Source organism: Oncorhynchus clarkii, chromosome 6, assembly GCF_045791955.1.
Source record: "Oncorhynchus clarkii lewisi isolate Uvic-CL-2024 chromosome 6, UVic_Ocla_1.0, whole genome shotgun sequence".
Classification (NCBI taxonomy): Eukaryota; Metazoa; Chordata; class Actinopteri; order Salmoniformes; family Salmonidae; genus Oncorhynchus; species Oncorhynchus clarkii.
The window spans coordinates 80,834,141-80,977,588 of record NC_092152.1 but is presented as its reverse complement, the minus strand read 5'-3'; the positions used below and the strand labels follow the sequence as shown (position 1 = coordinate 80,977,588).

The following is a 143,448-nucleotide window of genomic DNA, read 5'->3' as shown; positions in this document are numbered from 1 at the left end:
CGGTTATGTTGTTGTTCAGTTGATCAAGTTGGGTGTTCAAGCTGTACACTTGGTCTTGTGAATGTGCAAGTGCCTCTTCACTCCCTCTAAGCAATTTGGTGAGATTAGTACATTTATTTGTTTTGTCCAGCAAACTCTCTGAAACGGTCTGTTTGTTTTGCTCTAGGACATTGTTGAGTTCCTCTACTGCTACACTGAGCTCATTTTTGTCTTTCAGTAGCCCTTCAATCATTTTGCAGTTTTCTGAATGTTGCATTTCAAAATTGGAAAGTTTATCTTTCAGTAAGTTCTTCTCCTTGCTTAATTCAGAAATGGACTCCGACTGTAAAGCTAATTCCTGTTGCAGTATCTGCTTCTCCTCTGTCAGACTGTTCAGTTGTGAGCACAGGTTTGTGTTCTGCTCAAGAGTCACATTTACCCTTCTATCAAGCTCAGATGCAACGTGCATTTGCTGGGCAAGTTCCTGATCTCTGATCTCATAAGCAGCTCGGAGTTGTTGGTTTTGCTCACTCAGTGCCTGGATGTGACTGTGGAGGCCAACCACCTCAGCTTGCCTCTGTTCCATCTCATGCCTCAGCTTGTTGTTTTCTGCTCCGTGGTTCTCCAGAGTGGTTTTCAGCTCTGTATTTTCAGACTCCAACTTCACACTGCTCTCGTTCATGACACCAAGCTGACTGCTTAGTGACTTCAATGACTCATTCCTCTTGTTAAGCTCGGCTTTGTGGTTTTCACAGTCCTGTGTCATTTGTCTGAAGGTCTCTTCTTTTTCTTCCAGACACTGGGTCAGTTGTGAGCATTGTCCTTTAAGTGATTTAGTCTCACCCTGTAGCTTGGATAGAAGCTTTTTCTGCTGCCCAAGTTTATTCTGTAAAGAGCTACACTCATCTGATTTCTGCTGCAATACGGTGTCTTTCTCCGTGAGCCCAGTTTTCAGGGCAGTCTCCTGCTCCTGCAGTAAATACATTGTTTCCTGGAGTTGCGAAAGCTGGCTCTGCTGTGCCTCTACTTGTGAGTTTTGATCAGTGACAAACTTCTCTTTTTCAGCAATTTTGTGATGGAACTGCTCCACTTGAGTGTTCAAACTGTCAATTTGCACCTGTAAACGGGCAACTGTCTCCTCCCTTTCCCTGAGTGTTTTAGTTAGAAGAATACATTCATTTGTTTTCTCAAATAGACTCTCGGAAATGGACTGTTTATTTTGCTCCAGGACCCTGTTCAGCTCATTGGCTCTAACACTCAGCTCCTCCTTGTCTTTCAGAAGCCCTTCAATGACTTTTCTGTTTTCTGAATGCTGTGTTTCAAAGTCAGAGACTTTGTTTCTCAGAGAATCCCTTTCATCTGTCATCTCTGAAATGGATTTCTGCTTTCCAGCTACATCCTGTTGCAACCTCTGATTCTCCTCTCTGAGGCCATTTTTTTGAGAGTTCAAACTGCTGTTAAGTTCAAGAGCTGCCGTAGATGTTTTATTAAGCTCATCTACAAGCTGCTTTTGAGACTTAAGTTCATCTGCCTTCTCCTTCAGGTCAGCTTGCAGTTGTTGTTTTTCAGTCTTCATGTTTTTCAAGAGCTTCTTCATATTTGAGATATTTTCCAATTTAACCTGCAGGTCTTTCGCCAACTTCTTCTTTTCAGAATCTCTGACTTGCAGTTCTGTGTTAAATTTCTGTTGCTCTACTTCGGCCTCTTCCTGGATGGCCCTGAGTTTTTCCTCAAGAGAGGATATTGTCTCCAGTTTTTCTTGCATCTCTTTTTTCAACTGTACCTGACACTCTGTCTGCTTCTCTAGCTGGTTGGACAGGGTCTTAAGGCCATCATTGTGTTTGGACACCTCTGCGTTAAGCTTGTTCCGTTCCTCCTTGACCGATTTGAGTTCTTTCTCATACGTCTGCTCCTTGTCCTGGAGCTGGTCTTTCAGTGTCTTGCAGGATGTACTTGCTTCCCTCAACTGAGAGATGAGACCCTCGGACTCCTGTAGTTTCTGGGAAGCAACAGTCACATGCTCCTTCAGTGAAGAGATCTGAGTTTCGCACTCTAAGAGATGATTACGATGGCCCACGTTGTGCTGCTGGATCTCCCCTCGAAGTTCCAGGATGGTCCGCTTGTCCTCTTCCACTTGCTTCCTCAGCTCCTCCACCTCTACTGTCCTCGACTCCTTCTCCTCTTTGGCCTTGCTCAGCTCAGTCTCTGCATCCTTCAGCTGTTCCACCAGCTCTGCCGTCCTGGTGTACAGAGCCTGCTGGTCCGAGTTCTGAGAGTCTTTGATGATCTCTGCCTCCCGCTCCGATTTAGTGAGGGCGGTCTCGATGCGAACCAGGTCCTCCTCCTTGTGCTTAATCTCCTGCTTCAGCACCATGATCTGCTCTGCGTACTCCGCCATGTTGCCCGAGAGGGCTAAGATCTCCTTGTCCTTGTCTGAGAGGACATCTCTGAGGTTATCAATCTCCCGTTCACAGCTTTGAAGGTTGTGGATCAGCTGAGACCTTTCTTCCAGATGGGTGGTGTTCAACTTGTCCAGTTCATCGTTTGTCTGATCCAGGTCATTTTGAAGAGTGTTTATTGTGGCCTCTTGTTTCTGTGTCTATGGGTTTGGAAAAAATACAAATATGTTACTGGAGGAAGAAATCTCCTAAAGTACTGTCAATATCACTGCCATTTAATGAGTGTGAAGGTAATAGTTCGCCTAAACTATTAAATCTGAGATAAACATGTCTTCAGGTTTCTTATATGCAAAAACTCTAACCTGAATTCCAATTAATATTTATATTTCATCACATTAATTAAGCCATGGTAGTCATATCCCGAAAACCTTACCTTCTCTTTAAGCACACTCAGCTTATGTGTGAGATCTGCAACCAATGTCTTCAGTTCTGAACACTGTTTTTCAAAGGTACTGCATTTTGTGGAGACTTCAGTGAGCTGAAAGAAGAAAAGAAGGTGTCATGACTTACTATAAAACAGATTTGACTATTAATTGATCGCCAAAACAGGCTACTGTAGTTACATTGTTCTCAGATTGAAGCAGCTTGTCGGCGACCTCTTTGTGCTGCGCCTCCTTTTCCATTAAAGAATCTCGGAGGCTGTCGATGAGCTCCAGTTTCTCAGAGGTCTTGACTAATGTGTTCTCCTTCTCTATAAGAGAGGTTTCGAGACACTCTTGGGTGTCACTCAGTCTAAAAGGCATCAAAGAGAAAGGAGATGTTTTAAAGGTTACAAATGAGGACATGGTGATAATCTTACATTCTCCAATGCAAAATAGCACAAACACATGATCATCATCAGTGCACAACTTTACCCATACTTGATGGTATTTGTTTGTTAGTAACTTGCATATGACTGCAGTTAGATGCATGGAGCCAAACCTTTCAGTACAAAAACCTTACATTCCTTTTACCCTTAAATGAGTAACTGGCACTGGATACAAATTAGGGAAATGAACCGGTTTACCAGTTATGTGTGTGACCCGTGACCTTTTTTGAATTGTGTGGGGTTACCCTTTGAGCTGCTCGTTGAGGCTGGTGACCAGGAGATGGTGTTTCTCTGCATCCCTGCTCTGCTGGCTCCGAAGGCTGGCCAGCTGACCCTGTAGTCTCTCGGACTCGTTCTGTGGGGAGGAGAGGGAAGGTTTAACATGGTTTGGAGAAAAGCTCAGAGTAAAGCCGGTAGGAAGCTCACTCCATCTCACTGCACACATATTGACCCAAAATACTACTCTCTTTCTTCTATGTGCAGTGTTAGGGTTAGTCCAAACAACACAGCATAAAAGGAACATTTCAGCTTTCAGGACATTTTGGCTTAGCATCATTTCTATGATCTATTTGGCCTTTCTTAGGGTAAAAAAAAATGCTTTGAACTTGGCCTGATTAGAATTGTTATGTACTTTTGTATGCTCCTTGTATGATGGTTGAACAATTAACCAACCAAGTGAGTTTGTTCTCCACACCGAGTGAATTTGTGGCCAAAATATGCTCAACATAGCACTCGCTAATTAGAAGACTGCTCGCAAGCCGTGAACACAGAACAAACAAGCCAAAGGATTAGCCTTCACCGCCGGAGGTGCTCTCTCTAGCGCACACAAACACTAACACACCTGGGAAACCCAAAATGGACGCCTTTCTTCATCTACATCAAACGTCACCTGTGTTAGAGGGGTCTGTTACAAAATCCTAGTCCTCGGGAGGAAACATGCAATGAACTGAATAGTACAAATGAATTCAGTAAAAAGTCAATCCAAAAGCAAAACAAACTCCCAAACACAAAGGAGAACTTATAAGATGCAAAATGTTGATAATGGGAGCAGCTGACAAAGTTACAATATACTGGGTTAGATTTCCACTACCTCAGGAACTGGCACAGGTAAGTAAACCCCAGTTTACAGTTTACAGGTAAGTAAACCCCAGTCAGTTATGTGCTTCTTTTTATTAACAGACCAGGAGGTATAGGAGGGCATAAGAGGGTAATCTATGGTGAGTGGTATGGAAGTGTGAAAGGGGAGAAAGAAAGGTCCCTTAAGTCAGTGGTACCTAAAGTGTGGGGTTCCCCCCCCCCCAACATTTTTTTATATTATTTTTAGGGAACTCAACTCTTGAAAGTTGTAATTATAGAATGGACAAAAATGTATTTAGTCAGCCACGAATTGTGCAAGTTCTCCCACTTAAAAGGATGAGAGGCCTGTCATTTTTATCATAGGTACACTTCAACTATGACAGACAAAATTAGAAAAAAAATCCAGAAAATCACATTGTAGGATTTTTTATGAATTTATTTGCAAATTATGCTTTAAACCTGCAAAATGTATAAACAGTTTGTGTAATGAACAGTGCTTGTGCCAATAGAAACAGACATGGGATGTTCCCCCAACGCTGGAACGGGGGACTGAGTAAAAAAGTTTAGGAACCCCTGCTTTAAGTGTCTTTATGGAGGCTATCTTGGTACAGTGTGGCATTCTGCAAGGTGCATGTGGTTCTGATAGCTCTACAAGGCGTGAGATATCAGTGTCCAACCAGGTCTGTGAGACGTGAGAGTTTACCTGCAGGGACTCGATGCGAGCCTGCAGCTGCAGCCGGTCCTCAAGGTCCTGACAGCGGTCCTCCAGTCCTAGGATCTGTTCCTGCAGCTGGTTCCTCTCCAGCTCCAACTCCTCCACTACTGACCGCAGGCCACCTGCAATAGACAAGAGAAAAATCAACTCAGTGGTTGAGAAATCTGGTAGTTATCAATCATGATCAACAATAGTTAGCGAAAATGGATGCAAATTGTAATCATAGAAACAGCCCTTTATACAGTCACAACTGAAACATTTCCATGCAAACATATTGTTGTGATGGATTACAATGTTTATGATAGTTGGCCTGCTACTTGCCCCATGCAAGGTCACCGGTTTTTGGACATTTATTTCTATTTTTTGTCCCATTAAAAACCATGAACCTTTCAACACAGTGAATGTGTCAAACACAAGGGGAGATAATAGGAAAAAGAAGAACAGACAGGGCATGCCAAACACTCACCACGGACGGGGGGGAACTCTCCACCTAAATTCATATGAACTGACAAGAGTTCAATGCATTCCACATGGACCAACATCGTAGCCAAATACTAGCCAGTTCAACCAGCATGCACATGTTCAAATAATAACCACCTCAACTTGTGATGAGATAACACAAAAGCCCACAGATGAGTCAACCTTAGGGAATGTATCCACTCTGGGGTTGAATGTGTTAGACTGGAGGGAGAACAAACACCCACATGTAAAACCCCCAAAACGGCAGAGGAGTGTTAGGCCTACGTTGACAGAATGACAAAAAAACAACCCAAATGACTACAACATCTCAAGCTCCCAAAATGGTGGTGGCTGGATGACAAATGCACAAAAAGTGACAACGTGCATGCCAGCGTAGACTGACTAGTGGGTCTCACACCTGTGTTGGGGGAAGTGTACTCAGGCCACCAACCTCCCATGTTCTCCCCCTCCTCCATCGGGGTGGTGCTCTCAGATCCGCCACTGTGTGGGTCCTGGTGGAACGCCTGCTTGCCATCAAACTCAAAGTCCTCCTGCGTGGGGTTGAGGTGACAATACTCATTTTAGTCTAGTGACTGAAGTACATTTTGTCTGGGATGTTACAGAGGACAGCGTACAAATCTAACGTCAGACAGACCTACAGTAACATTTAATCTCCCTTGTTATACTGATCATCTACAGGTATCCTTGCTGGCCGTGACCATGTGACCACACTCTCCGAGGGTGTCTCAGGGAGAGTTGGGATATGCAAAAATTCCCACGTGTATTAATACACTTGTACTTGAAAGAGGACACATATTAGCACACACCAAGTTATTATTATTGCTGTCTTATTCCTTCCCAGCTCTGAACTCACCACACCCTCCTTCTGCCAAATCACTCACCCATCTTACCACCTCCCCTCCATCATTCATTCTCCCTCTCCCTTTTACTCCGTACCTGCAGGCTGTGTTGGTGGGCGGCGCCTCCCATTTTCTTGCCGCCCCTATGTAGCCCTGTGAGACCCCGGGCCTGCACCAGCTCCTCCTCCAACTCCTGCTGCCGGCTGGCCAGCACTGGATCGGAGCAGCCGGGAAAGAACCAGTCATCCTCAATCAGTTTTGTGCCACAGGGAAGGGGAGGGAGCGATGAGGGGGGTGTTTTTGGGTTACAGAGTTGAACCCCAGAGATGCATTACAGGAGGGGGGTAGAGAGATGGAGGTAGAGAGATGGAGGCAGAGACAGATGTAGAGACAGATGTAGAGACAGAGATGGAGAGAAAGATGGAGAGAGACAGATGGAGAGACAGATGGAGAGAGAGATGGAGAGACAGAGATGGAGAGACAGAGATGGAGAGACAGAGATGGAGAGACAGAGATGGAGAGACAGAGATGGAGAGACAGAGATGGAGAGACAGAGATGGAGAGACAGATGGAGAGACAGAGATGGAGAGACAGAGATGGAGAGACAGAGATGGAGAGATAGAGGATGGTTTAAGAAAGAGATGATACAGGGAAAGGAGGGAGTGAGACAGAGATAATGGATAAGGAGAGAAGAGTGACAGAGATAATGGATAGGGAGAGAAGAGTGACAGAGATGGAGAGACAGATGGAGAGACAGAGATAATGGATAAGGAGAGAAGAGTGACAGATATAATGGATAAGGAGAGAAGAGTGACAGAGGGTGAAAGACAAGAGGGAAAGACTGCAAAAAGGTACGCTCACCCAGTGGATGAACACACAACAGCAGCATTGCACACAAGGAAACGTGCAGACTCACTCCAGAGAGGAGAGAAAGAGAGCACTCCAGACTCCTATGAGTGTGTGTTCTTTACATACGTGTGTGTGTGTGTGTGTGTGTGTGTGTGTGTGTGTGTGTTGATTGCGTGGCTGTGTAGACTTTCCTAAAAGCAGAGTTTCTGGTCAAAGCCATGCACAACTAATAGGGAGGGAGACAGGCAGCAACCCAACACGAGGAGGATGGAAGGGGGGCGGGCTGGGGCAGTGGTTGCAATGTCTTTACGGCTCAAGGAGACTGTACTGCAACAACATTTTCAATGGTGATTTGGCATACTGGAAAGCAGGGAGGTCACAGCCATTCCGACTGAAAGCTGCCCACATTGTGATTGGACTGTGATCAGTGGTCACTACATTTTTAATTATCAGTGGTCACTAGTCAGTGATTGGACCATCGAGGGGAGGGGGTAGCAATCACATTTATGTCAAATTGATCAATCAGGGCCAACAATTTGCACAAAACTCATTCCCATCTGTTTTGTGATATCAGGTAGATGTGGGAGGGGTGGGGGAGGACTAGCTAAAAGCAAAGAGTGACAGAGAAAGGGGTTTCATTGGGTGACAGAGAGAAGGGTTTCATTGGGTGAGGATTGCAGATGTGGTAGTGCAAAGTGGTCAATGTAGCCAAGCGAATAAAAACAATTGTCATTTATTTTCAATGAGGACTCTTTAGATTCTTGAATTCCAAGGAATCTCCTTTAACAGAATGAACTTACGGAATTGACTCCATATAATTTATTAAGTGATGAGCAATCATTGAATGGACATGACAATATTTCATTGACAGCCAGTTGTTGTTTAGATGTTAAGATGAGCTCCAGAAACCAAGTTTGAGTAGGAATGCACCAATCAGATATTGCAACAGTTAGCTACTTCAGCAACTAAAAGCAGCAAGGGTGGCAGCGTTACACAGGCAAATGACAACAATGAGGTTAGCAAGCGTTAGTAAAGATGGATAGATGATTGGAGAGGACAAAAGTGTTGAAAAACAGCACCACTTGCAGTGTGCGCGTGTGTGTGTGTTAGAAGACACAAAACTCCCTCAAGCTATTATGTCAGTATATTATATAATTCCACATCATCTGTCAAGTAACTATGCTCACAATGACATCACAACTGTGGCCTAGAATTTTTACTTTAGTGTTATTAGTGGTTTAGATATAGCCTCATCTTTCTATGAATTAAACAATAAGGATATTTCACAATTCTATTAGAGGAGAGTCTTCTAGGGCTCTTTTGATTGGTTTATTAATTCTTTATAAACAAGATCATTGGTTTCTTTATTTTTTATAAAGAAGATCATTGGTTTATTTCTTTTTTCCATACAAGCTCCGCCCTCAGTTAGTCCTAATTCCAGTGTTAGCGTTAGCATTCCCACCACCATTGAAGCCTTGTCATTTTGTTGTGTTAATATGTTTTGCAGATCAGTTCAAGGACAGTGTCATTATGAAGTCAACGGAGTCCGAAAGTGGCAGGGAAAGTTGGGGGAGGGAGAGACTGAAGGAAGGAGAGGGAAGGAAGGAGAGAGGGAAGGAAGGAGAGAGGGAAGGAAGGAGAGAGGGAAGGAAGGAGAGACGGAAGGAAGGAGAGAGGGAAGGAAGGAGAGAGGGAGGGGAAAGTGGGAGGGAAGGAAACTTAAAAAGAGAGGAAGATACTGAAAGAAAGAAACACTACATGGAGGAAGAGGGACAAATAAAAAGCACAGGCCTCCACTGTACTGCCTCCAGTTTACCCCGGAGGAGGTGAAAAGGATCCTGGGAAACTGAGGACAGTACAGTGGGCACAGGCTTTTGCTGAGGGGGATGGGCCTGCATGCACAAAACTGATGGGAAACAGGTTCTTGTTGGCTGCCCCCATCCCAGGAGCAGGGAGCGGAGGAGGAGGGGGGGAGGACATGGGGTAGGGGTTGGGGGGGGCGCAGAGCCAGAACGAAAAGCTCGCCGGGGACGGATGGTTGGACGGATGGTTGGAGGGAAAAAAATGAAACAAAAAATAAACATGCTCAGTTGGACAGTGAGGGGCTCTCAAACAACAACAGAAGACATTGAACTTTAACAGATAACTTCTCTAGAATTCCCACCTTCCTTCCTCCCTGTTTCCTTGGGTAAAAGATGTATGCTGTTTGACAGTATATAACAAAAGGTTTGGACGGAGTGGTAGCTGTGTTCTGAGGGAGGCGGGTTAGCGGCTTCTGGGTGATACGACTGTTGCATTTCGGTCTGAGGTGAGGTTTAGTGTCTGTGGTGTGTGGTAGTGCCAGTGCGCCCTGTGTGTGTGTGGATCACCCACCAGCGGTGGCAGGGCCCTTACCCTCTCTCTCCTCCTCCATGTGGCTCATGCGCAGGGCCATGGTGGCCTTTTCCTCGCGGGCACGGTCCCTGGCCGTCACCGCCTCCGACACCATCTCCTGCCAGTCCAGCACCTGGCTCTGGGCGTCGTCGGCGCTACCTGACTCGCTGGCCTAGTGTGTGTAGGATCAGAAAGACATGAGAAGCAGGATATTGGTTTGGGGGTGGAGGAAGTATTGGGTCCAGAGATAAGGTATTTATTCTCATCCAGGGATTACTCAACATGGGAGAATGTGGTGTTTGATTTCATCTGAGAACAAGTGTCTTTCCATCAGAGAAGTGAAGTGGTCAATAGGATAGATGTGTCAGATGTGTTTGGTGTACGGTGCCAGCAGGGTTTCTGTGAGGAAAATGAGGCGCCAGACATTTACCCGATCATTTTGAAATGTACCGGACCCATATGTATTGGGTGCGTAACCTGATTACGTCCTCCACCCAAGGTGCTGAGAAATCCCATTTAGATTACGGTAATTCATCTGAACAGAACATACAACTGGAGGATACAACGCCATGAATCCTCCTTCTTACTGAATTCTGATGAGCACTTTGTAGATGTTAGAATAACTGTCCACATTTACTGTTCCTCAGTCAACAAGGAGAAACCAACAGCAACATCACTAGTCTATGACAATCTACTATCCCCCACAGTAGAAAAGTTAACCTGTTCTATTGTTCAGCTCATCTTTCTTTGTGAGAAAGAAATAGCCTTTTCCAAACAGACTCTGGGACAGTTGTGGGACGATAGATCCCAAAATCATACAAGGATACATCAAAAAAACTTTAAAAGCAATGAGGATGATGCAACAGATCAGAACATTTAGCTTGAAATGTTGATAAACTATTATTTCTTCACATTATAAGTGCAGCAATGCGCACAAGGCAGTAGGCTACACGCGAATGTTTGTTCCCTAATGCAATTAACAGACCGCACCAGACAGCAGGTTCATGAGACAGAGACAAACATTTAGCAGGGAGATCTAATGATGCAACAACTAGCACGGGCTGCTAATATGACGAGGGTTGAAGTTTGGCAACTGGTCAATGAAACAAAGTTGATTTGAAAACCAATAGAAGATGAGAGAAACAGGCTGCTGGTTTCAATGGCATAAGGAAGTCTTTATAAAATACTTTAGGCTACTATGATGCAAGGTAAGATATGCCTCACAATATGAAGTAAAACATTCAGGTTTTAAACAATGAAGTATACATCTGCAAAATGCATACTGCTTCCAGCTCATTGCAAAGTGGTGTGGGACATGCTGAAGCCTGCCTACCTATGCACTTGATTGGTGAATGTAAAACGCGCTTCAATTACCAGTTGGGGGGGGGGAAGCCGGCTATTACTGGTTAACGGAAACCTTGAGTGACAGTCAAGGTATGCATCCATAGATGAACCCATCTACCCCTCACTGGTTTCCCCAACATTGAGTATCAAGTATCATGACTCGACACCACTACTGCACTGCATGCCGGGATGTAGGTGGTACTTCCTCGTTGCAGTGCATGTTGGGGGTACTGTCTGGTGGGGTTTGAACTCTGACCTGAGAGGCGGCTCTCTTGGTGACCTGCTCCAGGTCGGAGGCCATCTTCCTCTGCTGCTCCTCGTACACCACCAGCTTGGCCTCCAGTACATCTACATGAGGACAGAGGACATGTTAACCACCTCCAGTACATCTACATGAGGACAGAGGACATGTTAACATCTACATGAGGACAAAGGACATGTTAACCTCCTCCAGTACATCTACATGAGGACAGAGGACATGTTAACCACCTCCAGTACATCTACATGAGGACAGAGGACATGTTAACATCTACATAAGGTCAGAGGACATGTTAACATCTACATGAGGACAAAGGACATGTTAACCACCTCCAGTACATCTACATGAGGACAGAGGACATGTTAACATCTACATGAGGACAGAGGACATGTTAACATCTACATGAGGACAAAGGACATGTTAACCACCTCCAGTACATCTACATGAGGACAGAGGACATGTTAACCACCTCCAGTACATCTACATAAGGTCAGAGGACATGTTAACCACCTCCAGTACATCTACACGAGGACAGAGGACATGTTAACATCTACATAAGGTCAGAGGACATGTTAACCACCTCCAGTACATCTACATAAGGTCAGAGGACATGTTAACCACCTCCAGTACATCTACATAAGGTCAGAGGACATGTTAACCACCTCCAGTACATCTACATAAGGTCAGAGGAAATGTTAACATCTACATGAGGACAGAGGACATGTTAACCTCCTCCAGTACATCTACATGAGGACAGAGGACATGTTAACCTCCTCCAGTACATCTACATGAGGACAAAGGACATGTTAACCACCTCCAGTACATCTACAGGAGGACAGAGGACATGTTAACATCTACATGAGGACAGAGGACATGTTAACCTCCTCCAGTACATCTACATGAGGACAGAGGACATGTTAACCTCCTCCAGTACATCTACAGGAGGACATGTTAGAGACAGAACACAATGTAAACAGATTCTGAATAACACGCTGAAGGTACATTGACAAAGATCAAACAGAACAAGCGACCAAAATAACATACAGATGTACAAGGCTGAAACAGATCACTTGTAAACATGGGGAGCCGTTGCTCATTTAGATGGTCTTCAAACCTCTTGTAAATCCTCACCAGACGAGACAGAGATTAGTTTCAGTACAGAGAACATCTAGAGAACATCTGCAGTAGAAAACCCTTTTGTTAAAGAGAAAATAAAACCCTTTTCACTTTGAATTTAAAGAAATGCTTTTTTTTCTAGCGTTGCTAAATTCTCCAAAACGCTAGACAAAAGAGGGGTGGGGTGTTTACTAAATACCCAATTAACACATCATTTTTTAAAGAGTTATAAATGATAACACCAAGGAGAAGTCCACAATAAGATAACGTGCTAGCTAGTTTTGTAAGTGTTAAGTTCATTACACCATGGTCCAGATAAGTGTAGTCAGGTGATAGATGAAGACTCTCCTCACCGTTCTTGGCCTTGATCTCGTCGTACTGCTCCAGCTTCCACAGCGTCTCCTCCCGCTCCTCCTCCAGATCCGTGACGCGGCTACGCAGGGACGTCACGTCAGGGCCCACTCTGCCAGACTAGGAGGAGGGTCAAAGTTCACAGGTCAAGGGAAGCTCAGCGCAACATGTCTGGTTCTTGAATGAGACTAAACGTGTACGACATACATTCAGGGCAACATTTTCCCTCTCCCAAAGACACGTGCCCTCTGAGCATACTAATCATAGAAGTCTAAATAGATGGGAGCTCGGAATTCAACTCTGCTAAAATAATTGCCCTCTTCTCACAGACCATTGTTACAGAAAAGTTACAACATTGATCATCACTCTGCTGATTATAAATGTACTCATCCCGCCTATTTAAAATGTTACAATTAGTTTGCTAGATAGAACTGGATCTCTTACCTGGCTTTTCCTCAGCTCGTCCTCCAGCTGTCGAATACGAGACTTTGACCAGGCTTTTATCTTCAGGAACTTGGCTTCCGATTTACTGGCCTCCTCAGATTTCAGCTTGGCTTGTGCTGCGAGAGACGAGAAAGAAGGGGGGGGGGGGGGGGGGGGGGGGGGGAAAGAAGGGGGGGAGACAGAGAGAGAAAGAAGGGGGGGAGAGAGAAAGAAGGGGGGGAGACAGAGAGAGAAAGAAGGGGGGAGACAGAGAGAGAAAGAAGGTGGGGAGACAGAGAGAGAAAGAAGGGGGGGAGACAGAGAGAGAAAGAAGGGGGGGAGACAGAGAGAGAAAGAAGGGGGGGAGACAGAGAGAGAAAGAAGGGGGGGAGACAGAGAGAGAAAGAAGGGGGGAGAAAGAGAGAGAAAGAAGGGGGGAGACAGAGAGAGAAAGAAGGGGGGAAGAAAGAGAGAGAAAGAAGGGGGGAGACAGAGAGAGAAAGAAGGGGGGAGACAGAGAGAGAAAGAAGGGGGGAGACAGAGAGAGAAAGAAGGTGGGGAGACAGAGAGAGAAAGAAGGTGGGGGAGACAGAGAGAGAAAGAGGGGGGGAGACAGAGAGAGAAAGAAGGGGGAGACAGAGAGAGAAAGAAGGTGGGGAGACAGAGAGAGAAAGAAGGGGGAAGACAGAGAGAGAAAGAAGGGGGAAGACAGAGAGAGAAAGAAGGGGGAGACAGAGAGAGAAAGAAGGGGGGGGAGAAAGAGAGAGAAAGGAGTGACAGGAGAAAAGCAGATCATGAGATCTTCACAAGACCTGAAGAAGAGCTTAACATCCCAGGAAGCCCATCAACATTATATAAGCATCCTATGGTCTGCAGAATGTGTGTATCTGTCAACACCTGTACCGACTACCTACCTTCCAGCTCGTTCATCCTCTGGGCCGTGGCTGGAGAATCCCCGCAGCTCCCTGCTTGCGTTTGGTTCTGAAGCTCTGCGACAGGGGTCCTTCCCAGCTCCTCCTGTAGCTGCCCGCGAAGTGCCTGCTCCCGCTCGGCCAGCTGGGCCTCGTGGCACTCAGCGGCACGGCGCAGCTCGCCCTGGTGCTTCTCCAAGAGGTCACGCAGCTGAGCCCGCATCACGTGCTTCTCAGCCTCCATCTTGGACCCGAGGCTCTCGCGCTCCACCTGCAGCCGTCGCGCCCGCTCCACAAGGTCCTGGGAGAGAAAAGGAGGGATGAGGGTAGAGCAGGAGGAGGGGATAGAGAGGGATGGATGAGGGAAGGAGGGACAATTGGTGATCACAGTTCTAAACTAGGGTTGTCGCGAGAGAGATTCCATCATAAGGGGATTGGTCTCCCTCATCTGAAGTTAATTACTCCAGGGTCACCGTTGATAGTGGCAGACCCTGGCCGTCACGCCACTCTCCGAGGGTGTCCGGAGAGATGGGATACGCAAAAAACACATTTAGAATTCACACAGGCGTATTAATACACACTTGTATGTGTATGAAATAGGACAAATATAAGCACCCACCAAATTATTATTCATTATAGTAGTAGCCATCACCAAGACTGTATCCTTGATTCTCCACCCTCTTCCTAGTAGTGTGCACTTGCACACTCCCTGTAAGGGATCTAATAGCATTGGATTGATGTAAGAGTAGTCTGGAGAGAGTTCTCGTCATTGTTAAATGTATGCAGGAAGGTTTGGAAGTGGACACACACTTTGGGAGAAAGGAAGAGAATTGGAACGTAGTCCATATTGTTGTGGCCCACCCTTCCAATGGGTATAGCTGTTAACACCCATGTGGTTCCTTATAATAGATCATAATATATGCCTTTTAGCAGAAGTTTTTATCCAAAGTGACAGTCATGTGTGCATACATTCTTCATATGGGTGGCCCCAGCGGGAAACAAACCCCCTGATCCAGGCGGTGCAAGCGCCATGCTCTACCTGAGACACAAAGAGGACCCCTTAAAGGGATAGTTCACCTTAAATAAAGTTTGACCTATTTAAATAACCCCTCACCTTGATCTGCTGGTCTCTGGAGTCCACCTCCCCCTGGAGGACATCAATCACCTGGTTTTTACCCTGCAGCACCTCCTCCTTCTCATGTAGTTTCTGTTTCAGAGCCTTCAGGAGCTGGGGAGGACAGACAGCCATGTCAGCAACTACACTACCCACGGTGCACAGCAGTGATACTGTATATCACAACTTGATCTTGTGGTCACACTAGGACATTGCATGTTGTAACTGGAAATGTTTAACTTTTGGTACAATTCGCTGGATGTATAACTGTTTTGAAACAGAATGTTCCTTCCAATGGCTTAAGATAGAATAATCTATAGTGTATCTACAGCTAGCATGCAGCCGGGTTACAGAGTTCAGAATGAATAGAGTAACTTCACGGAATAAGGACAATTTAAAGTGGGTTCATAGTAGATTTTACTGGTCATTTTAATGGTAAAACAAAAGTAACAGTGGTAAATCCTCTAGTCTAGTTTACCTGTTCCAGATCAGCGCTGGCGTCAGACTTGGCGGCCAACTTGAAGAGCTCCTGCTCATGCATCTGGTTGACCTCCATTAGCTTGTTGTCTTTCTGCAGAATGATGTCTTTAAACGTCTGGATCTGAAACGATAGTTCATTCAGAAGACATTTGTGAAGCTTGAATACATGGCTGGTCACAGCTGGTCTGACGGAAGCTTGAATACACGGCTGGTCCCGGCTGGTCTGACAGGGAAGCTTGAATACACGGCTGGTCACGGCTGGTCTGACAGGGAAGCTTGAATACACAGCTGGTCACGGCTGGTCTGACAGGGAAGCTTGAATACACAGCTGGTCACGGCTGGTCTGACAGGGAAGCTTGAATACATGGCTGGTCACAGCTGGTCTGACGGAAGCTTGAATACACGGCTGGTCCCGGCTGGTCTGACAGGGAAGCTTGAATACACGGCTGGTCACGGCTGGTCTGACAGGGAAGCTTGAATACACAGCTGGTCAAGGCTGGTCTGACAGGGAAGCTTGAATACACAGCTGGTCACGGCTGGTCTGACAGGGAAGCTTGAATACACGGCTGGTCACGGCTGGTCTGACAGGGAAGCTTGAATACACGGCTGGTCTGACAGGGAAGCTTGAATACACGGCTGGTCACGGCTGGTCTGACAGGGAAATAGAGCGTTTGCGATTTCTTCAGCTGATGAGGTGAACAGTGATGTGATTGGCCAAGACACAGAAAATATGAAAAAGCTGATTTTACAGGGACGGGGGAGGAGTTGAGTTGTAACTGGATGTTTTGTTTTTGTTTTAATGTTTATCTGTCATTAATAAATGTGACGATAAATGTGATGATTAAAAAAATAGTACATCTCTTGTAATCTAAAGTCAAACAGATTTGCTGATAAATCACGTTAAAAAAATCACATCTGCGAAATCTGTGATTTTTCAACATAACCTACGTTTTGCTTGTACATGTTCTCCTTGTCCTCGAAGGCGGCCTTTTCTGTGACTAGGAGCTCCTTGAGGCTCTCAGTCTGCTCCTGCAGCAGGCTGTAACGTTCATCACCCTCGCCCACCTTCCTGGTCAGACTTAAGACCAGCAGCTGCAGCTCCGCCAGGGAGCCCGCTCCGCTCTCCTCCGACAACGCCTGGAAAACCACCCAAAAACATTGTATTAAGATTGTGTGGTGGGAAACCTCGTATTAGATTGTGTGGTGTGTGGTGGGATACCTCGTATTAGATTGTGTGGTGATATACCTCGTATTAGATTGTGTGGTGAGATACCTCGTGTTAGATTGTGTGGTGAGATACCTCGTATTAGATTGTGTGGTGGGAAACATCGTATTAGATTGTGTGGTGGGAAACATCGTATTAGATTGTGTGGTGAGATACCTCGTATTAGATTGTGTGGTGAGATACCTCATATTAGATTGTGTGGTGAGATACCTCGTGTTAGATTGTGTGGTGAGATACCTCGTGTTAGATTGTGTGGTGAGATACCTCGTATTAGATTGTGTGGTGGGATACCTCGTATTAGATTGTGTGGTGAGATACCTCGTATTAGATTGTGTGGTGGGATACCTCGTGTTAGATTGTGTGGTGAGATACCTCGTATTAGATTGTGTGGTGAGATACCTCGTGTTAGATTGTGTGGTGAGATACCTCGTATTAGATTGTGTGGTGTGTGGTGGGATACCTCGTATTAGATTGTGTGGTGAGATACCTCGTATTAGATTGTGTGGTGGGATACCTCGTATTAGATTGTGTGGTGGGATACCTCGTATTAGATTGTGTGGTGAGATACCTCGTATTAGATTGTGTGGTGAGATACCTCGTATTAGATTGTGTGGTGAGATACCTCGTATTAGATTGTGTGGTGAGATACCTCGTATTAGATTGTGTGGTGGGATACCTCGTATTAGATTGTGTGGTGAGATACCTCGTATTAGATTGTGTGGTGAGATACCTCGTATTAGATTGTGTGGTGAGATACCTCGTATTAGATTGTGTGGTGAGATACCTCGTATTAGAATGTGTGGTGGGATACCTCGTATTAGATTGTGTGGTGGGAAACCTCGTATTAGATTGTGTGCATGAGGTCAAGAATAATATGACTGTGCTGGTCACACCCCATGTCTCTCCAGGACCAGGGCTGGTGACTACTGTTACTGGTACCCCTAACATCTCTCTGAAATCCGTAGTGTCCCAATAGCAGAAGCATCATTGTTGGGTCGTGCCAATTTGTCCATCTGATGTATATTTCAAGGACAATAAAGCTTCTGGAATTTGTATTTACCATGTGCTCCGTGTCGGGTTGGGCTGGAGGCGTGGCCGTCTGCTCTCCGGTGGCCATGCCAGTCTGCAGGTGGACAGTGTAGGCCTCCTTCTCTGACAGCTTCCTGTTTCGCTCCACCAGCATGGCGTCCATGTCCGCACCACGCTGCCTCTGGGCCTCCAGCTCTCGTGACTGGTAGAGGGAAAGACGTGGGCACGGGTCAGATGCACATCGGTGCACACACACACACACATAGTAGACACAACAACACTCAAACACTAAAAATATACTCACTCACACAACAACACTCAAACACAAAAAAGATATACTCATTCACACACAATTTTGAGAATTTTCCACCAAACACCTTGAAGATACTGGATCAGGTACAACTAAGTGTGAAAAGACAGACACACTATACATACACACTTGATGGACAAAGCAACCTGAACCACAAACATAACTAAACACCTATTCTCTATGTAACAGTGTAGGCCTTGGTTACAAGACCTGGGATGGCTCGACCTGGGATGGATTGACCTGGGATGGATTGACCTAAAAATGGATTGACCTGGGATGGATTGACCTAAGATGGATCGACCTGGGATGGATTGACCTAAAAATGGATTGACCTGGGATGGATTGACCTGGGATGGATTGACCTAAAATGGATTGACCTAAAAATGGATTGACCTGGGATGGATTGACCTAAAAATGGATTGACCTGGGATGGATTGACCTAAAAATGGATTGACCTGGGATGGATTGACCTAAAAATGGATTGACCTGGGATGGCTTGACCTAAAAATGGATTGACCTGGGATGGCTTGACCTAAAAATGGATTGACCTGGGATGGATTGACCTAAAAATGGATTGACCTAAAATGGATTGACCTAAAAATGGATTGACCTGGGATGGATTGACCTAAAAATGGATTGACCTGGGATGGCTTGACCTAAAAATGGATTGACCTGGGATGGATTGACCTAAAAATGGATTGACCTAAAATGGATTGACCTAAAAATGGATTGACCTGGGATGGATTGACCTAAAAATGGATTGACCTGGGATGGCTTGACCTAAAAATGGATTGACCTGGGATGGCTTGACCTAAAAATGGATTGACCTAAAAATGGATTGACCTAAAAATGGATTGACCTGGGATGGATTGACCTAAAAATGGATTGACCTGGGATGGCTTGACCTAAAAATGGATTGACCTGGGATGGCTTGACCTAAAAATGGATTGACCTGGGATGGATTGACCTAAAAATGGATTGACCTAAAATGGATTGACCTAAAAATGGATTGACCTGGGATGGATTGACCTAAAAATGGATTGACCTGGGATGGCTTGACCTAAAAATGGATTGACCTGGGATGGATTGACCTAAAAATGGATTGACCTAAAATGGATTGACCTAAAAATGGATTGACCTGGGATGGATTGACCTAAAAATGGATTGACCTGGGATGGCTTGACCTAAAAATGGATTGACCTGGGATGGCTTGACCTAAAAATGGATTGACCTAAAAATGGATTGACCTAAAAATGGATTGACCTGGGTCTAGATGAAAATGATAAATTGTATTACATGTTATCAGGTAATAATATGAATAAAGCATGCCACCTTATCCTCCGAAGGAGACATGTCTTTATAAGGGCCCAACTGTCCTTATGTCTACTGTACATCGTTTCCTGTTTATGCATACATGTGTATAGATGATGTAATGCATTATAGATGATGCCTCTACCATGTTTGACGAGGATTGTTTTTAGTGTCTCAAAACTGAGTGGTCCACATTGTGGTTTGAAAAATCTGTATTTTGTATCATTGTGGAGTGACACTAAAATACATTTTTCTAAACTCTAGGACACAACCCCTCATATCTCACTGACAAGGCCACACTGTTTTAAAACATAGCCATGGGATATGAACATTCCCAGAGTTAAGGAAACGAGAGCTGAGCACTGTGAGACATTCTGAATAGGCCTAATATGAGAAATGACTTTGTAGAGAAGAGGATGGAGGGAAACACCTCAGTCACATTCATTAGGGCATGACGTAACAAAACAAGTCCAGGCAGTACTTCTCTGTTCCAGTCCGTTTTCTTGCACTTGGTGCCTAATGAACAGGACCCATGTTAGCTGTGGCCTGAGGGCACCTTGCAGGAGATAATAACACTACGCCAACTCATTCCTCACATCCTTGCAGGAGGATACTGGCTTCCCTTATCTGTCCGCTGGCTAAGGAAACATGGACCTGGGCTTTCTGCTCAGGAACAAGGTGATGTTTCTATTTGGAGTGGTGACATTCTCTTGTTACTACAGTTATGTAGGCAAAAAAATAAAGGGTTGTTTTAAAAAAGTTAGTTCACAATCACACTGGATTGACGAAAGCCATGTTCTATACAACTCATACACAGAGTATTAAAGCATTTTTACGTGGAATGTTTTAGTTGTGACACACTAAAGTCCACTGGAACACTAACAGCATTGTCATGGCCTTAGCTTAGTAACACAGTATTTATGTATTTGTGTACTGTTTGTGTATGTACACTGCATTGGGAATGTATTCAGGCCCCTTCCCCTTTTCAACATTTTGTTACGTTACAGCCTTATTCTAAAAAACTGAAATACCTTATTTATATAAGTATTCAGACCCTTTGCTATGAGACTCAAAATTAAAATGTTGAATCAAGATTTCCATTGTTCATCCTTGAGATGTTTCTACAACTTGAATGGAGTTGATTGATTGATTGAGCATGATTGAGCATGATTGAGCATGATTTGAAAAGGCAGACACCTGTCTATATAAGGTCCCACAGTTGACAGTGCATGTCAAAGCAAGAACCAAACCATGAGGTCAAACATTTCTGCAACATTGAATGTCCCCAAGAACACAGTGGCCTCCATCATTCTTTAAAATGGAAGAAGTTTGGAACCACCAAGACTCTTTCTAGAGTTGGCCGCCCGGCCAAACTGAGCAATCGGGGAGACGGGCCTTGGTCAGGGAGGTGACCAAGAACCCGATGGTCACGCTGACAGTGCACCAGAGTTCCTCTGTGGAGATGGGAGAACCTTCCAGAAGGACAACCATCTCTGCAGCACTCCACCAATCAGGCCTTTATGGTTGTGTGGTCAGACGGAAGCCACTTTAGTAAAAGGCACATGAGAGCCTGCTAGGAGTTTGCCAAAAGGCATCTAAAGGACTCTGACCATGAGAAAAAAGATTCTCTGGTCTGATGAAACCTAGATTGAACTATTTGGCCTGAATGCCAAGCGTCACGTTTGGAACAAACAAGGCACCATCCCTACGGTGAAGCATGGTGGTGACAGCATCATGCTGTGGGGATGTTTTTCAGTGGCAGGGACTGGGAGACTAGTCAGGATCGAGGGAAAGATGAACGGAGAAAAGTACTGAGAGATCCTTGATGAAAACCTGCTCCAAAGCGCTCAGGACCTCAGACTGGGGCGAAGGTTCACCTCCAGCATGTGAATGACCCTAAGCACACAGGCAACGCAGGAGTGGCTTCAGGACAAGTCTTTCAATGACCTTGAGTGGGCCAGCCAAAGCCCGGACTTGAACCCAATCGAACATCTTTGGAGAGACCTGGAAATAGCTGTGCAGTGACGCTTCCGACCTAACTTGACAGAGCTTGAGAGGATCTGCAGAGAAGAATGGGAGAAACTCCCCAAATACAAGTGTGCCAAGCTTGTAGCATCATACCCAAGAAGACTCAAGGCTTTAATCGCTGCCAAAGGTGCTTCAACAAAGTACTGAGTAAAGAGTCTGTGATATTTTAGTTTTTATGTTGTATAAATGTGCAGAAATGTCTAAAAACCTGTTTTTGCTTTGTCATTATGGGGTATTGTGTGTAGATTGATGAGCAAAAAAATATTTTTTATCAATTTTAGAATAAGGCTGTAACGTAAGAAATTGTGGAAAAAGTCTAGGGGTCTGGATACTTTCCAAATGCACCGTATATAGCAACTAAGCTTTAAACTGCAAATGTATACATTCCCTAAACCAAACCACGTTTCATAAGGCATTATAAAGCTAGTATGAATGCTCATAGGAATGCATGTACAGTGCCTATAGAAAGTTTAAACCCCTTTGAACTTCCTTCACATTTTTCTGCCTCAAAATGCATTCTAAAAGGGAATAGATTAGATTTTGGTGAGGGTGTAGGTAGTACCTTGACTTCCAGTTCCTCATCTCTCTGTGACAGCTGATGCTCCAGCTCCTCCACCTTCTTCCTAAGGAGGAGGATCTTCCCGCGGCTGGCCTGCTCGCTTCCCTCTGCACCTCCCTACAGGGGTCACGTTCAGGGAAAAACAGGGTCAAAGGTCAGAAGGGTTACTGTGGTTTCCTGTTGCTATTGCTCACTGAACTTGGATGGGTGGATGGATGTGCCTGTCTGTCCGTCTGTCTGCGTGTGTACGTGAAAACATATGTCCATGCGTGTGTGTGAGCGTGTTACCTTCTTACTGTGGGTGGGAGTCCCCTGGCCCCCAGCTCCACCCCCGGCAGCACCTCCTTTCTTCAGCTCCTCCAGCTGGGCGCTGAGGGAGGTGACCTTGGCTTTGTTCTGGAGACGCATCTTGGACAGCTTGGCCTCGCACGCCTCCTTCTCTGCCTGTGTAGAAAATTAGGAGATGGAGGGGTAGACATGGTACCTTTAGTTAAAGCTAGGGGTGTCACACATTCAATGTATGTCTTGCTCCGATATGGAGGGGTAGCCTACTCTTTGGAGTTATTGTGTCTTTAGCATCGTCTTAATAAGCATAACTGTAAAAGCTCATTTGGGCTAACTGTGCCTTTAAAAGGCCATATGGACACTGAGTTTGTGAGCTGTTTTTTTTATGTGATGCACTGTGCTGTGATCTCAGACTGCCTGAACACCTCTCACATATTAGCCAGTCTGTTTCTTTATTCATGCACCTTGGTTGGACTGTGAGTTAGCGATAGTAGCCTATACTATTCCCTGTGGACTCCAATCCTGTTTTACTATATAGTCTATCTATGGAGCCTCTCAGGTAGACTAAGCTATGGCTGTAGTATCAGCAGAGACCACAATGTTTCTATTGGACAAAATAAATTGGTTGTAAATTCCTCAGCAGCCCTCTTGTAGACATGGGGTGCATCCCAAATTGCACTCTATTCCCTATGTAGTGCAATACTTTTGACCAGGGCCCATCTATTCCCTATATAGTGCACTACTTTTGACCAGGGCCCATCTAATCCCTATATAGTGCACTACTTTTGACCAGGGCCCATCTAATCCCTATATAGTGCACTACTTTTAACCAGGGCCCATCAAATCCCTATATATTGCACATCTTTTGACCAGGGCCCAGTAGTGAACTATACAGGGAATAGGGTGACATTTGGGATGCAGAAATGGTGTCAGCACTCTGTGCAGCACAAGTGGACTTTGACTTGTAAATGAATAGACAAAAGTAACTAAACCACTCCCTGCCATTGAAACAGGATGAGTGATTCTATTGTCTTGAATTAAAAACAAACTGACAGCATATGGGCCTCACTCTGCCGTGGCCGTGTTTGCATTGCGCTTTCTGATAAATGCCTCTACTTTGTCCGTCACCAATCCCGGTGGCTTTAGGAGGGCCTTGAACTGCCACAATGTTGCAGTTGGTAAGAACTGATCTACGGTCAGTTTAAAAATGTTTACCTCTTAATGGTTAGGGTTAGGCCTTCGGGAGAGTGTCTAGGAGCATCATCAAACTGGAGCACCCAGGACGTACCTTGAGCTGCTCGTCCTTGGTGCGCAGCGAGCCATCCTTCTCACGAATCAGCTCCTTCAGCTGGGCCACCAGCTGCTCTGTCTGGGCCAGCCGCTCCGCCACCTCCACCAGGGCTGCCTGGCCTCCTTCTCCTCCTCCAGCACCACCACCACCCTGGGGGGAGCCGAGCGCCTGGAGAGAGACCGGGGACCGAGGGTAGGATGGGGGAGAGGGAGATATGGTAGAGAGCCAGGAGGGGGAGACAGACAGACAACAAGAGAGACGAGGAGAGAGAGACAGAGAGAGAGAGACAAGAGAAAGACACAGAGAGCGAGACAAGGTGAGAGAGAGGCGAGGAGAGAGAGCGAGAGAGACGAGAAGAGAGAGAGAGACGAGGAGAGAGAGAGCAAAGAAGAGAGACAAGGAGAGCGAGACGAGGAGAGCGAGACGAGGAGAGCGAGACGAGGAGAGCGAGACGAGGAGAGCGAGACGAGGAGAGCGAGACGAGGAGAGCGAGACGGGGAGAGCGAGACGAGGAGAGCGAGACGCGGAGAGCGAGATGGGGAGAGCGAGACGAGGAGAGCGAGACGAGGAGAGCGTGACGAGGAGAGCGAGACGGGGAGAGCGTGACGAGGAGAGCGTGACGAGGAGAGCGTGACGAGGAGAGCGAGACGAGGAGAACGAGACACAGAGCGAGACATGGCAAGAGAAGCGAGGAGAGAGAGACGAGGAAAGAGAGAGCGACGAGGAGAGACAAGAGAGACGAGGAGAGCGACGAGGAGAGAGAGACGAGGAGAGCGACGAGGAGAGAGAGAGACGAGGAGAGAAAGCAACGAGGATAGAGACACGAGAGACAGACAAGGAGAGAGAGACAATCTGTTAGTGAAAACAGAAAGCTAGCCTTCGCTGGAACAGAGGAGGGCATGGTATGGATGAGAAAGAGATGGGGTATACACAGGGGGACAGCTCCATGTTTTCACTATGGTAATGTATGGAGGGATTCTAGATGTGTGAGGACGGGATAGGTTTCAGCTAATAACATAGCCTCAATCCAATAAACGTATTATACAAACAGCTAAGGGATAAGAACAAGGAGAATGGGCTAGGCTTGGGACTGAAAGGAAAAGTCTATGGGGTTGTTGTTAGGGGTCGATTGTCGTGAATTGGGGCGGATGTGTGTGTGTGTGTGGGGGTGGGGGGGGTGGGGGGTAGCTGTGGCTTCACTACAGGAAGTACGATTTCTGATCCTCACACAGTAAAAAGCTGTGTGCTCAGCACTCTCCCTAATCCCCCCCCCCTCCCCCTCCCCCCCATCTATGGGGTTATGGGCTGATGGCTTTGGAAGAACACACACAACATTGCACACACGTGTATACACACACACACAGATGGGCATACTACATGTACATAGCACAGGTGCATTCCTTCACAAACAGACATGTTGGTTTGATACTTACTCCCTGGCCAGGAGCGCCATCTTCATTGGAAAACCACTTCAGCATGGTTTAGAGTGCTACTTCCTGGGGTCAAATAAACAACAGGGACATTTAGTCCACAACCAAAGCATTTAAACAAATAGGCTACCCTACACATAACCATGACAACTAACACAGGACATTCAATGGAATTCGGGATAACGATGACTAAAATTCATCTTAGCTGGAAGCACTACTGCGGCTAGGCTAAAACTTAAGTGGCCTATCAAATTCAAGCTTCAGTGAAACTCTGAAGGTCTTGCATCAGAAGTTGCGTCACTGAGCTATCTTGAGGGCTGTTTTCAACAACAACAAAAACATAGCAATGTCAGTTTCAGATCCTGGGGCTTTTTGAAGGCCTGTGCCACATAATTAATTTGTGAACACCAAACATATCCCAGAAATGTTGGAATGTCCCCCAAGAGGTTCCTCAGGCTCTAGGACCCAATACTAGCCTAGGTATTGTGAGTAGTGTGGAATGTATGAGTGAAAACAAGCATGCAAGCTTACATATAGTAGATTTTTTTTACATGTTTTAAAGCAAACTCTAAAAAAAATGTTTTTATTCGTTTTCTTCTTGTGACAGCAAATCCGTTTGCTTTTAAATTTTCACAACTACACTAGGGTGTCAAATAGCCCGTTTGTGAAAGGATGTCGATCCATAGCCTAACTGACATAACGCAAGACTAAGATAAGACATAGGCCTACGGTATTCACCCCCTGTTGCGAGACGCCGACTAATGAATACACCCATGTGTTAGGCTTCTGCACCTTCGAGTGCAACACAGTGAGGCTACATTGGTTCCCACTCACAGACTAGCCTATTCCATGAACAGCTTGTTTCATGCCAGGGATAAAGCGTTTCAGAGTAGGAGTGCTGATCAAGGACCCCCCCCTAAAACTGATCCAAGATCAGCACTCTGAGACTCGTTGTCAATACAGGCCCAGGTCTGTAACTGGTGCCCCCGCACATTGACTCTGTACCGGTACCCCCCTGTATATAGTCTGGCTATTGTTATTTTATTGCTGCTCTTGAATTACTTGTTACTTTTATTTCTTATTATTATTCATATTTTTTTAAACTGCATTGTTGGTTGGGAGCTCATAAGTAAACATTTCACTGTAAGGTCTACAGACCTGTTGTATTCAGCACATGTGACTAATACAATTTGATTTGAGATCATGTTAGTGGAGAGGAGTTGGGAATCACTCAATTCTGGCTGCTACTAATGACAACGAGCAGTGGGTTGTTAATGATTCTGCAATCTAGACAGGTAAGGCGAGTTGTTATATTGCACAACAAGGGCTGGAAGCCAGTCATTTAACTGAGTGCCCTGAGATGCTGGCAGCCAAAAGCACTTAGCTGTTTGACGCACATGTCACATGACATACAGCCAGGAGAAAATCAGGCCAAACCAGTTCACTCATGCATACAGCAAGTCCTGCCACTCCCTCTGTGCCCAGCTGCCCAAACCTCCCTGTCTCATCCCTCGGTTCCACTGGCCCGTAACAGAACAACGTTAATAATCTCAAGCAGAAAAATGCAGGGTTGGCCCTACGAGGTTTATTACATTATCAGCCGCAGGCACCGCTGGATAGCAACGACATTATTAGTAACGTCGGTGCTGACTGCGCCATTGTAACGTTATATACAGTCATCTTTTGGCTGCTGGTTTGGAAATCCTTAATAGCATGGTAGTTAGTAATGGCTTTGAAAGATAGCCGGTTGACTGTTCACGTGTTTGTACATGTCCGCAAACCATTGTAAACTAGCTGAAATGGAGGTACTTGTTCTGTTCATTTGGCTTACACTTGCTAACTACATTTACATTTGTCATTTAGCAGACCCTCATATCCAGCGCGACTCAGCCTGTGACACAGGAGCTAACGTTGATGTAACATGACCATTTACATTTTAGCTAGCTACGTTAGCCAGCTCGACTTGGCATGCCAAATGCATCAGCATGCAAAACATGTTCTATAACGTTGCCTCCACTATGTAACTAAAGGCTACTTAATGAGTAGTATAATATAATTAATGTCAGCTATGAACCTTATCTAAGCCAGTCGGCAGCTGACAATTTTGCTAACGTTAGCTAGCATTAGCAGCTGCTTGCACTTGTCAGACAGCAAAACCCAAACGCTTACCCAATTTATCGCTTCATAAAGATGTTCATTCACATATTATACAATGAAATCGTCAAATGGCGCATGTTTATTGCTCAAGTTAAGAAATCACAAGAGATCCGAGGTATCCTTCAATCATCAGCGGCCATGTTCGTCAGGTGAATAAAAACAGCGAAGGGACGCAACGACGCTCCTACTGCGATGCTGCGTGCGCGTGCCCAAGGTCCGCGTGCCCACGAATAAGGTACGTATCAGGGAGGACGAGGTATATCATCTTTATAAGTACAGTATGTGTAGCCCTTCATATATACAGTGAGTCATTGGTGTAGTCCAGGGATGGGCAACTTTGATGATGGGGGGGCACAAAGAAATCTGAGCTCATCATGCAACAATTGGCTGTTGAGACTGTTCTGTTATCTGTTTTATTTTATTAATTGTAATTCACTACAAAGCTGTATTCTGTTTTGGGGGGGGAATTGATCTAAGGGCCTTCAAAAGGGGGTCAGTTGCCCATCCCCGGTGTTAATTTTTTTTATTTAACCTTTATTTTTAAAAAATTAACACCGGGGATGGGCAACTGTCGACTAGGCCTTTTGAAGGCCCTTGGATCAATTCCCCCTCAAAAACAAGTCAGTTAAGAACAAATTCTAATTTACCATGACGGCCTACACCGGCCAAACACGGACGACGTTGAGCCAATTGTGCACCGCTCTTTTGGATCCCAATCACGGCCGGTTGTGATACAGCCTGGATTCGAACCAGTGAAATGCAGTTCCTTAGATCGCTGCGCCACTTGGGAGCTTATCTAGGTTTCTAGGGTCCAACTTTGAAGGTTTATTTTTGTTTTATTTTTGAATTTTTACCCTCTTTTCTCCCCAATTTCGTGGTATCCAATTGTTAGTAGTTACTATCTTGTCTCATCGCTACAACTCCCATAAGGGCTCAGGAGAGACGATATGGCACCATGTGTTTTGTTAATAGCTCTGTCCTTTGTCCATATCAATATATTGTCTATATATCTTACAAATATCATTGTAGGAATCCAATCCCTTGAAGGTCACTTGTTGTTCTTCCTCTGCAGTTCTTCCTCCACATTATTCCTCTGCTATTCTAGGAACCACCCACAGGGCCTTATGTCCAGCTGAAGCTGGTCCAGCACCCACTGGTCCTTCTGAGCCCCATCCAGGAACTCCTCCAGGGAAATCTGGCCTGAAAACGGGAGAGATAGAGAATGAAAGGAATACCTGTATATATGTGTGTATAGATATATAGTGTACATATATACCGTATACACAATCAGTTTATCAGTACCAGTTTATTAGGTACACCACCCAGGTCACAAAAATGGTACGCTCCTACAGACTTTGAGTCACGTGGTCATGGCTTGCTATATAAAGCAGGCAGACAGGCATCAGGTTATTGTTTGATTGAACATTAGAATGGGCAAAACAAGTGACCTAAGCGACTTTGAGCGTGGTATGATCGTCGGCGCCAGGCACGCCGGTTCCAGTATCTCAGAAACGGACAGCCTCCTGGGCTTTTCACGCACAACAGTGTCTAAGGTTTACCAAGAATTGTGCGAAAAACAACCAGTTAGTGGCAATCATGTGGGCGAAAACAGCTTGTTGATGAGAAGTCGAAGGAGAATGGCATGAATCGTGCAAGCTAAAAGGCAGGCCACAAACAGGCAAATAACGGCACAGTACAACAGTGGTGTGCAGAACGGTCCTTGTCACGGATGGGCTACTGCAGCAGATGACCACACCGGGTTCTACTGCTATCAGCTAATAACAAGAAGAAGCTCCAGTGGACACGCCATCACTGGACAATTGAGGAGTGGAAAAACTTTGCCTAGTCCGATGAATCCATCATGCTGATGCTACAGGAACAGGGATCAGGATTTGGCGTAAGGATTTGGCGTAAGCAGCATGAGTCCATGGCCCCATCCTGCGCTGGTGTCAATGGTACAGGCTGGTGGCAGTGGTGTAATGGTGTGGGGAATGTTTTCCTGGCACATGTTAGGTCCCTTAGTACCGATTGAGCAATGTTTCCATGCCCTGAAGAATTCAGGCTGTTCTGGAGGCAAAGGGGGATCCGACCCAGTACTAGATGGGTGTACCTAATACTCCAATGCTTCCCACAGTTGTGTCAAGTTGGCTGGATGTCCTTTGGGTGGTGGACCATTCTTCATACACGGGAAACCGCTGAGCTTGAAAAACCCAGCAGGGTTGCAGATTTTGACACAATCCATATCTCAATTATCTCAAGGCTTAACCATCTTTCTTTAACCAGTCTCCTTCCCTTCATCTACATTGATTGAAGTTGATTTAACAAGTGACATCCAAAAGGAATCATAGACTGACCAGGTGAAAGCTATGTTATGAAAAGAGCAAGTGTTCTTAATGTTTTGTACACTCAGTTTATATATACAGTCGGTACCTTAATGATTGACACCCTCGATAAAAGTGAGCAAAAATTACTGTATAAAATAAATATTTCAAATACTGAGCTAGATTGTATGCTAGAGAACATTTTGTAAATTGTATTATTTTAATACAATTGCTCAGAGAAAGCAATTTTGTTTAACAAGCAATATTCTTTTCTCAACAAGGTAGGGGTCTTACTTATTCACACCCCTGTTTTCAAAACCTTTCAATACCTCATCTTTGAGAGGATAACGCTATTGTCTTTTTCAATAACAAAAACTATGAGTTGGAGAACATATTGGGAAGGATCTTAGACCATTCCTCCATACAGAATCCTTTCAGATCCTTGACATCCTTCTGTCTGTGCTTATGGACTGCCCTCTTCAATTCAAACCACAGGATGTCAATGGGGTTCAAGTCCGGAGACCTTAACGTTCCCCAGGACCAGTAGGGATGAGGTATTTTCTGCAGATGCATTGTACTTTCGAAGGCAAAACCCTCCGCTGGTGAGCGAGGTCAAATACCTCTATTTTCGTGTCATATGACTATTAGCACCGGTTCCGATCCAAGCACCAATGCCGTTCAGCAAACTTCTGGTGGTGCTATGGTCAGATGCCATGAAAATAGAGCTCTTAGACCACGCACACCAATGGTGGGCACAAATGTTTGCGCTCTCGTCATCTCAACATTGCTGGCTCTGCGCATATACCATCATTTGCAGAGCTGAAATGTTTTAGTATTTCCTTACTACACCCACAATGTAATGAGTGGATTGCACAAATACAGGCCTACCCAGATACTACATTTCTATTGATAGACAGACACCTCCCACCTTACCATCTTTATTCTTATCCACTAGGTCAAAGATCCGGTCAGTGATTTGATCAGGGATCAGGTTCTCCGTTTCAGATGGGTTCCCAGGCCTCTTGATATTGTAGATGATCTGCAGAGAGAGGAAGACATGATAACATGTATTTACTATGGTGAGTGGAAGCAGGGTACATACACACATTTTGTCTAGATTGAAGCAGATGATGGTACACTACACACAAAGGTGTTTTTAATGGCTCAATATGCTGCATGTCATATCATATCAAATGTATAGTGTCATATCCCTACATATAATTTGGCTTGCTGGTTATATGGTTTTGGTATGCACAGTTCATTAAAAAGGAGTACAATTAGCATGGGAAAATGTTGAGGCATCTCAATTTGATGAGAGGATCATACACAGTATATTGTTTACATACATCACGTTCAGAAAGGATCTCTGGCAGCATACACCGCTGTTTAGCTTCAGGGTACTTCAAAATAATAAGAAAGAAACCACATCTAAACATGAAACCCCTATTCACTTACTTTGACAACTTGTTTTAGCTCCTTTTTGTCAAGGTGTCCGTTTCCATCTCTGTCATAAAATTTGAAAGAAGACCTCAGTCGGTCCTCGAGCTTTCCTCTAAGAACGAGGTGCACTGCTGCCACATACCCCATAAAGTCTAGTGTGTTGTCCTATGGACAAAATAAATAAATCATTTTAGAGGGAAAAACAAGGAATTAAATAAACTAAACACCAATGAATGTGATGTAGGTGAGGATCTCTGTGTGACGTTGTTACACAGTTGAGCGTTTCAGCACCAAGGACAGCGCGCGGGGATATCCAAAACAGAATCTGCGTAGAAGCCAGGGCAGACGTTTACATTTTAGTCATTTATATTTGAGCCACTTATCCAGAGCAACTTGCAGTTGCAATAAGGGTTAAGTGCCTTGCTCAAGGGCACATAAACATATATATCACCGGCTCAGGGATTGAACCAGGCTAGCGACCTTTCGGTTACTGGTCCAAAGCTCTTAACAGCTAGGCTACCTGCTTACCTTTAATTCATATCTTTAATGTTGTGTTTCTCTAGGCTATATAACCAAGATATTATCACAATTAATGACTCGTTTTATAATATACAACTGTCTCAGCTTCTGACAAAGTCTACTAGCCTACTGATGTCCATGATCCCTTCCTCTGAAAATACTTAGCTTAATAAATCAGTACAAAGGTACCTAAAAACGTACATGGTTTGCATCAAACGATCGAAACACATTGTCCATGTATGCGGAATCCTCTATCAAATCGCTGTTAATTCCAGATTTTCTTGAATTTGTGTAAATGCAGGTTGCCACTGGGACACTCGCTGGCGAACTTTCGGTAGAGTTCCTGGATATGTGAGGGCCACCTCGTCGTCTAGCTCACTGTGCGACTGACCCATGGTTGAGCAGATCCAAGTCCTTTAAAGATTAGTCTATGAAGTTTCAATTAATAACTTGAATTGATTTCAATCGATGGTAAAGTCATCTACCACAGCCATTAATTCAACACGCTCAGAGACCACACACCAGGTTTGCGCTATTTTAGATCCGTTATAAAGCAATCCAATCAAGACAGGTGGGAACAAATCAAGATGCATCAAGCGTCAAAACCCGTGTTTATTTATCCGTTATTTTACCAGGTAAGTTGACTGAGAACACGTTCTCATTTGCAGCAATGACCTGGGGAATAGTTACAGGGGATTAATGAGCCAATTGTAAACTGGGGATTATTAGGTGACCGTGATGGTTGGAGGGCCAGATTGGGAATTTAGTCAGGACTCCGGGGTTAACACCCCTACTCTTACGATAAGTGCCATGGGATCTTTAATGACCTCAGAACACCCGTTTAACGTCCCATCCAAAAGACAGCACCTTACAGTGGCCCCATTCACTGCCCTGGGGGATTGGGATTTTTTTTTAGACCAGAGGAAAGAGTGCCTCCTACTGGCCCTCCAACACCACTTCCAGCAGCATCTGGTCTCCCATCCAGGAACTGACCAGGACCAACACTGCTTAGCTTCAGAAGCAAGCCATCAGTGGTATGCAGGGTGGTATGCTGCTGGCAAGATAAGGTACTATTCCATTCTTTGGATATTTGAGGGGATTATTTAACAATTCACCAATATTAATGACTGGTGAAGTCAACCGATGACCCTCCACACTGAAAAGGGTTATACCTAGAACCAAAAGGGTTATACCTAGAACCAAAAGGGTTATACCTAGAACCAAAATGATTCTATCTGGAACCAAAAAGGGTTCTTCAAAGGGTTGTCTTATCGGGACAGCTGAATAACCCTTTTCTAAGAGGGTATAGCTACTCAGACCACAAAGTCTAAGTCATTTAATTAGCCTCATGTTGCCCACTCCACATTTGCCTCTGCTCTTTATCAGACAAGTCACCAAAGCTAACATGAAGTTTCATTTGCTTGGTATTTATTCAACCTTAGTTTAAATCCAGGACAGTCTCATTGGAATACATATATTTTGCAAGAGCGACCTGAGTAGATTCATGTTTAAGCATATGGATATATTCCTTAAACACTGAATACCACATGCCAATGACCTGGTATGTGGGTAAATAGCTAGGATTAATTGAGTGTATTCATTCATTAAACAATTTGAGATGACTGAATAGCCTAAACAAGCACTTTGTATATGTGTTTCAGAGCGTTTGCCTGTAGTTAATATATTAATTGACTTAGTGGATTGAATTAACTTCAGGTGTGTGTCCCAGGTCACGGTGTAACTCATACCTGTGCTCACTGATACATGAACAAGGCAAAGCCTGCAACTTTACATTCCAGAAAAACAAATGTGAAGTAGTCATTAGATCCCACATTCGCATTTAGCAGCGACACTGAACAAAAATTGTGTGTGTGTGTGTGTGTGTGTGTGTGTGTGTGTGTGTGTTGTGTAATAATTAGCCTTAGCTGTGAAATCCAGTTAAAGTATTAACTGAACACTCACCTTTCACCGTCTTATCAACCTACTGTAGTCTGACCCCAAGAGGACAGTTAACCTCAGGGGAATCAATCACCTAAAAAAACAGACTGGGGGTGAACGGACGGACGGATGGAAAAGGCATACAGAGGTGTCTCACAACACATGTTGCATAAGGAAGTGTGTGTGCATGCGTGTCTGTGTGTGTGTGTTAGGAGGATACATCCCTTCATTAATTGCACAGGGGATGAATTATATGAATAAAATGGAATGTGGTCATCAAAAACCTACAGGTGACCTAAATCCACTTTATACATACAGCCCTAAACATATGGAGAAAGAGACATACAGCAGAGAATCCGTATAACACATGGATAAAGAGACATACGACAGAGAATCCGTATAACATATGGATAAAGAGACATACGACAGAGAATCCGTATAACATATGGATAAAGAGACATACGACAGAGAATCCGTATAACATATGGATAAAAAGACATACAGCAGAGAATCCGTATAACACATGGATAAAGAGACATACGACAGAGAATCCGTATAACATATGGATAAAGAGACATACGACAGAGAATCCGTATAACATATGGAGAAAGAGACATACAGCAGAGAATCCGTATAACACATGGATAAAGAGACATACGACAGAGAATCCGTATAACATATGGATAAAGAGACATACGACAGAGAATCCGTATAACATATGGATAAAGAGACATACGACAGAGAATCCGTATAACATATGGATAGAGAGACATACAGCAGAGAATCCGTATAACATATGGATAAAGAGACATACAGCAGAGAATCCGTATAACATATGGATAAAGAGACATACAGCAGAGAATCCGTATAACATATGGATAGAGAGATACTGCAGAGAATCCGTATAACATATGGATAGAGAGACATACGACAGAGAATCCGTATAACATATGGATAAAGAGACATACAGCAGAGAATCCGTATAACATATGGATAGAGAGACATACGACAGAGAATCCGTATAACATATGGATAAAGAGAGACATACTGGAGAGAATCCGTATAACATATGGATAAAGAGACATACGACAGAGAATCCGTATAAAACTACATTGTAATACAGTAAGTCATCACAGGTCCACAATACAGTGCATCTGGAGCGTCTAAAAGGTTCACAGTGAATGTACTGTACACACATTGGAGAGCATAGAGAAGACCGCTCATGAACCCTGGACACTCTCTCACTTCCCCTCTTTCTCACTCTTCCATCCTCACAGTGAATATACTGTACACACATTGGAGAGCATAGAGAAGACCGCTCATGAACCCTGGACACTCTCTCACTTCCCCTCTTTCTCACTCTTCCATCCTCACAGAGAATCAGACAGCTGGGTGTGATTTCTTGTTATAAAACAGGTAGTTTGGATCCTGGATGCTGATTGGATCCTGGATGCTGATTGCTCGGTATTTGTATGCATGTTGTGACCCTTTTTTTAAAAGCAGTAAGGCACGTGACACTACACTATCATGAATATAGTCCCAGGTAAATGGGTTGAAAGGCCTTCTACTAGCACTATCATGACACAAGGCAAGAACCAGATGCAGACACAGGAGGAAGATGGTTGGCGTTTAAGATGTTTAATAATCCAAAAGGAGTAGGCAAGAGAATGGTCGTGGACAGGCAAAAGATCAAAACCAGTTCAGAGTCCAGGAGGTACAGAGTGGCAGACAGGCTCGAGGTCAAGGGAGGTAGAATAGTCATGCAGGTCGGTACAGAGTCGAGAAACAGCCAAGGGACAAAACCAGGAGGACTAGAAATAGCAAATAGCAAAGGCAGGAGAACAGGAAAAACAGCTGGTTGACTTGGAAACATACAAGACGAACTGGCCCAGAGAGACAGGAATCACAGGGATAAATACACTGGCCCAGAGAGACAGGAAACACAGGGATAAATACACTGGCCCAGAGAGACAAGAAACACAGGGATAAATACACTGGCCCAGAGAAACAGGAAACACAGGGATAAATACACTGGCCCAGAGAGACAAGAAACACAGGGATAAATACACTCGCACAGAGAGACAGGAAACACAGGGATAAATACACTGGCCCAGAGAGACAGGAAACACAGGGATAAATACACTGGGGAAAACAAGTGACACCTGGAGGGGTTGGAGACAATAACAAGGACAGGTGAAACAGATCAGGGTGTGACAAGTACATCAAGATGAACAACGGCATTTACCTGTGACTATATTCATGATATAGCATGGACTCTTGTGCCTTACTGTTTGAACAAACCTCTGTTCTGAGACAACGATGCCTTGTGCATAGAAATGTTGTGTATCACAGTATCATGTAACAGAGTGGAGCAAGAGTTCAAAACAATGGTCCTCTTGAATGTGTGTTTTCAGCTGAGCCAATCTTCTAGCTGCACTCTGACTATTGATTTGGACATATAACCTGCATAATACCCTAGGGTGGTAGGTTACATGAAGACCAATGCTGGGAACCGTTGTCATGGATGCAAGGAGGTTTTTCCATTGGGACACCCCACCCAAGAAAATACTAGTGGAAAGCTTCTTTCTCCCTGAGGTATGCCTACATGGCTGGGTGGCTTTGCAAATCAAATCCAGTTTATTTGTCGTGTGCACAGGATACACTTGGTGTACATACACAGTACAAATAAATGCTTACTTACAGGTACACCTCTCAGCTATGCGACAACAATAAGCCTGTGGTTTATCGTGATGGGTGCATCGATTGTCAAATAAATGAACAAAGAATGGTTGCTATGGTGAGACCACTTAATGGGACATGCTTGCAGTAGATTAAACAAAATGGAAATATAGATATTTGGTGTAAATGTGTTGAATGCACATCATTCTATACAAAATTCTACATTTTTTGTATGAGGATTGTTCTATCTAGAATGATCTGTTGTGTTATCTTTTAGTCATTACTTGGATCAAATATCACAGCACTTGCTTCTCAGCCAAGGGAGTGGGCTCACTCACAATTTTGCCTAAGAACACAGCCATGAATAAAGAATGGTACCAACACATCCTCAGAGAGCAACTTCTCCCGGCCATCCAGGAACAGTTTGGTGACGAACTATGCCTTTTCCAGCATGATAGAGCACCTTGCCATAAGGCAAAAGTGATAACTAAGTGGCTCGGGGAACAAAACATAAATATTTTGAGTCCATGGCCAGGAAACTCCCCAGACCTTAAACCCATTGAGAACTTGTGGTCAATCCTCAAGAGGTGGGTGGACAAACAAAAACCCACAAATTCTGACAAACTCCAAGCATTGATTATGCAAGAATGGGCCAGAGGTTAATTGAAAGCATGCCAGGGCGGATTGCAGAGGTCTTGAAAAAGAAGGGTCAACACTGCAAATATTGACTCTTTGCATCAACTTCATGTAATTGTCAATAAAAGCCTTTGACACTTATGAAATGCTTGTAATTATACTTCAGTATTCCATAGTAACATCTGACAAAAATATCTAAAGACACTGAAGCAGCAAACTTTGTGAAAATTAATATTTGTGTCATTTTCAAAACTTTTGGTCACGACTGTAGCCAACAGTTTGGTTCACAGTTTAAACTCTGCTGATATTTAAAGGTTATGAAAGCTTTTTTTGTGATGCCTCATTGTTTTTGAAAGGATTTGAAGTACTTGACATTGAATAATATAACATATCCCCATTCTAAGTTCTGTTGGGGAATAATCAGAATTGGTTGGTAACATAGGTAAGATGTTTTATATTCATCATACTTCTCATCAGAATGTTATTTTTGTATAATACTGTGGCATGGTTGCAGTATCTGTTCTATGTCAAGACTAAGTTGTTTGGGCCGGAGAGAGGGGAGAGGTCAAGCGTGTATCTCTTGGCTCCACAATGTCTGTGTGCCAGTCAGTGTGTCTCTGTGATCTTGTCAAGATAGGATGGATTTGATATATGCCTGTTGATATGGTGGATTGGTTTATGGTTTTGGGTTTGAGTAAGGAGACAAAGCTGAACGATTTATTATGTCTATGTTGTCTGACTATGTGTGTTTTTTGCTATTAAAGGATCTCAGCTGCAATGTGTAAGGGGCTCTCAGAGAATTCATTGATAGACACTGAATTGATCTGAGAAGTCACAGGGTTGTGATAGAGCTCATATAATTAAAAATGGACTTTGTGATAACAAACTCTGACTTGTGTGTGGTTTGCTCCCATGATTTGGTAAATAGAGGAAATTTCCACGACAGTTCTCTGATGTGATATAAATTCCTTAAACATAATAGGTCAAATAAATATAGGTAACATAACATGATATATCACATTTAGGTTACTAACGGTATGATATTTGCATTGATATAATGTTTTGAAATATTACTTCGTACTTGAAAGTATAAGGTTGGAAATAATTATTTTGATTATATAAAATTATTAATATGATAATTTCATAACCATCGTCACAATATTACTGAGTATAGAATTCCATAATTTTTTACATTTGAATGCAATGTAAATACTCAAACTGCGGATAGTGACCCTGTGTAATATCATATCACACAATATGACCTTTGAACTCTGTTTGAAATCTACCAGAGTTCCAGTGATCTATGACAGTCATGTGCTGAATGAGACTCCATCCTGTCAGCTGGTCCCAACTCAAAAAGAGAACGCCTGTTGTTCCGACACATCAATGTGCATGGACAGCATGTTAAAAGAACAACTACAAGAAGTGATACGGAGGAAAGTGCTCCATGTCTATGCCTGAACCACCACAAGCAAACATGGAGGCAGAGCCAGATCTTTAGGCCCAAGGCATCAGGTTTCTTGTGAGAAAAAGGCAAAACTCAGATGCCATTTGAGGGACACAACCCCTCTCTGTGTAGATGGGAGAGCCTGTTTGGAAGGCTCAGGTCATTTTTACACAGTTCTGCATGACCCAGCCACTAGCGTTGACGTCCAGCTTGAGCATATTCATGACCCACTCGTCCTTCTGGGCCCCCTCCATGAACTCAGTAAAGGAAATCTGGCCTGTAATAGAAGGAAAAATATATACATTTTGGTGGGCAATGATTCAAGATCTTTCTCAGGTTAAGGTTACTGACAACTCGGATGTAGTGCCAACTTAGTAAGAAAGTAGGAAGCCATTCATGCTTATTAAAAGTAGGAAGCCATTCAGGCTTATTAAAAGTAGGAAGCCATTCATGCTTATTAAAAGTAGGAAGCCATTCAGGCTTATTAAAAGCAGGAAGCCATTCAGGCATATTAAAAGTAGGAAGCCTTTCATGCTTATTAAAAATAAAACAACAAAAAGATGGCAAAACCTCCATCTTTCCTCTGTATAATGGGCCAGGTAGCACCTGACCATGAGGATGCAAGAGCAAAGTCCCCGTCAAATGGACCACCAATTAGCACTAGCATTACCTAATCCTGGTCATTACATCAGACTGACCAGTGTGTAAAGGCAGTGACAAAGGCATATTGTCTCTCGCTGATGGAAGATGGCATTACATGTAAGCCCTTAGAGAACAGATTGTTCATTGTGGTGGTTTGATGAAAGTACTGTATATTTGGTACAGATTTGAATGCATGTTCTGCCGTATATATGAATATATCTTAACCGGGCACTTACCATCATGATTCTGGTCGACCAGCTCAAAGATCCTGTCACAGACTTCATTAGGTGTCATGTTTATGGCAGTTGTATGAATTTTGATTTTGTAAATGATCTGCAATTGTATGAGATACATTTCATTACATACAGTGTGGTATTTGACAGAAGTGTTTTTTACACAGTTGTCCTATCTCAAATGGTATACATTTAAAAGGGTGTCAACATAAAAAGATGGGTTTATCCCATTGATGAAAAATCTAAAGTTGTATAAACTTTTATATGACAGAAATAATATTTTGTCTAGTGTTGTTTATCTGAGCTTAATTTACTGAGTTCACATAAGGTAACATTTAAGGCAGATGGGTAACAAAATTATAATATAATATATATATATCCTATATCATATCATCAGTGGGGTAACACATCTTTAGAAATGGAAAAACATTTTTTTTACATTGAAACAATACTGTGACATTAGGCCTTTTTAATTGACAAAGGAAAAAGATTGAGGTCCTATATATACAGTAAATACCAGAGCCGTGAACTCAGCTGACCTATAGGCATGGGGGCTGGTTCAGTTCAGAACCAGATAAGCTATAGGATCAGGGCTAGGTGTTCCCAAGAATAATTGGTATTAAAACCACTTGCTCCTCCCATCCTTTCATCCAATAACATGTACGAACGGAATTAGATTTGTGAAAACCCCAGTCATCCCACGTAGTCGCTTCTCCTGACCTGATCCTAATCCCTCACCTGATCCTAATCCCTCACCTGATCCCAATCCCTGACCTGCAGCATATGAAGGCACTGCTCTAATAGCATTAGTTTTATGCAATACCTGTATTATACAAGTATTATACAAGTTATACAATTTAGAAAACTTCAAACTGAGTATTGCAAATTATACTACCAAAATGTGTCCAGCTGTTCTTACCCTTAGAAAAGAAGGTGCATAGCCTAGCCTAACTGATCTACAACTACTAGTAGCCAACTGCAGGCCCAAGTCAATAGCATAATGCAGAGGAAGATTATGTGTAATTTCTTACCCGAATGAGGTTTTTCACCTCTTGTCGGTCTAACTTGCCATTCCCGTCCTTGTCGTAGATTTTAAAGGACCACTTTAACCTATCCTCAAGATTCCCTCGCAATATCAGGTGAAGAGCGGCCGTATACTCCATAAAATCCAACGTGTTATCCTGTGAAAACAATACATGGATTTATTGCATGTTTACCCTTTGAATGTATATTGATAACTGAAGCTAATGCAACTAAAGGGATTGTTCACAGGTGCTTCTACACCTGCATTGCTTGCTGTTTGGGGTTTTAGGCTGGGTTTCTGTACAGCACTTTGAGATATCAGCTGATGTACGAAGGGCTATATAAATACATTTGATTTGATTTGATTTGATTCACCCAAATTACAAAATTATGTCATGATACTGGTATTACCATTATTCGTGCATTATGTCCAAATCGAAAGTATCTCAAATTGATTGTGAAGCTCAGCAAAGTCATTTCTTCTGTGCCCTCAGAAAGGATTCACACCTCTTGACATTTTCCACATTTTGTTGTGTTACAGCCTGAATTTAAAATGGATTAAATTTAGATTTAGACACAATACCCCATAATGTCAAAGGGGAATCACATTTTTCCATATTTTTACTAATTCATTTTTTAAAAATCTGCTGAAATGTCTTGAGTCAATAAATATTCAACCCCTTTGTCATGGTTTGTCTAAATAAATTAAGGAGAAAAATGCTTAACAAGTCACATAATAAGTTGCAATAATAGTGTTTAACGTGATTTTTTAATGACTACCTCATCTCAGTACCCCACACATACAATTATCTGTAAGGTTCCTCAGTCGAGCAGTGAATTTCAAACACAGATTCAACCACAAAGACCAGGGAGGTTTTCCAATGCCTTGCAAAGAAGGGCACCTATTAGTAGATGGGTAAATATTTTAAAAGCAGACATTGAATATGGTGAAGTTATTAATTACACTTTGGATGGTGTAGCCTAGTGATTAGAAAGGTTGCTAGATCAATTCCCTGAGCTGACAAGGTAAAAATCAGTCATTCTGCCCCTGAACAAGGCAGTTAACCCACTGTTCCTAGGCCGTCATTGTAAAGAAGAATTTGTTCTTAACTGACTTGCCTAGTTAAATAAAGGTCAAATAAAAAATATGTAAAAAAAGCAATACACCCCGTCACTACAAAGATACAGGTGTCCTTCCTAACTCAGTTGCCGGAGATTAAGGAAACTGTTCAGGGATTTCATTATCAGGCTAATGGCGACTTTAAAATAGTTACAGGGTTATATAGGTTTGGTTTGAGGAAAAACTGAGGATGTATCTATTATGTTGTAGTTACTCCAAAATATTAACCTAATTGACAGAGTGAGAAGATGGAAGCCTGTACAGAATGAAAAATATTCCAAAACATGCATCCTGTTTGCAACAAGGCACTAAAGTAATACTGCAAAAAATGTCATGGGTATGCTTGTACTTGTTAAGGACTGGGAGTTTTTCAGGATAAAAAACATACAGAATGGAGCTAAGCACAAGCAAATTCCTAGAGGACAACATGTTTCAGTTTGCATTCTACCAGAAACTGGGAGATGAATTCACCTTTCTGCAGGCAACAACCTAAAAGACAAGGCCAAATCTGCCCTGGAGTTGCTTACCAAGATAGTGAATGTTCCTGAGTTGCCGAGTTACAGTTTGGACTTAAATCTGCTTGAAAATCTATTGCAAGACTTGAAAATGGTTGTCCAGCAATTATCAACAACATATTTGACAGAGCTTGACATTTTGAAAATAATAATGGACAAATATTGTACAATTCAGATGTGGAATGCTCTTAGAAACTTACCCAGAAACACTCACAGCTGTAATCGCTGCCAAGGGTGATTCTGACATGTATTGACTCAGGGGTGTGAATACGTATGTACATTAAATAGTTATATATCTGCAAACATTTCAAAACATTTAATTATGGGGTATTGTGTGTAGATGGGTGAGAGGAAATATATATGTAATCCATGTTGAATTCAGGCTGTAACACAACAAAATGTGGAATAAGTCAAAGGGTATGCATTCTTTCTGATGGCACTGTAGATGATTTGAATATGATGCACAACATTTTTTCATATCAGCACCATGAGATTAGCATTTGGAAACAGTGCCAGGGAAACTAAACCAAAGCATGGATTGCTGTCATACCTTGCCCATAGACTGCTTACAGTGTAAGGAAACCAACATTACATTTCGTAATTTGAGTGAACTGTCCCTTTAACAGCACAATGGATGAATGGAATGGATGACATTTTTTTAAACATTATTTCCTGATTGTAAATTGTTTTACCCCCTTCACTTACCCTGTTTGTGTCGAATGAATGGAAGACAGTCTCAATGTACAAAGTCTCTTCCTCGCAGCTGGCTGGTATACAAAAGATCCGTTTTAATTCATGTAGGTGCAAAGCCCCGCTCGGGCACTCCTTCATAAAAGCCATACACAGCTCCTGAATTTGCTCCAAATCCATCTCATCGTGGCTCTCTGCTTGACCCATTGTTGCAGTTCACTTTGATGGTAGAAAATATTTTCTACAAGAATTCAAGCAAATATAGTTCAACATAAAGGTTATAAGTTAAAGTCTGGCTACTACAAGTGGCTACCGAAGCATCTGCTGAAACGGTCCATCAAACTAAATGCCTTTACTCCACTTGTCAGATACCATGGCCTAATGGGGGACTGGACAGCGGTGTATATTTAACCTTTCAATCACATTAACTAAGAAATCTCTCAATCTTTTGCCAAAAGAAAGGTGAGCTGTCACCTGACCATTCAAGAGTGCATGTCCTAACATACTCCCTAGGCATGTCCTGACATACTCCCTAGGCATTTCCTGACATACTCCCTAGGCATTTCCTGACATACTCCCTAGGCATTTCCTGACATACTCCCTAGGCATTTCCTGACATACTCCCTAGGCATTTCCTGACATACTCCCTAGGCATTTCCTGACATACAGTGCCTTCAGAAAGTATTCAAACCCCTTGACTTTTTCCACATTTTGTTGTGGTACAGCTTGAATTTAAAATGGATTAAATATAAAGATGTTGTATCACTAGCTTACACTCTTAGAAAAAGGGTTCCAAAAGGGTTCTGCAGCTGTCCCCAAAAGGGTTCTACCTGGAACCAAAATAGTTATACCTGGAACCAAAAGGGGTTCTTCAAAGGGTTCTCCTATGGGTACAGCAAAATAACACTTTCTGGTTCCTGATAGCACCTTTTTGTACACACAATAACCCATAATGTTGAAGTGTAATTATTTTTTTTTACATTTTTACAAATGGATTAAAAATGAAAATCTGAAATGTCTTCAGTCAATAAGTATTCAAAGCCTTTCTTATGACAAGCCTAAATAAGTTCAAGAGTAATGTGCTTAACAAGTCACAAGTTTCATGGATGCACTCTGTGTGCAATAATAGTGTTTAACATTCTTTTTTGATGACTAGCTTATCTCTGTACCCATACATACAATAAAATGTCAAATGTTTACATTTTAGTAATTTAAAACAGACACTCTTATCTTATCTTAAGATAGCTACACTATCTATACAAAAGTATGTGGACACCGCTTCAAATGAGTGGATTTGGCTATTTCAGCCACAACCGTTGCTGACAGGTGTATAACATTGAGCATACATAGACAAACATTGGCCTTACTGAAGAGCTCAGTGACTTTCAACATGGCACTGTCATAGGATCCCCTTTCCAACAAGTCAGTTCGTCCTGCGAGAGCTGCCCCGGTCAACTGTAAGTGCTGTTATTGTGAAGAGGAAACGTCTAAGAGCAACAACGGCTTAGCCGCGAAGTAGTAGGCCACACAAGCTCACAGAACGCGACCGCGAGTGCTGAAGCGTGTAAAAATCATCTGTCCTCAGTTGCAACACTCACTATTGAGTTCCAAACTGCCTCTGAAAGCAACGTCAGCACAATAACTGTTTGTCGGGAGCTTCATGAAATGGGTGTCCATGGCCAAACAGCCGCACACAAGCCTAAGATCACCATGTGCAATGCCATGCATCGGCGGGAGTAGTGTAAAGCTCGCCTCCATTGGGCTCTGGAGTAGTGTAAAGCTCGCCTCCATTGGGCTCTGGAGTAGTGTAAAGCTCGCCTCCATTGGGCTCTGGAGTAGTGTAAAGCTCGCCTCCATTGGACTCTGGAGTAGTGTAAAGCTCGCCTCCATTGGACTCTGGAGTAGTGTAAAGCTCGCCTCCATTGGACTCTGGAGTAGTGTAAAGCTTGCCTCCATTGGACTCTGGAGTAGTGTAAAGCTTGCCTCCATTGGACTCTGGAGTAGTGTAAACACGTTCTCTGGAGGGATGAATCACGCTTCACCATTTGGCAGTCCGACGGACAAATCTGGGTTTGGCGGATGCCAGGAGAACGCTACCTGCCCGAATGCGCCATGAAAGTTATTTAAGATACTCTTTAAGGTAAGATACTCTTCATAGGGTAAGGTCCCAGATGTTTTCAAAAGATAGGCAGGGACTCCGGTGTAATGACTTTCGGGGAAAACTTGTTCCACCATTGGGGTGCCAGGACAGAGAAGAGCTTTGACTGGGCCAAGAGACCAGAGGTGGCTCGGGTTGGGATGTAGGGTTTGAGCATAGCCTAAGTAGGGGAAGTTCACCTTGCTGTTCCGTAGACAAGCACCAGGATCTTGAAGATGATGCAAGCTTTGACTGGAAGTGGAGTGTGTGGAGGAGCAGGGTGACATGGGAGAACTTAAGAAGGTTGAACACCAGGTGGGCTGCGGCATTCTGGATAAGTTGCAGGGGTTTGCTAGAACAAGCGTGGAGCACAGCCAACAGAGAGATGCAGTAGTCTAGACGGGAGATGACAAGTGCCTGGATTAGGACCTGCACTATTTCATGTGTGAAAGGTGTTCCTCTACGGATATTGTAGAGCATGACCCTGCAGGAGTGAGTCACTGCTTTGATGTTTGCAGAGAACTACAAGGTGTTGTCCAGGGTCACGCCAAGGTTCTTTGTGCTTTGGGAGGGCGACACTGGAATTGTCAACCGTGATGAAGAGGTCTTGGAGCAGGCAGGCCGCCCCCAGAAGGAAAGGCTGCTCCTTCTTGTCAAGATTGGACTTGAGGTGGTGGGCCGACATCCAAGCTGAGATATCTGACAGGTACGCAGAGATGTGTAGTTGAGTGTCATCAGCATAGCAATGATAGGAGAGACCATGTGAGGATATGACAGAGCCGAGTGACTTGTAATGAGAAAGAGGAGAGGGCCTAGAACCGAGCCCTGGGTGACACAAGTAGTGAAAGCACGTGATGCAGACACAGATCCTCCTCAGCCACCTGGTAGGAGCGACCTGCCAGGTAGGATGCAATCCAAGAGTGAGCAGAGTCTGAGATGCCCAACCCTGAGAGGGTGGAGAGGAGGATCTGATGGTTCACAGTGTCTAAGGCAGCGGATAGTTGGCATGTCCTGACATACTCCCTACTTAGGCTTGTGCCTGTCACTCAACCAAATGGCAATCCTTTAACTCACTGTACTATTGGCTGATGTGTGAGTGTGTGTACTGTACTCTTAAATCAGCAATTGCAAGGACTGACCATCCATGAGATCCAAATTATAGTGTTAAATGTTTTGAGGCTATACAGTGTTTGTTTACAAATACATTGTTAACAATCAATGGAGTAAAGAAAAGCTTATATTTAGGGTTCTGATGGGGTGTGACAGTTGGAAACATTACAGTACCCATTGTTAGGTTCTAATTCTCTAATTGACACTATGAAACACTATGAAACACTATGAAAGCTTAAACCAATGTTATTCTTCCCAGAGGGTCAATACAGCTGCATTAAACAAAGAAAGCTGTCACGGTCGTTGTACGGAGGAGACCAAAGCGCAGCGTGATATGAATACATCTTTTTAATGAAAGACGAAAAAACACAAAGTTCACTAAACAAAATAACAAGACGGCCGTGACCGCTATCAAAACTGAGTGCAAACATCACATAGACAATAACCCACGAAATACCCAAAGAAGATGGCTGCTTAAACATGGTTCCCAATTAGAGGCAACGATAAATAGCTGCCTCTAATTGAGAACCAATCTAGGCAACCATAGACATACATAAACACGTAGATAGTAAACGACCCCATAAACCTACAAAACCCCTAGACAGTACAAAAACACATACATCACCCATGTCACACCCTGACCTAACCAAAACAATAAAGAAAACAAAGAATACTAAGGTCAGGGCGTGACAACAGCTGCATTAAACAAAGACATTTTCACACAATCACTGATAATCAAAACCCTTTCTCCTAGGCTGAGTCTCCTCCTACACATCTGAACAAACATTGTATCTTTACTGCTAGGCAGGACACTAAGTGATACGGGCCATAAACTTTTATTTCTTCCTTAACATGACCTGGTCTGACCTCTACCCCCTTCATCACTAATCCCTGGCTCTCTCCCCTTATCAATGCCTACCACATGTGATTGCTTTTCCTACACTCAGTACATTCCAAGCTTAATTGCCCCCCACCATATACTTTTCTCCTACAGATAATCATTAACCTCTGGAGTAGCCCCTCAGCTATGGCACCCCTCATTTCTCTATTACAACTAATGATTAATAAGGATTTAAAGTTCATAAATACAAACCTATAATATATTAGAGTACCTATAATATATTAGAGTACCTATAGTTTATTAGAGTACCTATACTGTAGTATATTAGAGTACTTATAGTCAGACAGGTTGATGTATTCTTCAAAATCTCTGTCGAAAAATGTTGGTTAGCATCGAAAAATTGCTTTTGCCTTTCAGGGCGAGATGTATAGTATTATGGCATTCAAAGCTGAGACTCAACCTATATCCTGAGACTCAACCTATATCCTGAGACCCAACCTATATCCTGAGACTCAACCTATATCCTGAGACTCAACCTATATCCTGAGACTCAACCTATATCCTGAGACTCAACCTATATCCTGAGACCCAACCTATATCCTGAGACTCAACCTATATCCTGAGACTCAACCTATATCCTGAGACTCAACCTATATCCTAAGACCCAACCTATATCCTGAGACCCAACCTATATCCTGAGACTCAACCTATATCCTGAGACTCAACCTATATCCTGAGACTCAACCTATATCCTGAGACCCAACCTATATCCTGAGACTCAACCTATATCCTGAGACTCAACCTATATCCTGAGACTCAACCTATATCCTGAGACCCAACCTATATCCTGAGACTCAACCTATATCCTGAGACCCAACCTATATCCTGAGACTTAACCTATATCCTGAGACTCAACCTATATCCTGAGACCCAACCTATATCCCGAGACCCAACCTATATCCTGAGACCCAACCTATATCCTGAGACTCAACCTATATCCTGAGACCCAACCTATATCCTGAGACCCAACCTATATCCTGAGACTCAACCTATATCCTGAGACCCAACCTATATCCTGAGACCCAACCTATATCCTGAGACCTAGCCTATATCCTGAGACCCAACCTATATCCTGAGACCCAACCTATATCCTGAGACTCAACCTATATCCTGAGACCCAACCTATATCCTGAGACTCAACCTATATCCTGAGATACAACCTATATCCTGAGACCCAACCTATATCCTGAGACCCAACCTATATCCTGAGACCTAGCAAAAAACAAGCTCTGGAATACTATGTATTTTCATCACAATGGTTTGGAATTTACAAAGAAAAAAAGTATTTTTTTTAATGCAAAATCAAATCAAAATGTATTGGTCACATACACATGGTTAGCAGATGTTATTGCGAGTGTAGCGAAATGCTTATGCTTCTAGTTCCGACAGTGCAGTAATATCTAACATGTAGTATCTAACAATTTCATAGCAAAACCAAATATCTAACAAATTCAATATCTAACAAAAAACAGAACCTAATACACACAATCTAGTAAAGGAATGGGATAAGAACATATGAATATAAAATGAATGGATGAGCAGTGACAGAGTGGCTAAGATGCAATAGATAGTGTAGGAAACAGTATACAGTATATACATATGAGATTAGTAATGTGAGATATGTAAACATTCTTAAAGTGTCATTATTAAAGTGACTAGAGTTCCATTTCTTAAAGTGGCCAATGATATCAAGTCTGTAGGTAGGCAGCCACCTCTCTGTGCTAGTGATGGCTGTTTAACAATCTGATGGCCTTGAGATAGAATCTGTTTTTCAATCTCTCTGTCCCAGCTGTGATGCACCTTTACTGACCTCGCCTTCTGGATGGAAGCGGGGTGAACAGACAGTGGCTCGGGTGGTTATTGCCCTTGATTATCTTTTTTGCCTTCCTGTCACATCGGGTGTTGTAGGTGTCCTGGGGGGCAGGTAGTTTGCCCCCGGTGATGAGTTGTGCAGACCGGACCACCCTCTGGAGAGCCCTGCGGTTGTGGCAGTGCAGTTTCCGTACTAGGCGGTGATACAGCCAGACAGGATGCTCTCGATTGTGCACCTGTAAAAGTTTGTGAGGGTTTTTGGTGACAAGCCAAATATTTTCAGCCTCCTGAGGTTAAAGAGGCGCTGTTGCGCCTTCTTCACCACACTGTCTGTGTGGGTGGGCCATTTCAGTTTGTCCGTGATGTGTACTCCGAGGAATGTGGGAGCAAGATGTACATATAGGGATAAACATAATACTGTACCACAGGAGAAAGATACACTTAGAGTGCATTTGCCATTCTGGTAAAATGCATTGTCTATTGTATAGGACAGGAAACAAAGTAAGGCCATGAGAGCATAGGACAGCTGGACATACCAAGGTCAGAGGGACATACAAAGGAGGGGGTCAGCCAAATGACCAACTGATGGACTATAGACATAGGGCACATATTTTTAGGACATGAAGAGAAGAGACACATAGTCTACTAGTCCTAATAAGGACAAGCGAAACATAAGGGGCCCATAGGATAAGATGGGCATGTATTATTTTTGGGACATGAAGAGGTCCTGTCACCATTATAACTTGACTCAAAGCAGATATGGGCGTTATTGGGCATGAACAAGCAGGAAGCTCAGATTGAAAGATAATGGTGGCAGATGGACTGAGGGAAGTAACTTCATTTGCATGTGGGATGGACTCATATGTTGTGTGTGTATAAATCAGAGCCAGTGCTCTGGAAAAGTGTGTGTTCCGCGGACCATCTAGGCTTCTGATATGTTTGTATTAAAAGCCTATATTTAATTCACAAGTTCTTGTAAGTGTTATATTTTGTAACGATCCTCCACGACAGGAACTTTCCACCTTCTCCACTACTGTCCCGTTGATGCGGATAGGGGGGTGCTCACCTTTGCTGTTTCCTGAAGTCCACGATCATCTCTTTTGTTTTACTGACATTGACTGAGAGGTTATTTTCCTGACACCACACTCCGAGGGCCCTCACCTTCTCCCTGTAGGCTGTCTCGTCGTTGTTGATAATCTAGCCTACCACTGTTGGGTCGTCTGAAAACTTGATGATTGAGTTGGAGGCGAGCAAGGCCACCCAGTTGTGGGTGAACAGGGAGTACAGGAGGGGGCTGAGCACACACCCTTGTGGGGCCCCAGTGTTGAGGATCAGCGGAGTGGAGATGTTGTTTCTTACCTTCACCACCTGGGGGCAGCCCGTCAGGAAGTCCAGGACCCAGTTGCAGGAAGTCCAAGACCCAGGAACTCAAGCTTAATGATGAGTTTGGAGTGTAGCGAAATGTATGTGTACTGTAGTGGCCATTAGGACTCAGGACTCCATTGACTCAGTTGATAGTAAATATGATTTTCTTTACATTGCAGTAAACAGGGAGAGTAGGTAAAAACCATAGTTATCTCATCCTGCTGTCCACTACAGAGGACATGTATTAACAAGCTCTTAAGCTCCTATTTAAAGTGTTTGATACTTTACAAAATATTACACTGCTCTGAAAACTCCCCAACCTATTACTGAGATATGCATCGATTAGAAACTATTTGAGTAACAAACTCACAAAAAAATCTAATTACACAATCACACACACTTGGCATAAAATGTACTAATTGTGATGGTAGCCATTTTGAAGAACCAAAAAGAAAAAATGATGAAGGTGACACCCCCACGTGAAAATCCCAGAATGTCTTCTCAAAGCCACATCAGGTCCTAACACAGTGGCATGTATGACCTTCAGCGACACGGACCAAAAACAAATGTCCATTAGAGAGGACAACAAGGAAATGTTAGGTCTCAGGAGGATGTCAGGCCTAATGTCAGTTGGTTTAATTGTCAGTTGGCTTTGTTATTTTTGGAATCACAGAATGCCCCCTTAAAGGAAGATTCTTGCTTTTCTGGTGACAGAAAAGAAAAGTGCTCTAATAAGCCAGTGTTCACAGAATGTATGGATTTGTTGATAAAACACAACATTTTATGAGATTATGTTAATCAAAAGGCTGGAGAAAAGTCATAGAGACTCCAAAGATACTGTACAGTTAAATCCCAGAAAACAGAATAGTGCCTCTACGTGGTTAATCTGAGGTATTGTACCTGGGCGGTGTTAATGGTATACATAGTAATTGGCTTGGCAGTGTTTTGGTCGTGGTAGGTGAAAGGTGACTGTGGCTCGATGACGTGGTGTACAGTGGCTTGAGGCTGATGGTGTCCTAACCTAATGGATACCAGACTGGTGATGCTGAAAGCCTTTGATTTGACTTTAATCAGAACTACACTGCCAAGTAGGGGCTGTTCCTCCCAATTCCCTACAGGTGTGGCAATAGAGAATGACAGTATGAGCCATAATACCCATAAAACCTAGTGGTCAAACAGGGAAACTGTTCCAATCGTTTTTCCACCATCAATGTTTCCCATAGGAGATTTTAGAAACACATTAGGGCTGCATTTCCTGTCGGCTCACCCTGGCATGGCGTTTTAATAACCATGTAAATCTCTCCAGGACAAGGTGCCTTATCAATATATCTGTCTGTAGTTACTCCCCAAAATTAAATGCTAATTAGCTGATAATATGGCTATCATAAATTTCTACTAATGCCATGATCTGGACGAGACTGCCAAATCGAGACAAAGGTAAGGATCTCTGTATCAATGATCTAATGTTAGCTAAATGTAGTGAAGGTAAAGATCTCTGTATCAATGATCTAATGTTAGCTAAATGTAGTAAAGATCTCTGTATCAATGATCTAATGTTAGCTAAATGTAGTAATGAATAATGAATGATGATGAGGACAATGTGTGGATGATGACTTCCTCCACCTCTTCAGACTGAATTACACCTGAGGATAGGTTCAGTATAATGGGGTTGTACTGTTGGGTCCTAGCCAACAGATACTTGGCATATAACTCTATGGGTAAAAACAGCATGCCACCAGGCCAAGACAGAACATTGTCCAACATTGGTTGATATTTGATTCTGTTTTCAACTAACATGAATTTAACTTGAAATGAACCCTTGACACCCTACATAAAAATGAGACCTAAACTGATTACATTGAAGAAACGTAGCAAATTCACCCAGCACAGCTATGGTGTGCTATGTTGATGCTCACCATAATTAGACATACATTATGTTGAAATAGAGATGTTACTAGTTGACCAGATCTTTTGCTCTGAGGAATGTCTGATAGCCAATGGTGATGAAACAGCTTTTGATTGGGGGGAGATTGCGACTTGATCCTTGCCTAATGAGTGTGGCAGAAGAAGGGGTCAGACTATTGGATTATCGTATCTCAGGCTGGCTGTGTAGTGGTAAGTGACAGGGAAAGTGGGAAAGCAGTTGGGTAAATAATATTATACTATTCACCATATTTAAAAAGGTGTGTGAATGACATTACTGTAAAATATATTGTGTAGCTGGGTAACTGAAGCCTCAGACTCTGTTATTTGACTTCTGTCATAGGGAGTTATACGTCTGACTTCCCAATTCGTCCACCAGAGGGCTCTTAGTTTTGTCCCATTGCTCAAGAATCTGGGCGCTATGGGGGATGAGGGTAGGCATAACATCCGCCTTGCAAAGTGGAATGTTACATGTTAGAGCCCCATATGGGGCGTTATAATTATTTGCTGTGAAAGCATGTTTTTTTCTGGGGTAACTTCTCCCCAGCCCCTTTATTCATTTCATGTTGTGAAAATATTTTTGTTACCCTCTTTAGAATTTTATTCTCAGCAATCAATCAAATATCTTCACAGGACACCAGTGGATTACAAAGAAGATAATTTAAAACATTGAAAAAAGTTTTAGGATTGTTCTGGGTAACCTGGGTCAAACACACATAGCAATTTACATAAGGTGAGAACATTAAGCTCGTCCCCCCAGTCTGAGATGCCAAAGTTCCACTTATCCATCCCTTTAGTTAATTACGAATCCTGGCCCTTCTCACGTGTTCAGGTTGAGTAGTTGTGTTAAGTGTGCATTCATAAAGAACCTGTCCAGTGCATTCAGACAGATCTTTAATATGTTATAACACATGAAATAGCTTCTCAATCCCCAACACCTTACACTCCATTCAGAGCAGCACAAGAATCAGGACCACAAGTTATACCATTACAATGATTGTATGGTACTGTGTTTGGAAAAAAACTATTGTATAATATACATACATACACTCCCCTACACCTCTAACTCTCTCACTCATCATTATTCACAATTCATTCATGATTACTCGTAATCATGGTAGCATCCACATTAATGTATACCTGTTCAGAAACATATTATATTCTTATTTATAATAAAAGTGACTCCAAAATGACAATACAATATTTACCATTCATTTCTATTGGGCACAACATAATCTGAAACACAACCAAAACCAACTGCAAATGCATCCAACAAGTTTGTAGTCACAAGCTTGATGCAGTCATTGCGTGCTAGGAATATTGGACCAAATACTACATTTTGACAAAATGTAATACACTATAAGTGAATTTGTACAAATACTTATGACCTCTTAAAATGTGTCGACTAGATACTTAAGGTGCTTTCATTTTGAAAGTGTGAAACAGATACAGAGATGTGAAAAAGTATTTGCCCATTTTGATTGTCTCTATTTTTACATATTTTTGATACTGAATGTTGTCAGATCTTCAACCAAAGCCTGATATTACATAAAGGGAACCTGAGTTTACAAATATCCCCAAAAAAGTATACTTATTTTAAGTATAAACACTTTTTGTTATGTGTAAACTCAAAGTTATTCAACACCCTATTTCCCTGTGTGAAAAAGTAATTGCCCCCTTACACTTAATAACTGCCTGTGCCACCTTTAGCAGCAATGACTGCAACCAAACGCTTCCTGTAGTTGTTGATCAGTCTCTCAAATCGCTGTGGAGGCATTTTGGCCCACTCTTGGTTGCAGAACTGCTGTAACTCAGCGACATTTGTGGGTTTTCAAGCATGAACTCGACGAGGCCATTCCAAAACCCATGTTGTCCAAAACAGTTGACTCAAGTTTGCCAAGAAGCACCTGGATGATCATCAAGACCCTTGGAAGAATGTTCTATGGACAGTTGATTCAAAATTATAACTTCTTGGACGTTATGGGTCCCGTTGTGTCTGGCGAAAACAAAACACTGCAATCCACAGTAAGAACCTGTAGTGGAAATTTCCTGTATTACCAAATCATGAGAGCAAACCACACATAAGTCAGAGTTATCATAAAGTCCATCTTTAATTATATGAGCTCCATCACAACCCTGTGACTCTCAGATCAATTCAGTGTCTATCAATGAATTCTCTGAGAGTCCTTACACATTGCAACTGAGATCCTTTATAGCAAAGACACACATAGCCAGACAGCATTGGCTATAAATTATCGTTCAGCTTTGTCTATGTTCTTATCTCGCTCTTGGTACCACTCAGGACCAAAAACAAAACCTCATCCACTAGCATATATCAAATACACCCCCTCCTGGACGAGATCACAGAGAGACAGTGACTGGCACACAGACATTGTGGAGCCAACTATCTGGTTCCCCATTTATCACACCACCCCTTCACATGGTTTAGGAATAGTTTACAGACACATTCACAGATAAGACTAACCAGACCTCTCATTTCTCTGGGCCCACGTAACTTTGCCCACAGGAAAGGGATAACTGCAAACAGTATTATCCAAAAGAAGACATTCTAATGACAAATATCTCACATAAGTATGCAATAAAATGAATAAAACATCTTATTTATAAATGTTACCTAAAGAATTCTGATTCTGCCACGACAAACCTCATACCAACGGTCAAGCATGATGGTGGTAGTGTGATGGTTTGGGGATGCTTTGCTGCCTCAGGAATCAGGTACCTGGACGACTTGCCTTAACAGAAGGTTTGTTTTACAGGTCGATCCAAAGCTTTCGCTTCAATTGCAGTGCCATAGACAGCCATGTAAAAACATGGTAACCATTTTGACTTTAGTATGACCACATACTAACATTTGGCACTTATTAAGAATTCAAAATCAAGAACAGATTTCAAGATTCTAAAATATTGAAGATTCAAAACTAAATTCAAAACATATCTAAAGCATATTGAATATCAGTACTCCGTATACAAAGATAATTTACCTGAAGTTCTTGTGAATTATCTTCCACCAACCATCTCTTATGACTCAATTGCCAGCAAAAATAGTTATCAAGTATTTAAATGGCTATTTGTGAAAAAAGGCACTATTTAAACAAAGTGTGACCAATTGAAATATCCAGGCTGCAACTCTGGAGAGGATTTGTGAAATGGCTACATTCTCACTGTGTGTGGTCTCTACTGTTATTTACAGTATTTGGCTGGTAAGCTTACTTGTTTCTGCCATTTCATATATTGAAAACGTCCACGTGTACCTGGACATACTGTATATTGGGTATATGTTGTTGTTTGTTTTTACAATATGTAAGGTACCCAGCTAACACATAACATTCTGAGAACCATATGTTTGTTAGAGCTTGGTGAGAGCATGGTTGTCCTATGGTTATATTGCATGCAACCTTCCCTCAGGGTTCTGGGAATTCTGAAGGGATACCCTGGTTGCACATAATGTTCTGAGAACCATGTTTCTTGGGTGGGAATTTCAGTACTTCAGCATAACGTTTTCTGCAGGTTTTCTCAGGGTTCTATTTAAAGTCATGTTCTCAGAACATTAAGAAAACATTAGTAACGTTCAAAGAATGTTATTTAACAACATATACATTATGTTCTCAGCGTCTAGCCTCTATCTTGTTAAGTGTGTTCAGGTGTGTTGGCTGTGCCCACTAATTGGCCACACCTGAACTTAATGAGTGAATGTTTTCTTTGAAATGGGGGTCTGTTTGAATAGACTAAATTGAACTGCTTTGTATGAGTAAAGAAAAACAAGGCATGATAGCGGCATCCTTGTGGCGCAGTGGACTAATTCCATGAATAGAGAACAGAAGATCATAGGTTTGAATCTTACGAACACCGTGCCACAATAAAAAATGAATGTGTTTATATGATTAATGTCTAAGAAGATTCATTTCCATGTGTCCTACCTGTGCTTGAGTTCAAAACTGCTTAAGCTAGCAGTGTTATTGAAAGTCTTATTGAAACATGTTCTCAGAACATTATTTAATCATCTTCAAATAAACTATCATTTCTGTTCTCAGAACGTTAATAAAACCTCCCAGGAAAACTTTTAGTGAACCACGTAAGATGTTCTCAGAACCTCCCTTCAACCTAAAAATGAACGTCCCTGAACAGGATACATTTTTATTTCCATTCTCAGAACATTAAAAAAATATTCAGTTGTACCGGTCAGGAAACATATGGCTTCGTTCCCAGAACTAATGGGAAACCAAAAACACATGTTCCCACAACTTCCATGGAACCAAAAGTGCTAGCTGGGTATGTACTACAGTATCAATACTTATCTTAATGTTATAAAAAATGTATTGCATTTATTTTGATATTGGCATATACACAGAGTGTACAAAACATTAAGGACACCTTCTCTTTCCATGACATAGAAATCCACATCAATCAGTGTAGATGAAGGGGAGGAGACAGGTTAAAGAAGGATTGTTAACCCTTGAGACAACTGAGATAAGAAATGTGTACGTGTGCCATTCAGAGGGTGAATGGGCAAGACAAAAGTTTTAAGTGCCTTTGAACAGGATATTGTAGTAGGTGTCAGGCACACCGGTTTGTGTCAAGAACTGCAACGCTGCAGGGGTTTTCACACTCAACAGTTTCCCTTGTGTGTCAAGAATGGTCCACCAACTGAAAGGACATCCAGCCAACTTGGGAAGCATTGGAGTCAACATGGGCCAGCACTGCTGTGGAACGCTTTCGACACCTTGCAGAGCATGTCCCGACAAATTGAATGGGAGAATCTCAAATGCATACTCTTCGTGTCCTCTCTCCTCGCCTCCTTCTCAAAACCCATTGTAGGAGAAGGCCATTGTAGGAGAAGGTCTCAATCAAATAAGTCCTGAGGCGATGTATGCTAATGACTCAATTGTGAATTTCTGCTGTCTGTAAAGAAATGGGCTGTAGGTTGATTCTGCTGCTACAATTGGATATCATGCAGGATGCTCTAACCTAATGTAGCAGGTGCAAAAAGATGCCTGAGCGAAGTCCCCACATCCGTTTTTCAGGGGAAATGGAAGTTGAAAATACTGTATCCATGAAAACTGGAAACATCCGCTTTCTTCTGACTCCTCGGAGAGTGAGTATGCTGGGAATAATTGAAATCCATACACAATCCTCAAATATCCAAGGATTTGGCAACGTCATTCATTTCCTAAATCTAGCAAATCCCCATTTTGAGAGATACTGACTTTATGATCATCCTATTGTTATCCTATTATGGGAGTAGAGTCGATGATAATGAAAACAGGCCGTTTTCAACCAGAGAAGTTGTTGTTTTGGTTCGGATCCTCTTTAATAGAGAGAACCAATGTCCTCTTCCTCCCTGTCTGACATTTTAGTTCATTGTTTTGGACCCTGGAGTTTTCTGTCACTCAGGTGCTGGTGGACCCAGTAACTGGGGTTGATATCCAGGCGTATGAGTTTTTGTACCCAGGGGTCTCTCTTTGCCCCCTCCACAAACTCCTCCAGAGTTATCTGACCTGGAACCAAAGACAACAAGGAGATCCTTATTATTCTACCTAATGTGTATCCACTCTGTCATTATACTGTATCATCAAGAATTAGTTAAAGGCGATAGCTCATTCCAAATTTTTCAGATCTCACAAGTAGTCACAATTCATCCACTTCCCACGCCATCGGTTGAGTAGATCAAGCCATACATGGGTCATTATTTTAATAGTGTCTCACTATGTCATTATTTCTGACATATCTGACCATCCTGCTTCAGTTACAGCTAAAGTCCGTCACAATACACAAATAAGTGCTCCAGTACTCACCGTCACCATTCTCGTCAACTTTCTGGAAGATACGGTCACAAACCTCTTCAGGTGTAAGGTGGATTTGGCCTGCCTCGTCACTGACAGAACCTTTCTTTATCTTGTAGATGATCTACAGACATCACAAACAGGAGTGTTACATCAATCAACTGTTATAGTTACGTTTTGCAGACATTGGTTCCTCAAAGGGTTTGAGAGATTTCCTACCCTTCCACATGTGTGCATTTTAAATCATTAGGTTAGTACGGCTGGAGAAAGTTCCTACCATATTCTTTACACCAATTCGATGCTTTTAAATCCATAAGGGGGTATATACGAGTACACACTTTGGGGGAACAGTAGAGCATCGGACTACAGCCTTCAAGTCCAAGAGCAGGGTTTCTCAACTTCGATCATGAACAGCCACTGTCCACACAGCTTTTCAATTAACCGATAAATTACTTTGATTAAGAAGCCTGAATGAAATGGCCCAAATGTAATTCATTTGAATTATTCTAACTAGAGTACTTCCAATACTGCCAATACAGTAACTATGCCAACAGTGAATCTGAGAAATATGGTTTTAAATTATTTTTGTTAGCCATCCCAATAGGTTGTAGGTAAATAAATGATAATGCAATGACGTATCATCTTATTGTGAAGTAATGTTTATGCATTTCAACCATGAACACTGATTTGATCTATGACCCCTAAAATGCAAATACTGCACTCTGCCTTTGTATGACCTTAACTATATGGGTAATGCAAGGGCAAAGTGCAGTATCTACAATATAAATGTGTTTATTCAACTTAGTTGTTGTTTTTCTGTTTGATAAATAGCTGATTCTCAGAGGCTTTGAGTTTAGTGGTTACCCAAGCAGATATACACTGCTTAGCGTCTAATTGATAATGATAATATTGATAATATTTAGAATGTTACTATAGGTCGCACTTCGGCCCGAACCCTTACCCTTATAATTATTCTCAGCTCGTGCCTGTCCAGTCGCCCATTGTCATCGTTGTCAAACACCTTGAAAGACCACTTGAGTTTATCCTCGAGCCGTCCTCGAAGCACAAGGTTTAGCGCAGCAACATACTCGATGAAATCCATGGTGTTGTCCTGTAATAGAGACAGACAAACGATCATGATCAACTACAGCCTCAATAAAAATCCTTATGTGTTCTCCAAGTAAGAAATACATAACATCCCTGACAGTGGGGCACATGTAAAACAAAAGGTACACCATGGGATCATGGTGGATTGTGATAATATGGGGAAAGAGACCTGGGTCAAATATGTATTTTCAGGTAGTCTATTATTCATCCAGAGAGTTGTGGACCTTTTTAGACTTCTGCATCGAGCCAATTTACAACTTTCTCCTCAATTGTTACATTGGTGGTAACTGTGGGATAGCTTAACTGGCCTACAGCATTGTCTTGGGCCTGTGTTGGAAGTGTGGCCCTATTTCCATTTGGGTCTTTCCATGTCAATTCAGCAGGCCGTAACACCCACTCAGATTCTTCTGAAGTCGTTTCTGTAGTTAAAAACAGATACTATTAGCATTCCTGCAACATCATTTAAAAAATATATAATTTGATTTGTGAGAAATCAAGCTAATTGATTGCACCTAAATTGGACATTTTAATTTATAGGATTCATAGAATATTCAACACATATAGTACCTAAGATACGATTTGGACCTTAACTTTTAACAAGGAGTAAGACGTGAGGAATCCAAAGAAATGTCAAAAAGCCACCCACAGCCCTACACGCCAATCCCACTCCAACACCGAGTTTATAGTATCAGTTCTCTATGTCTGATAAGTAGTATGGAGCTGCTGCTCTGAGTATTATTTCTTCATCATATGTCATGTATTCTCAGTGAATTTTATTGTTTTTTTTCCCCATTCAGAGAAATTAGTAATGGAAGATGTTAGGTTTTTATCCCATCCTACATCCTGATATTACCAGGTTCTGAACACTAGGGAAAAAAATATGTTGTATTGTCACATACACTAGATAGGTGCAGTGGTATAGTAGTACAGTGCCCCTGGAGCAAATTAGCATTAAGTGCCTTGCTCAAGGGCACTTCAACAGATTTTTCACCTTGTCGGCTCGGTATTCAAACCAGCTAATCCAATGCAAGTCAATGGTACCTATTAGCATTTTTGCACTTCATATCCATATAATCTATAAGTAACACCATTGAGTTAACATAAAAATGTAATTAATAGCCCAGGTGTTTATTTAATTAAATTCCTGAACCCAACAGGTGCATTATTAGAGACAGGCTTCTATTTAAGCCAGGTGTCTATTTCCTTAATGCACACAGCTTTTGCTCATTTGCTACTTGTCAGACATAGAGAACTGATAATATACTCATTGTTGGGGTGGGATTGGCGTGGGGTGTGGGGGGTCCATTGGTGGCTTTTGATGTCTAAGTCATTGTTAGAAAAACAATGGTCAAATGTGGATGTTAGGTACTACATTTAAAGAATGCAAAAACTCTTCCAGAACAACCTGAGAAGGTTGCTGTTGAAATCCTCTTTCTTGTCCTTTTTGAGGTGGAACGACTAATTTGGCTTTACACTCTGGCCCACTTTATGGAAAGAAGGGTATTATGGCCATCTAACTTTAGACTATTTAATTAACCATACGGCCAAATGAAGCATGATAGTGTACAGACAAATAGCTTAGCCTACACGTGGAAAGAGCACACATTTTGGGAAACCCATATTCTAGAAAACAATATTAATAATAGTGTTGTCCTAAAATTGTATGAATCTATATTCATGAATTAAATGGGAAGTTTAAAACACTTGAGTTGAGGGGAAGGGGTCTATGATAACTTTAGGCCTACACCAATACAACATGTTTTTTTACAGTATGTATATACATCATTTACAGTAAATGCAAATGCAATTGACCCAGGTCTGCTGGTTTGTATTCAGAATCTTACCCCATTCATATCAAACGCACTGAATATGCCCTCCATGTACTGCGATTCTGGCGAATTATCGTTTTGAACCCCAAACATCCTTTTGAACTCGTGCAAGTGCAACGAACCGCTGGGGCACTCATTGATGAACCTCCTGTAGAGGTCTTGAATTGTCGATACTTCCAACTCTTCTTCGCTGGTTGACTGAGCTTGCTGATTTTGACCCATTGTAAATCCGAGTGAAAAAGGTCAAAGTGTGAAAAAGACAACGCGTAAATTTAAATCCAGCTGTGGGCTAGTCTCCGATATGGCTGTGTGCAATAGCCTGGGGACACGGTTACCTCCGAGGTTCATAAAATTCGTAAACCTTTAAGAATTCAACCTTGTATCTTCTTTCTGCTCCCTGCATCGTTGCCTTTGATGGTTGTGCGTGGAAATAGGTCAGACAACATAGGCTACATCATGTGGGATATACATACGTTAACCCCAGGAGGCGAATTTATTTTTAGCAAGACTTGTCCTATATCGGCATTTAGTAATCTGCAGACCTGATCCAATTGGACGATGTAATTTGTAGACCTACAAGGCTACAGTGTGCCAAATAGAGAGTATATGTCCTATAACTTTTGTGACTCAACTCGTTTTATTGTGTTAATATATTATAAAACACTTTCACAATTGCATTTATGTTATAAAACCTTTTCACACCTGGAATGGAGGTTGGTCAGGCCATGGGCAAATGATCACCCATCACTATCTGAGGATTAATAAATACATTTTCACTGAACAGCCACTTCTGAAGTCAAAATAGTATGTGTACAGAGATCAGAACAGGTCAAATATAGGTAACATATCCAATAGTAGGTTGGAAATGGGTTTAGAGTGTTACTGGATATAACAGAAGTTAGGTGTTTAAATAGAGAGGTCCGGTGGAATTGGAAAGGCTCTGGTGCAAGGTTCGGGCTTGTTCCTTCCAGATGACCCATGTTGGGGAATACCTTAAGGTTGGCTGTGGGTCAACGAAGGATTAACTGCACACGCTGGCCTGTCACGAGAGACTAGACCCAAGACAGCTTGATTGTATTCACTCTTAGAAAAAAAGGGTTTCGGATAGGGTTCTTCGGCTGTCCCTGTAGGAAAACTATTTTTGGTTCCAGGTAGAACCCTTTCACCCAACAAGGAACCCCTAACATTTGCTTTTCAATTAAGAACTCCTTGGTGAAAAGGAACCAAAAAAAGATGTCCCCTACAGAGACAACCAAATAACCCTTTATGGTTCAAGGGAGCACCTTTTTTCTAAATTAGTACCTTAGATTGAGATTCTGTCAATGAATCGCTTTTAACTCCAGTCACCCATACCTGACCTATTGTTTTCAGCATCTCAGTCTACCTTTTGCATTTTTATAAGTTGATAAAGATAAGAGATATCGTTAAAGGTCAGGTATGGGCTAAGAGTGTTAAAGGATATTACACAAGTACAAGTTGATTGGCTCTGGTGTAAGCTTCTTCAACATGACCCATGTGGGGGAAAACCTTGATGTTGGCTATCGGTCAAAGGAGGATTTATATGAAACAGGAAATTACATTGACATTTTATTCATTTCACAGACTCTCTTATCCAGAGCGACTTACAAATAGTGCATTCAGCTTAAGATAGCTAGGTGAGACAACAACATATCACTACCGTAGCAGGTACATTTTCCCTCAATAAAGTAGTTATCAGCAAAGTCAGTGCTAGTAGGAAAAGTTAATTTATTATTATTATATGAGGGAGGTGCATGATTCAGTGGGATTATTGAATGTGAGATGATTCAGTGGGAATATTCAATGTGAGATGATTCAGTGAGATGATTCAGTTGAGGTGTTGTATGAGAATCAATTCACCCTGATAAGGATACATTAAACAAGTCATATATTAAATAGAGAAGTCAGGTAGAAGTTGAGTAGCTCTGGTGCAAGCATCAGGTTAGAGTAACTCCCTTCAGAAGACCCTTGGTGAGGAATACCTTGAGGTTGGCTGTGGGTCAACGAAGGATTCATCTGCAAAGATGAATCAGTTATGCCTACAGTCTTAGAAAAAATGGTTCCAAGGGGGTTCTTTGTGGAGGGATAGGGTTCTACCAAGAACAGTTTTTATCTGAAGAACCCTTTCTGAAAGACAAGCGTTCTATGTAAGACACAGGTTTCTACCTAAAACCTTTAACATTATAAAGAACAGTTTTTATCTGAAGAACCCTTTCTGAAAGACAAGTGTTCTATGTAAGAGATTTCTACCTAAAACCTTTAACATTATAAAAGAACAGTTTTTATCTGAAGAACCCTTTCTGAAAGACAAGTGTTCTATGTAATACACAGATTTCTACCTAAAACCTTTAACATTATAAAGAACAGTTTTTATCTTAAGAACCCTTTCTGAAAGACAAGTGTTCTATGTAAGACAGGTTTCTACCTAAAACCTTTAACATTATAAAGAACAGTTTTTATCTGAAGAACCCTTTCTGAAAGACAAGCGTTCTATGTAAGACACAGGTTTCTGTGATGATTCTTTGGAAGCAAATAATGCTTTTTCAGATGGCAAGAAGGGTTCTTTGGAAGGCAATAAGGGTTCTACATAGAACCACATTTCCCAGTTTGTTCTTTTACATGGTGATATTCAGAATTGTTTGTTATAATATCTGTGTTTTTGGATGCACATTGATTGGTTGATTAATTTTCTGCTACACAAAGATTTGTTTAAAATAATTCTAAACTAATCCAATCTGTTAGTAGTTATTCGACTTATTGCGCCCGTTACTGGGATGGTTGTTCCAGTTTAGATGATTAAGGTAGTCTCAGCATTCAAGTCATTCAGATTGCAGGTTGTGGGTGCTAAAAAAATAAAAATACATGTGTTGGATATCCTAACTCTGGCTGGATTCCAATAGGAATTACACATGACTGTAAAACAGCATAATGTGACTTGCTGGCCTGATATGACCTGTAAACCAAGAGTTTCCTAACACAACTATGTTGAGTATAACTAGGCCCTCAGAGAAAGTCCTTATGGTATAAGGACCCAGATGCAGACACAGGAGGCAGATGGTTTGAGTCTTTGATATTAATTAAATCCAAAAGGGATTGCACTGTGGTAGGCAAGAGAATGGTCGTGGACAGGCAAAAGGTCAAAACCAGTTCAGTACAGTATATATATATATATATATATATATATATATATATATATATATATATATATATATATATATATATATATTTGACCAGGTAGGCAAGTTGAGAACAAGTTCTCATTTACAACTGTGACCTGGCCAAGATAAAGCAAGGCAGTGTGACACAGACAACAACAGAGAGTTAGTTACACATGGAATAAACAATAAACAAGCCAATGACACAGTAGAAAAAAGAAAGTCTATATACAGTATGTGCAAAAGGCATGAGGCGGTAGGCAATAAATAGGCCATAGGAGCGAATAATTACAATTTAGCAGATTAACACTGGAGTGATAAATGAGCAGATGATGATGTGCAAGTAGAGATACTGGTGTGCAAACGAGCAGAAAAGTAAATAAAAACAGTATGGGGATGAGGTAGGTAGATTGGGTGGGCTATTTACAGATGGACTATGTACGGCTGCAGTGATCGGTTAGCTGCTCAGATAGCTGATGTTTAAAGTTGGTGAGGGAAATAAGTCTCCAACTTCAGTGATTTTTGCAATTCGTTCCAGTTACTGGAAGCAGAGAACTGGAAGGAAAGGCGGCCAAAGGAGGTGTTGGCTTTGGGAACGATCAGTGAGATATACCTGCTGGAACGTGTGCTACGGGTGGGTGTTGTTATCGTGGTTTTACTAGCGTTTAAGAGCAGGTGGAGGCCACGGAAGGAGTGTTGTAGGGCATTGAAGCTCGTTTGGAGGTTAGTTAGCACAGTGTCCAAAGAAGGGCCAGAAGTATACAGAATGTTGTCGTCTGCGTAGAGGTGGATCAGAGAATCGCCCGCAGCAAGAGCGGCATCATTGATATATACAGAGAAAAGAGTCGGCCAGAGAATTGAACGCTGTGGCACCCCCATAGAGACTGCCAGAGGTCTGGACAACATGCCCTCCAATTTAACACACTGAACTCTGTCTGCAAAGTAGTTGGTGAACCAGGCGAGGCAGTCATTAGAAAAACCAAGGCTATTGAGTCTGCCGATAAGAATACGGTGATTGACAGAGTCGGAAGCCTTGGCCAGGTCGATGAAGACGGCTGCACCGTACTGTCTTTTATCGATGGCGGTTATGATATCGTTCAGTACCTTGAGCGTGGCTGAGGTGCACCCGTCACCGGCTCGGAAACCGGATTGCACAGCGGAGAAGGTACGGTGGGATTCGAAATGGTCAGTGATCTGTTTATTAACTTGGCTTTCAAAGATTTTAGATAGGCAGGGCAGGATGGATAAAGGTATGTAACAGTTTGGGTCTAAGGTGTCACCCCCTTTGAAGAGGGGGATGACCGCGGCAGCTTTACAATCTTTAGGGATCTCGGAGATACGAAAGAAAGGTTGAACAGGCTGGTAATAGAGGTTGCAACAATGGCGGCAGATAGTTTTAGAAAGAGAGGGTCCAGATAGTCTACCCTAGCTGATTTGTACGGGTCCAGGTTTTGCAGCTCTTTCAGAACATCTGCTATCTGGATTTGGATAAAGGAGAACCTGGAGAGGCTTGGGCGAGTAGCTGCGGTGGGCAGGGGGGGGGGGGGGGGGGGGGGGCAGAGCTGTTGGCCAAGGTTGGAGTAGCCGGAGGAAGGCATGGCCAGCCGTTGAGAAATGCTTGTTGAAGTTTTCGATAATCATGGATTTATCGGTGGTGACCGTGTTACCTAGCCTCGCTGGGAGGAGGTGCTCCTGTTCTCCATGGACTTTACAGTGTCCCAGAACTTTTTGGAGTTACAGGATGCAAATTTCCGCCTGAAGAAGCTGGCCTTGGCTTTCCTGACTGACTGCGTGTATTGGTTCCTGACTTCCCTGAACAGTTGCATATTGAGGGGACTATTCGATGCTTTTGCAGTCCGCCACAGGATGTTTTTGTGCTGGTCGAGGGCAGTCAGGTCTGGAGTGAACGAAGGGCTATATCTGTTCTTAGTTCTGCATTTTTTGAACGGAGCATGCTCATCTAAAATGGTAAGGAAGTTACTTTTAAAGAATGACCAGGCATCCTCAACTGACGGGATGAGGTCAATATCCTTCCACGATACCCGGGCCAGGTCGATTAGAAAGGCCTGCTCGCAGAAGTGTTTTAGGGAGCGTTTGACAGTGATGAGGGGTGGTCGTTTGACTGCGGATCCGTAGCGGATACAGGCAATGAGGCAGTGATCGCTGAGATCCTGGTTGAAGACAGCGAAAGTGTATTTGGAGGGCCAGTTGGTCAGGATGACGTCTATGAGGGTGCCCTTGTTTACAGATTTAGGGTTGTACCTGGTGGGTTCCTTGATGATTTGTGTGAGATTGAGGGCATCTAGCTTAGATTGTAGGACTGCCGTGGTGTTAAGCATATCCCAGTTTAGGTCACCTAACAGAACAAACTCTGAAGCTAGATGGGGGGCGATCAATTCACAAATGGTGTCCAGGGCACAGCAGGGAGCTGAGGGGGGTTGGTAGCAGGCGACAACAGTGAGAGACTTATTTCTGGAGAGAGTAATTTTAAAAATTAGTAGTTCGAACTGTTTGGGTATAGACCTGGAAAGTATGACATTACTTTGCAGGCTATCTCTGCAGTAGACTGCAACTCCTCCCCCTTTGGCAGTTCTATCTTGACGGAAAATGTTATAGTTGGGTATGGAAATCTCAGAATTGTTGGTGGCCTTCCTAAGCCAGGATGTGTGTGCAAACCTGGTCAAGAACTACAGGAAACTATGATCTCTGTAATTGCAAACAAAGGTTTCTGTAACAAATATTAAGTTATGCTTTTCTGATGTATCAAATACATATGTCATGCAAGAAAATGCTAATTAATTACTTAAAAATCATACAATGTGATTTTCTGGATTTTTGTTTTAGATTCCCTCTCTCACAGTTGAAGTGTACCTATGTCATTAACATATCATCTGGGTCTATAAGTGTTGAACATCCAAAGTATTTTCAGAAAATTAAGCTCAAGCACCAAGGAGTTAAGATAGCATGTGTGTTACAAAAATTACATAGTTTATTTACAAAAAAAAACAGACTGCAATTTGACATACCAGGTATCAAGCATAAATGGATTTTAAAAAATTGGTGCCCATCAATATTACAAACTTACAGTATCATATTTATGCTCATATATATTATGTTAACTAATAGCAAAGAAAAGTTTTTGGAATTAGCTTAATCAAGACTAAATTAAATCTGTGTGACATGATTCCCTTGGGATTTATAATTTTAGAATGTCAGTGTACTAGGTAGTACACAGTGTAGGTTTTAATCATGACCAGAGGGACAGCCTAAGTGCCAAATGATCCTAGGTAGGTTTAAAACAGCATACTTCTGCGGTTCTGGTGAGAACTGGCTAAATGTTTCACAAACTCATCCATGTTGAGAGAGCGTGCCCTCCTTGACTCAACACCGAGCATTCAGAGGTGACAACCTGTCATCAACTGTTATTGTCCTAAGGTGGGTTTTAATCGGTTTTAAAGCTGAGAAGCTTCTCTCGCAAGAAGCACTGCTGACTGGTGTCTAACAACAGAAATCTTACAAAGTGGAAATAGCTCACGGAAGACCTCTTTATAAGGTTCTAGAAACACAACCAAGTCAAGGAGAGTAGACGGTCTGTCGCTTCCATGTTTCTCTCTCCTATCAAAAAGCCGCTTGGTTTGATGAACCTCATGTTTGAGGTCCTCTAAATCTGACTCAAAGGTCTGAGCAAAGGCAAACAGAGGATCCTCATTCAAGAATGCTGTACTCTTTGGGTTGCTCTGCAATCTCTTCAACTTCTTTCCATAGTTCTCCAATGTAACCCTCACTTCTGTAGTCCTGTAATGTGTCTGTAAGGGAACCTACTAGATCCACAACTCTTGCTAGGTCAAGAGACCTTGATTGGAGTATGTCAGAAAGACATTTGGCATCACCAATCACTTTACAAAAGGTAACCAAAATCCCTATGAAATGTAAATCTATCTGAGACAGAAGGCCCCTTGCCTCCACTGATCACCGCTATTTTTTAAGTGTGATATCCTGTGGCACTCTCAGAACTGCTGGAAGCCTGTCCCTCAGATTACGGCTTGCCATGTATCTGCATGCCAACCGTAAGTCTCTGTAGCTTCCTGGGCTGCTGCTGTGGATACAGCTCTTTCTGAACTGCAAGCCACTTCAGATGAACCTATGAGCCAGATACAAAGTTAGAAAGCTTCTGCAGGAGAGCAAAAAAGTGAACTGCCTCAGGCACGGATTTGACAGAATTTACAAGAACCAAATTCAAACACTGTGCATTACATCTTGCACTGATATTAATCCGTGCACACACCAGAATGCTTTCCGCTCATGACGGATGCAACTTCATTGCCTTGCCCCTCAAGATTATTCCTGTAGTCCAGACCATGTTTTTCAACGCAATCAATTATCATTGATTACATTTAAGCTTTCAGCTGACTGAAGGTGTAGAAAGCTTTCGTGGATGGCCCCGTTGTAGTAGTACCTCACAACTAAAGACATTTCTTATTTTTCTTTACATCTTTGGTTTCATCTGCAATTGCAATAAAAACTTAACTTTCTTTTACTTCTCTTATTATTTGACTTTGTACCATCTCAGCTAAGCTCACAATAACTTTGTTCTGGATTTGGTGGCTTGTGTACTTAGCATTGCCACATGCATTCATCCTTTTCTCTATGAGAGGGTCATGCTTTGTTATTTCTTCTAAGATTGTAAAAACAATTACCCTTGTTGTGAGAGTCATCAGACTCTCGATGACCTCTCTGCGTTATATTTTGAGTGGCAGTTAATAGGAGCACATCTGCAATTGTTTTAATGTAAGTACAGTTTTCCTCCACTTTCTTTTTCCAGTCCTCATTTATGAAATCTAACATTGATAAGTTGCTGTCAATAGCCATTTTATGCTGATTCCAAGCATACGTAGATAGCATTGATATGATGCTCTGCCTTCGAATGGAGCTTAAACCCAGAATCTTTAAGCAGCGCCTTTTTCCAGTTACAAAACCCTGACTGTGATGTGAAGGCAGATTCAGGTGTACTGGGCAGAGAAAAATGACTACAGGCGAAACAATACATTTAATCTTGATTTACAGAATATTCAAGCCATGAATTGTCCTTATACCAGGAGCTGTTGAAAACCTTTTTCCTAGTACCATGCTGAGTTCTGGGAAATGTTTTCAAACACGGCTGTACAGGACCCTCTTCTCTGGATCTTGACATGTCTGAAATATACATTAAATAATGTGTCATATCTCTATGGAAATGTATAATTAAGGGATCCACAAGATTAGATACTAACAGCTGCTAACTAAAATGTGTAGTTTAAAGTATTGGCCTGGCCTACCATTGGGTCCTTTTGTAACAGTCTGATATCTCTCCCTTTCTTTTCATGTTTAACTGACCCTATGCAAAAACAAGACAGTCTATGTTTACCTCTAAGCATCCAATTACCCACGTTTTAGTCCAATCTCAATCTTAATTACAAATCCCCATTATCATAACTGTGCCTTAAAATCAACTACCAGCCTAAATTACTAGTTAGATCATGGCTAGCCCTACTCTGCAGTAAGTAACACAGCTAGCTATAATTTATTTCACCTTTACGATAGCAAACAGGCTATCTGCAAATTGTTGTAATCTTTTGAGTAACGTTAACAGATTGATAATAACAATTGTTCATTTTGAGTTCAAGTCCGAAAATCGAACTGAGTTAATTCATGGATTTCAAATTGCTGAATGTTAACTTGCTGAACACTGACAGCTGTAGCCTGCCTACTGGTTACCCCACATTAGCTAAACATTTATATACTGTAACTTACAACACTGCACTGTATATTTGTGTATTACTAGCACAGATGTTGACACAATGTGAGGCTAAATTGGGAACCGATCTCTCTTATCTGATTAACTGTCTGTTAATGGAGCCAAAGGTCTAACATTAACTTACACAGCGACTCAACTTTCATAAAAGTTGTTCAGGAAACGTAAACCCGATGCTAAACCTTAAAACTTACTTCAAATATGATGCTTTCGCCAATCGCGAAAAGAGCTTGTGGAGCTGTGGAAATATTCTCTCTTCTTCTGCATGTTCCTCTTATTCTTATGTATCTCGCAACCAACAATAATATTCTCTCTTCCTCGATTTGAAAAATACGCTGCCGAATGTCAAAATAAATGCTTGAAATGGGATGTCAATCAACATCAAACTGTCAGCACCCCTTTAGCTCCGCCCCTGCAAGTTTGGTGGGCTATTAATGACCATCAGCAGTGTCAGAGCTTGGAGAAGCCTAATAACCAGGACTAAATGGTCACGTGGAATTTGACTGCATTCATGACTTGTGACTGCCGGTGCGGCAGTAATACGGTCACCATAACAGCCCTAGGTCTGGAGATGGAACAGTATGTACCAGTTACGAGCTGGTACGTTCTGACTGACGCCTTTTAGACTCAGTTATTCCAATAAAGGTCCACCTGCCTCCCACACATCTATTAAGGAGGAAGTTCTCCCCATGTCACACACATCTGGTGAGGCAACGTGTTTTTCCAGTTCGCATTTTCGCTACCGATGATGACTAAGAATGCTCTTATTCAATCCTATGAGGTCAACTGTCAGTCATAACTCATTGTGTACCCATGTCTAATTTATTGTGCATTGTTCCACGCCTGCACTGCATGTCACAAAGGTCCATGACTGTTAAGATTCTTAAGATGAACAACAACATTCTTCTACTTAGTCATCATAGCTTCATGCTGCACAAGTCTATCTGAATCTGGGTAAGGAGACAAAAGGCGTAATTGCCAGAATATGGTAGAATCCCTTTATTTACCTGTCTATAGGCTACGTATACACTCAACCCCATATGTATTTGGACAGTGAAGCTAACATTTAAAATGTATCTCTATACTCCAGCATTTGCAAATGTTTGGTCCCGCTTTAAATGAAGTGTAGCTTATAAATGCTTCCTAAAGCCTTAATAAAGCCTTCATAAGCACTACATAAATGTCACAAATCATCTATAACTATATGTCATGCTCTACAAAGGGTTCATAAATGTGTCATAACTGTGTGACATAACCACCCATGTCAAATGTGACATAACCCACTATGTCATACATGACACAAACCTGTGCTTTATAAAGGGTGACATGAACACCGCTTGATAAAAGCTTTATGAATTCTATAAAATTGAGGCATCACAAATCTAGCTATAACCTTGTCATGCATGTTGGTAGATTATTGCAGGGACCACCCATGCGTACAAATGTATGTGTAAAGGTATTGCTTCCATCCCTCTCCTTGACCCAGCCTGGGCTGGAACGATGGACCCTCTGAACACGACAACAGTCACCCACAGAGCATTGTTACCTATAGCTCCACAAAAGCAGCGGCAGAGCAAGGGAAACAACTAACTAGCCAGCCGTTTCACACTGGTTATAAATGGACGCATGACTGTAAGTCACTTTGGATAAAAGCATCTGCTAAATGGCATATATTATATTATAACTGTATATTTATATTAAATTTCTAGGACGGCCTAAACTCTTTACTTCTTGTGTGCACTGCCAATATTGGACGTGACCTCAACTTTCCCCAGAATTCTGTGCTACAGGATGACACACTCTAAAGTGCAGTCACGCACAGAGTAAAACATTGGTAGGGCCCTTAATTATTATTAGATTATTTTTTTGCCTAATTCAGGTTTTGTTCTCCCAAATTCCGCTTTCTCGGTGTTGTTTTGCCAGGATTCGTATTTCCCCCATTTCTTTCTAGCTTCACTCTCAAAATCACATTAAAAAATGGATATAATAACAATAGGGTGCTCTACACACTAGGGTAAAAAAATTAAAGTCTAAAATTTTAGTGCACCTAGCACTGTTGTTTGGTTAGCTGTGCATGTGACAGAGTTCACAAATCAAAATGCCCACGTGTGGGGCTACGGGTAAGTTAGCTAATTTATATTACCATAAATAAAGGTTAAGTGTTTAGATAGATTATATGGCTACCTCAATCACTATTTCAAATCATTTCAATGACTTCACAGCTGCTAGCTAGCTAACGTTAGCTATACCAATGCTAAATTTAGCTAGCTAGCAGGCTCAGCTAAATAAAAAATCCCCATAGATACTTTACTACAGTATACCTCATAGCCAAGTCTCAAGCCATGTCATGAGATTTGCAAATGAAATAGGACTAGGTTGTCTCTAGCTAATAATCTTTTATTTTCTATTTGTCACGTTCGTCATATGAATCGGACCAAGGCGCAGCGTGGTATGCGTACATTCTCTATTTAAAAGAATGAACACTGAACAAACTAAACAAAACGACACGTGGCGCTATACAAATGAGTGCTGACAGGCAACTACACATAGACAAGAACCCACAAAGACCAAAGGGAAATGGCTACCTAAATATGATCCCCAATCAGAGACAACGATAAACAGCTGCCTCTGATTGGGAACCATATCAGGCCACCATAAACATACAAATACCTAGACCTACAAAACCCTAGACATACAAACACCCAGACCTACAAAACCCTAGACATACAAAAACCCTAGACAATACAAAAACTAGCATGTCCACCCTAGTCAAACCCTGACCTAACCAAAATATAAAGAAAACAGAGATATCATAGGTCAGGGCGTGACACTATTACAGCAAATCAAGTGCTGATTAAGATATTGAAGGTGAATATAGCTAAGAAACCAGTTAGCTACCTAGGTCTAGGCCTAATTGTTTTGTAATCTCATAATTGAAATGTATGTATTGCATTCCATTTGTTGTTATTCCACCTTATTCATTTGATTTACATATAAAATACATAAGCCTGGTGCCAAAACCTGCAGTAAGTGTCCTTGGGGTGATTCATGTATGCCATTGACTATAGGGGTTGGCCACATTCCACCTTCTTAACATACCTACGTATAAACTATACCTAGGAACCAATAGTCCCAACCCAACAGAACTACACAGAAGAAAGGGTGAATGCGCAGAAACAGGTGAGCTGTTCTAACACATCTGTTTGTAGAATAGAACATGTAAAATGTGAATGGAGACAGTTTTGAAGAAAGGGATAATAATGTTCATGGTTATGACGATAAATATGAAACATTTTGCTTCTAGATTTGAATGGACAAGGAGCTTGTGACAATGAGGAATCAAATTATGCTTTTTGTGCTGCTTTTGTTGATGACAAGTAAGTACTTTATCCACTTTGTATCTTGATGATTGTGTTAGTATTTTACATGTGAATTTAAGCTTGCTCACCTTGACCCCCCCTCCATTGTTTCAAAAGGTAAGGTGACCACTGCTGATTTTGGTGAGTTTACATGACACCCAATAACTGATTTCAATCCACTTTTCAACTTGGACTAAATTGTAACTGAAACCGTCATGAGATACTTACATAACATGAAACAAGCAGAGATTACATCACTTAGTCTTAGAGGCATAGGTGGTAGTTCCTGAACTAACACAGATGAATCGATTTGACTTCCTTATTCTACCGAAAGAATGCTTGGTGTGAAAACTACAAGTGTGAAAACTTGGCCTACAAGCATCCTAAAATAACTTCTATTTAACTTATATTGTGACAATGTCACTCGAGAAGATCTGTGAATTAGAATTAAAGATTTTGCGCGGGTGTGCATGGATGTCTGTGATATGTGTCTACCAAAGGAGGTTGGTGGCTCCTTAATTAGGGAGGACAGGCTCTTGGTAATGACTGGAGCAGAATTAGTGGAATGGTATCAAACACATCGTTTCCATGTGTTTCATGTCATTCCATTGACTCCGTTCCAGCCATTATTCCGAGCCGTCCTCCCCTCAGCAGCCTCCACTTGTGTGTACACGTGTACTTGTGAGAGAGGGAGGGGAATAGGGAGAATACTGGAGCATGCCTCACTCTCCATTGACTTGCATTGGAATTGCTTATACTGTATAATATACAGTGTCTTCAGAAAGTATTCATACCCCTTGATTTGTTACACATTCTTTGTGTTACAGCCTGAATTCAAAATGGATTAAATATACATTTTTGCTCACCTATCTACACACGATACCCCATAATGATAAAATGAAAACATGCTTTTCGAATTGTTTGCAAATTTTTTGAAGATGAAATACAGAAATTTCAAATTTACATAAGTATTCACACCCCTTTGCTATGACACTCCAAATTGAGTTCAGGTGCATCCAATTTCCTTTGATCATCCTTGAAATGTCACTACAACTCTATTGGAGTCCACCTGTGGCCAATTCAATTGTTCGGACAAGATTTAAAAAATAAACACACCTGTCTATATAAGGTCCCACAGTTGACAGTGCATGTCAGAGCAGAAACTATACAATGAAGGCCAAGGGACTGTCCGTAGATCACCTCATCTCGGAGATCATCTGGGGAAATGTATAAATGTCAGTCAGGGTGTGCGCTACTGGTTGAAGGTAAGTCAGGTGCAGGAGAGCAGAGATGGGTGATAACAGGCGCACTTTATTCATACCCAATGAAAATAGCAATATACGCCCAAAGTACACGAATGGTACAAAATAACCAAAACACACTGGCCAAACACAGACCCGGTGCTAACCAGCCTAATACGGGCTACATGTAACAAACAAACAATTTCACACAAAGACATGAGGGGGAACAGAGGAATAAATACATGTAGTGTGATTGGGAATGAAAACCAGGTGTGCAGGGAACAAGACAAAACAAATGGATAAATGAAAAATGGAGCGGCGATGGCTAGAAAGCCAGTGACGTCGAACGCCGCCCGAACAAGGAGAGGAGCCGACTTCGGCGGAAGTCATGACAATAAAACAATTTTTAGAATGTTGAACGTTTCCTTGAGCACAAAATATGGAACTACTCAGACTCTGCCTAGCGCTGACCAAACTGAGCAACCGTGCAAGAAGAACCTTGGTCAGGGAGGCGACCCAGAACTACAGTTTTTATCAAATATTTCATATTTTCATATTTTTATCATATTTGTTTTGTGTATTGAGCTTGTGTCCTCAAAAGTGACTACACCGCAGCAATTTATTAAAAAAATTACCAGAAAGGTGAGATTTCTACATTTCTTGGAGTGTGCAGCATTAGTAGTTATTGTTTATGCCCCTTCATGATAAATTGTTACTTTTGGGGATTACAGTGATTACATTTAAGATAAAATTGAGTTACATTTAAGTGGTATTGCATATACTATAGGAGTGTGTGTGAGAGAGTGTGTGGCTTTCTTTAGATATTGTTTTATATACTGTAAGACAACATGTTGACAATCTTATGTTGAAAGAACACTTGGACCCTAAGCCCATTATGGAATGGCCACTTGCTGATGTGTCTGATAGTGATCACTCCAGTCTGCCATGGTTTTGGGAAAAATGAGAATTGAGACAATACGCACTTACATTCCTGCTGCCACTTGTTCATATTCAAAAATTCAAGATCCATTCCCGAACATCTCGTGTCCCGCCGCAATCTAAAATCAGTGGGGCTTTAAGCGTTTATAAGAGACCAAATCTAGTATTTTGGAGGCTATGGGGTTTTACAGGAAGTGCTACATTTCTAACCTCTCTGTCTATATATTCCAGTGAACACTTCAACAACTGATGGCCCTTCAACAACCCCTGGTGAGTTTACATTACACCCAATAAATAGCTGATTTCAATCCACTTCTCAATTCTCTCTTACTGGATTGTAACTGACTGAAACCGTCTCTTATCTTAATGAGATGTTATGTTATATAACAAATATTATATATAGGTGGGGTTGTCACGAAAGAGCTGGGATTTGATCAGTAAATGTGTAGGTGTGACGCGGGCTTGCCACTGACTGGTCCCCCATTCACTGTGCATCATGATTTACATGAGGGTTGGGTTTGGATTACAATCATGTCAATGTTTTTGGATTTAGCGACTAATAATTTTTACACTATGACTGAATAGGTTTTCTTATGGCTTTGTCCTGTCCCTCTGCAGCAGACACGTTTTGGGCTTTTTGTTTTGGCACTCTCTGGAATGTTGAGAATGTTGAGGGCTGGTGGCTTGTGCTCTTGCTAAAATATTATTTTCTGAAAACTAGAATTAGCAAAAAATTAATCAAATCAGAGCAAAGTGAATCTATGGAAGTCAACCCTAGTTTACCTCGGCCCTCTTGGCTCGGTAATGAATTTTGCTGTCGAGTTGATACTCTTGAAATGTCACAAAATACTTTTTAAATCAACTGGTGGTTGAAGCATGAGACAACGCAACACATTACTCTTACATTTTCAAAAAATACATTTAAACCAACTGGTGGCTGCAGCAGGGTAGGGTACTAGGGGGTAAATAGCCCCCTGCGGTAACTGACCCCCCCCCCCCCCCCCCCCCCCCCCCGTAATTCACATTGGACCACAAGATGTTATCATACTATTGTTATGAATGCGCTTCTGTCTGTCATTTAGACCAGGGTTTCCCAAACTCGGTCCCCAGGACCCCAAGGGGTGTATACTTCGTTTTTTGCTCCTGCACTACACAACTGATTCAAATAATCCTTGAATCATTAAGCTTTGATCATTTGAATCAGCTGTGTAGTGTTAGAGAACAAAACTAAACGTGCACCCCTTTGGGTCCCGGGGACTGAGTTTGGGAACAGTTGATTTAGACAATGACTAGTCCAGTTAGCGCTAGTTTATGCTAACTTGCTAGCTAGCAACTTCACAAGCAGTAAATGCACTTGCATCCCAGCTGCCACTTGTCCATATTCAAAAATTCAAGACCCATATCCGAGCATCTCGTGTCCCGCCGCAATCTAAAATCAGTGGGGCTTTAAGTGTTTATAAGAGACCAAATATTGTATTTTGGGAGCAGGAAGTGCTTGTGCTAAATTTCCAACCTCTCCGTCTTTATCCTCCAGCGACCACTTCAACAACTGATGGCCCTTCAACAACCCCTGGTGAGTTTACATTACATCCAATAAATAGCTGATTTCAATCCACTTCTCAATTCTCTCTTACTGGATTGTAACTGACTGAAACCGTCTCTTATCTTAATGAGATGTTATGTTATATACCAAATATTACATATTAGTGGGGTTGTCATGAAAGAGCTGGGATTTGATCAATAAAGTTATAGTTGTGACGCGGGTTTGCTACTGGATGGGTGGCCAATCACTGTGCATCACGATTTACATGAGGGTTTGGTTTGGATTACAATAATGTCCACTTGCCCACTAACACTAGATTAAACAGATGCACTGATTGTGCTCTATCCAATCATAGCCTCCAGACAGTGAGACAGCCCTGTCCATTACACAGTGCCTTGGAGACTCTGCATCGTTTACATAAAACAACAGGTTGACAATCTTATGTTGAAAGAACACTTGGACCCTAAGCCCATTATGGAATGGCCACTTGCTGATGTGTCTGATAGTGATCACTCCAGTCTGACATGGTTCTGGGCAAAATGAGAATTTAAATATTGTGCACTTGCATTCCAACTGCCACTTGTCAATATTCCAAAATGAAAAACCAATTCCCAAGCATCTTGTGTCCCGCCATGACCTAAACTCACTTTGGCCGAATTGCTTGGGCAAAATGAGAAGTCAGACAATATGATTTACATCCCAGCTGCCACGTGTTCATATAAAAAAATTCAAGACCCATTCTCGAGCATCTCGTGTCCCGCCGCAATCTAAAATCAGTGGGGCTTTAAGCGTTTATAAAAGAGACCAAATCCCGTATTTTGGGGGCTACGGGGTTTTACAGGAAGTGCTAAATTTCCAACCTCTCTGTCTATATCTTCCAGCGACCATTTCAACAACTGATGGCCCTTCAACAACCCCTGGTGAGTTTACATTACACCCAATAAATAGCTGATTTCAATCCACTTCTCAATTCTCTCTTACTGGATTGTAACTGACTGAAACCAATGTTATGTTAAAAGAACACCTGGACTCTAATCCCTTTATGGAATGGCCACTTGATGTGTCTGATAGTGATCCCTCCAGTCTGACATGGTTTTGGGCAAAATGAGAATTTAAATATTGTGCACTTGCATTCCAACTGCCACTTGTCAATATTCCAAAATGAAAAACCAATTCCCAAGCATCTTGTGTCCCGCCATGACCTAAACTCACTTTGGCCGAATTGCTTGGGCAAAATGAGAAGTCAGACAATATGATTTACATCCCAGCTGCCACGTGTTCATATAAAATAATTCAAGACCCATTCTCGAGCATCTCGTGTCCCGCCGCAATCTAAAATCAGTGGGGCTTTAAGCGTTTATAAAAGAGACCAAATCCCGTATTTTGGGGGCTACGGGGTTTTACAGGAAGTGCTAAATTTCCAACCTCTCTGTCTATATCTTCCAGCGACCACTTCAACAACTGCTGGCCCTTCAACAACCCCTGGTGAGTTTACATTACACCCAATAAATAGCTGATTTCAATCCACTTCTCAATTCTCTCTTACTGGATTGTAACTGACTGAAACCAATGTTATGTTAAAAGAACACCTGGACTCTAATCCCTTTATGGAATGGCCACTTGATGTGTCTGATAGTGATCCCAAGCATCTTGTGTCCCGCCATGACCTAAACTTACTTTGGCTGAATTGCTGAAAAATCCCAAGAGTTTATTCTCCCTTTAGTGTGTGGCATAATCCAAATCAACAAGAAAATAGTTGGGGTGAGGATGACAATGCAGAAAGTTGGCCGTGACAGATTGTTAGATAATCGCTGTATGACCTAATTGTAATGATGTTATTAACGGACCATTTTGTTCATCTCAGGCCCACTCTATCCATTTGGGGCTGGAGACACAGTGAGCTCCCGATCCGATGATGGAAGTTCCCCTCCTATAACCCTGGAGCAGCCATTTGTTTATTTTGGAAAACCACATCAACAGATACGCGTGCGTAAAAATAAATGTTTTTAACCTCTCTGGGATAGTACATACATTACATACATTATGGAGTGATAGTAGTACACACTGTATTTATTAATATGTTCCATGTTTTTTTGTGTTTTTTTTACTCCACCACCCGGAGTACAAATATATTTTAGTTTTTTTTAAACTACTTTTCTGCTACATATACATACATTTTACATACACATTTGACCTACATGGTACTTTTATATAAAGCAGTCACATAACAATAATACATTACCAAACATAAACTCTTTAATCCCACCCCTCTGCCACTCTCAGCCCGTCCCACCTATCACCATAGACCTCAGCTCTGTAATCCCACCCCTCAGCCACTCTCAGCCCATCCCACCTATCACCATAGACCTCAGCTCTGTAATCCCACCCCTCAGCCACTCTCAGCCCATCCCACCTATCACCATAGACCAATCCTCAGCCACTCTCAGCCCATCCCACCTATCACCATAGACCACCCCTCAGCCACTCTCAGCCCATCCTACCTATCACCATAGACCACCCTTGTTTGGTTTCCATGTGCCATATATTTATCAATTGTCCTGTGATGTTTTAGATCCTTTTTTTTTTACCTTTCTAATCGTATAGTAACCACAGAATGTGAGCTAAAGATGAAAACCTTTCCTACGAGTATTATTATATTATTTATTGACTAACTATGGCTTTCCAAATCGCCCAACACTGCTATTTGTAAGGTTAATTTTAAGAGCATGTTGTGATTTTTTTTTAACCATTCCTGAACCTGTGACCAGAAACAAGCTACATGGGGGCAATACCAGAGTAAATTATCTATTAATTCTCTCTCTTCGCAGGCAAAATTTACAGAGCTGAGGTTGTTGTATGCCCATATATATAGCATTCTGTTGGTGGCAAGAATTTTATATGAAAACGTAAATTTAAAAACTCTAAGTGTTGAATCAAGTATAGTTTCTTGTACCAGTTCATAAACCATGTGTCATGGAATTGGTACATTGAAAATCTCTTCCCATTTATTTTGCAACCTGTATGGCGCAGCTGTCAACATTTTTGTCCTCAAATGGAACTGGTACATTTTTCTATTTATGCAGTTCCTTTCAGCCAATTTGTATCTTTAATATATGGCAGGCAAACAAGTTCCCTACCGTCTCCCTTTTCCACGCCTCCTCCATTTGTGTGGTAGTACTGCATCCATTTGGTTGTAAGTTTGGATTGAGCAGATATTCCCATATATTTTCAATAGCTAAATATGTGACATAACTCCACCGTTTCTATTCATAATATCATGAATAAATATAATACCATTTAAAAGAAAATCTATAAAGAATGTTTTTATTAATCAGTATATTTGAGTGTTGTAATATTTGTTCTATCTTGTCTTGAGGGTAAAACTGAAATTGTAACCAGCTTTGTATGGCTTGTTTAAGAAAGGGCAATACTTTAAACAACATTTCATTTTCAATTTGTCAGAAATTAGAAGTTTCAATCTGTATAAAGGCAAAAAGGCCATTTTTGAACAAAGGCTGAGTCTTTATTAATAATCTACTGGAGAACCATTTGGGGTTTAGTATAATTTATGTATTAGTGAAGCTTTTAGTGAGAGGTTTCAAATACTAATATTTAATCATTTTAGCCCCCCAAACTCATATTCATTATATAAATAGGCACGTTTAATTTGTCTGGCTTAGCATTCCAAATCAAATGAAATGAGACTGTGCAGGGATCCAGATTGAGACTGTGCAGGGATCCAGATTGAGACTGTGCAGGGATCCAGATTGAGACTGTGCAGGGATCCAGATTGAGACTGTGCAGGGATCCAGATTGAGACTGTGCAGGGATCCAGATCGCGGACTTAAGAAAAAACTAGTCATCAGCATACATTGACATTTTTGTTTTTATCCCCTGGATTTCTAACCCCTTGATGTTCTTGTTGGATCTAATTTTAATAGCTAGCATTTCAAAGGCCATAATAAATAGATATGGAGACAACGGACAGCCTTGTTTTACTCCTCTTAAAAGCTCAATACTTTCTGAGAAGTAACCATTATTTACTATTTTACATCTGGGGTTGCTGTACATAACTTTAACCCATTGTATAAGAGATTCACCAAAATTAAAGTAATCCAGGCATTTATATATAAATTCTAGTCGTACTTTATCAAATGCCTTTTCAAAATCTGCTATGAAGACCAAGCCTGGTATCTTCTATGTTTCATAATGTTCAATTGTTTCAAGTAATTGTCATATATTATCTCCAATATATGGTCCATGTAAAAATCCTGTCTGATCAGGATGAACAATATCTGGTAAAACCTTTTTTATTCTATGTGCTATGCATTTCGCCAGGATTTTCACATCACAACATTGAAGCATTAGAGGCCTCCTGTTTTTAAAAGGGACTGGATCTTTATACTTACCACTTGGGTCCTGTTTTAGTAGTAATGAAATCACACCTTCTTGTTGAGAACTTGAACGTCTACCATTTGTATAGGAGTAATTAAAATATGCTAATAATGGATATTTGAGTACATTAAAAAAAGTTCTGATGTACCTCTCTCTACTGGTATACCGTCAAGCCCTGATGTTTTCCAGACTGAAGAGATTTTATAGCCTCAAGAAGTTCCTCTTCAGTAAGTTGGCCTTCACACAGGTCTTTCTGTAAATGTGTTCATTTTAAATTATTATTATTATTAGGAAAGAAATCATAACAGTTAACACCATTCAGTGCAAATAGAGGAGACTGAAAAGAAAACATGCTTAAAATATTTTGCTTCCTTTTTCAAATTATAATTTGAATCATGGATAACTCCATCATTTGTAACAAGTTTCTGTAAATTATTTTTGGTAGAATTTTTATGTTGAAGATTCAAGAGAAATGTTGTGCATTTTTCACAATTTTCCATCCAATTCACTTTATTTTTGTAATACATTACACTTGATCATTCTTGAATAAGTACCTCCATTTCTTTTTGTATTTTCCTCTAGCCTATTTTGTGCCTCTATAGTACAATTTCCATTACCTTCTGCCTGCGCTGTTACTTCCTCTATTTCCTTTATTAGTCTAATCTATTTGGACCTAAACTGCTTTTGTTTTTGTTAGTTATGAGTATTGTATTGAATGGCCTCTAAAAGTACATTTAAAAGTGTCCCATACAATATGTTGCATGTACTTTATTTATTCACGCATTTTGTCTGATTTTCCTTTACTTTCACTTGTCAGTGTTGTAAGCGATGCAAAACCATCTTCTCCAAAGATCTGTCCTTACAAATAAACAAATGATGAAGCATGACCAGTTGTGTCTAAACTGTCATACAGGCTTTATTTCCATCTCAATTAAGACATTTCATTTCAGGTGAACCACAATGGACATCTGACCTTCAATGCAGCATTTGCCAGTTACATACCATACCGATTCCCTGCATTTTCCTCAAGAGATCTGATCGCTCCATTTTGGACCGATTTGGACAACAGGCGGAATGGTACCATCTCTTACCGGCAGTACAGCAGTGGCAGTGTTCTTCAACAGGCCACACAAGATATTAATCAGTACTTCCCAAATCTGGGCTTCTCTGTTAATTGGGTCTTCGTTGCTACCTGGGATAAGGTTCCCTACTACAACACTTTTGGAACAGTAAGACTTTTTGTTGTGACTCTGTTTCTATTGTCAGCTAAAGTGATGCTTAGTTATTTTTAAGCCGATTAGTAAAAGCCTGTGAATCTATGATATAAGATGTATAATGGGCAAGATTGGTACATGACACAGGAGGCTACAGTATGTATTAAAATGTGTATCTAATTTCCTTAATATAAGGAAATCACCTTCCAAGTGGTTCTGATTGCTGGTGGCCAATCCTCCTTCATCCTGATGAACTATGGGGAGATTGCACCAACAACTCAAAATATTCAGGTCAGAAGAATGAATGCATATTATACATTTTCATGAAGAATAATATATGGGTTTATATTCATTATCATGAGCATAAATTGCATTCCTGATGTGAATTATGTATGGATAGTATTTTATCTCTGATGCTTTTAATAAATGATAATAACGATCTATGATATGTGTATTTCTAGGCTGGCTATGACACAGTCAACTCCATCCACTACTTCTCGATCCCGGGGTCATTTCAAAGCAACGACACAACTTTCAGTTACACCAGCAATGTCAATGTCGCTGGTCGCTGGGCCTTCCAGACAAATGGTACTTTCAACAAACCTGGGTTCAAATACTATTTCATGTATTTCAATTACTTTAAATACGTTTCAAAATAATTATTCAACGTTTTTTTAAAGTAGTTTACGTGAATGTATTTGGAAATACATTTGTAAAGTATTATATCTACAGCTACTTCTACTTGATGGCTATGTTTAAAAAACTTTTTTTAAAGACAAGTTCACCAGGATACACTTTGACATCATCTGGTGTGCAACATCACTTGATAACATTAAATAGCACTATTATCCCGTTCCTGCACCAAAACTCTGGTATTTTTCCTTATTGTATTTAGGGACTAATTGTTTTTACATCGTCCTTCTAGCTGGATTTAATGACCAATAGTTTTTTACATGGTCCTTCTAGCTGGATTTAATGACCAATAGTTTTTTACATGGTCCTTCTAGCTGGATTTAATGACCAACAGTTTTACATGGTCCTTCTAGCTGGATTTAATGACCAATAGTTTTTTACATGGTCCTTCTAGCTGGATTTAATGACCAATAGTTTTTTACATGGTCCTTCTAGCTGGATTTAATGACCAACAGTTTTTACATGGTCCTTCTAGCTGGATTTAATGACCAACAGTTTTTACATGGTCCTTCTAGCTGGATTTAATGACCAATAGTTTTTACATGGTCCTTCTAGCTGGATTTAATGACCAATAGTTTTTACATGGTCCTTCTAGCTGGATTTAATGACCAATACTTTTTTACATGGTCCTTCTAGCTGGATTTAATGACCAACAGTTTTTACATGGTTCTTCTAGCTGGATTTAATGACCAACAGTTTTTTACATGGTCCTTCTAGCTGGATTTAATGACCAACAGTTTTTACATGGTCCTTCTAGCTGGATTTAATGACCAATAGTTTTTACATGGTCCTTCTAGCTGGATTTAATGACCAATAGTTTTTTACATGGTCCTTCTAGCTGGATTTAATGACCAATAGTTTTTTACATGGTCCTTCTAGACGGATTTAATGACCAATAGTTTTTTACATGGTCCTTCTAGCTGGATTTAATGACCAATAGTTTTTTACATGGTCCTTCTAGACGGATTTAATGACCAATAGTTTTTTACATGGTCCTTCTAGCTGGATTTAATGACCAATAGTTTTTTACATGGTCCTTCTAGACGGATTTAATGACCAATAGTTTTTTACATGGTCCTTCTAGCTGGATTTAATGACCAATAGTTTTTTACATGGTCCTTCTAGACGGATTTAATGACCAACAGTTTTTTACATGGTCCTTCTAGACGGATTTAATGACCAACAGTTTTTTACATGGTCCTTCTAGCTGGATTTAATGACCAATAGTTTTTTACATGGTCCTTCTAGCTGGATTTAATGACCAACAGTTTTTTACATGGTCCTTCTAGCTGGATTTAATGACCAACAGTTTTTTACATGGTCCTTCTAGCTGGATTTAATGACCAATAGTTTTTTACATGGTCCTTTGAGACGGATTTAATGACCAACAGTTTTTTACATGGTCCGTCATTTCTCCGGATTTAGCGACCAATAGTTTTTACACTATGACTGATCAAGTATTATTATGGCTTTGTCCTGTCCTCTGCAGAAGACACGTTTTGGGCTTCCTTGGCACTATCTGGAATGTTGAGTTGTGCTGATGGCTTGTGCTCCATGCTAAAACATTATTTTATGAATTCTAGAATTAGCAAACAATAGTTTACCTCGGCCCTCCTGAATTATTGTTGCTGTCGAGTTGATACTCTTAAAATGTCACAAAATACATTTTCAATCAACTAACTAGTGGTTGCAGCAGGGTACAACGGAAAACACAAGAGTGGGACAAATCAAGGTGATCTGCCTCCATTGAAAATGAATGACTTCTGGACTGCAAAGAGTTTAGTTAAGTAGTCAGTGGAATTGGTCAACATTCAGGGAGAGAAAGGGGAGCAGGTGATAGGAGTTTAAACAGCTGTACAGCTCTATACAATCCAATCAGCAGGATCGAAGGCGGTTGGGGCTTTGAGCGTTTATAAAAGAGTCCAAACCTCATATTTTGGGGACTACAGGACTTTACAGGAAGTGCTTGTGCTAAATTTCCAACCTCTCTGTCTATATCTTCCAGCGACCACTTCAACAACTGATGGCCCTTCAACAACCCCTGGTGAGTTTACATTACACCCAATAAATAGCTGATTTCAATCCACTTCTCAATTCTCTCTTACTGGATTGTAACTGACTGAAACCAATGTTATATTAAAAGAACGCCTGGACTGTAATCCCTTTATGGAATGGCCACTTGATGTGTCTGATAGTGATCCCTCCAGTCTGCCATGGTTTTGTGCAAAATGAGAATTTAAATATTGAGCAATAGTAAATAAAAGTATTTTAAAAAACTAACGAGATAAGTTCACCAGGATACACTTTGACATCATCTGGTGTGCAACATCACTTTAACCAGTAAAACTTTACCTACTTGTTATAGTATAAAATCACATGATGCATGCTAGATGATGTCAAGTTTTTAAATCGCTCTAAATGATTTATATTCAATTTGGAAAAATGTTAACCTCTTAAGTGGGTTATCCATGAAACAGTAAATAAAATGTGCATAGCCTATGACTGATTGATAACATTAAATAGCACTATTATCCCGTTCCTGCACCAAAACTCTGGTATTTCTCATCCTTACTGGATTTAGCGACCGATCATTTTTACATGGTCCTTCCAGACAGATTTAATGACCAACAGTTTTTTACATGGTCCTTCTAGCTGGATTTAACGACCAACAGTTTTTTACATGGTCCTTCTAGCTGGATTTAATGACCAATAGTTTTTTACATGGTCCTTCTAGCTGGATTTAATGACCAACCGTTTTTTACATGGTCCTTCTAGCTGGATTTAATGACCAACAGTTTTTACATGGTCCTTCGAGACAGATTTAATGACCAACAGTTTTTTACATGGTCCTTCTAGCTGGATTTAATGACCAACAGTTTTTACATGGTCTTTCTAGCTGGATTTAATGACCAACAGTTTTTTACATGGTCCTTCTAGCTGGATTTAATGACCAACAGTTTTTACATGGTCCTTCTAGCTGGATTTAATGACCAACAGTTTTTACATGGTCCTTCTAGCTGGATTTAATGACCAACAGTTTTTACATGGTCCTTCTAGCTGGATTTAATGACCAACAGTTTTTACATGGTCCTTCTAGCTGGATTTAATGACCAACAGTTTTTTACATGGTCCTTCTAGCTGGATTTAATGACCAACAGTTTTTACATGGTCCTTCTAGCTGGATTTAATGACCAACAGTTTTTACATGGTCCTTCTAGCTGGATTTAATGACCAACAGTTTTTACATGGTCCTTCTAGCTGGATTTAATGACCAACAGTTTTTTACATGGTCCTTCTAGCTGGATTTAATGACCAACAGTTTTTTACATGGTCCTTCTAGCTGGATTTAATGACCAACAGTTTTTACATGGTCCTTCTAGCTGGATTTAATGACCGACAGTTTTTACATGGTCCGTCATTTCTCCGGATTTAGCGACCAATAGTTTTTACACTATGACTGATCAAGTATTATTATGGCTTTGTCCTGTCCTCTGCAGAAGACACGTTTTGGGCTTCCTTGGCACTATCTGGAATGTTGAGTTGTGCCGGTGGATTGTGTAATGTTAAATCAAATTCAAGACCCATTCCCGAGCATCTTGTGTCCAGCCTCAATCTAAAAGCAGTTTGGCTAAATTCTAGAATTGTTATTATGTCAAAATTCTAACAAAAGTATTCTCACTTTCGTGTGTGGCATCCGCTCCATCAACAACAAAATCGTAGGGGGTGAGGATGACCCTACAGGAAGTTGGTCCTGGAAGATTGTTACATAATTGCCAAATTGTTACATTGTTATTCATATTATGCTGCATCTCTGTATCAAACCTCTGTCTCTATTCCTTCCAGCTCCAACATCTGATGAGCCTTTCGCAATTGATGACTTCTGCATAGATTCCATTTTTTGTAAAGGACAGGGTTTGACTGGTTCTGTTTATATGCTGAGCACTTTGTTAACTCTGGTGTTTCTTACCATTTTAAATCATTGATTCTTACTTTGTTGCAATCAAGGGAGTGGTTTTATTGGCAGCCATAGTGCATGTGCTATTCGTTCGAGAGATTTCTCTTTCAAAGTGAAGGCTGGAGTGCACTGGAAGAATGAGAGTGGGGAAGGAGGGAGCCTATTGTCTAATATTCTAAACAGTATTGTATGTGCAGTTGCGCCTTTGAGTTACTCCAGATCCACTCCCATTTTCCTTGGGCCCTTCTTCCTGGGTGTTTTAATGGGCTTAGCTATTGTATTGATTTATTTGTGTAGATGGATAACTTGAAATATATTTACCTATTTATTAAAGTGGCAAATTCCAATAGAAACAAAGTGATCACTGTGCCACTTTTTGATAAACGGTTGAGGAATGGGGCTGGAGAAATGTAACCCAAATTCATAGATGGATCTATGGGTGCAAGGACTGACTGATAACTATGTTACTCTGTTGCCAGACAGCGGTCGATTCAAAGCAGGAGCAACCCAGATGTGCGCTCCTATCATTTAGATTGAGTTGTGTTGATTTAGTTCTGAGAGTGTTTGATGTTTTTATTATTTTGTATCGTTGTTTTGGCCAAGCAGAGTGATGGAAATTACATTATGGTAATTGTGAGATCTGGATCTGCCCTGGGAAGGAAAAAGTTGGAAATATTCTTACTTATGGGAGCAATTGTTAACCAATCTGCTGACATACATTTTCTATGTAATTGTGGTATTTTCTAGGCTTATAGACTTAGATAAGTGAGTATCTTTTTACATTGAAGCCTCCCTATATTTTCTCCTTGATAACTGTAGTCTTATTGCACAACTGTAATTAACCTGATTACTCTTAAATATATACTGGAAGTCTGATTGCAAGTATTTGTTGTGGTTTTCTTCCGATGAAGGAGAGGAGGACCAAAATGCAGCGTGGTTAATTCGATACATCTTTAATCAAAGATAAACACGAATAATACAAAACCAATAAACATAATGTGAAAACCTAAACAGCCTATCTGGTGCAAACAGAGACAGGAACAATCACCCACGAAACGCTCAAAGAATATGGCTGCCTAAATATGGTTCCCAATCAGAGACAACAATAAACACCTGCCTCTGATTGAGAACCACTTCAGGCAACCATAGACTTTTCTAGATAACCCCACTATACCACAATCCCAATTCCTACAAAAAAAAAAAAAGACAAAAACACACCACATAATTAACCCATGTCACACCCTGGCCTGACCAAAATAATAAAGAAAACACAAAATACTAAGACCAGGGCGTGACAGTATTAGCTCAAAGTGCAGATGTCTTAACTTCATCCCTCTTTGTGGCAGAGAATTTTCCTGCGGCATCAGGACATTCAATTGAGCCTTGTGAGCCCCTGAAAACGAGCAATTCTCTTTCTCTCTGTGCTGGGGCAGTCGAGTCATTCGGATCAGGGCTTGCGCTAAAAGTATTTTTCTTGCTCGCTCAAACGTTAGGCCTATGTCCTATTACTGCAACACGTATCTGTAGCCCAACGTATCTGTAGCCCAACGTATCTGTAGCCTAACGTAGCTGTAGCCTAACGTAGCTGTAGCCTAACGTAGCTGTAGCCTAACGTAGCTGTAGCCTAACGTATCTGTAGCCCAATGTATCTGTAGCCTAACGTATCTGTAGCCCAACGTATCTGTAGCCTAACGTATCTGTAGCCTAATGTGTCAACGTGGGTTTGATTCCAGCCTGCACCCTTCAGGCACAAATAACTCCATCCCCCCCGATTGACTTGATCAGGTTACACATTTCAAATATGGACAGTCCATAGATATTTTACCCTCTCTCTTGATAAGAAATGGCCGTACCAGACACTTTTCGATAACATAAATAGGAAATAAATAAAATAATAACAGTAGGTCACACCATCATTATTTTTCATTCATACAAATAGTCTAGTAAATTACCACCGTAGATTAGCTTGGTAAAAAATGACACTCTTTACCTCCGCTGTACAGGATGCTTGTCATAAATCACCCGTAGTCTGTTCAAAAAGGACTGCGTTGTTACGATTACAATACCAACCAGAGGGCGAACATATCTTGAAAGACGTTGGTTCCAAGCAGGACTAAGGGAAACATTGATTTCATCTTTTAGGGAGCGGTAAGGGAGTGAAGTTTATTCATAGTAACGGTTACATGGAGAAAATTGGACCTTTGAAATGAAAATGGATGGCCCTCCCTTCAACAGAATATATTTTTACCTTAATAGTGCCTAAATGCAGAAAAAAGTATTTAAAAAAAGTGACCCTCCCCTATATCCAAAATAATAATTAAACATAAAGTGGGTAGTGGAGAACATGTTTACCATCACTTCTTGGACAGACCCGAGTCCAGAGCCTGCAGATTGCAGTTTAAGAAACTGTTCTTCATCCTGTATGCATTACATGGCATTGCAGGAATTTTGATAGTGTACAGGGCTGGGGGCCAGGTTATGGGTTTGCAGACCACAATGGATAAGAGTAGGGGTGGAAATATCTCCTTTATAGTAAAATCATTGCATGAATCTATCATCGTATTTGCAGGTCAGAGAAAAACATTGCTTTTTATAAAAATGTCATGTAATTCTAGGTCATTTTACATATTAGCAGAATCTTTTTTAATGCTACACAAATCACAGACTGAGAATGGACAGAGAGATAGGCCTGTGTGTTCATCATATCATATTTCTCCAATGTCAAATCAGTGTGTCTTGTTTGCAACAAAACTAACCACCGGTCCTGGCAACCCATCATTACGCACACCTGGCAACCCTCATTACGGACACCTGGCAACCCTCATTATGGACACCTGGCAACCGTTATTACGCACACCTGGCAACCGTTATTACGCACACCTGGCAACCGTTATTACGCACACCTGGCAACCCTTATTATGCACACCTGCGCCCCATCATGAGGCACATCTGGATTTCATCACTCCCTGATTACTTCCCCTTTATCTAGCACTCCTTTGTATCACCCATTAGGTAGTATTGTTTCCTGTTTTCATGTTTTGACACGTCTCCTGTTTTTGTATTTACTTCATCTTCGTTCCTATTAAACTCACCGACTGCACCTGCTTCCTGACTCCCTGCGTCTCCTTTAAACCAATGGGAACAAATGAGTCATAGAGAGCAGAACAAGCAACGTGGTGGGCAGAGCCAAGCACAAGTTAGAGATCCTATTGGCGCGTTCTAGCATGCATTTGCATTTTCCATTAGTGAACACCTACTTTAAAATGGACATGTGCAATAACGCAATTTGCCTTTGCACTCCTAAACAACATGTTTTTTTTTACTTTGGCACTTTCTACAAAACTTAGTCCGCTCTGTTCGTAACAGATTCTAGTTTTAGGAACAGAAAACTCTATTGAAATCAAATGTTTCGTTGATGAGAATTTGCAGAATGTCGGACAAAATCCATCTCATTCCATCTTCTCCCACTGCAGGCCACTGGGCTTCCTCTCAGGACCATATTTGGTAGTGAGTGGAAATGCCAAACGGATGCTTCACATTTATACATCCGGTGAAATAACTGTCTCATAGTTCTATCTGTGATGATACTTTCAAAAGTTAGGCCTTACTTTCCATTCCAGACAGAGTAGGCTTACCGACACACGAGCATGTAAGTTTTACCTGCTGGCTACTCTTCTTCTGTGGCTTAACCCAACGAGAGAAGGTCACAAGTGTTTCCCTAAAAGCTGTCTGGGTTTAAGCATCTTCTATTGTACGGACACTGAATCATTTAATAAATTGACAGAGACAGAATTAGATTACTTCCCAAGAAAAGTCCCCAAAAATGAGCCTCGGCTATCAAGGGTTGTAGCTCAGCCTCTGAATGTCAAAGAAACTAAACAATGATATCTCCACATGCATCAGAGTCCCACCTTTCCCAGGTATTTTACAGCTTGTTCCTAACATAAAGTCTCACAGACCAAAGCGCTGTTATAGACCACTTTATATAATCAGATCCATTTTATTTTCTTCAAAATCTTAAAATAACAAACGGTAGGCCTGTGTTTTTTATTTATTTTATTTTTTACAATTTTCTTTAATTAAAGGCAGGCCTATGGGATAACCTCTCATACACCCTCAATTCGAGTCTTTGTTTTAACTTAACAGCCCTTCAATGACACTGAGATAGGCTATTTAAAGAGTGTATGGTGGGTGGAGGAATTGACCGACAAATCTATGGCTGTAGCAGCATATACCCTAATTTCATATGTTAAACAGGTAGGCTCCTCCTGAACTGCCACCGTAGGCCTCCTATGCAGAACAGCCATTGTTTAGGCAGCACACAAACACTTTTGATTAGCTAGCGCAGAGCAGGCCAGGGATCAGGGTTGGAATATCCATTAGCAGTGTGTAATGCATCCTAGTTTTATTTACACCATCCCACCAGCTATCCATAATGTCTATACATCCCATCACACATATATACACATTTACTTTTAGATTTGTGTGTATTGTTGTGAATTGCTAGATATTACTTCACTGTTGAAGCTAGGAACACAAGCATTTTGCTACACCCACAATAACATATGCTAAATATGTGTATGCGACCAATAACATTTGATTTGATTATCTTTAAAATATAACTTTGCTCTGTGCTTCTACAAGCATGCAATTTGTAGCCTATAGGCTATGGATCATTTGATTGAGACCACACTAAATAGCCTATAGGCGCACTTGATATTGCGTGCCCAGTGGCAAATCAGAGATGAGTGGCGACATCGGGGACCCAATTGTTACTCCGTATTCGTTTTTTTTTTATCAACTTACCTAGTAAATACATAGTAATAAACAGGCTGTAAAATGAAGGGGGGATTAGCCAAGTATTTGCACCGTATATTTTCAGACAGGTATGTTAATCATTGATTTTATACAACATTTAGATGCAAACCTGACAACTCGGATGTGTACACTCTCAGAGTTACAGTTATCTTGTTATACCATCCTTAATGACATCACAAAATAATAAATTATGACATGATTATTGTTTGTATCCTCACCAACCATTCCAAACATGTGGATTTCAAAACGAATGTTCCAATTTCCAATCTTTTGATGTTGAAGTTTTGGCGGGGACAGTTTCTCTCTGGGAGTGAAACGAAGGAATTTTTAACTTCTCCATACTGCAGTGCAAGAGAGAGAAAGTTTACAACCTGTCGTTAAGTCAGAAAACCTGCCCAACTCCCCCTCTCCTCTGGGAGAGAGGGGGTTTCGGCTATCTGTTGTCCTGTGATCCTCACCAAGAGAGAGATAGTCATGACACTATGTTTGGAATATTTATTTCTCGCACAGAATAGAATCGGTCAACTTTTGTACTATAGGGGATAGTAGATAGTGCCTTGCGAAAGTATTCGGCCCCCTTGAACTTTGCGACCTTTTGCCACATTTCAGGCTTCAAACATAAAGATATAAAACTGTATTTTTTTGTGAAGAATCAACAACAAGTGGGACACAATCATGATGTGGAACGACATTTATTGGATATTTCAAACTTTTTTAACAAATCAAAAACTGAAAAATTGGGCGTGCAAAATTATTCAGCCCCCTTAAGTTAATACTTTGTAGCGCCACTTTCAGCTGTAAGTCGCTTGGGGTATGTCTCTATCAGTTTTGCACATCGAGAGACTGACATTTTTTCCCATTCCTCCTTGCAAAACAGCTCGAGCTCAGTGAGGTTGGATGGAGAGCATTTGTGAACAGCAGTTTTCAGTTCTTTCCACAGATTCTCGATTGGATTCAGGTCTGGACTTTGACTTGGCCATTCTAACACCTGGATATGTTTATTTTTGAACCATTCCATTGTAGATTTTGCTTTATGTTTTGGATCATTATCTTGTTGGAAGACAAATCTCCGTCCCAGTCTCAGGTCTTTTGCAGACTCCATCAGGTTTTCTTCCAGAATGGTCCTGTATTTGGCTCCATCCATCTTCCCATCAATGTTAACCATCTTCCCTGTCCCTGCTGAAGAAAAGCAGGCCCAAACCATGATGCTGCCACCACCATGTTTGACAGTGGGTATGGTGTGTTCAGGGTGATGAGCTGTGTTGCTTTTACGCCAAACATAACGTTTTGCATTGTTGCCAAAAAGTTACATTTTGGTTTCATCTGACCAGAGCACCTTCTTCCACATGTTTGGTGTGTCTCCCAGGTGGCTTGTGGCAAACTTTAACCGACACTTTTTATGGATATCTTTAAGAAATGGCTTTCTTCTTGCCACTCTTCCATAAAGGCCAGATTTGTGCAATATACGACTGATTGTTGTCCTATGGACAGAGTCTCCCACCTCAGCTGTAGATCTCTGCAGTTCATCCAGAGTGATCATGGGCCTCTTGGCTGCATCTCTGATCAGTCTTCTCCTTGTATGAGCTGAAAGTTTAGAGGGACGGCCAGGTCTTGGTAGATTTGCAGTGGTCTGATACTCCTTCCATTTCAATATTATCGCTTGCACAGTGCTCCTTGGGATGTTTAAAGCTTGGGAAATCTTTTTGTATCCAAATCCGGCTTTAAACTTCTTCACAACAGTATCTCGGACCTGCCTGGTGTGTTCCTTGTTCTTCATGATGCTCTCTGCGCTTTTAACGGACCTCTGAGACTATCACAGTGCAGGTGCATTTATACGGAGACTTGATTACACACAGGTGGATTGTATTTATCATCATTAGTCATTTAGGTCAACATTGGATCATTCAGATATCCTCACTGAACTTCTGGAGAGAGTTTGCTGCATTGAAAGTAAAGGGGCTGAATAATTCTGCACGCCCAATTTTTCAGTTTTGGATTTGTTAAAAAAGTTTGAAATATCCAATAAATGTCGTTCCACTTCATGATTGTGTCCCACTTGTTGTTGATTCTTCACAAAAAAATACAGTTTTATATCTTTATGTTTGAAGCCTGAAATGTGGCAAAAGTTCGCAAAGTTCAAGGGGGCCGAATACTTTCGCAAGGCACTGTATATTTATATATATATATATATATATATATATATATATATATATATATAGCCCAACATTTGCATCACAACTAAAGTTTCATAAATAACTCTAAATTAAGCATATAGCAGTACCTGTTTCTTTGTTAACTGCTCAACACAGAATTGCTGCATGTGCACACTCCCCCATATCGTTTGGAGAAAATATGACTTATATTTTCTTCAGCTATGTTCAACTATATTCTTCATACTCTCAAATTATATAAAATAATGACACAGAATTCTAAGCAAATCTTGTCTGCTAAATGAACTAGTGTAGCCCACAAGCCAAGACAATGCGGGAGTGACTTCGGGACAAGTCTCTGAATTTCCTTGAGTGGCCCAGTCAGAGCCCGGACTTGAACCCAATCTAACATTTCTGGTGAGACCTGAAAATAGCTGTGCAGCGGTGCTCCTTATTCCAACCTGACAGAGCTTGAGAGGATCTGCAGAGAAGAATGGGAGAAACTCGTCAAATACAGGTGTGCCAAGCTTGTAGCATCATACCAAGGACTCAAGGCTGTAATCGCTGTCAAAGGTGCTTCAACAAAGTACTGAGTATAGGTCTGAATACTTATGTAAATGTTATATTTCTGTTTTATTTTTAATACATTTGCTAACATTTCTAAAAACCTGTTTTTGCTTTGTCATTAATGGGGTATTGTGTGTTTATTGATGAGGGGGAAAAAAACAATTGAATCCATTTTAGAATAAGGCTGTAACGTAGCAAAATGTGGAACAAGTCAAGGAGTCTTAATACTTTCCAAATGCACTGTATTGGTGAATTATATTATTCATGCATTGAACTGCATCCATCTATTCTCCCAACAATGCCTTACTGTCATGGAATCTTGAGTGAAATATACCCTATTTTTAAAACCTCTTAAGTTGGTTTTGTAGCATGAACTGGGAGTTTTATATTTTGTATTGATATTATGATTGTCTGTTTGTTTAATATCTGCAAAGTAGTTCAAGTGGAACTGACATTGTTTTAAGGCTCCAATTAAGTCATATGGCCCAAATGAAATCATCTACAGATGAAGAAAAACTGCACTGCAGGTTCACTCAGAATGAAGATCTCATGGAATTTATGAAAGGTAATCGACACAACCATTCCTGTCCTTATAATTAAAACTAGCTTAAACAATCCGAATGAATCTGCAATGTATTTTTTCCTATTATGTGCAATTGATTTGGAACCTAATTTAGTTTAAGAAAAAAAAGGGGGAAAAAAATGAAGAAAACTGTTAAATTAAGATGTCTTTCCAGTCGTTTTAAAAGTGTGCGCTCTTCCTTCTCTGTTCCAGCACCCAGCCATAAGGGTTCATGTCCAGTTGGAGCATGTTCATGATCCATGGGTCTCGCTGGGCCCCCTTGATGAACTCCTCCAGGGTGATGTGACCTGTATGGGCCATCACAACAGAAAGGTTGTTCAGAAAACAAGGCAGACAGACAGACTGGAAGTTTCTGTGCAGGCCTACAGCACACCTAGACAAGCAGACCAGGGCCACGTTCAGTATGGAAACCTTGTGGAACGTTGCAGATAAACATGTCATGAACAGAGCTGACATGACTACATGTAGAAGAAAACAAGAGGGATTTCAAAACATCTGTTTGTTCCACAACATTGAGCTCTGCTGAATTGGCCCCCAATACTGCACATAATGTAAACATTCAGACTGAGTATGCACCTACCGTCCCTGTCCACATCCACAGTCTTCAGTATTCTTTCACACACTTCATTCATCGACTGCTGCATATCCTCCTGCTCTCTCTTGGACGTCTTCTTTAATCGATATATACTCTGGGGGGGAATTAAGGAGTAACAGTGTGTAACCAATACATACAGTCTATGGTTATAAATGATTTGGGCCAAGATCATTCACAAAGTAAGAGGGCCTAAAAACCTTTACTATTGTTAGGCCTAACTTACATCAATGGAACCTGTTTGCAGGTTTGCATTCACACTTAATGTTTTTACACATCAAAGTTGTTTTAGATTTGTAATTTAAACCACATCTCATACCAAAAGTAGCCTACACACACACATACAAACACACATAATTGTCTCATCAGAATTGTTAAAAGTTAGCCATCTGACCAGAAAGTTTTAACTGATAAACTGATTGTCTGCTTCAGCTTATTTACCACCACTGAAGAAGACACTCCCATAAGACCCTTGGATAATTTAATCACTAGACACCGAAGTGACTTTGTGGAATCCTCGGGCGACCTTCACTGGGTGCTTACATCAATAATAGCTCGCAGTTCTGTCCTATCTACATAGCCGTTGCCGTCCTTGTCGTATACTTTAAATGACCAGCGTAATTTGTGCTCCAAGTCCCCCCGGAAGACCAGATTCAAGGCTGCCACAAACTCCAGAAAATCAATGGTGTTATCCTGAAAAGACATAGACAAATTGAAAACAATCGTTTTTTTCCCTAAACTTAGAAAAACGGGTGTCCATGTTCATTTGCATGGATATAGAAAACTGCAAAACTCAGAAACATACAGCATACAATAGGCTATCTCACCCCATTCTTGTCAAAAGCTCGAAACATGCTCTCCGCATACTCAGAGACTTCCCCAGTTGGGTCGATGCCAAAAAAACGCTTGAACTCGTGGATAAATAAAACACCGCTCGGGCATTCTGTCACAAACTTTTTGTACATGTCCTGGAGCGCCTTGACATCGATCTCCGGGTCATTCTGCTCGGTCTGGTGTGTCTGTCCCATGTTTGGTGGTTGGGGGAGCGCTGTCCTCTGTTCTGAAACTCCTTGGTGCTGAGTCTCTGCAGTTGATCTACTAAAAAAGGTAATTAACAAACAGGAGGGGCTCCCGAGTTGGTGTCAGTAATTAGGAAAGACTCGATCATGAAAGCACTTGAACTGATAAGAGGTTGGACACCACAGAGGCTTCACTAATGTTTAAGTCAGGTAACTTGGAGCAGCTTTAAAACAGGAATTATGTCAGACAGGTTTCCCCAGGCCCCAAGGGTTGTGAATTGATAAAAACATATGATACCCTAGCCTATAGTCCCTGTATATACCCTCATGTCAGCCTGTCCTGAACATTATTCAAGGTAATGCCTACCTAGACACTCTCTCCGCAATTCAAATGATCATACATCTCCCCAAATGCTTTAATTAATCTGAAATGGAATTCATTAAAACAAATAAAACTCAATCTAGCACCCATGATAGACTGAACATATTATTTAATGAGGCTGTACCATCCCATCTCATTCTTTCTAGTCATTCTATTTATATGCTGTCAAGACTGTCATGACAGCACAGAAATGGAATCAATAGAAAACACAAAGCCCCTCAGACCAAGCTAATTTGTCTGGTAAAGTCCCTCAGTATGTGATTCTCATCCTATGGTTAATTAACTGTATTTCACTGTGGAACCATGGAGCTGCTGATCAACCAATCACTATGAAGGAATCGTCCATAACCAATGGTCCATGGATTATGCCAGAGGACATTCATTACTGTCACGTAAGCATTTCACATCGAAAGCAATTGTCCTTAAAGGGGTTCCCAGCTTGATGCCCGCAAATCTTCTCAGAACAGAACATCTTAATATAACAGAGAAGCCAATTAGGTGAGTGAGTGCCAGGACTTTCACAACCAGCCTGAGTCATTTTCATTGGGCACCAAATGGAACAAAACAGATTGAAACAGGGAGGGACTGCCTGAACTTGTCCAATAAGAAAGGCTTGTTTTCATTTTCTGTTGTAAAACACTTTTCTACGTCAACTACAGTATGCCCTGACGAATACAACCTAGGCCAGCCATAAACTACAGTAAGCCCTGACGAATACAACCTAGGCCAGCCATAAACTACAGTATGCCCTGACGAATACAACTTAGGCCAGCCATAAACTACAGTATGCCCTGACGAATACAACCTAGGCCAGCCATAAACTACAGTATGCCCTGACGAATACAACCTAGGCCAGCCATAAACTACAGTATGCCCTAACGAATACAACCTAGGCCAGCCATAAACTACAGTATGCCCTGACGAATACAACCTAGGCCAGCCATAAACTACAGTATGCCCTAACGAATACAACCTAGGCCAGCCATAAACTACAGTATGCCCTGACGAATACAACCTAGGCCAGCCATAAACTACAGTATGCCCTGACGAATACAACCTAGGCCAGCCATAAACTACAGTATGCCCTAACGAATACAACCTAGGCCAGCCATAAACTACAGTATGCCCTGACGAATACAACCTAGGCCAGCCATAAACTACAGTATGCCCTAACGAATACAACCTAGGCCAGCCATAAACTACAGTATGCCCTAACCAATACAACCTAGGCCAGCCATAAACTACAGTATGCCCTAACCAATACAACCTAGGCCAGCCATAGAACAACAATGTTGATAGTCATTTATGTCCGGAGGTCACACACACATTTGAAGTTGTTTTCTGGAATCTGTGTTTGTGTTTATTAAGGATCCCCGTTAGCTGCTGTCAAGGCAACAGCTACTCTTCCTGGGGTCCAGCAAAATGAAGGCAGTTATACAGTTTTTTAAACATTACAATACATTCACAACAGATTTCACAACAGTATTAAGTGTGTCCACTCAGGCCCCTACTCTACTACCACATATCTACAACACAAAATCCATGTGTACATGTGTGTATCATGTGCATGTTATCGTGTGTTATCGCGTGTTTGTATGCATGTGCCTGTGCCTATGTTTGTGTTGTTTCACAGTCCCCGCTGTTCCATCATTTTACTGCTTGCATGAGTTACACTATGTGGAATAGAGTTCCATGTAGTCATGGCTCTATGTAGTACTGTGCGCCTCCCATAGTCTGTTCTGGAATTGGGGACTGTGAAGAGACCTCTGGTGGCATGTCTTGTGGGGTATGCATGGGTGTCCGAGCTGTGTGCCAGTAGTTCAAACAGACAGCTCGGTGCATTCAACATGTCAATACCTCTCACAAATACAAGAGGTGATGAAGTCAATCTCTCCTCCACTTTGAGCCAGGAGAGATTGACATGCATATTATTAATGCTAGTCCGCTTACCACCATAAATATCTACCTCTATCACCCCAGTATCCCTGCACATTGTAACTTTCTTACTTTCTTGTGTTCTTCTTGTTTTTATTTCTTGTGTGTTTTTGTTCTACCTTATGTTAGTTTTAGTGCTACATTGATATTGATTACTGCATTGTTGGGTTTGGAGTTCGCAAGAAAGGCATTTCACTGTACTTGTGCACATGACATTAAAACGTGAAATTTTAAACTTAATTGAAACAGAAGATTTACTTTTGATTGAGTCGAACATGAAATCAAAGGGAAATCAACAAAATGAAATGTGAAATCAACAAAACTTTTAAAAACGTATTCGAGATTGGTGTCCCGTCCACGGGATGGTTAAGCTAATGTAGGCAAGAACATTTCCCAGGACATAGACATATCTGATATTGGCAGAAACCTTCAATTATTTTTAATCTAACTGCACTGTCCAATTTACTGTAGCTATTACAGTGAAAGAATACCATGCTATTGTTTGAGGAGAAGGAGCACAATTCTGAACATGGAAAGTTATTAATAAACTAATTAGGCACATTTGGGCAGTCTTGATACAACATTTTGAACAGAAATACAATGGTTCATTGGCTCAGTCTAAAACTTTGCACATACACTGATGCCATCTAGTGGTCAAAATCTAAATTGCACCTGGGCTGGAAAATTACATTATGGCCTTTCTCTTGCATTTCAAAGATGGTACAAAAGAATGCTAAAGAACGGTTGGTTTTTTCTTGTATTATCTTTTACCAGATCTATTGTGTATTATTCTCCTACATTCATTTCACATTTCCACAAACTGCAAAGTGTTTCCTTACAAATGGTACCAAGAATATGCATATCCTTGCTTCAGGGCCTGAGCTACAGGCAATTAGATTTGGGTGTGTCATTTTACGGGAAAATTGGGGGGAAATAAATGAAAGTCCTTATGTTGATGACTTTTTGCAAATCCAATCAGATTTCTATGTAGATTCAACATTATCTCATAAAATGTTTGTTGAACTGATGTGGAAACAATGTTGATACAACCAGTTTGTGCCCAGCAGAATAGCGTGCAGGTCCCTGGCACATAGAGGTTGAGAAACCCTGACCTTGCCTGCTGTGTCCTTGTCCTCACTAACTCTTATTTGACCTAGATTGTTTGTGTGTATGATTAATATGTAGGTTACGTGTGCTTTTTTGTAAAAATGTTTTTTTTAATTACTTAGTTGTTTATAAATCAAAAATCAAATCAAACTTTATTTGTCATGAAATGCTTACTTACATGGTAAGGTCTACTTGTTGTATTTGGTGCATGTGACAAAGTTTGATTTGATTTTTGATTTAAAAACAACAGAGTAAAAACATTATTTTATTTTGGGTTATGATCGGGTAAACAATGTCTTCATAAACAAACAATGTATAGTTTCAGAATATGGCAAAAGCTGTCATGTTGATCTCATTGACTGTCAGATCAAATCAAATCAAATCAAATCAGATTTGATTTGATTTGATTTGATTGACTGTCAGTCCTTGTATACATTACTCTACATTTGACATTTGTTACACTTACAGTATACAGTCCCATCCCCCAGTTTAAGTATTGGGGTTGCCGCTGGGCTGAAGCACAAATCCCTAACTGCCCCATTAAAAACGTATTATGGATCAAATCCCATTAGCGGGATCGATTTGACAATATTCAGTGAAATTGCAGAGCGCAAAATTCCCCCAAAAATATTTGAAATATTTAACTTTCATACATTCACAAGTGCAATGCACCAAATTAAAGCTTAACTTCTTGTTAATCTAGCCACCGTGTTAGATTTCAAAAAGGCTTAACGGCGAAAGCAAACCATGCGATTATCTGAGGACAGCGCCCAGCATACCAACACATGAAAATCAGATATCAAGCCGCCATGCGCGACACAGAACTCAGAAATAACAGTATAATTCATGCCTTACCTTTGAAGAGCTTCTTCTGTTGGCACTGCAATATGTCCCATAAACATCACAAATGGTCCTTTTGTTCGATTAATTCCGTCGTTATATCTCCAAAATTTGGATTCAGAAAAACACTGGTGCCAAATCGCCCAACATGACTACAAAATATCTAATAAGTTACCTGTAAACTTGTTCCAAACATTTCAAACTTTCCTAATCCAACTTTAGGTATTTTAAAACGTAAATAATCAATCAAATTTAAGATGGGATAAACTGCATTCAACACATGACGAAAACAAAGTGAACCACGTTCCAGGTCGCGTGCACCAAAACATTGGTGCACTAGGCGGGACCCTCGTTCTGAATAGCCGTACTTCTTCATTTCTCTAAAGAAAAATATCAACCAATTTCTAATGACTGTTGACATCCAGTGGAAGCAATAGGAACTGCAACCAAGTGCCACAGAAATCTAGGTTCCCAAAGAAAACCAATTGAAAACACAGTGAACTCCCCAAAAAATATTCCTGGATGGTTTGTCCTCTGGGTTTCACCAAGGAGTCTTGTTCTGAACACAGACCGTGCAAGCGGCGACAAATGCGGTGACATCCGGAACCATGGTAGGGACCAAAAGCGTTGTCGCACGTAATAGTTGGGTGGCCATCCGTTTGTGAGACTGCCCGGAAGGACCGTTGTCAGCTACAAAAGCGTCATCGTCCACTGGTCCCTGTAGCCACTCCTGGCTCGCCATTAATGTTGTGGTAAATGACGTAAACCAGTTGATGAGGGGATTGTGTCACTGGAGCCAGGAGAATCCCAAAACCACAGGAATCTGAGGAGACTTGATGAGCAGAAATTGAATAGTCTCGCTGTGATCCTCTGACACCCGTAGGTTTAAAAAATGTATTTATTTAACCAGGTAGGCAAGTTGAGAACAAGTTCTCGTTTACGATTGCGACCTGGCCAAGATAAAGCAAAGCAGTTCGACACATACAACAACACAGAGTTACACATGGAGTAAAACAAACATACAGTCAATAATACAGTATAAACAAGTCTATATACGATGTGAGCAAATGAGGTGAGATAAGGGAGGTAAAGGCAAAAAAAGGCCGTGGTGGTGAAGTAAATACAATATAGCAAGTAAAACACTGTAATGGTAGATTTGCAGTGGAAGAATGTGCAAAGTAGAGATAGAAATAATGGGGAGCAAAGGAGCAAAATAAATAAATACAGTAGGGGGAGAGGTAGTTGTTTGGGCTAAATTATAGATGGGCTATGTACAGGTGCAGTAATATGTGAGCTGCTCTGACAGCTGGTGCTTAAAGCTAGTGAGGGAGATAAGTGTTTGCAGTTTCAGAGATTTTTGTAGTTCATTCCAGTCATTGGCAGCAGAGAACTGGAAGGAGAGGCGGAGGGGAGTGTTATTATGAGTGACCCATCCTATAGAGCGCCCGCCCAGCGCTCTAACATCCATGGGAATGGAGAGGGGCTGAGTGGGGATGTTCAGCTCGGAAGTGACTCGGCTGTTGTCGAGATAATGGGGAAGATGGGCGACACCTGGAGGGAAGTGGAGACATTCACAAAGACAGGTGAAACAGATCAGGGTGTGACAGTTGTTCATCATTGCTAAACATGTTCAAGTCTTACCATAGATTTTCAAGCCGATTTAAATCAAAACTGTTACTAGGCCACTCAGGATCTTGTAATGTTTAGTGGTAGATTTGGCCTTGTGTTTTAGGTTTTTGTTATGCTGAATGGTGAATTAGTCCCCCCAGTGTCTGTTGGAAAGCAGACTGAACCTCTAGGATTTTGCATGTGCTTTGCTGTATTCCATTGTTTTCAACAAAAAAAACTCCCTAGTCCTTGCCAATGACAATGAATACAGTAGGGGGATGCAGTCACCACCATGCTTGAAAATATGAAACGTGTTACTCAGTGATGTGTTGTGTTGGATTTTGTTGTGTTGGATTTTCTCTAAACATAACATAACGCTTTGTATACAGGACAAAAAGTACATTTCTTGGACATATTTTTTGCAGTATTACTTAAGTGCAAACCTCTTGCAAACAGGATGCATGTTTTGTGAGCCCTTCAGAACAGCCAGAAACAACCAACAAAAAAGTACTTCACATATTTAATATATCTTGTCATTTAAAGTAATGTCACAACAATCTTGTCCAGCCATCAGTGTTTCTGAGTCATGTTGCAGAGTGGAGAATCAAGATGTTCTACTCTTGTAAGAATGGATAGTTACAGAGCAAGCTGATGACAATTATAGCAATCTGTCACTCTCCTCTCCTATCCTTGTTAAACCATGGGAGCTGTTTGCAATGGAGGTGTTAAGGAATTTACCTGTAAAAATACAGCTCCGTTCAGCTAAACCTGCTACTAGTTTTTTACAGGTTACGTAAGGAGGTTTCAGACTGGGTTTTTAGTGGTAAAAATGTACTTTTCTTTTTACCTCCTACCCCTTTCAAATATACAAAAAAGGTGGACCTTGATCCAACACCTGCCGCTTATTCAAACCAACTTTGTAACTGCATGTGCCTTACGCACATGGGCGAGTCAGTGCCACATTCATTTTTGCACCCCAAATAAGTTATCCTGCAAATCTATGCCATCGTGGCATGTTAGAAATGCCCTCTTTCTTTTATTGTGCTCATCATTAATGCAATGTTTGGTGACCTTATCAATGAACGAGCAGGCTGATTTATTCCACTCCTGTCGATAAAGTAAATGTTATTAATAGCCAATCCAATGTTTGAGCTACTTAATAAATGAGTGATGTGCCAAAACACCTGGGTCAAATTGACAGAAAATTGGTTTTAATGGTTGATGCAGCATGATCATGTTGATGTGGTAGAGTAAAGTAACATTAGTACAATGTTGACTCAACCAATGTTTGCAAGCAAGATGGAATGTCCAGAATACATAAATAGCTTTTATATATTCTTGATAAAACAGATATGTATGAAAATACCATTATAAAAAGGTGACATTCTGTACCTGCCTCATATTCATAATTTGATCTCAAATTCAAAATGCTGAAGTACAGAGTTTAATGTACAATTTTAGCTTCAGTGGTTAAGGTAAGGGTTACCTTTTGGGATGGGTTAAAACAAACAATATTACAAAACAATTGCCTTACCACTGGGATTGAACCTGCAATCCTCTGACCTGTACATCCCTGTTTAAACCCATCATCAACCCCATCCCAAAAGTCCTAGCTCATTGTGAACCTACTAGACATATGGGCTCTCGCGTTGCCCCTAGTAGATGGTAGGAAATGGCCATGGAAATAAAATTCCACCACATGCCACAATTTCACCATTTCAAATATGCCTAAATTCACCATAATCCACTAGAGTTTGGCCTGGATGCTGTTACGAATGGAACAGTCATCATACAATATCATACGAATTGGAGGATTTATAGTATAATATGTCTTGCTCTGAGGCCAGGCTGCTTGTTGTGTTAGCATTTGTGGCTAACTATAGCAGCTTGCAGGTTATGTGTAGTAACGTAGCAGGTTAGGTGAACTAATGTAGCAGGTTAGATTAGCAGGTTAGGCGACTATGGTTAAGGTTGGGGATGGGGAAGGATTAGCTAACATGCTAAGTATTTGCAAAACACTTGTGGTTAGCTAAAGTTGCTAACTTGCTAAAATGCTAAAGTTGTCCTGGAAACAATTCAAACATGCATGTTGAAACTGCTGTTTGCCCCTTTAAGTAACCAGACCATTCAAATACTACACTTTTGAGGGGAGGACAGCTCATGTTTTTCCAAGTGTTTGATACCATTCCATTAACTCCATTCCAGCCATTATTATGAGCCATCCTCCATTCAGTAGCCACTGGTAGGCACTAGCTACACTGCCTTCAGAAAGTTCACGCCCCTTGAATCCTTCTAAAACATGTGTTACATCCCACATTTAAAATATATTGAATTTAGACTTACTGGCCTACACACAATAACCCATAATGTCAAATCAAATGTTATTGGTCACATACACATGGCTAGCAGATGTTAATGTGAGTGTAGCAAAATGCTTGTGCTTCTAGTTCCGACAATGCAGTAATATCTAACAAGTAATCCAACAAATTCACAACGACTACCTTACACAGCGTTCTGCCCCTGAACAAGGCAGTTAACCCACTGTTCCTAGGCCGTCATTGAAAATAAGAATTTGTTCTTAACTGACTTGTCTAGTTAAATAAAGGTTTAAAAAAATGTAACGGGATGAATAGAATATGTACATATAAATATATGGATGAGCGATGGCCGTGCAGCATAGGCAGTAGATGGTATAGAATAGAGTATATACATATGAGATGAATAATGTAGGATATGTCGACATTCTTAAAGTGACTAGTGATACCTTTATTAAATGTATTAAAACGTCAGGAGATTTGTCTGTATGTTGGCAGCAGCCACTCTGGCAGTGATGGCAGATTTGTCTGTATGTTGGCAGCAGCCACTCTGGCAGTGATGGCAGATTTGTCTGTATGTTGGCAGCAGCCACTCTGTCAGTGATGGCAGATTTGTCTGTATGTTGGCAGCAGCCACTCTGGCAGTGATGGCAGATTTGTCTGTATGTTGGCAGCAGCCACTCTGGCAGTGATGGCAGATTTGTCTGTATGTTGGCAGCAGCCACTCTGTCAGTGATGGCAGATTTGTCTGTATGTTGGCAGCAGCCACTCTGTCAGTGATGGCACATTTGTCTGTATGTTGGCAGCAGCCACTCTGTCAGTGATGGCAGATTTGTCTGTATGTTGGCAGCAGCCACTCTGTCAGTGATGGCAGATTTGTCTGTATGTTGGCAGCAGCCACTCTGTCAGTGATGGCACATTTGTCTGTATGTTGGCAGCAGCCACTCTGTCAGTGATGGCAGATTTGTCTGTATGTTGGCAGCAGCCACTCTGTCAGTGATGGCACATTTGTCTGTATGTTGGCAGCAGCCACTCTGTCAGTGATGGCAGATTTGTCTGTATGTTGGCAGCAGCCACTCTGTCAGTGATGGCACATTTGTCTGTATGTTGGCAGCAGCCACTCTGGCAGTGATGGCAGATTTGTCTGTATGTTGGCAGCAGCCACTCTGGCAGTGATGGCAGATTTGTCTGTATGTTGGCAGCAGCCACTCTGGCAGTGATGGCAGATTTGTCTGTATGTTGGCAGCAGCCACTCTGGCAGTGATGGCAGATTTGTCTGTATGTTGGCAGCAGCCACTCTGGCAGTGATGGCAGATTTGTCTGTATGTTGGCAGCAGCCACTCTGGCAGTGATGGCAGATTTGTCTGTATGTTGGCAGCAGCCACTCTGTCAGTGATGGCAGATTTGTCTGTATGTTGGCAGCAGCCACTCTGGCAGTGATGGCAGATTTGTCTGTATGTTGGCAGCAGCCACTCTGTCAGTGATGGCAGATTTGTCTGTATGTTGGCACCAGCCACTCTGGCAGTGATGGCAGATTTGTCTGTATGTTGGCAGCAGCCACTCTGTCAGTGATGGCAGATTTGTCTGTATGTTGGCACCAGCCACTCTGGCAGTGATGGCAGATTTGTCTGTATGTTGGCAACAGCCACTCTGTCAGTGATGGCAGATTTGTCTGTATGTTGGCAGCAGCCACTCTGTCAATGATGGCAGATTTGTCTGTATGTTGGCAGCAGCCACTCTGTCAGTGATGGCAGATTTGTCTGTATGTTGGCAGCAGCCACTCTGGCAGTGATGGCAGATTTGTCTGTATGTTGGCAGCAGCCACTCTGGCAGTGATGGCAGATTTGTCTGTATGTTGGCAGCAGCCACTCTGTCAGTGATGGCAGATTTGTCTGTATGTTGGCACCAGCCACTCTGGCAGTGATGGCAGATTTGTCTGTATGTTGGCAGCAGCCACTCTGTCAGTGATGGCAGATTTGTCTGTATGTTGGCAGCAGCCACTCTGGCAGTGATGGCAGATTTGTCTGTATGTTGGCAGCAGCCACTCTGTCAGTGATGGCAGATTTGTCTGTATGTTGGCAGCAGCCACTCTGTCAGTGATGGCAGATTTGTCTGTATGTTGGCACCAGCCACTCTGGCAGTGATGGCAGATTTGTCTGTATGTTGGCACCAGCCACTCTGGCAGTGATGGCAGATTTGTCTGTATGTTGGCAGCAGCCACTCTGTCAGTGATGGCAGATTTGTCTGTATGTTGGCAGCAGCCACTCTGGCAGTGATGGCAGATTTGTCTGTATGTTGGCAGCAGCCACTCTGTCAGTGATGGCAGATTTGTCTGTATGTTGGCACCAGCCACTCTGGCAGTGATGGCAGATTTGTCTGTATGTTGGCAGCAGCCACTCTGTCAGTGATGGCAGATTTGTCTGTATGTTGGCAGCAGCCACTCTGGCAGTGATGGCAGATTTTCTGGGCTAACAATGTAAGAAATACAAAAAAATAAAAAATGACTGCAGTTTCCTAAGGACCTGAAGCGAGGCGACCATCTCTGTCGGCAGCATCTTACTGTTGATGTCGAATTATGTTTTTACAAATTAAACTTTTAAAGCTGAAATGTTTTGTGTCAAGTTTTCAATCCCTTTGTTATTGCAAGCCTAAATAATAAGTTCAGGAGTAAAAATGTGTTTAAGTCACATAAGTTGCATGGACTCACTGTGTGCAATAATAAGTCTGATATTTTAAAAAATCCACTGATCAATAAAATATACCACACCATTTTAAAGTGAAATAAAAATCTGGAAATGTATTAACAAATGTATGACTGTATTGGATAAGACTGTATAGACATCAGTTTATTCTGGATCAGTAATCATTGGTTGCATCGTTTTGTAAAAAAATGTTTATTGTATTTTCATTTCTCAAAATAACTCAAAATGGCATTACATGCATGCTCAACAAATATAAACTTACAAATCAAGCAAGACTTGAGACATGAGATCCGCATAAAACGATCATGATCCGTTAACCGGTGAGTCTTCATCCATATCATCGTCCTCAGACTCATCTTCCTCAGACTCTTGTTTTTCACCCTCCTCCCCCTCTTCTTTCTCCTCCACTTTTTCCTTTTCTACCTCCTCCACCTCCTTGACATCTACCTCCTCCACCTTTCCCTGTACCTCCTCCACCACATCCTCTTCCATCTCCTCCACTCCATTTCCTTCCTCTGTCTGTATCTCTCGTTGCATATGTACAACCCCGTTCTCCTCCTCTTCCTCTTCCACCTCCACCATTTCCGGGGGGACTGCAACAGGAGAAATAAAGTCCTGAAACAGTCAAAGAACCATATATGCAAACCCCTCTGCCCCATAATGCTGTTTACTTTGTCCATCGATGGCTCATTTAAATACTCAGACAACGCAGGATATGACAGACACACAGTACATGCCTTGGACATGTCATATGGAGAAGATCTAGTCGCCTGTACACACCTTGTCTGACCTCCCGTCCGGGGATCTGACCAGCCTGCAGCATCCCCTTCAACCTCTCCACCTCGGCCAGAGACGAGGCGTTAGCTATTGCATTCTGGGTAGGGCACAGAACAAATGTATTAGTTCATACATACAGAACCATTACATTAGATGGGCATTTCGGTTGTGATGAACAGACTCTTTTTGAAAGAACCATTAGAGTAGATTGCCAGTCCCGTTACATTCATTTGTTTAGCAGACCATAAATTGACCATTAAAATTGTGAACATTACATTAGGTCAATGGAATAGTGGTATAGAAACTGAGCTGTCCACGCCATAGTGTGTCACTGTCTGAAAACAATGACGTAGGTCTAATCCATGTGTTGCAATGAGTTTGAAATACACAATCTGTGGAATGAAAGCTCGCCAAAAGGAACAAACTACACAGCGAGTGTACATTTTCTGGTGCTAAATAAAATGTATAAATAAATTATGAAGTGCCTTGATCGCTTCCACGTCAGCGGGAGACGGTCCCATCTTCTTCTTCTCAGGCTGCTGCACGGCAGCTCCGGGGGTGAACCTGAGAACGCACACCAGCAGAGTTAGAGAGAACATGGAGGGGATGGGTGCTTCTCTAGCCTCTCAACCAGTGTAGTATCTCAGGTGTAGTATCTTTTCTTATTGAGTCAAATAAACTGATACGACAGGAAATGCCAGAGACGGCGCTCCTAAGAAACACTGTTGCATGGGGGGTGTTCACAGTAGTTGGGTCAACACATATTTAGATACTCCAGTTGCTACGCAACACCCCATCTACAAGAGTGATCGGTGGTGCAGATAGTCCAATTCTAGAGTGTTCCGGTGATTGTCCGACACCCCCACCAGCCAGTGTCCAGTGATTCTAAGGAGCTGCCGTCCGACAGGGACTTTCATCTTACGTTTTGGTCCGCTTGGCAATATCCTTTGCAAGCTGAGCACCTCGTTTGCCCTTGAACATTTTCTCCGCCTCCTGACGCTCCTATGGTAATACATCACAGTTAAAGTGAGAGCTTTTCCAATCAGACAACGACACCTTCACGAGAAGGATGGACAGAGGTTTGGGAAAAACATACAAATACAGCACTTTCTGTATGGAAGACAGAGCTCTCCTATACAATTCCTTCTATTCTGCAGGCTTCTTTATCATTGCACTGCAAAGATGAAAAACTAGGGCCTTCGTAGGCCAAGTCCAACGGTATGTGATTGTTTGCCCTGACTAAAGGCCTACATCATTACAAAAAACAACGTTGTTTCATACAACCTGACCTGTGTTATAAATGACCACCCTTTGGACCTGGTAATGACAACGCTTTTCTATATTTAGTTTCTGAACGATGGCATGCACTTACCTTTAACTTGACCTTCTGGAAGTCAAGCACGTGAATCTGGGGAATTTTGTTGATGACATAGAGCCTGTAGTGTTTCTTGTTGGTCACTGGATTCCTTAGGAGACTGAGATGTCATAAAATCAGAGATTACGATATTGACTCACAAAACACAGGATTTAGGTGCACAAATATAGCAACTCATCTTGTCCTGCAATTTACAGTGAAATTAATGCATGAATCTGACTTAACTAGGTGTTGTAGTAGAGGCAAGTATTGATCATGAGATACCTGAGAAGGGTCAATGTCTTCACTGAGGCTAGCGGATCCAAATCACCCTGGAGGTAAAAGCACATTTAAAAACATGCCAACACATTAAAAACAAATCGATGGTTCAACCGCTGTAATTTAACGCAGGAGCACACTCATGTCACAAATATTGCTAAATAACAGCACAGGTCATATTTTTCCAATCAACAACATGCGTAAGTAAAATGCTCCCAATCAGTAATTATTTTAAAAGATCTGATCAGATAAGGCCTTGACCGATTCACTGATGAGATGTGTGATAACTCACCAATTCCTGGATGTTGTTGCTTGTGAGGATCAGCTCCCTCATACTCGGCAATGCCTGTTCAAGGTTTTCACCAACACGACTGTGGGGAGCACACAAAACACAGTGATAGCTAGCTAGGAAGCTAACCTTAAAACGAATTCTAGCAATCCTAGACAACACAATTACTGCGAAAGTTACCATATTCTGTTGTTGTTCATGAGCAACGTTTTGAGCCTCTTGAGCAAAGGGAAGCCGTCCAGTTTTCTGATTTCATTGTCAGAGAAATCGATGGTATCAAACTGGTCAAGTGTAGCCCCAAGGTTTTCAAGTACAGGAATTTTGTAACCTAAATGAGAGCAGAGCATACCAGCATAAGGTTAGCCAGATAGTTTTGATGGTGTAGCTAGCAGTTAGCAATCACTATCCATCAGTTATTACAGTGCGAAGGCCTAGCCAACCAGAGTTAGCTTTTCTAGCTAGCTAGCATGAAATGCGAAGGTTTATTTTACCTCGCAGATCCAGCTCTCTGTCGCGCACGGGGTTTGTGTATTGAGCAGCCTGCTCAATTAGCTCTGCCGATAATTTTACCATATCGACGGCTAACTGGGAAAGCAAAAAAATGTAATAAGCGGGTTTCTTGATTTAAAAAAAAATCCAGTCCTTACAATGCTTTTTCAACACGCTGCCGCCCGGAAGTAAGTCTACTCCCACAATGCAACTCGGTGTAAACTAATAACTGGTCAAATTTAATCGAGCGCGCTCTAGCGCTGAGATCTTAATAGGTTCAATAAGTGTCTGATGATGACTGATAATCATTCAAAGACAACTGTCAGGATCTCACGGGGGTGACTATGTATTTGTCTAGAAGCTTTCCAGAACCTTATTCACTTGATAAGGGTCTCACCAGACCGAGATAGCTGCACATCTCTATTGCCCCTTCTTCTTCAGTCAGTGAGTTCTGGAATCCTTGGGACGTCCCTACGCTAAACTTAACCCCGACCCTTACCCTAAACATTTAAAATGTAATCTTTAATGGGGCAGGGATGTCCCAAGGATCCCGGATCTTCTTGTAACTTTCTGGCGGACTAGATGCTTTCCGGCTTATTGCTGCCACCCACAGGTCAGTTTAGGTGTTATCCAACTGGTATTATCAGAGAGGAAGAGGCGAGATGATAATTGAGATTGCACGGTCAAACTACATCTCTTCATTTGGTTGAATTTGAGTAATTTAGCAGATGCTCTTATCCAGAGCAATTTACAGTAATGAGTACCTATATTTTAATATTGCTTCCTACTTGCCCCCCATGGGAATCAAACCCACAACCCAGGTGTTGCTAGTGCCATGCTCTACCAACTGAGCCACACACATATCAATAAGTGAGTGCAGTGATCTTTTGGTTTCTCAGTTATGGCAACTTATTTGAAAGTCACCTAGGCATAACATGTTTCTGAATTCCAATTAGATATCCTCTGTTCATATACAATGATAATCCCATTTAGCGTGTTATTTACCCGCAGGTAGGTTACTAATAGATTTTTCTCAGCTTCACCTCGCCCACAGGAAGTTAAGCAGGGCAACTTATCCTCATCTTTGCTATAATTGGGACCATTTCTTCCCTCTCTAATCCTCTGATGGTGTGGTCATCCTTTTATGTGTTATAAACAGACTGGTGCCTTAGCTCTGCAATTGTGTGCTTATTGTCTTTTAAAGGAGTAGTTAAATAATGGACATGGGTTCTGAGGGGGTATCCAGCGATCTGCTAGGTCAGCATCAAAGTGAAAGTGAAAGAAATTATTTCATCTTGAAGGGTAAGGAAGGGTGGGACCCACATTTAAGGGATTTTGATACTTAAAAAAGAAACTGTGTGGAGTGAATGAATGAATGTGTGTGGGACCCTGATAGTGGAATATGTTGTGATGTGAAGATGAACATTAACATGCACAGTGCCATGCTGTCTGTCTCTCTTGTTTGTGATGCTGGGAATAACATCCCCATAACAGTTCAGTTCATCCTAAAAGATGACTCATGCACACAGGATCTACAGTATATGTACATTCAAATAAACCAGGTGTAATAGACTTACCGTGACATCATTGCTGATGAGTGTTGTCAACATTTCTGTTGTCTGTCTTGTCTTGCTGGTTACTGACCGAAACGCGGCAATACATGTGCAGAGGTAATTGTGCGTGTGGATGTAATCTTTTACAACGATAATGAACATACTAAACTGTATTAGTTTTACTAAGCTACCTGCCTTTCTTCTCTCTGGGATCTCTCTCTCTGTCCCACAGGTATGGGACACAGAGAGAGAAAACCCACAGACACTCAGCCCTCTGTGGAATGAGCTTGACGCGTGATTTAGAAGAAAGACATTTACTTCTCACCCAACAACAGTAATGATGGTATGACTGTGTGAGAGACGTCCTCATTAAAAAACTGCAGTGGATACAGACACTATGAAGCTTTTCAACCAGACTGGAGAGACACAGAATCAGTCTCTTTCTACAGTATCTATTTCTATGCTCATTCCTCTCAGGGTCTGAAATGTTGAAGTGATTCACACCAAAGTTCAAAGGCGCAATATATTTGCCATTGTTGGTTGTAATTTTCCTGAACCAAATATATTCAACTTTTACAAGTTGTGAAATGATTCACTGCCCTTGCCTAGTTTTTACATTTTCGCCTTAAATCAAAATAATACCAAATCTAAGATGTCTTGATTGCATTAGTATTGCTGTGCCACACCAAAATTATTTCAGGTGCAAACATTTCTTTAAGTTGAATGTACAATAACAGTAGTTCAAATCAGTCCACAGTAAATGATCCCCGCCTTTTCCAGGTCCCTCAACACATTTAAAAATGGGGGAAAACAGCATGTTAATGCAATATATTTAGTTTAGCTTTATTTTTACATTTATTGCAGACCAACAGAAAGAAGCATTATCACAAGATTTATCAGAACAGCCATATTCACTATTCATTAACCGAAAGGCTTTATGATCCAAATATGTGCATGCAACAAAGCAAAAACCATGGTTCATGACCCACTTTGTAAGAATTGTGTTCTCTGAGAACCGCCAAAGGTTATTACTTTCTTGAAGTGAACTTTCACACAACCTGATGACTTACTGTTCAAGTGAAAACACTATGGGCTGGTTTCCTGGATAGAAATTATTAAACCTAGTCCTGGACTAAAAAAGCATGCTCAATGGAGAATCTCCATTTAAATAGCCTTTTAGCCCAGGATTTTACATCATCTGTGCTGTCTGGGAATGTGAATCAATATTTTTGTGAAGTTAGATGTTCTGGTGATGTTTTAGACATTCAAACAAAGTGGACATGGAATCAGTAAAAATCACAAAACCTTCTAGGCTGAAATTGTTGCTATCTAAACATTTTGAGTTTGACTTGACTGAATATTCCAATATAGAGCATGTCACAAGTAAAAAAATAAATATATAATTGCATTTGAATTATAAAGCAGATCCCACTGGGCACAGACGTTAAATTTCTAGTTTTGATTATACAGTGCCTTGCGAAAGTATTCGGCCCCCTTGAACTTTGCGACCTTTTGCCACATTTCAGGCTTCAAACATAAAGATATAAAACTGTATTTTTTTGTGAAGAATCAACAACAAGTGGGACACAATCATGAAGTGGAACGACATTTATTGGATATTTCAAACTTTAAAAAAAAATCTAAAACTGAAAAATTGGGCGTGCAAAATTATTCAGCCCCCTTAAGTTAATACTTTGTAGCGCCACCTTTTGCTGCGATTACAGCTGTAAGTCGCTTGGGGTATGTCTCTATCAGTTTTGCACATCGAGAGACTGACATTTTTTCCCATTCCTCCTTGCAAAACAGCTCGAGCTCAGTGAGGTTGGATGGAGAGCATTTGTGAACAGCAGTTTTCAGTTCTTTCCACAGATTCTCGATTGGATTCAGGTCTGGACTTTGACTTGGCCATTCTAACACCTGGATATGTTTATTTTTGAACCATTCCATTGTAGATTTTGCTTTATGTTTTGGATCATTGTCTTGTTGGAAGACAAATCTCCGTCCCAGTCTCAGGACTCCATCAGGTTTTCTTCCAGAATGGTCCTGTATTTGGCTCCATCCATCTTCCCATCAATTTTAACCATCTTCCCTGTCCCTGCTGAAGAAAAGCAGGCCCAAACCATGATGCTGCCACCACCATGTTTGACAGTGGGTATGGTGTGTTCAGGGTGATGAGCTGTGTTGCTTTTACGCCAAACATAACGTTTTGCATTGTTGCCAAAAAGTTCAATTTTGGTTTCATCTGACCAGAGCACCTTCTTCCACATGTTTGGTGTGTCTCCCAGGTGGCTTGTGGCAAACTTTAAACGACACTTTTTATGGATATCTTTAAGAAATGGCTTTCTTCTTGCCACTCTTCCATAAAGGCCAGATTTGTCCAATATACGACTGATTGTTGTCCTATGGACAGAGTCTCCCACCTCAGCTGTAGATCTCTGCAGTTCATCCAGAGTGATCATGGGCCTCTTGGCTGCATCTCTGATCAGTCTTCTCCTTGTATGAGCTGAAAGTTTAGAGGGACGGCCAGGTCTTGGTAGATTTGCAGTGGTCTGATACTCCTTCCATTTCAATATTATCGCTTGCACAGTGCTCCTTGGGATGTTTAAAGCTTGGGAAATCTTTTTGTATCCAAATCCGGCTTTAAACTTCTTCACAACAGTATCTCGGACCTGCCTGGTGTGTTCCTTGTTCTTCATGATGCTCTCTGTGCTTTTGACGGACCTCTGAGACTATCACAGTGCAGGTGCATTTATACGGAGACTTATTTACACACAGGTGGATTGTATTTATCATCATTAGTCATTTAGGTCAACATTGGATCATTCAGAGATCCTCACTGAACTTCTGGAGAGAGTTTGCTGCACTGAAAGTAAAGGGGCTGAATAATTTTGCACTCCCAATTCTTCAGTTTTTGATTTGTTAAAAAAGTTTGAAATATCCAATAAATGTCGTTCCACTTCATGATTGTGTCCCACTTGTTGTTGATTCTTCACAAAAAAATACAGTTTTATATCTTTATGTTTGAAGCCTGAAATGTGGCAAAAGGTCGAAAAGTTCAAGGGGGCCGAATACTTTCGCAAGGCACTGTGGGTACATGTACTTCTGGCCTTGGGGATCCGGTTTTGAGTATTTGTCACTGGCAGAGTATTTTTGCATTTACAGCAAAGTAGGTGCCGTCTCCATACAATGCAGCTGCAAAAAAATATTTTGGACTTGTTATGAAATTCTCTAAACCTTTAAATCATTGCAGACTGTAGAGTAAATGCAGGAGAAAGCTTATTGCATTTGAATAGAAAATGTGCAAAAACATCATGCCAATATATACAGTGGGGAGAAGAAGTATTTGCTACACTGCTGATTTTGCAGGTTTTCCTACTTACAAAGCATGTAGAGGTCTGTACTTTTTTTTAATCATAGATAAACTTCAACTGTGAAAGATGGAATCTAAAACAAACATCCAGAAAATCACATTGTATGATTTTTAAGTAATTAATTAGCATTTTATTGCATGACATAAGTATTTGATACATCAGAAAAGCAGAACTTAATATTTGGTACAGAAACCTTTGTTTGCAATTACAGAGATCATACGTTTCCTGTAGTTCTTGACCAGGTTTGCACACACTGCAGCAGGGATTTTGGCCCACTCCTCCCTACAGACCTTCTCCAGATCCTTCAGGTTTCGGGGCTGTCACTGGGCAATACGGACTTTCAGCTCCCTCCAAAGATTTTCTATTGGGTTCAGGTCTGGAGACTGGCTAGGCCACTCCAGGACCTTGAGATGCTTCTTATGGAGCCACTCTTTAGTTGCCCTGGCTGTGTGTTTCAGGTCGTTGTCATGCTGGAAGACCCAGCCACAACCCATCTTCAATGCTCTTACTGAGGGAAGGAGGTTGTTGGCTAACATCTCGCGATACATGGCCCCATCCATCCTCCCCTCAATACGGTGCAGTCGTCCTGTCCCCTTTGCAGAAAAACATCCCCAAAGAATGATGTTTCCACACCCGTGCTTCACGGTTGGGATGGTGTTCTTGGGGTTGTACTCATCCTTCTTCTTCTTCCAAACATGGTGAGTGGAGTTTAAACCCAAAAGCTCTATTTTTGTCTCATCAGACCACATGACCTTCTCCCATTCCTCCTCTGGATCATCCAGATGGTCATTGGCAAACTTCAGACGGGCCTGGACATGCGCTGGCTTGAACAGGGGGACCTTGCGTGCGCTGCAGGATTTTAAACCATGACGGTGTAGTGTGTTACTAACGGCGTAGTGTGTTACTAGTAACACACTACGCCGTCATGGATTAAAATCCTGCATTTTTTAAAAGCCTGTCACATCTGTGAATGTGGAATGTGTTTTGTTGGTTGATTGAAAAACAAGAAAACTTAAAAAAACTTTACATTAAATTTTTTTTTGTTGAAAAAAATAATCTCCAGCACCATCACCTCCAACATCAACATGTGTAAACAACATCAACATGTTTAAACAGCAGGTATTTATTGCAGTCAAAAAGATAGAAGAAGATACATGTTACCAATGACAGAAACACTGCCATATTCTAGTGTACATCATGTCATTGTAATACTGGAGTGGGCTAAATCATGGTCACACAGTGTTTCCTGGTAGTCTTCAAAAAATCTACTTCGAAAACAAAGGTATACACCTCACACAAATGGTTAAACACCTGTACCATGTCAGATATACAGTTGAAATGTATACCATTTTGAGTTTGCATCCCACACTATATACATCACAGACGACTGAGATATAACAAACCCGTTTAACTTTTATTTATTCTTATTTTACTATTTGCTACATTGTAGAATTATAGTGAAGACATCAAAACTATGAAATAACACATGGAATCATGTACTAACCAAAAAACTGTTAAACAAATGAAAATATGTTTTAGATTTTAGATTCTTCAAAGTAGCCACCCTTTGCCTTGATGACAGCTTTGCACACTTGGCATTCTCTCAACCAGCGTCACCTGTAATGCTTTTCCAACAGTCTTGAAGGAGTTCCCACGTATACTGAGCACTTGATTGCTGCTTTTCCTTCACTCTGCAGTCCAACTCATCCCAAACCATCTCAACTGGGTTGAGGTTGAGTGATTGTTGATGCCAGGTCATCTGAGATCGTCGGTTCATCTACTCTGCGTCTCACAAAGAAGCGTTGGTTGGAACCAGAAAATCTCACATTTGGACTCATCAGACCGGTCTAATGTCCATAGCTTGTGTTGCTTGGCCCAAGCAGTCTTTTCTTCTTATTGGTGTCCTTTAGAAGTGGTTTCTTTGCAGCAATTCGACCATGAATGCCTGATTCACACAGTCTCCTCTGACCAGTTGATGTTGAGATGTGACTGTTTCTTGAACTGCAAAAGGGCTGCAATCTAAGGCTGGTAACTCTAATGAACTTATCCTCTGCAGGAGAGGTAACTCTGGGTCTTCCTTTCCTGTGGTGGTCCTCATGGGAGCAGTTTCATCATAGCTCTTGATGGCTTTTGCGACTGCACTTGAAGAAACTTTCAAAGTTCTTTAAATTTTCAGATTGACTTACCTTCAGGTCTTAAAGTAATGATGGACTGTCGTTTATCTTTGCTTATTGGAGCTGTTCTTGCCCTAATATGGACTTGGGTCGATTACCAAATAGTGCTATATTCTGTATACCCCATCTACCTTGTCACAACACAACTGATTGGATCAAACACATTAAGAAAGAAAGAAATTCCACAAATGAACTTTTAACAAGGCACACCTGTTTAATGTAAAGCATTTACCTCATGAAGCTGGTGGAGAGAATGCCAAGTGTGTGCAAAGCTGTCTTCAAGGCAAAGGGTGGCTACTTTAAAGAATCTAGAATATACACTTTTTTGGTCACTTAATGATTCCTTATGTGTTAATTAATGTAGAAAATAGTCAAAACAAAGAACAACCCTGGAATGAGTAGGTGTGTCCAAACTTTTGACTGGTACTGTATATATATATATGTATATATATATATAAAATTATGTCATGCAATAAAATGCTAATTAACTACTTAATCATACCATGTGATTTTCTGGATTTTAGATTCCGTCTCTCACAGTTGAAGTGTACCTATGATAAAAACAATTATAGACCTCTACATGCCTCTACATGCTTTGGGGCGGCAGGGTAGCCTAGTGGTTAGAGCGTTGGACTAGTAACCGGAAGGTTGCGAGTTCAAACCCCCGAGCTGACAAGGTACAAATCTGTCGTTCTGCCCCTGAACAGGCAGTTAACCCACTGTTCCCAGGCCGTCATTGAAAATAAGAATTTGTTCTTAACTGACTTGCCTGGTTAAATAAAGGTAAAATAAAAAAAAAAAAAAAAATTGTAAGTAGGAAAACCTGCAAAATCGGCAGTGTATCAAATACTTGTTCTCCCCACTGTATATATACACTGCTCAAAAAAATAAAAGGAACACTAAAATAACACATCCTAGATCTGAATGAATGAAATATTCTCATTAAATACTTTTTTCTTTACATAGTTGAATGTGCTGACAACAAAATCACACAAAAATTATCAATGGAAATCAAATTTATCAACCCATGGAGGTCCTGATTTGGAGTCACTCAAAATTAAAGTGGAAAACCACACTACAGGCTGATCCAACTTTGATGTAATGTCCTTAAAACAAGTCAAAATGAGGCTCAGTAGTGTGTGTGGCCTCCACGTGCCTGTATGACCTCCCTACAACGCCTGGGCATGCTCCTGATGAGGTGGCGGATGGTCTCCTGAGGGATCTCCACCTAGACCTGGACTAAAGCATCCTCCAACTCCTGGACAGTCTGTGGTGCAACGTGGCATTGGTGGATGGAGCGAGACATGATGTCCCAGATGTGCTCAATTGGATTCAGGTCTGGGGAACGGGCGGGCCAGTCCATAGCATCAATGCCCTCCTCTTGCAGGAACTGCTGACACACTCCAGCCACATGAGGTCTAGCATTGTCTTGCATTAGGAGGAGCCCAGGGCCAATCGCACCAGCATATGGTCTCACAAGGCGTCTGAGAATCTCATCTCGGTACCTACTGGCAGTCAGGCTATCTCTGGCGAGCACATGGAGGGCTGTGCGGCCCCCCAAAGAAATGCCACCCCACACCATGACTGACCCACCGCCAAACCGGTCATGCTGGAGGATGAAGCAGGCAGCCGAACGTTCTCCACGGCGTCTCCAGACTCTGTCACGTCTGTCACATGTGCTCAGTGTGAACCTGCATTCATCTGTGCAGAGCACCGGGCGCCAGTAGCGAATTTGCCAATCTTGGTGTTCTCTGGCAAATGCCAAACGTCCTGCACGGTGTTGGACTGTAAGCACAACCCCCACCTGTGGACGTCGGACTACCTGAGCCACTGCACTACCTGAGCCACTTGTGTGGGTTGTAGACTCCGTCTCATGCTACCACTAGAGTGAAAGCACCGCCAGCATTCAAAAGTGACCAAAACATCAGCCAGGAAGCATAGGAACTGAGAATTGGTCTGTGGTCACCACCTGCAGAACCACTCCTTTATTGGGGGTGTCTTGCTAATTGCCTATAATTTCCACCTGTTGTCTATTCCATTTGCACAACAGCATGTGAAATGTATTGTCAATCAGTGTTGCTTCCTAAGTGGACAGTTTGATTTCACAGAAGTGTGATTGACTTGGAGTTACATTGTGTTGTTTAAGTGTTCCCTTTATTTTTTTGAGCAGTGTATATATATCAAGGCCAAACTCTTGAGGCCAAAGAGGGTGCTTTTGGTAGTTGACTGCAGGAATGGCAAAGGGTACTTTAGTAAGAACATTGGGGGCATAAAGTAATAAAAATCAAACATACACTGAGGGTACAAGTCATTAAAAACATCTTCCTAATACTGAGTTGCACCCCCCCCCCCCCCCCCAACAGCCTCAATTTGTGGTGACATGGACTCTGGATACATCAAAGTTACCCTAGTAAGAACATTGGGGGCAGAAAGTTTTAAAAAAGTAGACATAGATGTTTACTGCAGGGTGTGATGAAATCTTTCAACTTTCACTTTATTCCTGACCTGCTTCACTAGAATAAACTGTGGCTGCTGTTCAGAATTCTCTGGAAGCCTCTTCCTGTTGGCAAACAGTCTGAAGCTTGTGAGGGATTCTCTACATTACATACAGTCTCTGCCCTAGCCTAGTCATTCAGCTGCCCAGAGATCAGGTTACTCTGCTGAATTTGGAATAATACTGGCCCCTAAGACTTAAACAAATGTTTACAGATGCACCATTGAGAGAAATTTTGACACTGAATAGCTGTCTACCACCCGGTTACTCAACCCTGCACCTTAGAGGCTGTTGCCCTATGTGCATAGACATGGAACACTGGTCACTTTGATAATGCTGCATACTGTTCTACCTACTTCGTATGAATATACTGTATTCTAGTCAAGGCCTATCCAATAGCTGTACAAATATTATTCTATCCTACGTATTCTTCAGATATACCACATTCTATCCATACACTGTCCATAAGGTCTTTACATCCCATCATATATACGCTACCGTTCAAAAGTTTGGGGTCACTTAGAAATGTATTGTTTTGAAAGAAAAGCAAATTTTTTTGTCCATTAAAATAACTAAATTACTATTGTAGCTGGAAACGGCTGATTTTTTAAAATGGAATATCTACATAGGCGTACAGAGGCCCATTATCAGCAACCATCACTCCTGTGTTCCAATGCCACGTTGTGTTAGCTAATCCAAGTTTTTCATTTAAAAGGCTAGTTGGTCATTAGAAAACCCTTTTGCAATTATGTTAGCACCACTAAAAACTGTTGTACTGATTAAAGAAGCAATAAAACAGCCCTTCTTTAGACTAGTTGAGTATCTGGAGCATCAGCATTTGTGGGTTTGATTACAGGCTCAAAATGGCCAGAAACAGGAAGCAGGTGAGCTGGATGTTTTGTGGTGGAAAAAAATAGCCGGTCGAGCATAACACGTCAACACTGTTACCCATTGATAGACAGGCTAGAAATGTTTTAACGTTGGTCAAGCTTGATTTCAATTGCCCCTCCCTGTGCATATAACAAGCATCCATTCCTTCTGTCACAAGGGAATTCATGGCTGATTTAAGATTAAATCGTCAACCCTGTTACTTTATTTGACACATAAGGAGTAGTTTTCTCCAAAAAATTTGAGGACCAAGTTACACCACCCAAAAGGCACTCAACTGGTGGACCGACCCAATTCAAATCAAATCAAATCAAATTTTATTTGTCACATACACATGGTTAGCAGATGTTAATGCGAGTGTAGCGAAATGCAATTATCATAGGAAAAGCCTACAATAGTTTACAGAAAACATATTCAAAACCAAATATATTTTCCCATTTAAATGTACAGAAAATACACATTTCAGAAAACCATGCGGCTCCAAATGTGTTAATTGCGTAACTTAAATGTCCTTTTGATTTAACATGGGAGTTGAAGTTGACGCTTCAATCTTTATATGTGAAAGAACAAAAGTACAATTTTACAAAAATCATGTGTTTTTAGATGTGAAATGTCTGAAAGTGGCTTCACATCTTTAGTTTACATTTGATCCTTCCATTAGGACAATGAAAATAAATGAGAGTTGTTATTTCATAATAGTATATCTTATAAACAACCTTATTGTAACGTTCGTCGTCTTCCTCTGATGAGGAGTAAGAGAGGTCGGACCAATTTGCAGCGTGGTATGTGTCCATTTTAATAAGACAAACTGAACACTATACAAATACAAAATAACAAAGTGAAACAAACTAAACGGTCCCATGTGGTAACAAACACTAACCTGAAAATAATCACCCACCACTCAAAAGTGAAACCAGGCTACCTAAATATGATTCTCAATCGGGGACAACGATAAACAGCTGCCTCTGATTGAGAACCATACCAGGCCAAACACAGAAATCCCAAAACATAGAAAAAGGAACATAGACAACCCACCCAACTCACGCCCTGACCATACTAAAACAAAGACATAATAAAAGAACTAAGGTCAGAACGTGACACTTATGCCTTTGATTTCAATATGCGCATTAACCTGTATAATTTGTGGAAAAACAAGTGAACATTAATAAAACGTACCCTCCTCTGTCCGGAACCGCACGACTGCTCTTTGTCCATTTGAGACTTCAACTAGACAATCACCACCGTTGGACTTTTTACTCTGGAAATATTTGATCAACTTGTTTTGTACTTTGGGGACATCATGGTTTCCTAGCTCAACAAGCAGAGAGAACGAGTATGCTTCTGCCATTGCTGCTGGCCATCAAAGAATGAACAAATATGTAGGCTGCTGTAGAGATAGACAGCGCATTCACTGCAGGGTGAGGTGTGTTCTTTCTGGTTTCACTTTCGCTTATGTTTTTGTGAAAAAAAGATCTTATTTGACAATGAAACATTATATTGCAGCAACATAACAAACAGTAGATTACAAATAAACAGATCACAGAAATGATTCCTTCAAGACAATGAAAAAACAACTAAGGCCTGTGTAGTAAATCCTTTATTTTCAGGAACGCACAAAAATGTGTGATACTTGGTGACAAAACTGCTGCAGACAGAATTTGTCAGCAGAATTCATCACGATGTTTTAATTTTGCCATGTGGTGCCTTATCTTAGCTGTAAATCAAACTCTACACAAAGTGAAACTAAAATGTCATTTTAGGCATTAATTCTGAATGGTTAGGGATAGGGTTAAGGGATAGTTTAGGGATAAGGTTTGTGAAAGGCTTAAAACAAAAAACAGTATGTAACACTAATCTATTTATCTGAGAGAACTCGTTTTTTTAATCACCTTTTTATTTCATTTTATTTACCTTGTCAAATTGAACTAAGATAAAAGGAAACAGTTGTATGCTAAACATCCAGCAGTGGTTCGCAAATGGTTTTGTTTTGGTATGGAAAATTCACCTGGTCGCCTCAGTCGCCACCCGATATTCATATTGCGTGCGGGTGGGAAAAAGCCAGTAAAATGCAACATGGGAAATTATTTACTGAAAAATATATAAATGCAACATATAAAGTGTTGGTCCCATGTTTCATGAGCTGAAATAGAAGTTACCAGAAATGTTCCTTATGCACAAAAAGCTTATTTCTCTCAAATTTTGTGCACACATTTTTTATATCCCTGTCAGTGAGCATTTCTCCTTTGCCAAGATAATCCATCTACCCGACAGGTGTGGCATATCAAGAGGCTGATTAAACAGCATGATCATTGCACAGATGCACCCTGTGCTGGGGACAATAAAAGGGCACTCTAAAATGTAAAGTTGTCACCAGAACAATGCCACAGATGTCTTAAGTTTTGAGGGAGTGTGCAATTGGCATGCTGACTGCAGAAATGTCCACCAGAGCGGTTGCCAGATATTTAAATGTAACTTTTTCTACCATAAGCCTCCTCCAACCTCATTTTAGAGAATTTGGAAACACATCCAACCGGCCTCACAAGCGCAGACCATGTGAAACCACTCAAGCCCAGGACCTCCACATAGGGCTTCTTCACCTGCGGGATCATCTGAAACCAGCCACCTGGAAAGCTGATGAAACTGAGGAGTATTTCTGTCTGTAATAATGTCCTTTTGTGGGGAAAAACTCAATCTGATTGGCTGGGCCTGGCTCCCCAGTGGGTGGGCCTGGCTCCCAAGTGGGTGGGCCTATGCCCTCCCAAGCCCACTCATGGCTGCGCCCCTGCTCCTGCCCCTGCCCTTTATATTTTTGTTCAGTACATAATGCTGTATTGATATGTAGCAGTTACAGTACCTTCGGAAAGTATTCAGACCCCTTGACTTTGTCCACATTTTGTTACGTTATAGCCTTATTTTAAAATGGATTAAATAAAAACAAATCCTCAGCAATCTCCACACAATATCCCATAATAACAACGCGAAAACAGTTTTTTAAAAAACATTTTTGCAAATGTATTATATAAAACAGAAATATCACATTTACATAAGTATTCAGGCCCTTTGCCATGAGACTCGAAATTGAGCTTAGGTGCATCCTGTGTCCGTTGATCATCCTTGAGATGTTTCTGCAATTTGATTGGATTCCACCTGTGGTAAATTCAATTGATTGGACATTATTTGGAAAGGCACACACCTGTCTTTATAATGTCCCACAGTTGACAGTGTATGTCAGAGCAAAAACCAAGCCATTAGGTCGAAATAATTGTTCGTAGAGTGCCGAGACAGAATTGTGTCAGGGTACAGATCTTGGGAATGGTACCCAAACATTTCTGCATCATTTATGGTCCCCAAGAATACAGTGGCCTCCATCATTCTTAAATTGAAGAAGTTTGGAACCACCAATACTTCCTAGAGCTGGCCACCCGGTCAAACTGAGCAATCGGGGGAGAAGGGCCTTGGTCAGGGAGGTGACCCAATGGTCACTATGACAGTGCTCTAGAGTTCTTCTGTGGTGATGGGAGAACCTTCCAGAAGGACAACCATCTCTGCAGCACTCCACCAATCATGCCTTTATGGTAGTGGCCAGATGGAAGCCACGCCTCTTTAAAAGGCACATGGCAGCCCACTTGGAGTTTGCCAAAAGACACCTCAAGACTCTCAGACCATGAGAAACAAGATTCTCTGGTCTGATGAGACCAAGATTAAAGTCTTTGGCCTGAATGCCAACCGTCATGTCGGAAGGAAACCTGTCCCCATCCCCAAGGTGAAGCACGGTGGTGGCAGCATCATGCTGTGGGGGTAATCAAATGGTTACTCAGACTACCTGCATTGACCATTTTTTACACTGACTTTATGCCCACACACTGGACTCTACCCACACACTGGACTCTACCCACACACTCACACATGCATACACTGACACCCCAACACGCGCACACATGCATACTGACGCCATACTGACGCCATACACACATTGACACACACTTTCACACTCACCACATACGCTGCTGCTACGGTCTTATCTATCCTGTTGCCTAGTCACTTTACCCCTACCTATATGTACATAACTACTTCAATTACCTTGTAAACCTGCACATCGACTCAGTACTGCTACTTCCTGTATATAGCCATGCTATATTTACTTGTTTTTGTTATTCACTGTGTAATTGTTCCTTGTGCCACTATTTTATTTTGTATCTTTAACTCTGCATTGTTGGAAAATGACCCGTAAATTAGCATTTCACTGTTTGTCTACACCTGTTGCATACAAAGCATGACAAATTGTATTTTATTTGAAAGAAACTGACTCTGCACACTGTGCTACAATGTAGATGGGTGAATGGGTAGGCTACTTGTGGAGTGAACTGTACTGGCCTCATAAGTCAGGTCTATGCTTAATTTTTGCCTTCCAATTTATAGAATGAAAAGCGGCATGACTTTGATAAGTGTAGCATTTTTTGAAAGGACTAAGTGTGTATTGACATCTAGTCCCGCTTGCTAGGATACATTTATTGGACTCTGCCGACACCTCGTGTGTGACTGGTGTCTTGCTCAGAAGCACGAGAGGCTTCCACGTCATCTTTACTGGGTTGGTGTTTATAACACATAGACCAGGATATTGCACTTTTTGTCAACTCACGAAGCATGGAAAAGTAGCTAGTTGGAGCTGTGGTGACATTGAAACGCATAATTAGAGGACTATAGAGTCACCAATACGTTTAGAAATGGATGACGATGTTACCATTGAGGACGAAGGTGGACCAGAAATACAGAAGACACCCCTTGGAAACCAGGATTTAAGTTTCCTGCAACAAACTGGTAAATTGGCTAGCTAATATCAGCTGCACATCTGTCAGTTTTCTGGCTTGTTTACCAAGCCTAGCTGGCCTGGCTAGATATCCTTCAAAGACTAAAGCTAATAATGCAGCTAGCTAATGTTGTAGCAGTGGTTGTAGCTAGTTTAGCTAGTGTAGGCTAAGATGGCTAGCTACAGTAGCTCGCTAGCAAAATAACTAGATACAGAGACGCCTCATTCATTGACAGGGCTGCCAACTTTTGAAGAAAGCAAATATAACTCCAAGCTATGTGAATTTAATTTCCCCTGGCACACTCCTAGATGGGAGAACATTTTACTGTTTTAAAGCTCTTTCCTGCAATTCTACGTATTTTGACATGGTTTAGGCCCATGACCAGGGTAACGAATAACACCGGTTCGGTGTATTCAGGAATCAGGATGCTTAGAAAATTGAATGAACACTCAACATTTTACGACTTTGGGATTTTGGGTGGCTGAAATGTAAAGTATGCTATTATTTTTAAAACATAAAAAAAAAAACGTTTGACACTATTCAGACAGTAATAAGATGGGGAGACAGTGGAGGGGTTGGAAGCAGGAGATTGGAAGCAGGGATTGATCCCTGTTCTCAGGTGGAAAGTACGGGAGTGTTATCACTACACCAAAGCTTTGCACAGGAAATTCTAATGTTGATGGCAGTGGGTAACCAAATCCTAGATGGTAGTCTCCTTGTCCATAGACTGCCTTCAAGGTAAGGACACAAACGTTTTCAGTATTTTGTAATTTGGGTGAATTCTCTTTAAAATAGGTCTCGAATAAATTCCTGCTTCATTTCTCCTGCTTCAATCACCCAACCTTCAAGGAAACATCTAATAAATATAAATATGGGTTCTGGCCATCATCTTACTCTATGTAGACAAAATATGTGTTTATGAGTTGAGTCCCCCTACCATCTCTGCCTAGCATGTGCCCCATACTAGAATGTGACATTTATTTGATTAGTGGAACATTTCATAGCAATGCTTTTTTTGTATGATCTATTCAAAACTGTCCATGAATGGCTGCAAAAATACATAGCCTCGTACAATTCATTTTCAAAGACCCAAGTAGTCATATCAGATTTTGAATCTGTGATTACGCTGGCAACATTGGGAAGAAGTGGAATAATAAAATAATTGTTTGGAATAACAGTTGTGTTATTGCTGACATCACATTAATCACCCTGTATTTTAGCCCATTGTTAAGAATGAGAATTTTTACACTGATCAGTCTAAATAAAGTAAGTAGATAATCAAATCACCTGAAAACAAGATGACATTAATCTGCCCCTACACCCTAACCAAATATGTGTTTTATTTATTGTCCCCCCTCTAGAACCACATTTACACATTTGGGTTCACAATCTGTTAGACACTTTTTGTTTTGTTTTTTGTATCGTTCCAAATCCGGTCACCCTACCAAACCTCCCAGCTAAAACATACTGTAGGTCTGTCTGTCTGCTGTCTTTTTGTTGTCACAGCCTCAATACTCAGGGCTGGCTCTAGCCTTTTGAGAACCCTAAGCAAGATTTGATTGGGGGGGGCCATCGCTTGAAAACATTAAAACATTTGTGGTCCCCTTTTGATGTTGGAGAAAAAAATGTTGTGTTTTAAGTTAATTTCCTGCAGTTCTACACATTTTGCCGTAGAGTTTTCTGCAATTCTACGCTTTGGTATGAAGAGAACTTTGCAATGTTATAGCACATTTCATGCAATTCTAATCATTTTGCCATGGGACAGAGAAAAAATGTGCAGTTTCACAGCTTATTTCCTGCATTTTCTACCCATTTTGCCGTGGAGTGGATCAACATTTTTTTTATACACATTTTGTAATGAATTATGCCATGTTAATATAATATGAGTGTGCATGACTAACAAAATCAATAGGGGCCCCCCTGTAGGTCAGGGCCCCTGGGCACGTTCCCTTCATGCCGGCCAGGATTACTACTTGTTTCGATAGATAGATTGGTTGGTAGTTAGCTTAAACTAAAAATTGTTAGCTGACATGGCTAAAAGAGAAAGGCTAATAATGCACAACATTTTTTTGAAATTGCACCTGATGTATTCTACTGTTTTTACACTCAATAGTAAGTTGAGACCTCAACATCATTTCCTTTCCTGTCCACAGTCGGACCATTGGTGGCAGAATATGGATGGTATCTGTTGTTCATGTGTGTGGGGGTCTACCTGGTGGTCCAGCACCTGAGTAAGAGGAGAGCCAGCCAGGGACAGAGCAGCTCGGCGTCTGGAGCAGTGCAAGGTGAGTGGCCGTAACCAATAGTTTTTTATTTAACCAAGTAAGTCACTGAGTTTGACAAGTACATTTAGTCTCTTATGCAGACACACCGTCAGACACACACACACACACACACACACACCTACCTAGGACATGAGCATTCTTGTTGCAGCTCCAACAATGCCACATATTCTCAAGACAATGACAAGCTTGCTGAAGCAGAAACCAACTGGCACTCACAGGCTAGAGCCAGCTCTCATTCCATCCAGGCGACTGACACATCAGGAACGGAATCTCGGAATGCCATGGAATTAATGGAGTCAGTAATATCATCCAATCTTTTTTTTATTTTTTATCTAGCAGATCCCAATGCAGTAGTGAGGAGACAAGAGGCACTGGAGGCGTCCAGGAGAAGAATGCAGGAGGAGCTGGATGCCAAGGCGGCCCTCTTCAGGCTGAAACAACAACAGGTATAAAGTGACACCTTTCACATAGACGGACCGTACATAGACCGTGGGACGGACCGTACATAGACCGTGGGACGGACCGTACATAGACCGTGGGACGGACCGTACATAGACCGTGGCTTCTTAGCAAAGAGCAATTTCTCAAGTAAGAATTTTGCTAGGACTGTCTGAGTTGGGAGGGGAAAACTATCTGTTATTGGCAGAGAGGTTTGGAACTCTTTCTTATTGGCCTATTAACTAGTTTAACACCTGGTGATGTCACCAGACAGGCCAAAACGCCATCCCACCAAAACAGGTGGAAATTTCAGGCGGTCTTTTCAAACAGCTCTCACACATTATCATTGTTTTCACAATTTTACAGTATTATTCTAACCTCATAGTGTGAAAATAAATATGTAAAGCACAGGAAAGTCACGTTTTTGACCGATCTGAAACCCCAGGCACCATAACCAAGTTTGCCCATTGTCCCTGCCAAATCTGATCTTGAAGACTTTTTGGTACTTGTCTTTTGTTTGATAGCTGGAGGAGGAGAAGAGACAACAGAAAATTGAGATGTATGACAGCATGAAAGAGGGGAGGAGTTACAGAGGAAAAGCAAAGACAGCCCAGGTAAGCTGCCTTCTCTATCATAGGCCTACATACCATATGCTATTTAGCAGACTCTTTTATCCAAAGCGACTTGCATGCATTTCACATATGTGTGGGCCTGGGAATCGAACACAACCCTGGCATTGCAAGCGCCATGCTCTACCAACTGATTCATACAGGACCACCATACATAAAATGCTAAGTAAATGCATCATTTGATAGATATTATGGCAGAGTCAGGAGTTTTTTACGGGCAGGTCACAGGGTCAGAGAAATCTCTTGGCTGTGATAAGTCGTGATTAGCACCCAGAGTTTTCCCTGACCATGTCCATCCTGACCATGAAGAAACTCCTGTCTCAGACATATTACATAAGTCGTAGTGCTTACATGAAACCCATGAACAAATCTGAGGTTTCTTGTCTGTACATGAAACTAGCTCATAATTATTATTATTATGATGTAACATTTCAGAACACTGAAGAGGCCAGCACATCGACTACAGTGTTGAAACCAAAGACTGACAAGAAGCCCCTACGGAGCAGTGGTATGTTGACATATTTGATGATGAGAGCAGTATTGTAATTGGGGGCTTCCAGAGGTATGTTTGTAATGGCTGGGAGGGTGTGTAAGCAACACAAAAAGGGGTTAAGTGTAATTACATTTTTATGATTGTATTTCCCTTGTGACCCAATAATAAAACGTAAGACGTCATGCTCACTGTTAAAGTAATTAAACAGGTTCTGAATCCTACTAGATCCGTTTCTGCCTCGATGCAATGATGAGCCACTTTCATAGTCATGCAAGGCACTAATCCTACTGTAAATTAAAAGCACTGCTATTCTTACTGAAACCTATTCAAATGTTATACATTTAACATTTCCACCTGCAAATGGTGCCAAATATAAAGTACATACCAGTAGTAACGAAGGAATGAAATCCACAAAAGAAAAACAATTGAACACTGCGCAACGCACCTTTGTACTGCAACTAGTTGGTCTTGCTAGTTATGTACATCTGTCTGTATTATGATGCAGGAAAACAGATAATATTGCTAATATTTTGTATTTCAAAAACATTAGGGATACAAAATGTCCATCCTTGCAACTGATGTTTTTTGGATTATGATCCGGTAAGAAGCAGTACTAAGCTTTTTTTTGGGGGGGGGGGGATATCCAAACAATGTCTTTAAAAAAAATTGCTAAACTGTGACGTTGCTCCTTTAAGTAGTAGGTAGGTGACGCTGGCGTCCTCCATCTCCTCTCTGTTCCAGTAACCTACATTCTGCCCTGCTGTGTGTATTTCAGGCTTTAATCCCCTGAGCGGAGAGGGAGGTGGATCCTGTGCGTGGAGACCAGGAAGGAGAGGGCCGTCAGCTGGCGGCGGATGAGGTTAAAGGAGGTCAGAGCCACAGGCTCAGGGTAGACATCTCCCCCTTAACCCGGATCTAGGATCAGAGTACCCTACTATCGTTCCTAACATGAACTATTAGGAGGATGGAAGAAATATCTGACCCTGTATCTGTGGCTAGGTGTGACTTGTGCCTACTCTGAGGTGACCTGTGAACTCTGATATTTGACCCATCCGAGTCACACACACTGACCCACTGAAGGAAGCTGCCAGCAATCTCAAAGCCCTCTTAGTTATTGATCTAAATCAATCTGTTATTTGTAACTCTCTGTGTTTGGGTTTAGGGATTGGTTTCACAACTGTCTGTGTTTTAGATCATGTTGCCTCAGTAATATTAGCATTGTCAAAAAATACAATGTGTTGCCACATGATAACGATGGATCCTTTCTGTTTTAATGCCTTTGGACAACTTCAAACTAACCAGTGGTTGAAAACGATTGTCTTGTTTCCACATTCAAATTTTGGCTTATTGAATCATCTTATTTCAGGACACCTGAGAAGGACTTCTGAGTACGACAGTTTCTAATGATGCTATTCCTGTAAATGGCACCTGTGCTAGTGGGTTTGGCTGATGACTTTCAGTGTATGTGTGTTTTCTTGTCTTCTTTTGGGGTTGGCATCTGTGTAAACTTTCAAATGTGCGCTGCCTACCAAGGCTTCATGTTGCGAGAGTAGATGCTAGCCAGATGGCTTTAGTAGTGCTGTGCACCGTACTGCTTTTTATACAATTACATAAATCAGATGTAACCGTTAGTCATCGTGTAATTTATTGGAATATCAATGATCATCAAGCAATTTTAGTTACTGAGAAATAAACTGACCTGCACCTTTTTATCACAATAAAGATATTATAGATAAGTTGTCTACGTATCTATGATGTTTGCTGGGGAGGCTGACTGTGACGACACACAATAGCTAATGTAATGTAATGTAATGTAATGTAATGTAATGGCGTAATCATACACCTGCCAACTCCATGTTGCCCACTAGATGGCGGCAGTGTAATGTAAATGAAGCCACAATCATAACGGTATAGGTACATAGTTTGTAACTGTATTGGGTAAGCTCGCACTGATTTCTATGGCTGTCATATACATTATTGTTGTAGTCTTGCTCTTAAATTGATAAGAATTTTATACAATCATTATAAACCTTATGTTAATTTTCTGCACACCATTTACATTAATTGAGTTCTAGAGCATTTTGTGGTTGGCCTAGTCGGTTATGTCTCAGAAATTGCTTTTTCATTTCACTATCAGTGCCGCGTATTAACTCGGCTGACGTTTAATTTCAAGGTTCAACAATGCTTGCTCTGTACTTTTTTGCATGTCTGCATGCATGGTCTTTCACTTTCACCGGCTCATCACCAGGGCATTCTCAGCTTGTGATCAGACTTGCACGTCAAATACTGGAAGGAAAAAAAGCTGAGACCACTGCGTAATCACACACCCCAGCCAGTCAGAGCGCTCCTACGGAGTATCCACTAGGTCAAATCACACAGTTAAGCCGCGTTGCTACTAAGCGTTTTCGACATTCTCACAATGGCGAGGTAGTGGAAAGAATGGGTTGGCTACGCGTCTCTGGGCGAAGAAGAAACCATACATTTTGTTGAAGGTCGCAGTTTTTTGTCATTTATTGATAGCGACGGAATGCTTGCTGATTAGTAGGGCCACATGAAGAGAGGAGTGTACGTTCAGGTGGTGGGTTTATGGAGACTGCTACGTATGCAGCAGCCAGCTTACATCGGGACCAAAAGCGGGTTGGAGAAGAAAGAGGCTTTCCTACCATGAGAGCGAGTTAACCCCGTTTTTTTATGAGGGAGAAACAATTGAACCAATATTGCTTTACAAAGACGCTGTGTTGGCAACAGCGAGAATAGGCTACGAGGCAAATCGGAGTTGGGTCAAGTTTTGGGGAATGGCAGGTCGAAGCCGAAGAGCATGGTTTAGTGTTCTGTTGGGGCTGGTTGTCGGGTTCACCCTGGCTTCCAGACTCATTTTACCGAAGGCTACGGAGTTGAAGAAATCCGGTCAGAAACGCAAGGCGAACCCAGCCGGTTGCGGGTTGAACGGAGGTCTGAGGAGAGAATTCGGTGGGATATTATGGCCCCCGCAAGATAACGGATTTTCGGCGACCGAGAAGCCAGTTCCGAGGTCCAACAATTTCCTTTACGTCGGCGTCATGACTGCCCAGAAGTACCTGAATAACCGCGCCATCGCGGCACATAGGTAAGTTATGTGTAGAAATAGAAGGAATGTTGCTTTTTCTCTTTAACAAGATCCCATTTTCAGCTATTAGTTTTCTGTCCCAGGGTTTCTGTACGCATCAGTTCTGCTCATTCCTCTCCCCATTCTGAAATTGTCAGCCTACATTTTACATATGTAAATATTGTTGCTAGTTTTCTGCCAAATAGGGATACCGAATTTCAACAATGTTGCCTACACTCGTAAGTCTTATGCAAAATTGTTATTAATCTAATCGATACAAATGTTGCTAGTCGCCATTTAACAGTGTATCAATGCCATGTGTGGCTGTGGCCTGTATTATGATAGAGCTTTTTCTTGTGAGCTATTAAACACCTCAACGTTAGGCAGATCATGTCCTAGAAGTTGCCAAGACAAAACCCTGTTGGATATACTATTATAGATGATATACAGTCACTATAACTTGTCCTAAGTGACATTTAGAAGTCTTTGTTACAGGGTCTATGTTATAACATGCTCTCAACATTCACACCCACATTTACCCTACAAAAATCGTACTTCAATAGGCAAACTCTTCTGTTCAGGTTTTCAGGCCTTTGCCAACTCTGAACACATTCGCTTCACGATTGAGCTGTATCATTCTGTGGTGATGGTTTTGCCATCAGATGAGCTGCGTAGGCTCTTTGGTAGGCTAGTTTTGAATTAGATTGAGTAGGCAATGGCTCCATCCAAGATATCTCCAATTGTGAGGGGTTTCTGTAGGTGTTTCGTTGTAGACTAGCACTGATGCTATTAGTATAGCTCTAAATGTAGAGATGTCTGTTTGGAAAGAGGGAATGTTAATGTCATTAGCCTTGAAATGTCTTTCATCTAGGCCCGACTGAAATGCAGTGAATGTGAAGCTGAAGGTTTTATGAAATTATGGGTTGGACCGAGAAGACAGCCTGCAGACTCAACAGTGCTATCTTTTAATGTGTCCAGTCATGTGGAAGATTCAATATAATTCAGGGGAAATGTGTTTGCACATCTGCAAAGACATACAAGTATATCTGTATTCAATCAGATTAATTAGTAGAGTAGTTTATTTAGTCTCCCTCGAATGTCCTTTCAATGGACCGATCATGATGAACGTCTAGAGACCTGAGAAGGAGATATCTATCACAGTTACATCCACTCCCATGTCTTTATTTTGGACCCAAAGTAAAGTCCCATTTAGTTTATTTTCAGTGCAGTGTCTCAGTTGTTAGTTAATTACTAGATTCCCCATTTAAATACAGTTCTTTATCCCAATGAAACATTACTGGTGCTCAGTTGGGTAGGGCTCAAGTCAGTGGGCTCAAGTCAGTGGGCTCAGTGGGCTTAAGTCAGTGGACCTCTTGTAAATACAGGTTATAACACGTTATGCTGTGTTATTACATGACGTTCCTCCATCTATTTGACATTTTAGTCATTTAATAGACTCTTACAGTAGTGAATATTAGAGGTCGACCGATTAAGATTTTTCAACGCCGATACCGATTATTGGAGGACCAAAAAACCCGATACCGATTAATCGGACGATTTAAATAAATAAATAAAATATATGTATTTGTAATAATGACAATTACAACAATACTGAATTAACACATATTCAAACTTAATATAATACATCAATAAAATCAATTTAGCCTCAAATAAATAATTAAACATGTTCAATTTGGTTTAAATAATGCAAAAACAAAGTGATGGAGAAGAAAGTAAAAGTGCAATATGTGCCATGTAAGAAAGCTAACGTTTAAGTTCCTTTCTCAGAACATGAGAACATATGAAAGCTGGGTTCCTTTTAACATGAGTCTTCAATATTCCCAGGTAAGAAGTTTTAGGTTGTAGTTATTAATAGGACTATTTCCCTCTATACCATTTGTATTTAATTAACCTTTGACTATTGGATGTTCTTATAGGCACTTTAGTATTGCCAGGCTAACAGTATAGCTTCTGTCCCTCTCCTCGCTCCTCCCTGGGCTCGAACCAGCAACACAACGACAACAGCCACCACATCGAAGCAGTGTTACCCATGCAGAGCAAGGGAAACAACCACCCCAAGGCTCAGCAGAGCGAGTAAAGTTTGAAATGCTATTAGCGTGCGCTAACTAGCCAGCCATTTCACTTCGGTCACACCAGCCTCATCTCGGGAGTTGATAGGTTTGAAGTCATAAACAGCGCAATGCTTGACGCACAACGAAGAGCTGCTGGCAAAACGCACAAAAGTGCTGTTTGAATGAATGTTTACGCACCTGCTTCTGCCTACCACCGCTCAGTCACATACTTAGATACTTGTATGCTCAGTCAGATTCTATGCAGCACAGGACACGCTAGATAATATCTAGTAATATCATCAACCATGTGTAGTTAACTAGTGATTATGATTGATTGTTTTTTATAAGATAAGTTTAATGCTAGCTAGCAACTTACCTTGGCTTACTGCATTTGCGTAACAGGCAGTCTCCTTGTGGAGTGCAATGAGAGAGAGGCCGGTCGTTATTGCGTTGGACAAGTTAACTGTAAGGTTGCAAGATTGGATCCCCGAGCGGACAAGACAAAATCTGTCTTTCTGCCCCTGAACAAGGCATTTAACCCACCGTTCCAAGGCCGTCATTGAAAATAAGAATATGTTCTTAACTGACTTGCCTAGTTAAATAAATATTAAATAAAGGTGTAAAAAATAATAATAATAATACATTTAAAAAAATCGGCAAATCGGCGCCCAAAAATACAGATTTTCGATTGTTATGAAAACTTGAAATCGGTCCTAATTAATCGGTCGACCTCTAGTGAATATATATATATATATATGTTTTCCCTGGTGGGAATTGAACCCACAACCCTGGCGTTGCAAGCATCATGCTCTACCAACTGAACCACATGGGACCATCTATCTATGTCCTTCGTGGGCCCAGACTTGTGTGTGTGTGTTAGTACTCTTACCCGCTCTCCATCCTATAGAGTACCTGACCTCTGCCTGTGTCTCTCTCTGTAGAACGTGGGCTCAGACCATCCCGGGCCATGTGGAGTTCTTCTCCAGCGAGGGTTCGGACACCACCATCCCCATCCCCATCGTGGCGCTGCACAACGTGGACGACTCCTACCCACCGCAGAAGAAGTCCTTCATGATGCTCAAGTACATGCACGATCACTACCTGGACCAATATGAGTGGTTCATGCGGGCCGACGATGATGTGTACATCAAGAGCGAGCGCCTGGAGGGCTTCCTGCGCTCGCTCAACAGCAGCGAGGCCCTCTTCCTGGGCCAGACGGGCATGGGCGCCCGCGACGAGCTGGGCAAGCTGGCGCTGGAGCCCGGTGAGAACTTCTGCATGGGTGGCCCCGGCGTGATCATGAGCCGCGAGGTGCTGCGCCGGATGGTTCCTCACATCGGCCAGTGCCTGCAGGAGATGTACACCACGCATGAAGACGTTGAGGTGGGCCGCTGCGTGCGAAGGTTTGCCGGCGTGCAGTGTGTCTGGTCCTACGAGGTAAGAGCAAAGATGGCGGCTGGTCGTATTGTATACTGCAGTTAGTCCATCTATCACTGCTTTTGAAGGTTTCTTTTTAATTGGTGTTATACAAGAGAAGGCTGGGTAGAAAACCATCTGAGAATGAGGATGTAGTCGGTAGAAACGACCTTCAATGTAGTCCGTCTGAAGTGTACTAAAATGTGAGGGGAATCGCCAACAAGACGCCTATCTTGGTTTGAGGTACTCTGTGAAGTGAAAGACATCATGCAGTGAATTTCCCACACACCACCGTAGTGTCAAGGGCATAAGTTGATAGTCAATAGATCTGGCACCTTCAGTAGGCAGTCCTTAGACTATCTCCTGGCAGATTTACTATTCACATCTTATTCATGTGACCATATGATTGCTTGACAGATGAAAGAAAGGGACAATTCCATTAAGTTATGCTGAGACCAGGGCTCTGAAGTGCCATTTTGGTTGCATATGCTCCCACTGTAAATATTTTTCTGTGTGACCTGACATGTTATTTTGGGAGCGCCAGTGCGTCTAGGAGAAAAATGAGTCCGATATTAATTGCTGTAATGATTAGGGTTTGCTGTACCGTCGTTCCCCAGTGACCTACTGTAGAGTAAAAACCGAGCACATATTCGTTACTGTCATGGCTGCACCTTTACAACAGAGAAGATGGACTGTTTCAAACACAAACCGGTAAAACGATGTGACCCATACTACTGGTGCAATATTTGTTTCTTCCTGTGGTGGGATTGGTGGGCTGCATTTTGCATTCGTAAACCATGAATGTTTACACCTTGTTCTGTCATGTTACCTCATTATCTAGCGAGCTAACAGCCTGGTTACTTCACCATTCTATCCACTAAACATTAGAGGCACAGAAAGAAAGGAAAGGGGTGGCTTCTTCAGCAGACCAAGGATCACACCAATGAGTGAATGACTGATCTCTTGCATGTCGTCACCCACAAACTCGATGTTCTTAAAGAGACCCTGTACAATTCTAATGTTTTGCATCTCAATAGGTGCACAATGTAGAACCCTAATTTTTCAATGGCAGGTTTTTGTTTCAACATTTTAGCTTTTTATAATAAACAAATGTCTTTACACTGTTAGATATTCATTTACATAGCACAACGTGTGCTTCATATATACTGTATCTCAATCAATTTAAACTTTATTTTCTGGCCAAACAATATTTTTTTCCTGCTTATACTGCAATCAAACTTCCTTGTTTCAAACTTTTGCTTTCTAACGTGCGTTGTTCTAAAATCAACCCCATTTAAGGTTCTGCAGGCGTAATTTAACAAGGTTCTGCAGGTGTAATTTAACAAGGTTCTGCAGGCGTAATTTAACAAGGTTCTGCAGGCGTAATTTAACAAGGTTCTGCAGGCGTAATTTAACAAGGTTCTGCAGGCGTAATTTAACAAGGTTCTGCAGGCGTAATTTAACAAGGTTCTGCAGGCGTAATTTAACAAGGTTCTGCAGGCGTAATTTAACAAGGTTCTGCAGGCGTAATTTAACAAGGTTCTGCAGGCGTAATTTAACAAGGTTCTGCAGGCGTAATTTAACAAGGTTCTGCAGGCGTAATTTAACAAGGTTCTGCAGGCGTAATTTAACAAGGTTCTGCAGGCGTAATTTAACAAGGTTCTGCAGGCGTAATTTAACAAGGTTCTGCAGGCGTAATTTAACAAGGTTCTGCGGGCGTAATTTAACAAGGTTCTGCAGGCGTAATTTAACAAGGTTCTGCAAATTTAACAAGGTTCTGCGGGCGTAATTTAACAAGGTTCTGGGGCGTAATTTAACAAGGTTCTGCAGGGGTAATTTAACAAGGTTCTGCGGGCGTAATTTAACAAGGTTCTGCGGGCGTAATTTAACAAGGTTCTGCGGGCGTAATTTAACAAGGTTCTGCGGGCGTAATTTAACAAGGTTCTGCGGGCGTAATTTAACAAGGTTCTGCGGGCGTAATTTAACAAGGTTCTGCGGGCGTAATTTAACAAGGTTCTGCAGGTTCTGCAGGCGTAATTTAACAAGGTTCTGCAGGCGTAATTTAACAAGGTTCTGCAGGCGTAATTTAACAAGGTTCTACAGGCGTAATTTCGGCTATCAGAGATTATGGGTTGCAGCTTGGCAAACGGTGTCCGTTTTCTGACTGGCAGCCTTTGTTAGTGTGTTCATCTCACCGTAACTGTGGAGCTTCCGTGCTGCTGTCCTCCTCACAAGCATTAGACAGAGACTAGAGAGGGAACTGTCAGACTCTTAATTCAACTGTCGATCAATTTATTCATTAGGCCCACTTGATCTGACGTGTGCGTTTGCTTGCTGGTCCCGCTGGTCCTTTGACATCAAGGTTATTATGACCCAGAGTCACTTCTGTGTGTGTGTGTGTGTGTGTGTGTGTGTGTGTGTTTATTGACCAGTTTGTAAACCATAACAAGACATGTTCAGTTTGCAGTTGTCCACTGGGTTCCTTTGCAAACTACCGGAAACAGTATATTGTGTATTTTGGCAGCAGGCACAAGGCCGGGCACCCACCCACCATACGGTTAACTTGGCATTCTTCCCTTCAGTTAGTCATTTAGCCATAAATCAAGTCACGGGTTCCATAGTCACTGTTGAGACATGCAGCTGAATGCACATTTCTCCCATCCAAATAAATCTGCATATAATATCAGGCCTGTGAACAAATTGGTAAAACACAGCATCTGTTCAGTTTTTAAAGCTGCTAATTAATCTGGTTTGGCAGGTGGAATGAGACAGACATGTCTGCTGTCTCATATACAGAGTTCAGTCCCAGCCACCTTTACGACTGGCCTGGGGCCACTTTTAAACAGCCATTTGATGTGAGTTTTAATTACAGCTTATTGTTTATCTAGTTACAGAGAGCGGAGCCAAGCAACTGCATCATTAATATCAGTGAGAGTGTGTGTGTGTGTGTGTGTGTGTGTGTCTCCGTCTCTCTGTCCTCTTCCTCCTAAGTGTGTGTGTGTGTCTGTCTCTCTGTCCTCTTCCTCCTAAGTGTGTGTGTGTGTCTCTGTCTCTCTGTCCTCTTCCTCCTAAGTGTGTGTGTGTGTCTCTCTGTCCTCTTCCTCCTAAGTGTGTGTGTCTCTGTCTCTCTGTCCTCTTCCTCCTAAGTGTGCGTGTCTCTGTCTCTCTGTCCTCTTCCTCCTAAGTGTGTGTGTGTGTGTGTGTCTGTGTCTGGCTGTCCGTCCATCCCTTCCTCTCTCCTCATCACATCTCCATGGTGAATCTAAATGACTGTTTAACATTACATTGTCTGAAATCTCAGACCATTTCCACATTTTGATGATTCAGTCCGTTGGTAGGAAACCTTGCTGACATCACAGTGGAGGTCTTTACTACTAAAATACACATTAAAAGTCTCTTCTGAAGATGTATTCCTTCAATAAGAGGAAGTTGTTTGGTCAGCCAAGCCACCGACAGTGTGTTTTGTGGGAGCGTTTGAATGAATGTCTGTTCATTAGTCTATTTAATGTGGTGAAGGAAGAGAAAGAGGTGTGACCCAAACCAAGGCTTATTATTCATCTAGGAGTCCAGTCTTAGATGTGAGACACAAAGCCTCTCTTTGTGGTACTGCTAATAAAACACATCCCACTGACTAGTGGAGGGGTGGGATGGAGGGGTGGGATGGAGGGGTGGGATGGAGGGGTGGATGGATGCAGGGGTGGGATGGATGGAAGGGATGGATGGATGGAGAGGGTGGGATGGATGGAGGGGATGGATGGAGGGGTGGGATGGAGGGGTGGATGGATGCAGGGGTGGGATGGATGGAGGGATGGATGGAGGGGATGGATGGAGGGGTGGATGGATGGAGGGGATGGATGGAGGGGTGGATGGATGGAGGGGTGGGATGGAGGGGATGGATGGATGGATGAAGGGGATGGATGGAGGGGATGGATGGAGGGGTGGATGGATGGATGGATGGATGGAGGGGATGGATGAAGGGGATGGATGGAGGGGTGGATGGATGGGGGGGTGGATGGATGGAGGGGATGGATGGAGGGGATGGATGGATGGATGCAAATAATCACATGGGCTCACAGTGAAATATGGTCCTGAGTCATGTGATTGTGTCTGTATAGGCCCAGGTCTCACTCCCTGACCACATAACCATATCTGGTTTCCTCAGTAATGCCTGCCTGTGGAGTTAGTTGCTATGGTAGCTGTGCATCCATGTCTCCCTTCACTACGAGTGAGTCAGTGTTGAGAGTCATTATGCAGATGGTGTTTTAGAAGAGCCCTCCAGTGATTCAGAAAGAGCAGCAGAACCGCCATCCCTGGGCTTTGAGTCTATTTACCCTCTATCACAGCCACAGAACCCAGCGGTTTCTGTCAGACTAGCTGTTATCATACACTACAAGTATGTGGACGCCTGCTCCTCCAACATCTCATTCCCTTTAATCCAGATACACTGCATGACCACCAGTATGTGGACGCCTGCTCCTCGAACATCTCATTCCCTTTAGTCCAGATACACTGTATGACCACCAGTATGTGAACACCTGCTCATTGAACATCTCATTCCCTTTAGTCCAGATACACTGCATGACCACCAGTATGTGGACACCTGCTCGTTGAACATCTCATTCCCTTTAATCCAGATACACTGCATGACCACCAGTATGTGGACACCTGCTCGTTGAACATCTCATTCCCTTTAATCCAGATACACTGCATGACCACCAGTATGTGGACACCTGCTCGTTGAACATCTCATTCCCTTTAATCCAGATACACTGCATGACCACCAGTATGTGGACACCTGCTCCTCGAACATCTCATTCCCTTTAGTCCAGATACACTGCATGACCACCAGTATGTGGACACCTGCTCGTCGAACATCTCATTCCAGAATTATGGGCATTAATATGGAGTTGGTCCCCCCTTTGCTGCTATAACAGCCTCCACTCTTCTGGGAAGGATTTCCACTAGATGTTGGAACATTGCTGTGGGGATTTGCTTCCATTCAGCCATGAGCATTAGTGAGGTCAGGCATTGATGTTGGGCGATTTGGCCTGGCTCGCAGTGGTCAGGGCTCTGTGCAGGCCAGTCAAGTTCTTCCACACCGATCTCGACAAACCATTTCTGTATGAACCTTGCTTATTGCACAGGGGCATTGTCATGCTGAAACAGGAAAGGGCCTTTCCCAAACAGTTGCCACAAAGTTGGAAGAACAGAACTGTCTAGAATGTCATTTCTGTAGAATTAAGAGTTCCCTTCACTGGAACTAAGGAGCCTAGGGTTGTTGTTGTACTGCCACAACCTGCCGTCACCAGTCATGAAGGCAGTCAAATTCCACGTGACCATTTAGTCACAGTAGTTAGGCTTCTCCAAGCTCAGATGCTGCTGCTGGTCATTAGTAACCTACCAAACTTGCTAACTGCCTGGTACTCTGCTCTCTATTGTCCCTCTAATCACTCAGACATCAATGTAAATGTAATGGAAGATCTAATGATACTCTTCATTAGAGCCCATGAGCTCATGTTCACAACATTTCTATAGGCTATGCAACTGTGTGAGAAAACATTAAACAGAGGAGGATCCCATCAGCTTTCTAAAGGCCAGGCCTACTATATTCTCAACGTTCCTGATATGAAGCACATTGCTTCTCTTTACAACAGGAGTACAGCCTACCTGGCTGGCATGAAAAACAAAGCAGAGCTCATGACTTTTTTCAAATCATCATTAGAGTCGCTTCATGCAGCCTTACAATGAATTAAAAATCAAAACATATAGCCCAACGTTTGTAGAACAACTAAAGTTACATTAATAACTGTAAATTACACCGCTCAACACAGAATAGCTGCATGTGCTCAACTCCCTCAACTCATTTGAAGAAAATATGATATTTTATTCAGCTTTGTTCAATTGTATTCTTCATACTATAAAATAGTGCCATGGAATTCTAAGCAAACCTTGTCTGCTAAATGAACTAGTGTAGCCCACAGCCATTTGGGATGGCCAGATCAGGGCCTAACATAAGGACAACTCAGAGTGTTATTTTGTTCTTCTAAAATAGACGCTTGGCATTGCGCATGGTGATCTTAGGCTTGTGTGGGGCTGCTCAGCCTTGGAAACCCATTTCATGTATCTCCTGTTGCAACTCGGCAGTCCAGTTTTGTGAGCTTGTGTGGCCTACCACTTTGGTTGAGCCGTTGTTGCTAATAAACGTTTCCACTTCACAATAGCAAAAATAATGACTTGTTGGAAAGGTGCCATCCGATGACAGTGACACGTTGAAAGCTCTTCAGTTCGGGCTATTCTACTGCCAATGTTTGTCTATGGAGATTGCATGGCTGTGTGCTCGATTTTATACACCTGGTTGCCGCAAGTGGATCTTCCATCGAGACAATAACCTCAAGCACACATCAAAATCCCCAAAGAAATGGTTAATTGGCCACAAAATCTAAATTTTGCAATGCCCATCTCAGTCTCCGGACTTGAACCCCATTTAAAAACCAGTGGTTTGAATTGAAGAGGACAGTCCATAAGTACAGATGAAGGATATCAAGGATCTGGAAGGATTCTGTATGGAGGAATGGTCTAAGATCCCTCCCAATGTGTTCTCCAACTCAAACATTTTAGAAATAGACTCAGTGCCATAGTACTCGCAAGGTGAAGTATTGAAAACTCGGGTGTAAATAATTGACCCCTACATTTTTTAAAGTTTTTATTTTTTATTACTTGTTAAAGAATTGTATTAGTATTACATGTCATTTCCCGTCAACATGTCTGCATACAGTCATTTTTGCACATCTTATAATAATGATTTTGGACCACACTATTTGGTTTGTGGCACATGCAAGGAGTTAACCCTGGTGTTACAAGCGTTATGCTCCAATCAAATGCACCATTGAAATGATGTTAGGAAGGTCAAAGGGTGTCCTGCCTAGGGGAGAGAGGGAGATTCTAACTTGAAGATCCACACCTTCCAAGTCTTCCATTGATGATATGACTGCATGATTTACACAATCTCACGTTAGGGTTCATCCCAGAGAGGCAGCAAGTGGGAGGGAAGGGGGGGCTCTTGGATTTCACAACATGTTTGTTGGTTCTTTAGTCTGTTTTTCTTTCGGAGGAGAACCAGTATTTCAGAGTATTTCAAGGTAAGGCAGGACTTCTCCTCCTGCCAGATGAATCCACAGGAAGTCAAACGCCCACATCTGTACTTTACTGTACAATGCCTCGACATGCTCTCTCTCTCATACTG

At 41.7% G+C, this 143,448-nt stretch overlaps 8 protein-coding genes, 1 non-coding gene and 1 pseudogene across 21 annotated transcripts in view; 3 read left to right on the top strand and 7 right to left on the bottom strand.

Annotated features, from left to right (window-relative positions):
• LOC139411700 (golgin subfamily B member 1) overlaps positions 1–27,379 on the bottom strand; it is a 69,535-nt gene extending 42,156 nt beyond the window's left edge. For 5 of the 10 annotated variants that reach the window (XR_011634619.1, XM_071158345.1, XM_071158343.1 and 2 more), the window contains exons 1-22: positions 27,215–27,349; positions 25,049–25,111; positions 23,613–23,783; positions 22,328–22,483; positions 22,043–22,156; positions 17,863–18,033; positions 16,526–16,714; positions 15,576–15,698; positions 15,098–15,211; positions 13,987–14,284; positions 13,094–13,209; positions 12,652–12,769; positions 11,180–11,271; positions 9,601–9,751; positions 6,455–6,570; positions 5,916–6,048; positions 5,027–5,160; positions 4,088–4,135; positions 3,492–3,601; positions 3,002–3,170; positions 2,812–2,916; positions 1–2,578 (exon numbers count right to left, since the gene is read on the bottom strand). The exon at positions 1–2,578 is cut by the window's left edge. Coding sequence is in view for 9 of the 10 variants with exons in the window: in XM_071158345.1 (XP_071014446.1) it covers positions 1–2,578; positions 2,812–2,916; positions 3,002–3,170; positions 3,492–3,601; positions 4,088–4,135; positions 5,027–5,160; positions 5,916–6,048; positions 6,455–6,570; positions 9,601–9,751; positions 11,180–11,271; positions 12,652–12,769; positions 13,094–13,209; positions 13,987–14,284; positions 15,098–15,211; positions 15,576–15,698; positions 16,526–16,714; positions 17,863–18,033; positions 22,043–22,156; positions 22,328–22,483; positions 23,613–23,783; positions 25,049–25,093 (5,251 nt within the window). In the remaining variant the exon portion in view is untranslated. Of the gene's footprint in view, positions 2,579–2,811; positions 2,917–3,001; positions 3,171–3,491; positions 3,602–4,087; positions 4,136–5,026; positions 5,161–5,915; positions 6,049–6,454; positions 6,571–9,600; positions 9,752–11,179; positions 11,272–12,651; positions 12,770–13,093; positions 13,210–13,986; positions 14,285–15,097; positions 15,212–15,575; positions 15,699–16,525; positions 16,715–17,862; positions 18,034–22,042; positions 22,157–22,327; positions 22,484–23,612; positions 23,784–25,048; positions 25,112–27,214 lie in introns of all 10 variants that reach the window. The other 5 variants (XM_071158347.1, XM_071158348.1, XM_071158351.1 and 2 more) reach the window with 3 other exon arrangements.
• Positions 27,380–28,298: 919 nt separating this feature from the next.
• LOC139412254 (guanylyl cyclase-activating protein 2-like) lies at positions 28,299–31,877 on the bottom strand (annotated as a pseudogene).
• A 6,034-nt stretch (positions 31,878–37,911) lies between these two features.
• LOC139412253 (guanylyl cyclase-activating protein 2-like) lies at positions 37,912–42,675 on the bottom strand. The gene is made up of 4 exons (XM_071159093.1): positions 42,421–42,675; positions 40,089–40,238; positions 39,061–39,157; positions 37,912–38,459 (listed from the first exon to the last, which is right to left on the bottom strand). The coding sequence occupies exons 1-4, from the start codon at positions 42,610–42,612 to the stop codon at positions 38,338–38,340; spliced, it is 561 nt and encodes a 186-aa protein (XP_071015194.1). The 5' UTR covers positions 42,613–42,675; the 3' UTR covers positions 37,912–38,337.
• Positions 42,676–56,007: 13,332 nt separating this feature from the next.
• LOC139411699 (guanylyl cyclase-activating protein 2-like) lies at positions 56,008–60,792 on the bottom strand. 2 transcript variants are annotated; one of them, XM_071158341.1, is made up of 4 exons: positions 60,406–60,792; positions 58,416–58,565; positions 57,467–57,578; positions 56,008–57,169 (listed from the first exon to the last, which is right to left on the bottom strand). In XM_071158341.1, the coding sequence occupies exons 1-4, from the start codon at positions 60,610–60,612 to the stop codon at positions 57,030–57,032; spliced, it is 609 nt and encodes a 202-aa protein (XP_071014442.1). In that variant the 5' UTR covers positions 60,613–60,792; the 3' UTR covers positions 56,008–57,029. The 2 variants fall into 2 exon arrangements, with proteins under 2 accessions (XP_071014442.1, XP_071014443.1); XM_071158342.1 differs by having other exon boundaries at positions 56,008–57,164.
• Positions 60,793–72,484: 11,692 nt separating this feature from the next.
• Positions 72,485–87,568, top strand: LOC139411695 (sushi, nidogen and EGF-like domain-containing protein 1). Of its 2 annotated transcripts, XM_071158336.1 has the most exons (12): positions 72,485–72,534; positions 72,659–72,731; positions 72,831–72,854; positions 75,125–75,163; positions 76,428–76,466; positions 77,318–77,356; positions 78,301–78,422; positions 81,782–82,060; positions 82,241–82,336; positions 82,507–82,633; positions 84,744–84,782; positions 86,582–87,568. In XM_071158336.1, the coding sequence occupies exons 2-12, from the start codon at positions 72,665–72,667 to the stop codon at positions 86,719–86,721; spliced, it is 1,011 nt and encodes a 336-aa protein (XP_071014437.1). In that variant the 5' UTR covers positions 72,485–72,534; positions 72,659–72,664; the 3' UTR covers positions 86,722–87,568. The 2 variants fall into 2 exon arrangements, with proteins under 2 accessions (XP_071014437.1, XP_071014436.1); XM_071158335.1 differs by lacking the exon at positions 77,318–77,356.
• A 7,402-nt stretch (positions 87,569–94,970) lies between these two features.
• LOC139412252 (guanylyl cyclase-activating protein 2-like) lies at positions 94,971–96,431 on the bottom strand. Its single transcript, XM_071159092.1, has 4 exons — positions 96,231–96,431; positions 95,947–96,096; positions 95,392–95,500; positions 94,971–95,098 (listed from the first exon to the last, which is right to left on the bottom strand). The coding sequence occupies exons 1-4, from the start codon at positions 96,429–96,431 to the stop codon at positions 94,971–94,973; spliced, it is 588 nt and encodes a 195-aa protein (XP_071015193.1).
• Positions 96,432–107,487: 11,056 nt separating this feature from the next.
• On the bottom strand, positions 107,488–110,722 carry LOC139411694 (U2 small nuclear ribonucleoprotein A'-like). The gene is made up of 9 exons (XM_071158334.1): positions 110,502–110,722; positions 110,191–110,338; positions 110,014–110,092; positions 109,728–109,774; positions 109,461–109,563; positions 109,011–109,090; positions 108,574–108,652; positions 108,092–108,185; positions 107,488–107,904 (listed from the first exon to the last, which is right to left on the bottom strand). The coding sequence occupies exons 1-9, from the start codon at positions 110,581–110,583 to the stop codon at positions 107,615–107,617; spliced, it is 1,002 nt and encodes a 333-aa protein (XP_071014435.1). The 5' UTR covers positions 110,584–110,722; the 3' UTR covers positions 107,488–107,614.
• Positions 110,723–122,188: 11,466 nt separating this feature from the next.
• LOC139411692 (selenoprotein S-like) lies at positions 122,189–131,370 on the top strand. 2 transcript variants are annotated; one of them, XM_071158332.1, is made up of 7 exons: positions 122,189–122,567; positions 125,327–125,797; positions 127,941–128,072; positions 128,412–128,518; positions 129,035–129,124; positions 129,575–129,647; positions 130,408–131,370. In XM_071158332.1, exons 2-7 carry the CDS (start codon positions 125,704–125,706, stop codon positions 130,488–130,490), a joined length of 579 nt encoding a protein of 192 aa, XP_071014433.1. In that variant the 5' UTR covers positions 122,189–122,567; positions 125,327–125,703; the 3' UTR covers positions 130,491–131,370. The 2 variants fall into 2 exon arrangements, with proteins under 2 accessions (XP_071014433.1, XP_071014432.1); XM_071158331.1 differs by lacking the exon at positions 122,189–122,567 and having other exon boundaries at positions 125,516–125,797; positions 128,409–128,518.
• Positions 131,371–132,207: 837 nt separating this feature from the next.
• Positions 132,208–136,397, top strand: LOC139411693 (chondroitin sulfate synthase 3). The gene is made up of 3 exons (XM_071158333.1): positions 132,208–132,738; positions 135,731–136,248; positions 136,336–136,397. Exons 1-3 carry the CDS (start codon positions 132,428–132,430, stop codon positions 136,359–136,361), a joined length of 855 nt encoding a protein of 284 aa, XP_071014434.1. The 5' UTR covers positions 132,208–132,427; the 3' UTR covers positions 136,362–136,397.
• trnaa-ugc (transfer RNA alanine (anticodon UGC)) lies at positions 135,549–135,621 on the bottom strand. Its single transcript has one exon. It is a non-coding gene; the product is annotated as a tRNA-Ala (tRNA).
• Positions 136,398–143,448: the final 7,051 nt, after the last annotated feature.

Excerpts from the sequence above, each read along its gene's own strand:
- LOC139411692 (XM_071158331.1), top strand. The coding sequence starts at position 125,704 with ATGGATGACGATGTTACCATTGAGGACGAAGGTGGACCAGAAATACAG. Across the intron at positions 128,073-128,408 it reads GGCGTCTGGAGCAGTGCAAG|CAGATCCCAATGCAGTAGTG; the intron begins GTGAGTGGCCGT and ends TTTTTTATCTAG. Across the intron at positions 129,125-129,574 it reads GAAAAGCAAAGACAGCCCAG|AACACTGAAGAGGCCAGCAC; the intron begins GTAAGCTGCCTT and ends GTAACATTTCAG.
- LOC139411699 (XM_071158341.1), bottom strand. The coding sequence starts at position 60,612 with ATGGGTCAAAATCAGCAAGCTCAGTCAACCAGCGAAGAAGAGTTGGAA. Across the intron at positions 57,579-58,415 it reads AGCTGAGAATAATTATAAGG|ATCATCTACAAGATAAAGAA; the intron begins GTAAGGGTTCGG and ends TGATGTCTGTAG. Across the intron at positions 57,170-57,466 it reads AGTTGACGAGAATGGTGACG|GTCAGATAACTCTGGAGGAG; the intron begins GTGAGTACTGGA and ends CTTTGGTTCCAG.
- LOC139411695 (XM_071158336.1), top strand. The coding sequence starts at position 72,665 with ATGGACAAGGAGCTTGTGACAATGAGGAATCAAATTATGCTTTTTGTG. Across the intron at positions 72,855-75,124 it reads GGTGACCACTGCTGATTTTG|TGAACACTTCAACAACTGAT; the intron begins GTGAGTTTACAT and ends TATATATTCCAG. Across the intron at positions 76,467-77,317 it reads TGGCCCTTCAACAACCCCTG|CGACCATTTCAACAACTGAT; the intron begins GTGAGTTTACAT and ends TATATCTTCCAG.
- LOC139411694 (XM_071158334.1), bottom strand. The coding sequence starts at position 110,583 with ATGGTAAAATTATCGGCAGAGCTAATTGAGCAGGCTGCTCAATACACA. Across the intron at positions 110,339-110,501 it reads CAGAGAGCTGGATCTGCGAG|GTTACAAAATTCCTGTACTT; the intron begins GTAAAATAAACC and ends GCTCTCATTTAG. Across the intron at positions 108,653-109,010 it reads ATTGCCAAGCGGACCAAAAC|GTTCACCCCCGGAGCTGCCG; the intron begins GTAAGATGAAAG and ends GTGCGTTCTCAG.
- LOC139411693 (XM_071158333.1), top strand. The coding sequence starts at position 132,428 with ATGGCAGGTCGAAGCCGAAGAGCATGGTTTAGTGTTCTGTTGGGGCTG. Across the intron at positions 132,739-135,730 it reads CGCGCCATCGCGGCACATAG|AACGTGGGCTCAGACCATCC; the intron begins GTAAGTTATGTG and ends CTCTCTCTGTAG. Across the intron at positions 136,249-136,335 it reads AAGAGCAAAGATGGCGGCTG|AAAACCATCTGAGAATGAGG; the intron begins GTCGTATTGTAT and ends AAGGCTGGGTAG.
- LOC139412253 (XM_071159093.1), bottom strand. The coding sequence starts at position 42,612 with ATGGGTCAAGCAGAGAGCCACGATGAGATGGATTTGGAGCAAATTCAG. Across the intron at positions 40,239-42,420 it reads ATTCATTCGACACAAACAGG|GATAACACGTTGGATTTTAT; the intron begins GTAAGTGAAGGG and ends TTGTTTTCACAG. Across the intron at positions 39,158-40,088 it reads AGGTGAAAAACCTCATTCGG|ATCATTTACAAAATCAAAAT; the intron begins GTAAGAAATTAC and ends ATACAATTGCAG.
- LOC139412252 (XM_071159092.1), bottom strand. The coding sequence starts at position 96,431 with ATGGGACAGACACACCAGACCGAGCAGAATGACCCGGAGATCGATGTC. Across the intron at positions 95,501-95,946 it reads AACTGCGAGCTATTATTGAT|AGTATATATCGATTAAAGAA; the intron begins GTAAGCACCCAG and ends ATTCCCCCCCAG. Across the intron at positions 95,099-95,391 it reads TGTGGATGTGGACAGGGACG|GTCACATCACCCTGGAGGAG; the intron begins GTAGGTGCATAC and ends TGGCCCATACAG.